Source organism: Caloenas nicobarica, chromosome 5, assembly GCF_036013445.1.
Source record: "Caloenas nicobarica isolate bCalNic1 chromosome 5, bCalNic1.hap1, whole genome shotgun sequence".
Taxonomy (NCBI): domain Eukaryota; kingdom Metazoa; phylum Chordata; class Aves; order Columbiformes; family Columbidae; genus Caloenas; species Caloenas nicobarica.
The window spans coordinates 34,803,183-34,946,705 of record NC_088249.1 but is presented as its reverse complement, the minus strand read 5'-3'; the positions used below and the strand labels follow the sequence as shown (position 1 = coordinate 34,946,705).

The window sequence follows — 143,523 nt, the reverse complement described above, 5'->3', positions numbered from 1 at the left end:
GATCAGTACATTTCAACCACAGTGCTTGAAAGTTAGCAACCAGGGTTGTGCTCTGGGTCTGAGAGACAAACTGCCCTGTCTTCAGCTCAGAATTCAGGCTACTGAGCATGCCTGGACAAGGACAGCAGTTGCAGAAGAAGGTGCTTACAAAAGCTTCCACTGTTTTCTTGAACAAGAAGGACATCTTGCACACCAAAAACTTCTCTTGGAGTTCCTTCTTGAGACGAATCTCTCCACTGGCAAGATATAGAGGCAATGCCTGCAGTAGAGCAAAGAAACATCCCCCTACACTGAGCCAGCACAGCAGCAATGTCATTAGTTACCTGAAGAAACTATCCACTGCTGTAGCTGCATATCTCTAGACTGTGACACCGGTGAGGCTGTATTGCTCTCTATACCACCTAAAGCTGCTGTGCCAAAGAACGAAAGTATTTCTAATATCACATCAGCCACATCTGCTCAGGGATGTTCAAAGCTGAAGTGAGTAGAAGAGGAGACTTCTAGAGTCTCTCATCTCCTGTGGCATCACTGTTTCAGAAATCCTAGCATCCTTTCCTAAGGAAGAAGCTTCTGGCTGCCCTTGTCACCACTGAATGATCTCTTCGCAAGCTTGTCTTTAGGTCCTGGACCGGTGCCCAGTTTTCAAATCCCATATACTTTGTGCTACGAGGGGTGGCCTTTCTGACCCTGGCGGCTCTGTTCCACCTCGGCACAAGGCTACGGAGGTTTGGGCCAGAAACTTCTCCATTACCTCCCAAGTGAGAGTCAGTTCTTCCGACGAGACGTGGTCACCAGAAGTCCCTGGCGCGGCGGTGTGCATTCCAGATTCCACTTCAATTATTCACACGGGGCTGCAGCGAGCTACCTGCCACTCAGGCAGCCTCTCTCTCTCACTCTATTTAAATAAGACATGCTCTCCTCTAACCACAGAGAAAGGTCTCGGGAGCTGACATGTATTTACATGTATTTACTAAGTGGGGTTCTCCATCCTACCCTTTTGAAAAGGAAATCTCCCATAAGGTATCAGAGGCAACCCCAAAGACAGTTTTGGTGAAGCACATTAGGAGAGCCTTGCGCTATTTGAATTGATTTGGGAATTAAAAGAGAAAATCTCCAGGTCTCTGTCCCTCAGACTTTGGGGGCTTTGGAGCCTACACTTGAGCTTTGAGGCACTGATATTCTGTAGGTTTAAAATATAGTGTTTTCTGTTTTAAAAACACAAGGACCCTGTACCTGCAAAGCTCCTTTTTGTACTGAAGGATTCACTCTCCTTGACCTTGAGAATCCAAACCAAACTATTCAAAGCCTGGTCTTAGGGCTGCTGTTGGTCACTTGTGACCTGTCAGAAGCGCTTTGCTCTTGTGCTTACACATCTCAGAGAAGATCAACGATTGACATCGCTGTACTGGAACCCAGTGAGCAGCAGCCAGCTATGTGCAGCACAGCTGGCAGGCCACATCTGGGGTTTCTAAATGCACAAATGGTCAGACAATCTTTCTGGACTACTAGGAATTACAAGATAGACTAATTAGAGGTGACATTTAGAACGGGATTTTCCATTGTAGTCCCAGAAACTCTCGGATTTCACCTATAAAAGGGGTACTCTGATGGGCAGCCCAAGGGCCGTGCTTTGCCCACAGAAAATTCCTCTGCTTTGCTGGAAATGGGGAACAGCTGCTAGGACTGCGCACAGGGCCCAGCAGCTGAATGACCCCTGTGGTGCCTGTACGTAATCAATTATTTAGAGTCAGGACCTGCCACTGTTGCATCCACATGACCTGCGAGACAGGTTGTGAGGAGAGGGTTGCAGAGGGACTTAGCCAGAATCACCTGGAAAGGCTGCATTGTCCTACTCACGGCTAACATGTGTGGGGGACCGTGCCGTTTGTTTTACACCAGATTGTGAGGTCAGACAGGGTCAACAAGACAGTAGATCATACAGCTTTTAACTGTGTTCCAATCCTACAGAGCTTTGCAGGATTAAAAAAGTGTGGACTCGCATCAGCCATTCCAGTGCTAATAGTATTGGCTGGCTTTTTTTCTGTAAAGTAAGGTATTGTTTGTACTGCCTAACAGCAGGTACTATACATTAGCTGAAAAAAGGTGCATTTTTATATACCAAGGCCAAGACACAGTAGGGCTTGGTTTTGCCAAAGATCTTCACAGCTTCTTTATAGGCACTTGCTTTTGAGTTTGTGAGCCCCAGTTGGATGACCAGTGCCCTGGAGCAGCTGGTATTGGGAATGAGATTTACAGCAGCCGGGGTGCTGAGCAGGGGAATATTGAAGGAAATCGGGAAGGCTGGGGCATGTGGAGCCTCACCCTTCCCCAGGACTTAGGTATTTACCTATGGCCTTGAGTTAGGTACCTGTGTAGAGTGGGGATTCATGGCCCTTGAGCTATTTCCGAAGTAGTCACCCCTTTGGACACAAGTTAACTGTCTCATCAGGCAAGTGCTTGCCATTGTAACCAACCGAACTATTAGAGCAAGTCACAAAACACAGCAGCTGTAACCACTTTCACTCAAAAGCAAGGCTGGAAGAGGACACAGCAGCACGCCTGGTGTGTCATAGCTGGTGGTTCACTCCCGCGCCAAGGAAATGCCAAGAAACAGAGCAGCATCCTTGAATCCTGGTCCTGCGCATCTGCTTCCCAGCTCCTGCAAAGTAGGTGTGTTAACCGTGGTGTGCCAGGGGCCCAGCAGCGATGCAGAGTGTGTGAAAGCCATCATGCCTTGCTGTCAGCCAGGCTGTGCAAAGCCTGTGTTCACATCCCTTCCAGGACACCTGTGAGTAGGTCACACTTTGAACAAAGACACATCTAAAAAAAATTGAATTCTTAGAGCAACTTTTCCTACATTTCCAGCCTTTCAAAGTCTGCGTGACCAGTCAGCCCTGTTTGGGTTACATACAAAGTACAGACTCATTTGTAACACTTCATATTCACGTACTGCACACCGATTTGATCACATAACCTCATCGCCTCCTCACGCCTCCTTTCTGGCCATCTCCTGGTGTTGTAGTTGAATCCCAGTGCCAGCTTTGCTAACAGCATGGTCTCACTGTGGTTGTATGAGGGAGTATCAGTATTAGCAACACCAAATACCTGGCAATCATGAACCAAGCCACAAAAAGGTAAGAGTTTGCTTCAAAACCACGTATTTTTAAGAAGTAATAGTTGTATAGGATCCACCCTACCCAACTTCTTGCATTTCAGTATTGAGACTCTTGCTTTCAAGCTTTTCTCCTCCATCACCATGGTTAGAAATAATGTTTTGGTCCATGAGCTGGGCATGCCAGAAACCACTAGATATCTTGAGGCTCAGAATGAATTGTTTGAATTTACAATGTTGTTCAGCTGTTTATAAGACTACCTGGCATTTAAACCCAGTGCACAAAAAAATCTGAAGTGGGTAGAAAATGTTGTCAGACTGGAACTGTAGCTGACTTTGCAAAGGTGTAAGAGGTTGTGCCAGCTGCCTGCACAGTCCCTTGCCTGCCAATGACTCCTGTCTGGCCTTGGGCAAGTCATTTGGCTTCCCTGGGCCTCAGCTTCTTGCCACTGTAAAAGATGGGACATTTCCTCACTGCACAGAGGTGCTGGGGAGATAGGAATGTTACAAGGGAGATGGTATGGGGCAGCAGGGTTTCTAAGATTTGTTCTACAAGGTCAAAGTAATAGAGAGTTAAGGTTAGCCAGGATTCAGAAACTGAAATTGTTCATTATGTTAAAACTGTTTCCAGGAATCTAAGATATTAAGCACAATATTTCCCTCCCCCCCCAAAAAAGAAAAAAACCTTACAACTTGATTCTGCTACAACAACTTGTAAAAAACCCTCACTTATCTTTCTTCTTCAGCTGTTCTGAAGTATGGCTGTTCTTTTCTCATTTTATTCTGAAATTGAAGCTGCATGAACATCTTTGTCTAGGTATAAAACAAAGCTGTTTGGTTAACATTAATTGATGAGCCTTCAGTTTAGTTCTCAGCCAGGGGCAGCAATGAAAAAGGTTAAAAAGGTATTGCCAAGTAGGCTACAAAGAGGAGTTTGGCTTCAGAATGTATCAAATTGAATGAATTAGTGGGAAGATCCCTTCAGGTCTTTGTACTTCAAGCGAAATAGCTCTGCACATCTGCAGTGCTGCCTTGGTTCAGGTGAGATGTTTTAGTGGTGCCTTCAAACAGTCTGTCTGGTCCCCTTGCAGAAAAGAGTGGCCAGCCAAGTCTCTGCCGTGCAAACCTGAACTCAATACACAATAAAGATGTACCTAAAGGAGAACCTGATCATGTTTTGTAATCCACGCTCCAAAGCTTCTGTGGGTTAGCAACATGGTTCCACTTTTGACTCATCTCTAGAAATGAGCTTCCTCTGCCTCCTCTGCCAAAACCAGTGACCCGCCAGCCAGTCTGACACAAGGTAATTTGTCCTGTTTATCTGATGACTTTGATAAGGTGTAGAGATTACTGCTCTTCCTTCATACTAAAGTATCGGTTTGTTTATTTGCTATAACCCCGAGTGCTTTTTTTTTTTTATGGTGAGAGCTTGAACATGACAATAATTTGGAGAAAAATCTCGGTCATAAAACTAAAAAAGCACTTTAAATACGTTCTCGGTGTCTTTTCTTCCAGCTTGCACGTTATCCCTAGTCCTGGCCCCTCTCAGCAGTCACGAGATAAGCTTCGAAGAAACAAGGCCGTTGATTGACGGCTCATTAGAAGTTGCCAGAGCAGCAGAAGGGAGCCTGCCTGCAGCCGGGGCCGCTGCCGCCGGGCCGGGGGCTGCTGGTCAGCGCTGGCCGGAGGGGAACAAAGACGGCGGGAGGCACCGCAGGAAAACAACATGAAATTTTCATGGTGCACGAGAAAGGCCAGGTGTAATGGATCAGGGCCAAAGCCTCCCCTGCCCCCACTGCCCCGCCGCGTAGGTTTACTTGCTATATATAGGCACAGACGGAGAGTATAGGTTGTGCCACGCGGCACGTACATGCCCGCACGATTTCAGGGAATCTTGACTTCTCTATGCCAGGCTGAATTCATCTGTCGATCCATTTATAAGTGAAGGGCTCCAAGTACCTACAGTGTTAATATCTGTACATATTAGATGTCAGGGCTCCAGCCTTAGATAAGGTCACACGCTGAGCCAAACTCACCCCTGTGGCGCAAGCCGGGCAAGGTTTACAAGGAATGAATTTGGCTTAATGTGCCTGCCTGTCGTTATGTTTGTTTTTACAAATCCTGTTTATCCCTCGTGTAAGCATATTCCTCAGAGTTAGAAGATTTCTACCAGGCACATGCCAATCCACCTTCAACTCGCGAACTGGGATGTCTGTTTCTTTAGCTTCCCTCAGGAGTCTTTCAAGTCCCCTGATTCAGGCTTGTCTGACATCAAAATCCCTTCTCCCCGCTGGTGACAGCCCTCCCTCAGTCCTCTGAGTGCTGAACAGTAGAGAGACGTTCATAACAAATTAATGCAAGGAAAATTAGCCTTTGCCCTTTGTATACAGTGTCATCTGAAAATAGCTGCGAGTGACTTTTAGTTTAAATTTTCCAATTCCAGTTTTTCGATTTTTAGTTGAAGTAGGGTTTAGTTGAAATTTTCCAACGGCATTTTTTGCCTCGAATTCCCTCTTTTCCATGCTGAGGAGTATTCTGTTTAACAGGTAGGTAAGTGTGCTTGATGTCAAAGACCATGTTATTTTGATTCCTGTAGGTTACCTAGTCAGACTTCTTCTATAAGTACTCAGAAAAAACACAGTTATCTGTCTTATCTAGTAGTTATCTAACTCCTAGTAGTTCTCTAACTTCTAGTATTCTTCTAGTAATCTACTTTTCATGAATAGTCAAATACAAGGGCTTCAAATTTATCTTTTGTAAGCTTTCACACTAGGAGAAATTCACTATGCAAGTGGATCAGCATGGCTGGATTATGTTTGTTTCGTCGTTTTAATACATTAAATACATGCATAATCTTTTGTAGGATATTCCTAAATCTGGGACACCCTGGAGAAAAACACTAGACTTTGAGAGAAAGAAGACAGAGGTGGGCTGCAACAGCTGCTGTTAGACTGTGAGTTTAGAAACTCACATCCTGCTGGGATGTAGGCTGTGCTTCTATTTGCACAAAGACTTTACGGGTTGAGGAGAGACAGTTTTTTATGAAATGGATAATCTGAGACCATAGACATTGTTGTGGTATGGAATTTATTGATAAAACCTAAACCTGTGACCTCCATTCTTCAGTAAACATAGCTTAATATTAAATTCCCTTAAGCTAGTAGTGTTACAGGGACATAAAACTGGCGTAAACATGCATCTAATCTAGAGCTCGATTTCAAATTAAGAAAAGTCACCTTTCCTATAATACATAATAACATTTTCCACTTCTTTAATATCCTTCCTCTTCAGATCTCAAAGAGTTAGGAAGGTAATGCTTAAAATTGTGTCTCTATTTTAGCAATAGAAATTCAGAGTCCTGAGCCAGGCAAGGTGATTTGCTTAAGATCCCCTACAGATTCATTGCGAGCCATCTTTCATTCCCTTGTTCTGCCTTCTGCTCAGGTCTAATTTCACTTTCACTTAGCCATTGAATTGATTTGTAATTCTTCAGAAAAACTTCCAAAGTGCCACCTGCTGTAAAATGCAATAAATAACGATTGGAACTTGCATACAGAAATGTGCTGATTTCAGTAGAAGTTAGGGGATGGGGATCGGAAGCTCTGAGAGAATCACCTAACACACAGCTATTGCAGAAACCTTGTGTGTGCATGTGGAGGGAAACACCCTTTCAAAAACTGCTATTGCAGCACAGTGATACACAAAAAGGCACGAGACGTAGCCTTTCTCCTGTATTGTAATCCACCCCTTCCCTGAGCGGCGGCAGTGAATTGAAAGGAAATATTGAAGCAAGCTGCTCATTCTTCTGGCATGGGCCTGTGTGGGCTTCCTCGAGCCCCGCACCACACAAAGGCCTGCGCCGCTCCGCGGGGGCCTGGCCGTCCCGGGGGGCCCCACGTGGGACCGGCCATATCCCGCCATTGTGAGTTCCGTCAAAAATAGTCTCGTGCTTTACAAAAAGCCCAAAACACAATAATAATGTGACTCAGCAGTTTGGGTCTGGAGGCTACCGAGCCAGCTCTGTAAAGGTGCCATTGCTTGTGACTGAAACAGGGGTGACTCCAGTGCCTCCAGCTTTTGAACCTTCAGCCTTCAGTAACCAGGTCCAACAACCATGTCAGTGCTGCCGCTGAGCTGCTGGATGTCCTTGGGCAGACCTGACAGCTGGTGTGAGATGCTGACATAATAGGTGTTGAAGGGAAACATACACAGAAATAACATAATTGTCAAACCCGCCCCGTGATTTTGGGAGGCCAGCTAGCATCTTGGGCTGGATACCAAAAATCATCAGGCAGGCAGATGAGGCATCTATCTCAGCTTCCCTGTCAATAAAGTGGGTTGGACACTGGCTTGCCTGTCTCTCTCAGTTGCCATAACAATACTATTTGTAAAGTGATTTGACAACAGAAAGCACCAACTACAGCTAGTAACATTCCAGCAAGGTGCTGGGGGCTGGAGTCGCTGATCTCCTTCATTGGCAGGAGAGAGTAAGAGTAAGACACCTGAAAAATGAGATCAGGTGGCAGAAAGCAAAGGGAATGGTGGAGCAGCAAGGGAGACAAGAGGAACTAAAAACGAGAGGGGAGACAACATTAGCAAACAGAAGCTGAGATGCGGGAAAGAAAAAGTAGCGGGAAACTGTAACAAAAGAGAAGGAAAGGGAAAAAGGAATATGAAAGTTGATTTAACCAGAAATAGTCCTGGTGAGTCAGGCCAGGGTGAGGCTGCGCAGCACCGGGGAAGGCAGGGTGCTTCCCAGGGGGAACAAACAGCCCTGAGTCACCAGCACAGGCAGGAGGGTGCTGCCCGTCCCTTGCCCTACAGCCCCACGCGTTCGGGGCACCCAGAGGTGGGACCCACAGCTCCCAGCGGCTGCATGGCCCTGCTGGCCCTGCCTTGTCCCTCTGCCTTCTCCCCCCTCTCCTCCTGCCCTTCCTCTGAAACCAGCAGTTCACCTCCTGTCAATTCGAAGCCCTCACAAAAACTTTAATTGCCCCAAGTTCATGCGTACTTGATTGGCTTTCCACCTTCCAGGTTTTTTTTTTTCTCCCAACCAGAAGTTCTGGGCATGATTTAAAAAACCGTGGCAACGCTCAGGTGTGACTTCTGTACCCAAGGTACAGACGGACATTTGGAAAGATGGCCATTTGGGGTTCAATACTTTCCAATAAGGCGGCTCTTTGAAATGAAGTGTGCTTTTATTCAATTGCAAACAGCTTTTTCCACGGAATTTTTTGAAGCCATTACGTTTATGTCTCCCTTTAAAGAGGAGACAACTCTTGTGCTTCGCTGGGTTTTTTGTTCCGGACCGCTCCATTTTCTGTGAGCAACACCCCCAGTTTTTTCTTTTCTTTTCACAAAAGTAGATCATTTAGAAAATTGGAAGCAAATACTGAAAAGTGGTCCACAGAGTTTCGTGTTCTGAGTTTTCCACATGTGTCAATCTGCCCTGTGCGCCCTCAGCCCCAGGCAGGGAGGGAGGACAGGAGTTTGAAGGAAGACAACCTCAGAACATTTTCCACCGCAGTGTTGTCCACACCGTGCAGCTCCAGAACCTGAGGCACAAACCAAGGGAGAGGATCCCCCTGCAGCATTGCACCTTTGTCAGAGTGTCGCTCCCTGATTTCCCTGCCCCCTGCAGCAATTCCTGCCCACTCCGTCCTGGCAGTGGGTGACCTGCCGGATTTTCGTGAGGGGGCCATAAAAATGAAACAAAGGTTGTAAGAAATAAGCAGCAAACACCTCTCCAGATTTAAGGAGAGACTTTACTGTAGTTTTGTAAGAGGATCTCGTCTATCTCTTTAATAAGTAAAGAATTTGGGTGACACAGGACCTTCTTGTCTCCAGTGGAGGACATTTTTTCCCCGGGGAACCTGAAGCTCAGTTATTAAAAATGAAAATCTGTCTCAGCCTTTCAACCCAGTTCTTGGAAACACCAGCTATTAAAAAGGGGAGAGTTAAAAAGGAACCAAACCGAAGGACCCTTTCCAGATAAAGCTTTCCTGCGATCTGGGTACCAGGACGGCAGCATCTGGCTACATAGAGGAGAACAGGTGAGTTATGATGCTTGTTACACATCACCCAGCACAGGCTGCCTTTCCTCTGAGGTGCTGCCTACCTGGAGTGCTGAGCTGCACACTCGCAATTCAAACCCAAAGAAAAGCCTCGTCCCAGAACTGCCTGGTGCAGCTCCCCAGGCTGGTGTGGGAAATGGGTTTTCAAGAGCACTAGAGGTACCGGGATGAACTGGTGAATTGTTAGTTGCAAACATTCCTTCAGGAAAATTGTAAGGCATCCTGTTCTACCAAATTATTTTCAGACTTGCTTTCCAGGTTTTCGGATTTGTCAGAATTTTTTTTTCCTACCCAAACTGTAAAGTCTATCCATTCTAGTTTTACTGGAATTTGGAGATGATTTGCCACTGGATTCACTGGGAGAAGAATAATGCCCTCAGTTTTACATTAGTTCTCATGAGTATACATTAAAAAGATACTACATTTACAAAGAATACAGTGAAAACAAAAAGACAAGCAAGAAAAAGGATTTTTTTTCTTCAAAAAATTTATTTTTTTTGCCTTTACAGCAATCTTTAACTTCTGTGTTTTATAAAAAATTCTAATACAAGGAGAGTTTACTAATATCATTAGCTGAAGATAATAAAGACAAACATCAAAAAGTACTTTAAGAATACTCTATGGATGGAGAAACAGAGGAAATAGATTTACATATTAAAATGGAGGACCTGAATTTACAAACAATGGACTGCTCAAAGGTATTCTGAGCTGTTGAATATTCTGTAAGCCGTTTGTGAAACTGATAGGAAAACCTACAATTGGAACAACAAAATTAATTTCTTTTTACATTTTTCCATCCTCTATTTTTAATATTTCTCTTTCTTTTTATATGTATTTTCATAAACTGATAGAAATGTGAAGCACTCAGCAGCTTCTAGCACTAGATGTTCTTTGGAACTATTGGCAGAATTAGGCTTCGGTTTAAATTTTATTGCACTTAGGACTTAATTCTACACTGTGCTGAACACCCTCAACGGTGTGTATTGCGACAGAAAACATAGTCAGTGCTAGAGGCCAAATTTCTCTCCTTTATCTTCACATTCAGGATAGTTGAGCTCTGCTTTTCCACCATTTTCCATCCAAATTTGAGTGGTTTTGAGCTCAAGGCTCAAGAAGTAATGCTGAGCATTTACCAAAATAAATGCAATACTTTCTGCTGGTTCCAGCCAAAGCTCCACTTAGCCCAACATGAAGTCTTTGGCAGTTCTTTGCCAAAACGCATGATACACTAATGCGATGTTCCTCTTCTGTAAGGTGGGAACAGTAATACATCTGTGTTCTACTTGCACCACATGGAATGTACTTTGTTAGGACCTGATTGTGCAAGGATTTCTTTTCCTGTGAGTAGCTCTCACAGGAAGAGAATAATGAAGAATTTAGAATCTATGTATGTGCCCCAAAGACAGGGTTGATTATTACTATTTCATTTAAAAAAAAGGAAAAAGAGACCAGGGAATTTTTCAATACTGTAATAAAAAGATATGACTTTTATATTTTGAACTTGTTATTTCAAAAGAATTTTCCACCCAATTGATTTACACTGGCACAGGTTGCACAGGGTGGCTGTAGAGTCTTCATCCTTGGAGATATTCAAAAGTTGTCTGGACAGGGTCCTGGGCAACCAGCTCTAGGTGGCCCTGCTTGAGCAGGAGGGTTGGACCAGATGCCCCCCAGAGGTGCCTTCCAGCCTCAGCCATTCTGTGATTGTGTGATAACAGTTCCAGAACCAAATAGCCTCGTAGAGGCAGGGAGTGCTTGCGGGCAGTGAGGAGTGCGGTGTGGAGCCCCAAGGTTACTCATTAGCCAGCGGTGACATTTAACAGTGCTGTTAACTTCTCATGGGGACAGACCTAATTCTGCCTGGTACTGAGTATATCTCATGAGTCCTGAGGATCTTCAGTGTCCGTCACCAATCACACTCAAAAATGTTTTGGTATTTTAGAGTCAGATCCCACTCCTCTGAAGTCAGTTTTACTTTTCCTTTGGGAAGGAGTGGATCAGACCTTTACAAAATGAGGCTGCAACTCTGTAAACATTGTGTACAGATTTTACTTTAATGTAATACCTAGCATGGTTGCCTTACAAAATCCAGTAGCAGAGTCAAACATCTGAGGGAGTTTATGCTTCAGGAATTGGTCCAGAATACAAGAGGAATGGAGATAACAAAGGCAGGAGAAGTGAACTGGTAAGAATGAGATGGGGGAAAAAAATCCTAAAGAAACAAGACACAAAACAAACCAATCAAACAATCAAAAACCACAGAAGAGACAGAGTAGGGGTGTAGAATCAGGAAGAAAAGATGGGCAATGGAAGAAACCCAGAGATAAGGAAAAAAATCCAGTTAATTTAACATTCCCAATAGAACACATGAGAACAAATTCTTTTTTTTCTTTTTTTTTTCTTTTCAAATAGAAGGAAGAGAAATCTTTCTCCTAAATTATTAGCATGCTATAGAAATTCTGTTCTGTGCAAACTCTCGGTAGAACTGGACAATTCCTTAGTGAAAGTGAAATTGTATAGGAAGTCTTTGTGAGAAGAGGGGGAAGAAGAAAGAGGGAAAGAGAGAGAGAGAGAAAGAGAGAAAGAGAGAGAGAAAGAGAGAAAGAGAGAGAGAAAGAGAGAAAGAGAGAAAGAAAGAGAGAAAGAGAGAGAAAGAGAGAGAAAGAGAGAGAAAGAGAGAAATAAAGAGAGAAAGAGAGAAATAAACAGAGAAAGAGAGAAAGAAAGAGAGAAGGAGAGAAAGAAAGAGAGAGAGAAAGAAAGAGAGAGAGAAAGAAAGAAAGAGAGAGAAAGAAAGAGAGAAAGAGAGAAAGAGAGAGAAAGAGAGAGAGAAAGAGAGAGAGAAAGAGAGAAAGAGAGAGAGAAAGAGAGGAAGGAAGGAAGGAAGGAAGGAAGGAAGGAAGGAAGGAAGGAAGGGAAAGAAAAGAAAAGAAAAGAAAAGAAAAGAATAGAAAGAAAGAAAGAAAGAAAGAAAGAAAGAAAGAAAGAAAGAAAGAGAAAAGAAAGAACGAACCAACCCAGTCTGGCCCCAGCAGACAAGAGGGTGTTCAGTGACAGGCAGAAACGCACACACCTCACGCCCGGCTGTCAGCGTTTCCTTCAGCCTGTTGCCTCTAAGGCCACCAGTGAATTTTCAGGGCTGACAGCAGAAACAGTGACTGGAAAACTCAAACTCCTGCCTTCAGTGTTTGCAGCAGGAGCCAAGCACAGCACCCTGAGAGAGGATGAAGCATTCTCCCAAGGCAGTGCCATTTTCTGGGGAGAAAAGAGCGTTTCAGTTTTGGTTTCAGAAAATGAAAAGGAGCAACCCCAGTGAGCTTGCTTAGAATTTGCTCCCTTTAGAAGAAAACCCCAACAGCAATATCCTCTCAGTACTATTTATAGTCAGAGAGTGATCCTGCTCCCAAATACACCTTTAAAAATGTGCAACGCTTTCTCCTGCCAGCACTGGGTGCTGAACCCCGTGAGTCCTTCCATCAAGAGGAGGCCGGCCCTCTCTGGGAGGACAGCTCGGGTGAGGAATGCGCAGGGACGGTCAAAACCTGAAATTCAAGCTGGGCTTTTTCTGCCTCGCACAACAACAGGGAAATGTGGCACAACAACAGTAGGTCTGTTGATATGTGTCAGGGCAGAAGACAGTACTTTCCAATCCCTGGCACTCATATTGAGCCCCCTGAAAAATCATCAAATCGACCAAATGGTCCTTATGATAACAAAATAAATAGAACCAACCCCGAGCATTTTTCTTGTTTGTCCTTTGCTTTATGACCCATGAAGCTAGCCTTAATTTTCCTATTCCAACCATGAGAGCTAGAAAAATAGAAAAATAGAAATGAAAACTGAGCTCATGAGACAAGACTACCCCCACCAAAGTCAAGTTGGCCCTGTGTGGGTTTCGGAGCCCACCCAGGCAGAGCAGCCTGCGAGACCCATGCCTAAGATCACAATGTACTCTGCAATTACAGCACAATGCTGACAATAGCATTTTGTCAGTAAAATAAGAAGAAATAGTTCTGAAGACACATAGGGGATATGGTGGGGGGGCTAACTAAAGAAAAGAAGCAATTTTATTCACTATTCTTTGCAGCAGTGGAGCAGGCTGACAAAAGGGTTATGGGATGGCACAGTATTTCCCTCTGCAGATGTCACCGGGACACTACTGCACGTGATTTAAGATTAATCTCTTGTATCAAGATGCTACCATGTACACTAATGAGCAAAAACTCTCTGGCAGACTATCCGTCCCTGGGGCTCCCACTCCCAGGTAAGAAGCCTGTCTCCACGCTATTGTAGAAACTCTCTCAGCAGAGTGCGGTGAGGTTGGTGGTATAACTTGCCCCCAGTTCACAATTTTCCATTTCAGACTCGCTGTCTCTGTCTTGGTTTCGGTCTATTTACTTGGAGCCATTTCTTAACAATGTCTAATTTCCTCAAGGAATCCCTCTGAGTCCCCTCTCTTAGAAATGCTGCCATATCTTTTTTTTAATCACTGAAAGGCACAAATATCCTTCCTGAGCTCCCTCACCATCCAGCCTGATTATATACATAGATTTCAGTTTCCATACATTTTCTACACAGTAGGAGCTCCCAAAACACAGCCTCTGGGGATATAAAGTGTGGCCTCAACTGCAGCTCAATGAGATGAAAACAAAGCCGATCAGGTACTGTTTTTACTGTTAATGAGCCTAACCAGCAGGCAGTTATTACTCAGTCTGGAAGACATAAGTGGTTGGAATCGTAGTGCATTCATTTTTTATTTATAGCGATGCACGTTCAAATTAGAAGTAGCCCTCCAGCAGCCGGCATTTTGCCAGGGCCTGACCATCAGTGTGATAAAATTTGAGTATCTTTAAGATATAGAATGCCTTTGGTTGCTCTTTTTTTTTTTTTTAATAGTATTCCCTTCCCCTCCTACTCACAACTCCCTTGACTATCAAAAGCGGACAATGAGGCTTAATTACTTTAGGATCCTGGCCCTTACTGAGAACGAAATTAATTAATCATTTTTCTTTCTCACTTAGTGGTGAGGTACAAGTCAGACATGCGCTAATCTTCTCATAACAAAGCAAAGGCTCAGCCTCTCTGGCAAATAAAAGAGTAGAAATGAACCCTTGGAGAAGTACCATAAAGAAATGGGCTTTTGGAGAGGCTGCACGTTACTAGCCTGTTAATCTATTAATGGAAACTGTAAATACCTCACCCAAAATCACCATGACTCTGAAGCATTTAACTGGAGAGGCTCACACAGCCTGATACGAGGAACCCACAGTAATTCTCATCACCTTGCTAGTTATCGGTTTCCAATCGAACCCCTCCCCCGAGTTTGAGTTACAAGCCTCAATAACTGTGTGGCAGACTTGACAGCAATTAACATTACTCAGCCACCAGCTGGGTTTTAAAATCTCCCTTCCAAGTGGTCTTGTTATGTAGGTTTTGAACACAGCCTGACAGGGTGCTGCTGCTGCTGCAGAGCTGGGTCCTGCCTCCCTCAGCTTGCTGAGATTTTGCTATTTATTTCAGGGGGAGAGGATAAATCAATGGCAGAGTAAGGGTAAACGGCACTAAGCTGCTTTTCAGAGGGTGAGGCTTGTTTTGGCTTATTCCTCTCAGTGAGGGGGCTCCAGAGAAAGCACTATTGAGAATTTATCCTTATTAGTTTAGCTCTTTAGTCCTGCATGTCAGTTGTATATAGGAACGAGCATGACGTGGGGCAAAGCGCTCCCTGACCCTCACAACCCACCGTTCAGACTTCAAAAGCCAATGAGAACTTTCGGAGTTATTTAAAGCCAAGGAATAAGAGTTCTGTTGGAAAGTAACTAGCTGGGGTCACGCTGTCCCCAGTTTTAAGCTCAGCCCTGCCGGGCCGGTAGTTCTGCTCTGTGGCAGTAGGATCGGGCCGAGTGGCTCCAAAGGGCTGGTCCCAGCAGCGAGTCCCACTGAGGGCTGACAAGGGTATTTATTTCCTCCTTGCTCCCACCTGACACAGGACGGAGCAGTTTATTTCCCCGCAAAGACCAGGGACGGAAGCGCAGTTTCGAAGCGGAGGCTGCTCTCCGTGTGACGCAGCCCCGTCTCCGGGCCGAAGGCTGCGCCCTCTCCTCCGCCCCCGTCCCACACCCGGCAGCGACGCCCGCGGCTCCTCCACAGCACTTGCCCGCCCGCCGCCTGCGAGCGGGGAGCTGGCGGGGTGACACGGGGTGACACGGGGTGACACACGGCGACACAGCCCGCGCGCCCGAGGGGGCGGGGCCGGCCTCAGCCCGCGTCTGCCCGGGGAGGCGAGGCCCCGCCCCGCCCCGCCCTCCCCTCCGCCGCTCCACGGGCCGGCCCGGCCGCCCCTCCCTTGCGGCGGCTGCTGCCCCTCGCGGCGCGCCCCGCCCCCTCTCCGGCCATTGGCCGTCCGGTGGGCGGGGGCGGGGCGCAGCTCGGCGGGGGCGGGGCTGCCGTCAGCTGTTCGCGGTCCGCCCGGCGGCGGCGGCGGCAGTTTGGCGGTGGGGTGGCGTGGCGGCGGCTCCCGGGACGCGCCGGCCCCGCGGGACGCCCGTCCCGCTTCTCGGTGAGTGCCCATGAAGCCCTTTCGGCACTGGGGGCCGGCCTCTCTGAGCCAGGTCTCCGGCCAGCGCGGTGCTGAGGCAGGGCGCGATCGTGACAGGGAACGGGGGGTCGCCCCGGGGCAGCCCCGGCGCGGAGCGGCTCCTGCTCGGGGTCCCGCGGCGTCCGGGGGACGGGGATAAGAGGGGGCGGGACGGCTGGGAATGCGCCCGGTGTGCACCGAGAAGGCAACGATTTGCTGATGTAAGCAATGGCTAGTGACCGGTAGCCTGCGCTGCCTCTCCCGGGCCGCCCCGCCGGGCTCGGGTGTCTCGTCCCCCGGCGCTGCCCGGAGTAGCCGCGTGTCGGCCTCTCGGCCGGGGGTGACTGCGGGGCTGGAGGCCGGGCAGGGCAGAGTTAGAAGCAGTCGGCGGTGCCGAGGCGCGGCCGGCCAGCTTTGTTTTGGGAAGCTGGCACGCACGTGTGCGCTGAGCCCTCCCTCCGGCTCCCGGCCCTCCGCCTGTCAGAGCGGGCGGGCGGCTGCCTCGCCTTGGGAGGCCGGTGGCTTCTCTTGCGGAGGCGCCGTGGGTCGGACACGGCGCTGAAGTCACGGGGGCCCGTGTCCGTGTCCCCGCCGTCTGGCAGAGCCCCCGGGGCGCGACCTGTTGCGCGGCTGTCCCAGGCGGGTTGTGTTTTCAGATTGTGGAAGGAAGTTAAGTGAGTTGTAGGATGAGTTATCCTTTACACTGCTTCGGCATTCTCTCTTCAGCGTTTCCTAACGACTCCGCAAAAAAGTCAGACCGTATTGCAGGAGATCGAGTAAAACTCCGGGCTTTCTAAACCCTCTTTTGTTCAGGGTTTGGTCTGCCTGCTAGCTCTTTGCCTTTGTTGCACTTTCTTGCACTGAATGCCCATGTCCCAGTGGGGCTCCGATGGATGAGGTATGGCAAATCTTGCTGCAAAGACAAATCACATTATTGCCTGGTCCTTCTGGCAGGTGATCGTGACCCAGCAGCAGGGCTGGCAGGGGAACATCTCTATGCCAGTGTCTCAGGACCTTAACTCCTTTTGGTGTGCTACTTTAAGCCATGGATGAGAATGTTATGAGTGCTGTGCCAAGATAGCACTGCTGTCACCTGGCGGAGCTGGACCAGCTGTGGGGCTGGTACCTGTTCTGCTCTGCAAACTTTTCTTTGTGAGTTGTGGCTGGGCCAAGTGAACCGCTGAGATGCAACAACTTGAATAACTGTAGTGGCCCTGAGTTAGAGCCCTGCACACATAGTTCTTGATCTGCTCCATCCCTTTGTCTCCTCTAGCATGTTGGTCTTGTGAGTGCTGCTCACCCGGGGGGAGATGGGAGCACCAAGGGGAGCACTGAACACATCCTTATAAACTTATTATTAATGTCTCCTTCAGGCCTGAAATTCCTCTTGCTAGTCTTCCATTCTGTTAAATACCTCGCAAACCAGAGCAAAGGAAGAGACATGAAGAGTTGAATTTCACTGCCTTGTTTGGAACTGGGTGGAAATCCTGGAGATGGATCTCTTAGGAGACTGTCTTCCAATTGGGTTAGATGCACAGGTAACAGTAAAGGGACTTATGGCCTGTTTTGTTTTTTTTTTTTTTTTCCTAACTGCGATGTTTGCAAAGAGCTCTGAAAGAACGATTTAGGGGTTTGTTGTTTTTTTATTGTCTTGTTTTGTTTTGTTTTTCCTCCATCATCTTTGTCCAGCTTTGTGCTGCAACAGAGCTCAGGAGTGTTTACTATGGCAGCTACATAAGCTAAAGTTTTGCTTTAAACACTGACACCAGCAACGTGGTTTTTTTTAGTAGTAGGGTAAACTAATGCATGGATAGTACATGTAGGCTTTAGGGTAAGGGGGTAATGAAGTGGCTGCATTGCCAAGTTTGGGCCATGTCTTGAGCTGAGAGAATAAATGAGAAGTTGGAAAGAAAGTTGGCCCTTCTAGGGAGGAGTTATGGAGAGCTTCACAGAAACGGCTTAGCCAGCTCTTGAGTTTTGCAACCACTGGAGTTTCTTAGAAGTCTGGCCTTGCAGCCTTGTGATTACAAGAGCTTTACTTCATCAATAAGTAATAGATGGGAAAAAGTGAATGGGACATAACATAAAGTTCAAATATGGTGGGCAAAAGCAGAGCAGACCCCAAAGAAGCTGACTGGCTATGGAGCAATTTGAAGGATTGGGGTTGCCTTTTAAAACAATGCCTTTCCAGTTGCTAGGTGCTGAGGTTGGGGGTTGGCTCCTTCCTTGCGACCAGTTATGGAATCGGAGCCATGGGTGGGTGGACTCTTAGACACGTGTGAACTTTGTTTCCCTCTGGCCCAGCCGTCCAGGACTTTCCACAAAGCCCTGACCTCCACCACTGAGTCATTCACCTCTCCTGCCAATGCAGATGGGCAGCATTGGGAGGGAGGAAAGCAGGCATGGAAAAAAGAGCTGTGTTTTATTGTTGGAGCAGAAGGCATTCTCTCCTGGACAACATTCTTGTTGTGTCTTAGCTGTTTCCTCAAATGTTTCTTTATTGCAGGAGCAATGGATCGCCCCAGCTACCTGGAAGAGGACTATTCTAGCCTGGATGGGCTGGACGATGACGTGTTTCACTCTGATGACTTTGGACTTGCAGGTCAGCCTGGTGAGATGACTGCAACTGGCATTTTCACACAGAACCAGTCCTACAGCTGCCTTCTGGGGAGGTTTCAACTATTCCCCCTCACACACTGCTGTGGTCCCGGTATCAGGCATCCTGAGCAGCAGGACAAGGCAACTCAAACACTCAGCCCGTCCTCTTCCAGTCAGGATGTTATGTTGCCTTGTGGAGTCACTGAAGAGCCTCGGAGACTCTTCTATGGTAAGAGCACTCCAGTGTCATCAGCTTTGCAGCAAGGAAACTGTCCCTTTAGCACTCCCCCAATCAAACAAGGTTTCTTTCATTAGGGCATTTTACTAAAGGACTGAAAATTATTTTGCTTTGGTCCTACTCCCTCAGGAAAGACGGCTTGTATTTTCTTATCCTTGCTTGTCTACTGCAGGAGCCAGGCACTTGCTCATTGCTTCCACTGTCCTTGATATTCCCACTCTTTTTGGCTTTATTCTGTCAAATTTTATTTTACTGCTAGATGTTTAGGTACTCACCATACCTTGTATCCTATGACTCGCCCACATTTTTTTAACTTGTAGTGCTGTCCCATCCACATAGGAAGACTCCTAGACGTTTTCAGCATAGAGAGGGAAAGGCAAAAATGTACACTTAGTGGGAGAGCTTTTAGGCTCTTTACTGGAGTTAAAGTTTTTGAATAAGTACCATGTCCATCCAGTATTTTACTAGTAACTGATGGGAGACCATTCCTCTTTGTGTATCCGATTCAGCTTTAATTCAAATCAATCCTACTAAATGCGACAGAACTGAGCAAAGTCTGATGGAAAAGATACAGCAAACTTTAATGGGAGACAACATGAGGCAGAGATCTTGGAAAACTGCAAAATTGTCATTAAAAAAAAAATCAGCACTTGGTTGAACTCTAAACAAACAAAAAGGAGCCCAGTGTAAGATCCTGCTAGTCTCTTGATTATGAGAAGCAACACACTGCTCTGCTTAATCGATATAAATCTGCTTAAAAGCTGAGCAAATGTTTTACTGCATGCTTATGGTATACAGTCATTGTTGGGGCTTCAGGAACTGGACTTTGACATGAATCAAAAATTTAAGATTATGTGCAGTTCTTTCCTCTGTAAAGGGTACTGACTAGAAGAGCAATTCTTTGTCCTGGAAGAATGACTCTCTTGATCTCTGTTGTGTAGGGAATGCTGGTTACCGTTTACACGTCCCTCCAGTTGGCTTTGCGTTGGATCCGCACCTCCAAGAGGAGCCTCAGGAAGGTCAGCGGGAAGCGCGTGCCGAGGTGCAGATCGCACGGAAGTTGCAGTGCATTGCTGACCAGTTCCACCGGCTCCACATACAGCGGGTAGGCTGTCTCTAGACGGGGAGGTGGGGGTTTCGCCATCCAAGAGGGGTGCTCTGGAAGACTGGCTCCAGGCATCAGCTTTAAGCGAGAAGTTGTCTGAGGCAGCAGCCTGCCAGCAGCGATGAAATGGCAGGAGTATCCTGATGGATTTTATTCATGCTAGATTGCTGGCCCTTCCTAAAGATTGGCAGGTGGAGGGACGAGAATGTATGGGGTTGCATTAACTACCTGGGACGGTAGCTGTTCTGCGTTAGCTGCTGCTATTCCAGCTCTTCCAGTTCAACAGCAACAGCATCACTGAGGCTTTCTTCAGGGATCTCCCCCTTGCTTTTTATTACAGCTTTTACTCTTCTCCACTCTCCTCACCACCAGTGTCTTCTGTGGTGCAAGTGGCCATCTGTGGCTTGTATCAGCTGCTCATCTTGTAGATGACAACAAGCCTGGAGTCTGTTCTGACACTCCTTGTTGTCTAGGGGTAGTTGTCTGAATGTTGTGGAGTATATTTAGATCATGCTAGACTTGCTAGCAACTCCTGTCAGACAGTCCTAGCTGGTGTCTCAGACTCGTGACTAACTTCCTCACAACAAAAGACAGCTGTTAAGATGCCATCAGGTTTGAAAACCACACTCCAGAATCTTGATTAAAAACAAACACAACAACAAAAAATTCTGCTCTTCAAAGAAACAAAACAAAACCAGCACCCTTAAAACCCCTGATTCTTTCTTCCTTGCCCTCCTTCCCCTGTTAGGGAGGGGTGAAATGGAAATCTCAGCCCATGCAGAGTTTGGCAGAGGTGCAAGCCCATTAAGGCGAGTGTGTATCCACTTGCAAATGCAGAAGCTAACACACTTGCTGACTTTTGAGAGGGACAAAAAGCTTCTCTCACTCCAAGTGACTTGGTGCTCTGTTAACAGTGGGATCTGTTGCAATTCTTCTCACAGGTAAGTGAGGATCTTGGTTCTGGTCAGAAACTGTGGCTTGTGGCTGAGCAAAGGTTTGCTCCTCTCTGTGTCATGAGAGATGAGGGAATTCTGTGGCTCTTGATCTCCAAATAGCAGGAGGATTAAACAAGCTGTAACAGGAAGATTAGTCTGTAGAAATGTAGATGGGGCTATGAATGTCATTTAGCAAAATGCAGCAATAGCAAGCTACCACGAGATTTTTAACAAGCGTGTGGTTGAATGGGGTTTTCCCCAGTGACACCTTTTTGCCAGCGATAGCTGAAGATCCCACTCTGTGTAGCCAGATTCTGACAGGAAAGGGAAGGTGAACCATCCCGGCAGAGGAGCCCTGGCCTGAAGTGGTGGAACTGGTTGTAACCTGACCCCATACATCTCGGGAGCCCGGGCCTTGGAAACGCGTCCAGGAATGCCCACCCCCGCCCGCCCCGCTAACGCAGCCCGGCTCGGGCTCGTTGCCGCCCTGCGGCCCCGGCGAGCTGCCAGCGGCGGGTGCTGCGGGGCTCCCGGGCCGGAGGCGCTGCCAGCGGCGGGTGCTGCGGGGCTCCCGGGCCGGAGGGGCTGCCAGCGGCGGGTGCTGCGGGGCTCCCGGGCCGGAGGCGCTGCCAGCGGCGGGTGCTGCGGGGCTCCCGGGCCGGAGGGGCTGCCAGCGGCGGGTGCTGCGGGGCTCCCGGGCCGGAGGCGCTGCCAGCGGCGGGTGCTGCGGGGCTCCCGGGGCCGCGCACCGGCCGCAGCCGCGGGCCCGGGCGAGCTGCCCGCCAGCGGCGGCTGGGAGAGTTAGTAAACAAAGGCGTCCGGCTGCCCGGGCCGGCGGCGCAGCCAGCAGGGGAGGAGCTCTGCTGTCTTTGTTTGAACTGGAAGAGCAACAAGTTGTAAAGGGGCGGGGGGGGGGAAGAGCCGTTCAGCCATTTACATTTCAAAACAAAACAGAAAAAAATGCCCAACCTAAAAACTTAACCCGAGGATGGAATAGTTCAGCCAGTGGTTCTCCACAGCCTGAGTCTGGGATAGGCTTTGGCGTTTGGATCTGTTAAGGGATTCTTTCTTGTTTGTCAGGAAAAGTGAGTACTGAGCCACATACTAGTGTCCAAGGCACCGTTCCCCACGGAGTGTTTTGTTGTCATGCCCAGTCCCTTCCCTCCCAGCCCTGCATGGAGGATTTCCTTTGGCTTTTAACATAGATGTCCTAGGCAGAAGCCCCTCTGTCCTGTGTGTGCAATGGCTCTTTGCAGTCTGTTGCTGAAGAAGCAAGCAGTCTGCCCCTGGAGACACGTGAACTGGTTCACAATATGTTGTGGTTTGGAAAGGGCAGCCTCTGAGATGTGGAAAACTGGGCTGTCATTTGTCTTGCTGCGAAACTAATCCCTGATTTGGGTGCCCCATTCCAGCTTGTCTCAAACATTTGGTCAAAACCAACTTTCCAGAGCGGTGTCTTGAATCAGATTTAGAGTACCACAATGTTAGTCACACCAGTGTGGTCTTGTGAAGTACTGAGACAGAGCAAGTCTGATTTTCAACAAGCTGTGCCTCTTTTCGGAGCCTACGAAACGTCTTATCTGTGAACCTGTGAAAAGAAAACATATGTGCCTTTCAGTCAGAGTTAGGAAAGACTTTAAGCATTGGAGTAGTGCATCCAGCTAGCTCAAGAGTTGCCCTCCCATGGCTGTAGAGTTCTGCAGGGCTCTCCAGCAGTTCAGGTATGGCTCCCGTTCTGCTGCCGCAGCAGCAAGGCTGTGTTGACACAAAGGCCACTGGTTAATGTACATCCCTGGTTGAGAGAGGAACTGAGCAGGCAATAGCTGCTGAGGTTGACGTCACTGAGTTGTCATTGGACTCAGTTGCACGCACGGTCTAACCTCATCGCACACTGGGAACCCTGGACAGTCACTGTTATCTCTTCCCTGGGCTCCCAGAGCTATGTGGTATTTGTTTTGTGGTTCTTGGCTATACAAAAGATTTTGGGGTATGCATCTCTTAAGAATAAGAAAGTTGGCTACACCTATGCTTGCTTTTGGCATGTACACAATTTTCAGGGTTTCATTTCCTATTAATATATTAAACAGAATACAGTAGTTTAAAACCTGTCTTTTTCATCCTTAGAGCAGTGCTAGAGCAATAACACAACACTCCCTAGCATTCTGTGGCTTTCATCTCCTTAAGATGCTGAATTTATTATAGGAAGGACTTAAGCAACTCTCTGTGTTCCTAAGTAGCAAAGCCTGCTACAGGTGGATCCAGTTTGCAAAGGGCTCTGCCGAATTACATGCGAGACCAACCTATCTATGTTTTCTCAAGCTCTTTAGTCCCTCTTACCTGTCTGAAGCTGTGTTTCTTCTGGCAATGTTCAATCTGTTGCGCCTTTCTCACCCTGACCCTGGGCAACAAAGGTAGAGCCAAGTCATGCTTTCTGCAGGAGAACCCAGTACCTGCCGCCTCCTTCTGGGTTTGGAGCAAGTATGCCTGTGACATGGGATGTGTGAACTGCTTGCTGTGGCTGAGCTCGAAGAGTGCACCCTGAGGTTATGCAGGACAGAGCTGAGCTTAGGGGATCGGCTGGGATGTCCAGGCTGTGGCAACAAGTGCCTGGGCTCTGCTTTAGGTCCCGAGTGCACTTGAGTTCCCTTGCCTTGAGAAAGGGCTTCAACTTGTGCTGAACTGACGTTGTGTTTCACAACATGATGCGCTGCTAGATGGGATGGGAGTCGGTGAGAGAGATGGCGGTGGCGGGGAGCCGACCCTATACGGGTTATACAAGAGTGGGGTGGATGATACTGTATATCAGTATCACACCCCTTCAGTTTGTCTTGCTCCATTGAGACACTGGAACACTATGGCTTTTTGCAAATAAAATAACTCTTTGCAAGCAGGCTGCAGCTTTGAGGGAACTGTTTTTATCGCATCTCTTCTTTATGGTGATAAGATCACTTCACAGGGGATAAAATTGTCTCTTTAAGAGCCAAGGAGTGGTAGCCTTGAACAGTTCTGGGCTTGGGTCCAAGCAGAGCCACTGACTTGCTGTATGACCTCAGACAAGTCTCTTGACCTCCTTGTGCTTCAGTCAACCCATCTGGAAAGCTTGGTTTAAAAAAAAGCTGAGCCTCAATGAGAACCAGATGCTGAATCAGAGCTGAGCTTTCTCGAGTAAATAAGTGCATTACAAACAACAACAAAGCCCCTTTCCAACACATCAGGAATCCTGCAGTTGATTTAGATATGCTGACCATGCTCAAAAAGCCTCTGTAGATCTAGCTATAGAAAACTTTATTCCTCTAAATTCCCTACTTGGTTCAGCAAGTAGCTCTCTGGTCATCCCTGCAATGAGCTTGAGCAGCCCGTGGAACCTGCATACCTGTATCCACACTGGCTGCCGACAGATGGCTGGGAATGTACCTGTTTGCCTCAGGTTAATGACGCTGAAAATGTCCAGGAGGAAATGTTGTTATCCTTTGAAAGTGAAACGTGTTATGTTTTGCATATTTTTTCCCCTCTGTCTCTCATGAGAGTTAATCGAGGCCTCCTCTGAGACGCTTCTGCTTATGCAACAGGGAGCCCATGTCTCTTGTTGGAAATGCATCAGTGTGAGAGAGTGGGTGCATAGCGTTGATCATTCATCCCAAACTCCATCAGGCTTTTCTCCGTCGTTTATTGGGGACACTCGGGGAATTTTTAACAGCTGCTTTTTTAAACTGGAATTGTTTGCAGGAAAGTGTCCTTTATGATGACTTTACATTTTAGGAAAAAATGTTTAGAAATGTTTCCTAATAATGTCATGCAGAGACTCTCAAACTGTCCTGCAGCTGAGCCTGTAGCGCTGGCAGCTCCTTACTTAACTTGTACCTGCAGTCTCTTTGAGACTTGGGGTAAGTGCTTTCATTCATTTCCCGAGTAGGTTAATATGTTTCAGGATCTTCTCTGCTGGCTAGTGCTTGCTGGTCGCTGCTGCTGCTGTGCCAAGTAGCGGGTCTCCTCCGCAGCTCTGCCATCCGTGGGATGCCCATCAGTGCAGAACTTGAATTTCCAGCTGAGGATGCAGGAGCATGGCAAAGGAGAGTACCAGGTGGAGAACTCCTGAAGTGGGTGAGCCCAGTTCAGAGGGCAGGGGTAGGGTGGGTGTGAGGTTTGGAAGACTGAGGTGTAAAGCAAAGTTCTGGCAGGGCTATGGAATGAGGGTCCTAGGCTTGAGGAATGACGTATGCCATAGGGGGAAGAGGAGTTCACACAGTCAGTGGAGTCAGAAACTTGATATGAGGAAGTGGAGACAGGTTTTTGGTTAACGTTGTTAGATTTATTTTTTTTCCGTTTTGACAAGTGACAATGAAGGAATAGGCGGGCTTGGAAGTGCACATTCCTGTATGCATACAGATAACACAGCAACCTGTTGCCCCTTGCTTAGCACCTGTTCTGAAGTCCTGACACCTGCAGAGCTGACTACATGGCAATTAGGTTAACAGAAACTTGCTGGACCTTTTCACATCTGATCTGAAATGATATTCTTTGGTATGTTAAGAAAATAAACTGAGAACAAGAACATAGTTATGGCACTGTATAAATCCATGTTTCTCCCAGATCTTGAATGTTACATACAGTTCTAGTTTCCTTCTTTCAGAAGTGGTGCAGCAGAACTGGAAAAGGTTCAGAGGGAAGGCAAGAAGGATGATGAGACTTCCATATGAAAATTCTAAAAAATGGGCTAGGACTGCTAAGCCTAAAAGTGACACAAACCAAGGGGTTAGCAATATCAAACGGAAACCAAGTGACATGAAGGAGATGGGTAGACTAATCTCTCCCAGTATAAGACCTAGGCAAAATGAAGTCAAGCTAGTAGGAGCAAGCTCAAAGTAAATGAGGTAGTTTTTCATGCAATAGGGAGCTCTGTGGAACTCCTCGGTAAGGCATATTGCGCATCCCAGCGCTTTAGCTGGGTTCAAGGGGAATTGTAACAAGTTTATGGCCATTGAAAGAGACATTAAATAAACAGAAACCAGATCTGAGTCAGGAAGTCCTAAGCTCAAACTAGTTAGATGCTGAAAGAGTATTAGGGGGAGCTATTGCATGTACTTGCCCTCTGCTTTTCCTCAGGCACTGGAGGCCGGACTGTGCGAACTTTTGATGCCACAGCCACAACCATTGTATATCAGCTTAATAAAAAACACAAAACTTTTGCATCAGCCAAATCTATCCTTCTTCTCTATGCTTTTAGCTGACCAAAGATTTAAATATATTATGGTTTTGTTCCTGGTTAAAATAGGGGATAATGTTAAAAAGCAAAACTTCCTGCCTGGCTCTGGCAGAGGGGAGCCTGGTGGCAGGAGAGCACTGCGAGCTCTGAGCAGCATCCCCCCGTGAATCCCTCACCCTGCTGGACACAGGACTGCAGTGTCTTAAGGCAGCGGGGACGCAAATCTCACGATATCAATATTGCCCACATTAAAGAACGTGAATTCTTTGGGACAGTACAAGTGAATTTTTTTACAGTATTTCGAACATCACCTGCAGTATTGGTGTGTGTTTTAAATGGCGTACGGTGCTGCTGCTTCTCCTGTACAACAACCCCAGTGGTCTCCGCAGGCTCTTCTGCATTCCCTCGGCTCTTGCGGCACCGTGCTGGATGTGACGGTGGTAATGTGCTTTCTACTGGTAGCAGTGTGACAGCAGAGAAATTATTTTTCAATTAAGAAAAAATTGCGATAATATCCCACATCTTTTTTAGCGTGGGAGACTAGGAAATGCAGGTTATAACTTGTCTGAGATCATGCAGGGATTGCTGATTGGAACCCAGTTGTTCTGCTTCCAGTCCTCCGCTTAGGTTGGTTGATCTTATTAAGATACTGCCATCTCTGGGGGGGGGATGATGAGATGTTTGCACTGATTATTTATGGTGAGGAGTGTGCGTGTTTGTATTTTACTCAATTAAATTTTATAGTGGAAAGGGAGGAAAGGAAGTGCCCAACTGCAGAGTCCTCCTTTGTTTCAAGCCATTGACGAGGAATGTCCCGCTAGCCTTTTATAGTCTCTGTTTGGGTTTTTTTGTTTCTCGGTTGCAGCTACCCTTGCCAATGGCAAAGCAATCTTTCTGAGGACCGCGCCACAGCAGAAAGAATAGCGATCTAAAAATAAAAGCAGCGAGGCAACTTCTGTTAACCCCAATTAGCTTCTTCCTGATGTAACGCCTGACAAGACGAGGGCGATGGGGACCGAGGGCGATGGGGACCGAGGGCGATGGGGACAGCGGCCGCCCGCCGAGCGGAGCCCGCGGCGGCCAGGACCCCTCCGGCGCGGAGGAGCGGGCAGAGGCCCGGCCTGAGCGCGGCTCTGCCGGGCAGCGTTTGTGCTGCGGCTGCTGTGTTTATATCGTGCGCTAAATTTAGCCTCTGAGTCATCAGAACTGCTGACGAGCGGCTGCTGTGCCCGCAGGCTCCGGCGCTGCACCTGCCCGCCCCCTTGCCCACAGGCTCCCCTCGCAGCGGGACAGCGCTGCGCCCAGCCCAGGGCCCCCACCCGCCTCACCCCTCCGCCAGGATTATTTTCCTGTAAAAACTTGCAAAGTTGTTATTTTTAACCAAAACCCCGAGGTAGGCTTTAATCACTAGGGGGTGCCTCCCGTGCACGAGCAGTTTCGGGAGCACCTCCCTTCTTCTGGCGGGGCGGGAATCCGTGCGAAGTAAAGGTCAGCCTGTCCCGGGGTGGGTGATGAACAGGGTGAGCGGTGGAACAGCTCTGCCAGCTCACGCTGGGTGCCAGGGCGTAAGCCTGCCTCCACTTGCTGCCTGTGGGTGTCTTCTGGGCACGAAGGTGAGGTCTGGGCATCTCTTCTGCACCCTCGTTTCCCCACCCCCCCAGCATGGAGGAGAATCCCCCCCGAGACTCTGTGCCGCAGGTAGAGAGTGGTGTCAGGTGCAGCTCTGTGGAAATGCAAGACCCTTATTTACTGTATTTATGGAAAATAAGCCACTGTGCCCCCCGGGGTGCAGGAGGGGAAGGCTGAGGGCCTGGGAACGCGGTGGCCGGTGGTTGCCCTTCCCAGGTTGCCGTCAGCTGGCTGTTGCCATGGCGTCTGTCTGCTTCCCCTTCCTGCCCGCTCCGGAGAGGAAGGCGCGAGCGGCTGCATGTTTGTTTTTGAACTACGAGAAAGTTGAGAAAGGGCTCACCTGCGCAGCTGTGCCCGCAGCAGGCCTGGGGCAATGGACGTTGCCGTTTGCTGCTCGGACCAGTGCCTCGGCAGGGGTTGGTGCCGTCCCCCTTGCTTGGGCCGGGCAGCCCATAAATGGGTTCTGGGGGTCTCCTGCACCCCACATCCCTCCTGCTGCACCTGCTACTGTATTTCCCCTTTCCATAAACACGCATGTTGTTCATCTTGTTTCGCAAAGCCTGACGGAGGCTTTGAGAAAGGAAGCAGCACTGGAAATGACGCCGCCCTCTACCACGAGTTCAGTCCCACGTAAGAGAGCTGTGGGGTTTGCAAGCCAGAGGATGCAGGTCCCCAAGGAAGATACTCATCCTCATCCCCGTGTGACCATGAGAAATCGTGCCACTAAGCTCCTCTTTCGGTTTTTGTCTGTTACTGTCTTCTTTGTTTTCCCTGCTGCTTTTACGTATGCATTGTTCTCTGGTCATTAGGAATCACAGCTGGAAAGATTTGTATTTGACTTCCATTGGCCTGCATTTCTCTCTCCAGTGGGGTACACCACCTGTAACCTCTGTTGCCTTGGGGACTGTGACTTTCTAGTCTTTCTAAGCTAAAGCATATTTTGTGGTAGCACAATATGCCTCCAGCCACCTGGCAGCCAAAACAGTCTTCAGCGATGAGTCAGCAACTGCTCCTGGTGTGCAAGTATTTTTGTTTTCAGTGAATAAATAAAATCCCAGCAACTTATTGCTGTTGCTTGTACTAATCATTAAAGGAAGAATGATGTTTTAATGTGGACATATGGCATTCTTCTTCTTTTGCTATAATAGTGCCATTTATGGCTATATTTTAATTCCTCTACTTGAGATAGGATCAGAATTTGACCCTTAACCATCTGGAAGCCGTGAAACAAAGTGAAAAGTTGCCCATGAGATAAAGAGGTTAGACAGGTGTACCCATCCGTATATGTGACAGGAATGTAGCAGACCCACATACAACACACGTATATGATGAACATATTCTGTATTTTTTTTAAGGAGAGATATTAATGGCATGTATGTATCACATGGAAAAGTGAATCCTATTCATCTGTTAAACATTTACATTCAAGGACACAAGGAGCTGTGGCAGAGGGATAACATTTTCTTTAAGGTGTATTACCTTACCGATCTTCCCTTGATCACCCTGTGCAAGGGCTGGGTAGGAGTAAAAAGCTTTTTGACATCTGAGGTGCTCTTTGACAGATACACAGCTGTATACTTACACTGTGAAACATGTATTAGGAGTTCTAATTATGGGGAGGGAATAAATGCCGGGTCAATCCTGTTTCTCTTTCATTGGCTTCCAGTAGAAGTCTTGCTGTTATTTTGTGTTTGTTTGCCAGTATTCTGGCTTGTAGCTCAGTACCGTTCATGGAATAGACTTTACTAATGTACTGTTGATGCCGAGGACACTTTTCCTGTAAAATGGCCTTTCCTCGTGACTCACTGAAGCCTTCATGCTAACGCCTCAGACAGTCAGTCTCTTAAGGATATCCCCTTTAAAAAGCAGCAGCTGCAATAGGAAATGGTTTTATGTGTTTCCAGCTTTGTGTTGACTTGTGGTATTCACAAGTCTAGTTGTCTTTAGTTACAGTTAGTGGAGAGGGCAAAAGAGACTTCTTTCCATCTTAGGAAGGAGCTTCGAAATGTTCATTATGTTGCTACTTCATGGAGGTGGCAAAGTGTTCATCCCTGGTACATTTGTGCAGTAGTGACCCCGAGGATTTAATTGTTTTTGTGAGGGACAAATCAGCATAGTGAAGCTTAGGAAAATTATAAACCTGTGCCACAATAGCTATGAGTCTTACAAGACGCTTAGAACTGCCTTGAAATTTATCACAGCTGAAAAAATTAGATGCCAGATTCATGGAGTGACTCTCCTGGGTTTTCTGTTCTTCCTGGCAGCTAAATTATACCACACCAAAAACCCCTCAGTCCTGAAATATTTGAGTATTTCGGTCTTGGCAGGAGCATATCTAGGGAAAAGCTACTGAAACTTGTGACAAGGACATTTTTTAGGCTGGGACAGTCCTTTTGATGAATTGTTTTCCTCTTATCTGTATTGGAAAGAATATCTGCCGTTTCCATCCCATGGCTCTTGTCCCACTCTGAATCAGTACCAGAGGAAGCAGATGAGCCCCGAAGCGCAGCCGTCGCTCCATACACCCGGCAGCCAGCCTGGCTGCTGCAGGAACCAGCCCCAGCTTGCGCCTCTTCTCAGGTCGCCTTTCTCTTGTGCTGGCGCAAGCATCAGCTTGGCCGCCTGATGCCATGAATCCGATGGATTAGGATGACCTTGTCAGTACTAAAGGCAACTTCTTTGCCAGATTAGTCCTGGCCTTGGTCACCGTCCTGTTCCAGTTCACTTTCCTGCAGCAGCGTGAGGAGAGGACGGTGCGAGCGGGCTGCTGCAGCGCCTGGGACCGCAGCACTGTGGAAGGTGATGCTGGCTGGAGATGGACCCAGGGAAATCCAAGCCCTAGGTCTAGGAATAAAACCTGGAAAGCTGCCCTCAGCCTAGTACTCTGTTTTTTTCACTTCAAAATTAATGGTGTCAATGTCCTTCGTAAAGTTATTTGAGATCATGCTTCTTATAAGCATGAGGAAACAAGGGTAAAATAATTCCTGTTCTGCTCTTGCATTAAAATCTCCTTGAGTGTCTTAGGGAAACATTTTTAACTGGAGAAGGATAGAAATGCTGTACCAAAAAAGTGGCTTCAAGAGGCAATGAAATAAACACAATAGAATATAAACTAAAAAAACCCCAAATTTAGAGTTTTTATTAGTATTTGTGATACCACATCCCATTGGTTCTCTTGCAGGTCTGTAGGGCTCTAAAAGTCTTATTTGTCAAATAAAACCAAACAATACCTTCCAAACCCCAATACCTTCCTCAAAAAGCTCTCCTTCGCTTAAAAAGAAAGGGAGGAGGATGAGCACAGTCCTTCCACTGTTCTTCCCTGAATGTGGCCTCCTTTACCTATCACTGCAGAGAACAAGTAATCCTTTTCTTCTGAAGTGACATATAAAATTTAAGGAGGAGACAGAATATTTAGACACCTGTTATCGTGTGTGAGAAGTGCAAAGTGGCCTCCTACCTGAAGCAGGACATTAATACAGGGATTCTTACATTTGTCTCTCCTGCTGACAGTGTGGAATAGTTGAAATTGCATGTGCCAGATTAGCACACCTAATCTCATCTGCCACCAAGTCAACCCACTTTATAAAATTCCATGAGCGTTTCCATTAAAGAGGCTCCACCAGTGAAGTTGAGATATGTTTCAAGTTTAGGATTTCAATACCAATTTTTAAATATCCTCTTGCATTTCCCATACTAAGACCCTATAACACACTTCATTACCCTCGTGGCTGCCAGTAGAATCAGATAATCTGCCAAAGCATATTGTCTTCAGAGCATCTATAGTGTGTTTGTCCACCATGCATAGTTCCTTACTTTGGAAACTGCAGAAGAAGGCATTGTGCTTGCATGGCACTTCATTGACATGCTACCCTGAAGATCTCTGTTTAAGGAGCAATCTGCTTAAGGTGTAATAGCTTGATAAAAACATGCTATCTAGATGTCGTCAGGACAGTGTGGTTCCACATGTGTGTTCGAGCAGGTTTGGATGCGGTTCTAAGGAGAAGGGTGAGAAGAATCTCTGGAGTTTGATGAGGAAGGACGAGCCTGGTCAAACTGAGAGGCGAGTAGCAAAACAAAAAGCATCTTGTTTTTTGAGACTAAATTAGTTTTTTTTTTTAATCCAGTCCTAGGGGATAGTTTATAAAAGGTTGTTTTCACCTGTAAACCTAGCAATGCCAGGGCAATCAGCATGGGCTGAGCTCAGGGCTGGTTACTTTGAAATAAATGATACCAGGCTCTAGAGTCGCTGTGTGTGGGTTATGCTCAAAACACAGTTGAAATGTGTGATGGGATCTGTGTCCGCTCTTCTAAATCCAGGAGACAACTGCTAAGTCTTGAGGGTAAGAATAGTGACCCACTGGTAAGATGGAAGATGAGCACAGGTTTTTTGAAGCCTGCTTTGTGTGTACGTGTGATTCAAATGGCACAGATCTACTCACGGTGAAATATAAACATAATTTAATGAGTATCTGGGAGGACTTTGATGAGCTGTCTATTGACACCTCTCCAATACACCAGCTCCAGTTGCAACTCTCTCATATTCGTGATTACATAAAGAAAGCCTTGCAACCGTGTTGTTCTGCCCTGTTGGGCTAATCTGCGTTGAAACATCTTGTTCGTATAATGTGCTTCAGTGCTCTTTTATGAACTCCTGTGTACTGAGGCAAAGTTGTTGGAAGCCAGTCTTCTGTTTCCTCATCTGCTGCGGATTGGCGGGGGGCGGGGGAGGGGGAAATTGGGGCTGGTTTGTTTTGTTTTCCAGAAATGATCAGTCCTGCTTAGCAAATATGGAATTCTGGATGAGAAAACAAAGACTGACTTCTAATAGAGGGTCGGTTATTGCGGTGAAATAGTATCCCAGGCTGGGCAATGTAAAGAGAAACCCACCTGTTTGTATGAGCTGCCATTAAAGTGCAGGAAGGTGGGGGTATAATCGGAGCCACTTTTGCAGGGGTGATTACATATAACAAAAGAAGGAACAGTGTCCCTGCCCCAAAGCTGCATTGTATAGGCTGGTGTCCCCCTGAAACTCAACTCCTATGTTTCTTCCTTGACAATGGGACCTGAAATAACCTCTTGGTTTTGGTTTTTTGTGTGTTTTCAAGTATGTTCTTGCTTAAGGTTTAATTGGCTCCAGTCAGTAGGAAAGGGCTCCAAGGCTGATTATTTATGGCTTACTGTCAAAAGTGGCTATAAAAAGGGCAGTATTATCTTGGAGATGCTGGGAAGGAAAATGTGGTGGGGGGAGGGTGGGGGAGTGTGTGTGTGCACGAATGTGTTTTCTTGTACTAGATGAAATCAGAGTTTTGCTGTCTCAGCAGTGTGGTTTAAATTGAAGATTAACCCTTTGACCTTCACGGTGTCAAATCACTTACAGATGGATCACCAGTTATATTTTTTCTTTTTTTTTTTTTTTTTTTACTTTTGGGGTGAAGGGGGGCTTTAAAAAAAAAAATTAAAAAAAGGTTGTTTGTTCATGCAGCTGGGGCTTTTGAAAGGCTCAGAAGCCAATCTGATTAAAAACAGCACTTGGCTAAACTCTGCAAAATCCTACAAGCAAAAAAAAAAGTTTAATCCTCTTGTGCACAATGCATAAAGGGTCTGCTCTTTTCTTTTTGTAATGTTAGAGCTACAATTATTTCTGGAGAACTTATCATTTCCCTCTCTCCCCTCTTCCCTTGCTGCACCCCCTTGTTATGCTGATGGGATTAAAGTGTCTGCTCTTGAAAAGTGTAACTGAGTTGTTATTGGAAAAGAGAAGTGGTGTGTTGCAATTTTAGAAATATAAATAACCTCGCTTCAACTGTTCTCCTCCACAGCATCAGCAGAACAGAAATCAAGTGTGGTGGCAGCTTTTTCTCTTCCTACACAACTTGGCCTTAAACGCGGAGGCGAACAGGAACCGCACTGGGCAGAGGTGAGCGTCGCCCGCCTGTTTCGGCCGCATCCAGTCTGCAGGGAGCACTGAACAAACACTGGTTTGGGGGCGAGACATTGCACACCGCCGGCCGGCTGTGAGGACTCTGAATTTCTGATACTCGTCTTCATGTTTGGGGGTTTTTACGGACTCTTCTTTGCTGCTGCCTGCCTCGCGAGGCAGGGGGCTCTTGTCCAACACTGTCGAAGGAAAGCCAGAATGTGGGTGTGTTTGGTAAAGCTTGCTGCTGGTTCCCCGCGCCGGTGACCTCTGTGCAAGGGAGGCAGGTGTTAAGACTAACAGCTTCCCCTGCCCTCTGTCAGTGGCAGAGTGCAGGAGTGTCACTTTGGCTGCTAGTTAAAAATGATGTCTGGGATTGATGACTCTAAACATACTTTGGGTATCTTCCAGAGCAGAGATGCTTGATTCCTCCACAAGGAAAGGGGTTTTTTAGCAATTGAAACATTCAAGTAGCTTATATCCAGCGGGTTACTTGTTTTCTGCATAGGTTACTGTTTATTTCCTTGCACTCTGTGTGAGAGAAAATCACAAAGAAATCTGATCTCCTCGTTCTTCCCATTGGGCACCAGTTGCAGCTCTCTCACATTAAGTTTTTCTTTGTCGTTGCCATCAATAGGCAAAATCATTTCAGTAGAACAGTCTTACAATTTAACCTGCCTGGAGTTGCTGGTGGCTGTTAGTTTCTGCCACTGTTTGCTTCCAGTTCAGTGTTCACAGTGCCCGTGAGCCAGCATGAAGCCAAAAACCATGCAATATGACACAAGCGACATTCTTCTACAATGCTAATGTATATGGTTTTATTAGTTTTATGATGTGTGTTTGTTTCGTTTTTCTTTTCTCCTACTATAATGTGGTTGTTCAGGAAGGCTTAGGTCCCAGGCATCCGATACTTTTGCTTCAGGATTTGACAGGGAAACTAATTAGCAACTAGTCTGACAGGTATACTGTACAAGCAGTCTGTCCATTACTCCCGTATGTAATGTTTGGAGGCTGCTGTAACCACATATGGACTAGCAGCAGTAATATTACTTCATGGGAGGTCTTCTAACAGTTCCCAGTTTGTATGCACTCAGAAGTTTGTCCATATGACTGACACTATTGGACCAGCACAGGGAAATTACCAAAAGGAAGAAGCCTTAAATATCAGTGGCTACATCTCTGTAGCCTTCAATATTGTTAGTTTGCAAACCCAGTGACAAGAAGGGTAAAACACAAACAGAAAAGCAATACAGATTTTATTTTCTTCAGACTGTTTCCATATTGCCACTGCACCTTGTTATGGGTCTCAAATGATACAACCAGCATGAAGAAGAGCTGTCCCAGGAATTGCTCTTCAGTCCTGTTACAAACATCAACTTCAGGTGTTGAGGAATTCTTCTGCTCGGAAAAATAAGCATTACTTTGTGGGAAGAATAGTTTACTTGCACGTAATGCTTTCTCCTCCACCCCTCTCTGCATACCCTTCTCTAATTCATGCTCTCTCTGGTATTTGTATAATCTCATCATTGCACCCTAGTGTCTGGTAACAATTTGCTAAACAGAGTTAAATCTGGACTTTCTCCCTCTCTCCCAGCCCCATTCTCTTGATTTGCATCCTGCTCTACTGTGGCAAAATGTGCTTTAGCTCCCTGGAGGAGGTCCGCAAGCCCTTTTCACTTGCATATATTCACATTCACTTTCTTTCAAAATAAGGAGAGTTTATGTGAGATGAGCTTTTTCCTCCTCTTATGTTATTTTTCTGGCTAGAGCCAGAGTAATATGTTTGTCCATGATGGTTAATAATTCATGTAAATGAATCTCAAGTAGTATTTTGGAGGGTGGGTTTCATGGAGAGGGAAGGCGAGAGGTTTTTCTTAGCAGGGGGGCTTGGTTTTGTTTTTGTGTTGTCTCTTTAAGCATGTGCACTACAAAGTCACCCAGAGGGACAGAAGCGATACCTGTTGCTGGCTGTGCTGCAGTGGCATGGGAAGCCGCTCTGCCCCTCTGACAGAGGCGAGGCTTCCCAGACTTGCTGTGCACAGTCTGTCTGGAGTAAATGCTGGTCATCGGAGAACAAGGACTTAAATGGGGGGAAAGCCTGAGGTGTAGTGCAAGCACAGACTAAGTTGGGGACCCCTGAGAACCTGGACGTTAAGGACAAGACATTTAAATCAGAAGATATTAAAATTTCAGCAAGTGCATCTCATCTGATGCTTAAAGAACATTGTGAGCTTTCCCCTTCCACTCTGCCTTGACTTGACTGCCAAACAGGCCAACAAGGCCTGTTCTCTGGATGCATAAGCTGGAAAGATAGGTCTGGTACTGGCACTTTCTGGTGTTGCGACCCAACCGGTTTATGTAGGGTCAGACTCTTAACATGGAGAAACAAGTATCCGAAACAGTTCCTCAGTCAGGCTGCCTGCCTCAATAGAGTCATTTGGCTCAGGGAAAGTCACATCTTTGCTAGTCCATATTTCCCGCTGTAACAACAGACTTATCAAAATTGGTCATGCCAGGGTCTCAAGTTAAAATCTCCTTGAACAACAATACTTCATTGGAGACATAGAGCTAATGCTAGACAAAGGCTGACTTCCTCCAATATGTGTGTTGATTACTGGTGCCAGAGATTTACAACCACTGATAATATATTTTAATTATATTCTATATCTGCATATCTTGGAGAAAGGAAATATGCTCTGTCAACCCAAAAGTCTTACTTTGCTTCGTATGGATTTGGAGGGGCAAGCTGGTTATTCACTTAGCGAAAAGCAGCTACTTCACACTCACAGTCTCACCTACTTGGGGAAATAGTAGGAAGATGTCACATGTTTTATCAACAAATACACAGATGCACAGCACCTGAGCATCTGTCACCCTTTCCACGTTAGCGAGGCCCCTTGAGCACACCCTGAGGAGATCTTCCCTGCAGAATAGCTACCGCAGCGTGGCCACAGATACAGGTTGAGTGTTTGGGGAAACAATCCCAAGGAACATGGTTTAAGTCTTGCTGGTGAAGGATTATGCTTGGCTTTGTAGATATTAGTTTGTCTTGGTGAAAGGAATGGGATGCTGTTTCTCTCTGTGTTGTAAAGCTATAGTATAACGATTTAGAAAGAACCGTCAGATCTTTCTCCTAAAACATATTCGTGTTTTTAACGAGCAGTTCTTAAGAAGAGCTTGAGCTGCTGCTGCTGGTACCAGCAGCCCTGGAGTATCTTGCGTGCCTTCCCCAGATCTCCAAAATGGCTTCAGACCTCAGTTGTCTTTCCTCGAGGGACAGAGTTCTTCCTAGCCCTTCCCAGCATCCCGCCCTTCCTAATATCATGTAACCTGCCCATCCGTGGATCCAGTAAGCCTGGTGCTAGTAGGGAATAGTTAGTTTTTGTTTCCTGCAATTCTTAAAAGCTGAGCCAGTAATCACAAAGTGACTGCCCAGGGGTAGCTGCAAACTGCCGTAAATAGGACACAACAAAGGCAGGGGAGAGGATGGATTGCACGGAAAGGGTTGCTGTTGGATCTCTGTGTGGGACCACAGCCTTCTCCCAAGGTGCTGATAATCCCTGGTAGCACTGAATTCCTGCGTAACTGATCACATATCTCCATTTAAATAGTTGGTTGTTATTAAGTGCTTGTTGGCTAAACTCCTGTCAGAGGAGTCCTGAAAGAAACTTCCTGTCAGCCTTTGCTTTGGATCTGTGTATCAACAAGGCAGTAGAGGCAAGGAACCCAGTCTTTCTTGATGTGGAAAGGGTGACTGCAAAGACATCTTTCTTTCTACCAGCCATTTACTTTGTCCCGTCAAGCCTGGAGTAAAGGTATAGGTGATGTGTGCATGTGAGGTCTAGTCCCGGAGCTGCTCCATGGCAGTCACTGAAGCTGTACCCGAGGTTGAACTTCATTCAGTGTGGGGCTTGGCACTTTTCTGGGAAACTGCATATTCTGCCCATTAGTAGACTAGGGAGAATGGCCGTTTTTTTAATGAAAAAGCAAAATTACTTGAGGCGGTTGTTGCAATGTGACTCCCTCAACCCTACAATGAATTCCACCCTTCCACTGCTGGTCCTGACCCATCTCTCTGCTGAGGCTGTGGGAATGGTGAGACTGTGACATGCTGAATGGTGTGCTATTGAGGGTGTTTTTAAAGGGAAAACCAGGGACAGCAGTCGACATATGTGCTAGGATCAAACAAGAATGCAGATATGTGGAGATCTTGCCTTATTTTACCAGCAATATATTTACTGCGGGATTATCAGTAAAAGGATCCTGGAATGCTCCTTCATATTCTTGGGAGCTCTGCACATTGACCAAGTACTATCGAGTATCAGCATAATTTGACAACAAAGATTTTTAATAATGTCCTTCAAAAGAGTCTGTCTTTCAAATTGGCATTTGTGGTCATTTGCAAAAATGCCTGCCTATTGCCTTTGATTGTTTTAGCAAGAAGAAATACCTCAAGGAATTGATAAAAGATCCCAGGACAATCTTTTACAGTTCCTAAAGACTTCAGTGGTCTCTGTTTCTTTGATTTGCATGTGTTCACACAGGTGTTACACAGCTCAGTTCTTCTCCACCAGGAAAAGCAGAAAAGACCAAACACATCAAATGCACTGGAATGTAATTGTGTGTGTGTATGCGTGTGTGTGTGTGTTCTTAAACTGAGTGCAGTCTGACGTCCCCTACCCCTTCTTTCTTCCACGTGCCTGACCTTCCCCCTTAGCCACAGAAAGGAGGGTCCCTTCCTGTGAATCCCATGCTGGAAGTTGGTTTCTGGGAAGCGAAACCTAATGTCTGTGGGCTGTTTTTTAAAGCCATGTTTCAGTTCTGTCTTCAGACTCTTTGCTGCCTTTGGGGAATGGAGGGGTGGGAAGGGTAGATTCTTAAGCTGTTTTTAAAATCTATTCTGGAAATTTTGCATGTATAAAGTTATTCTTAAATCTAAAGGAGTCTCCCTACTTTGTGGACACAGCTCCAGGAGAGCATCGTCACAGATTCCTCAGCTCCGGTTTTGATCAGACTATTCTGAAAGGAAAGTTTGATAACAAAACGGGGAGAGACTGGTGTGATGGAAAGACGATGACATTGTCAGTATCTCCTTAAATAAAACTCAGAAGTTAGGCTTGTAAAAGGGAAATCTTAGAACAGCCCAAGGGATTTGTATGTCACCCATTTGTATGTTTCCACTGGGTGCATTTGAAAATCCTGCCACTAAATTTGAGTTTGCATGTCTAGACTGTTGGGTTTTTTTGTAAAACTGATCAGTGTCTCTTCTGTTCTCTTCAACCGTGTGTAGTACGGTCTCCCGCATTCTTAGGTAAAATTCACTGATGAGAATACTGTGAAATACGGATTCACATTTTCTCCCTCCCCGTCTTGCATGACTTTTCTATTTCGGTGGGATTTTTTAAATTTTTTTTAAGACTTCAGAGTTCTTCATCTGGAAAACCATAGAGGCAAGGTGAACTAGAATTTGCGATGTATTTAATTTAACTTTCCCTCAATGGAGGGTTTCCCCGTGAGTTCTGATTTTCACCAAAATATGATCCTGTCCTGCTGCAGAAGTAAACCCGATGCTCTCCTGTGAGATTTCTGTCTGGATTAGTCCTGAAGTGCACACACCTTCTTTGCCATGGACTGAGACCCAGTGAGAATGTAGCATTTTGTTTATCCTGGTTGTGTGCCTCCAGGACTCCTGCCTGTACAAATGATGACTGGGCAGAGCTCCTTTTTTTTTTTTGTATCTGTGCAGTATATTTGCTTTGTGCTTTCTTTCTTTGGTGCTTTTTAATACTTTAATACTTGGATTTTTTTTTTTCTAATAACTGGTACAATTTTTAATAAAATTGTAAAATTATTTGTCTGTCTTCTTTGTGTTATTTCTTTAAGGGATGGAGGGCATTTACACAGCTGGCCTGTTCTGGAGTTACCCAAATCAGTGATACAATTGGGGTTGTTCAACTTTAAAAATATCTGGTAGATCCTTTTATATGCACCCTAATACCAGGCCCTGCGAGAAAGACAAGATTTTCTTTCAAGGAGGTATATTCCCATGCTTGGATAGAGAACTGCTGCTACTTGGAGCTGCACAGTTAACTTGCTGCTTCAGATCAGGAAGATCTCCCAAGACATACGTGGGATGCATCCACCAAATTTGCAAAGTGTAATCTTTGATTGACAGCTGCCTGTGCAAGTACCTTCAAAGGCACTCAGGCCTTGAGGATAAAGACTCATTGCTTGGTAATCTGCTAGGGAAATATGGGTCTCACTGGTCTTCTGACATAAAGGCAGTGGAGGAAGGCGGCTGTGGCTTTGTAAAGTGCTAATGACTCCTTCAAATACAGACACCAAAATGTTTTGGCCATCCCAAGCAACAGCAAGACACAAGTTTTGGTAATCCTCAGGCCCGTCCTTAAGTTTTACTCTGTTTCCGTAGAGAAAGAGAAAAACTACCTTCATGAAGTAACGGTAGTTAACCTGAGTGGAGCAGAAATGGTGATGTGTGTATTGTGAATTATTTATCATTCCTTCAGCCACATTCCTCCTCCAGTGTGATGCCGCTGGTACAGTCTTCATGGGAGGCTTTAGGGAACCCAGTTAACAATCCTACCCGATGTTAAGTTGCCTCGGCTGGTGTGTGCATGTTACAAAAGGGCCTTTCATTCCAAGAACACATGATGTGTGTGGTATGAAAAGCCACATGTGCATCTAAGACCACAGGGGGAAAAAGACAGTTTTTCTTTTCATTGTATTAGATCTAGTGAGAAGTGTGTCCCCTGGCCAGCCTCATGTGACCGTGAAAGGGCCTGTTGTAACACACTGATACGAGGGGACAGAAGTGAGATTGATTGGGATGGAAGGGCTGGCTCTAAATTTCCTCATGTGGATGAATTCTCACCGTTAAACTCTCACTGTTAAAAGCTTTAATAATTCCCGTATCAAGGAGTAGAACGGCTTTTAAAAATGGGCAGTTGGTGATGCTACCCCAGAGGCACTTGCCAAAGCTGCAGGACGCATTGCACCTTGCTCAGAACAAAGGCAGGTGCACAGATGTGTGGACAGCCTCCCTTCCTCTGAGCTCTCCTGGATTTATCTTGGCTCTTTGGTGTGGCTCTGTCATGACCTGGGCTGTCTGGCAAACTCAGGGTGTATGGAAACGTTGTCAGGGTTAGGCACCAGGACCGAACACTACAGACTGGAACATTCCTACTACAACAGACATTAATACTTTTTTTTTTTTTTTTTGGTAGTTTGAGAGAAGCTAGATGGCCCAGAAAATGCACTGCAGAAAAGCTTTGTTCTTAAAATACTAAGCCTGCATACTAACAGGGCACTTTCAGTTTATTTCCAGCCATGGCCTCTTCCACGGCAATCACAACATGTCCCTCACTTTCTCTACTAACATGACTAGCACTTTAAGAGAAAATGAGTTTTGTTATTAACTTCCTAGGGGTATGCTGTAGGGACAAGGTAAAAAGTTTAAGTAGGATTACTGCTTCAAGGAAAAAATGTTTATCAAGAAGTGCTCAGCCTGTCTCGTTAAAAATAATAAAGCACTCGGAGGACGAGAAAGTTCTTTGGTTGCGCAAGCTACTGCACAAAGCACTCTATTTTCATGGCTCTGGCTGCTGAAGTTTAGAAGCCACTGTAGTATATGGTTTGGGGAACATTTTTCAAGCACTCGTACCATTGTTTTATGGTGCAGTAAATACGCTGGTCCTTAGTCTCTGCAACATATACACAAGCTTGGAAGCAGTTCTGCTAACCAGCTTTCTCCTTGCACTTTCATACCTGAGTTACTCAGGAATAATTCAGCCCCATTTCTCCCTTTCCCCACCCTCCCTTCTCTTTTCTATTTATGGAAAGATGGGGTTGGGGAAGGAAAAAGTGTCCTGAGAGTAATTTTTGACAGTTTTGAGAGTTTGGTGTTAAAATGCAAAAGCTGCAGTTGCTTCATGGTGGATATCGCTCATTCCTGTTGAAAGGCTTGAACTGGAAGAAACCGGTTTCCAACAGGAATCTAGCAAAGAGTGGATGATAATGTCTGGCAGCGGGTCGCCTTCCACCTGACGTGATGCGCGGTACCATAACACACGTACAGAGTCCGACAACAAACTGCCAGGCGTGACCCGCTGATGTCAGTATTCATATTCCTCTCTATAAGTCCTTTAAATCTTGATTTCTCTTAAATGAATTATGTTCTCTGTAACATTCATAATGGACTCTTTTCTTTCTCTATTAAAGTCTGTGTCAGCATTCTCCTTCTCTGTGTTTTGCCTCAGGGCTCTTGATGTATACAAAGGCTTCTCTGTTTTCTGCTCCTAGTCACACGCTTTCACTCTTAACCTCAGCGCTATAAACTAAACATCCACCCACTATGGCTGGAGATGACCCTGTTTACGTCTGCTGCTCAGATCACGACAGCAACAATCATGAAACTCTGTTTTCATGGAGACAGTTCGCTCTTAATAAGAGGACAATGAGGCTTGACTTCTTAGACTATGAGTTTTTGCAAAAATTTCAACAGAAATAAACAGCTGGGAAAAGTTAATGGAATCTGTAAAGAAATGGCTTGTTTCAATCGTTTTACTTTACCACCTTTTAAAATTACTGGAGGTGATTTGTTGTAGCAGGCCACTGTGCTATTGGCACATGCCAACTGAGTCCCAGACTGAAAGGGCACAGGTAGGGGAGTGGGGCTTATGTCGATGTTACAGGGCTGGTCATGGTGATTGGCCTGGGCCATGACTCTCCACTGTGCCAGCAGTGAGTGCAGAACAGCAGGGTCACCCACAACGCTGAGAAACTCCCGTTTTTGGACACCTTTGCCAACAGCCTTACCGCCACGACTGCGCAGCGGGGCCCTGAGAAAGCGGCTCTTCCTGAGGAGACCTCCCACCCGTAGCAAACAGGGTGAGCAGCGACGGGTTTGGGAACGCGAGGGAAAGGGGCAGGAATGCTGTTAACTCACCAAGTTTTTTTGCAGGTGGCTGAAAACAGGTCGTCAAGCTGGAGCCAGGTTTACTTCTCTGCGAGCACAACCAGCTGCGGAGTGTGCTGGGAGCGAGGTGCGGTTCTCCAGGAGGGGCTGCCGCTCTCCTGGCTGGGTCTCAGCAGGTGCAGCCCCGGGCAGCACCCACCCTTCCCTCTCATCATTTGGCAAGAAGGGTGCTGAGATGCTGCTATTATAAAAAGGACTCTAGCGTCTTGCCAAGGGTCCTCCCTGCGGCCCTGCCCGTCACGTCCAGCGCCGGGGCGGCAGCGTGCCGGCGCTCCCCGCACCGCTCCCCTTGGCGCAGGGAAGGCTCCCTCGGTCTCCTCGGTGCTTGCACACAGCCCTGCTCCGCAGGATGGGGTCACAGAGCTCATTTTGCCTGTCAGTGCGAGCCCATTTCCCCCTAGAATATTTGCTGGCACATTCATTAGTCTAATTTTAAATATCCCAAGTGAATGCCTTTCTACCATTTCCCTCGGGAGACTGGTGTACCTACTAATAAATCTCACTGACAAAAGGTTTTCCCCAATATCCATCCTAACTTCTTTCTCTCTTAATTATATTCCAATACCCTAGTTGTACGTCCTTGTGTCACTTTGCAAAGAAACCTTACCAAAGTCATTTCTATAACTAATGCATTCCAGAGCTCACTGAACTCCGCGGCAAAAGCTCCTGCTGACTTCAATGTACTTGCAGCTGGCTTTTGGGGAAAGCTCTGCCTTCCCCCTCGGCACAAGCCTGTATCCCCAGAGCTGGCATGGTGCAGCACGGCAAGGTTTGGTTAGCATTGCCACCCAGCCCTACGTTGCTGCCCTCATCCCCTTTCTGCATGGGACCACTAAAGACTTCGGTGAGGGTCTGAAAATGGAAAACCAGATGTATTAACCCAGGATATTTTTCAGGCTTTTCGCAGTGCCCAGCACCCCTCCCTGCTGGCAGTAGCCCCTGCCGGGGAGCCAGCAGCCTGTGGGATTCAGGGTCGAGGCTCCAGCAGGATGGCTCGGTGCATACGTTGTGGGAGCAGCTCACCTGGGAGCAGCAACCTGGCTCCACCACCCAAGTACCGCCAGCCTGGCGGTATCCCGCAGTATCCCTGCCTGGGCTTACGCTAGTAACAACAACAACATGACATTCGTTGCTGTAAAGTCAGATGTAGTAAAGCATTTCCCTTCATTTCCTTCCCTGTGTGATTGTGAGTCATGGTTCTGGGAGTGGATAACAGGGGAAACCAACCAGTGCTTTGAGTGGTGCCCAAACATGAACACGTACTTAATCATTCGGGGTTTTATCAGAAAAAGAAATGTTTAATGATATAAGCTGTTATTTGAAGCTGATGTTATGTGGTCCATACAATGAGGGCGGTAAAACACTGGCACAGGTTGCCCAGAGAAGCCGTGGATGCCCCATCCCTGGAAACATTCAAGGCCAGGCTGGACGGGGCTCTGAGCAACCCGATCTAGTTGAAGATGTCCCTGCTCATGGCAGGGGATTGGACTGGATGAGCTTTGAAGGTCCCTTCCAACCCAAACTGTTCTATGACTCTGTGATTCTGTGCCTGCACCTGAACTAGGCACTTTTCCTTCAGGTAGCCTCACCCACAGAAACAAAAGCATCCTCACTCCCACTGCAGTAGTTCACTTGCCCTTTGGAAAAGAAGAACCAAAGCCGATCACTTGTCTTTGCACCAACTGCCCATACAGTTGGCCTGGGTGCGTTTCCCTTGCTGGAGGGGGGTTACCACAGCTCACATCTACAGCAGGTCTCTTTCTGACACGGCAGATGTGGCTTGCAATTGCTAGTATCCTACTGTGTTGTGATCTTCAGTTAAAGGTGCTTGGAGTCAGTCAACCAATTTGGCACTTATCAAAGTGGATGTGACAGAAAAAGGAGGAGGATGGGCAAGGGAATTATTACTCCTGATTGTTAAGCTCTCCTGTAACACAGGGTGCAAAATCAGATCCAGCAAGGGGCATAGGTGCTTGCCTGTCCCTTTGGCATTGAAGTCTGCACCCACAGTCTCATCCAGCTGCTGCCTAACCCTAGAAGGGTTTTTCACTTTCAAGTTCCCCCAAAACATAAAAATCTGCTGGAGGTGCTGAATGTCTCGGGACCAATGTCATGCCCAAGTCCTGTGTGATCTACGAAGCTGGTGCTTTTCTGCCTTTCTCATTTGAGAGACCTGTTGGGGTAGCCTGTTTCAGAGCACGCCACCAAAGCAGGGTTCAAAAAAGACGCAGGGGAGGGCAACTCTTTCTCTGCTCTCAGCCAATAACTCACATTTGAGCAGTCACCCAGAGTCATCGTGTGCTGCCAGACGGGATCTGAGCCTGGTGCTCTCTGCTCCCAGAGCAGTGCCGACACGTGTGGCTGCTCAAGGTGCGTTGCTCTGAACCCCTCCTGTTGAAGCTATAACACTTAGATACCTTGCAGCCAGAAAGCAGGAAAAGAGAGTGAATTTGACCGTCTTAGAGCTAGCAAAAACATGGTGTGAATGTAAAATCTGTGTTCCTGTTCCTGTTTACAAACAGTTTAATTTGGTGGCTCGTCCTTCGAACCAGATTGAGGGAGGTTTCCTTGCGAGGTGTTCAAAGTCTGGAGAGAAGTGTTTTACTGAACATTTTCTCTGTGCCTCAGTGGCCCTCCCAGCTGGCTCCCCACTGAGGACACCAGCCTGGGTGGCCTCTGCTCTTAGAAATCTGCTGTTTCTAACATTGCCTGAGGCGCAGCTCAGGTGCCCGGTCCAGGGCGGCGGAGCCGATGGAGCAGCTAGGCACCTAAAAGTTGGGTGTTGCACGAGTTCAGAGTTAGGATGTTCACTTCCCTTTGTCTTTGTGCAAAATAGGGTAGTGCATTTTCTTAATCTCAGGATAGACACAGTTCTATAATGGGACATTACTTCTGTGCATTGCACTTCTTTGTCTGCGATAAGATACGGTATCTAATGTCTCTTTTTTTTTTTGAGTTGGTACTTGTCCAGAGCACTTCTTCATCTTGCCAACTAGTGATTAATTGGCTGTACTGAAAGGTTCAACACTTTTCTGTACATTTACCAGAGGAGGTGGAGGAATGTGTGCTCTATATAGAGTAAAAGCATGCCCTAAGTGGGTTTAAAAATGGGTCATCGCTTCCTCATTTTAGAATCTGTGCCCTTAAAACACATACAGAAAGGTGCTCTACCTTTTTGATACCATTTTTTTAAACTTAATGATGAGTGGGAATCTCAGTGAAAAGTTTGGAGACTTCTGTTTATCTTCAGGTAAACACAGTACAGACAGCTCAAGCACAGATCTCGTGCTACCTCAGTGTTGTCAGCTGTCATAAAGAATGTGGGTTTGTCTCTTCCTGCAGGAATGTCCATGATGATAATACAATTTTTACCTCCTGACAGTTATCGGGGGAAAAAAAATATTAAAAGATGTAGGCCTAGGCAGAGCCTTGTCAGCTGTAGTTGCAGTTACAGGACCTATGCTGACTGAGATGTCTCTCAGCATGCTGAGCCCTAAATTAAGGCTTTGGAGGGTTAATGGTCTGTTTTGCAGCTAGGAGGCTCGAGAACACTTTGAGGAACGCTTGGAATGGGACCCAGCTGTCTGATCCACAGAACTACATCTCCGCTACTTGCCACATAGCCTTTTAAAAGGAAATCCCAAATTAGGACCTTCTACAATCCATGTTGTCACCCTTCTACAAGACAACTTCGTGAAGCAATTTGACCTTGTTCCTACTTCTGCGTTAGCATCTGATTCGTTAGCCCTAAGGTTGGAAATTCATGCTCTTGCAACCAGACATCCATGGTTCGTGTCTTGCAGATGACCCAAACATGGGTGTGTTTCAGCTGGCCATGAGGCTTATAACCACTAGACCACAATCTGCTCCCAGAGCCAACAATAGCAGGAAGATTTCTGATGTTCAGTTTTCAACAAATCTGTCTCGCTTGCAAGACATTTTGGAGCCTTGGCAATGTTAGTAAACTGACAGGGACCCTAGGAGTGGGCAGGTAGAATTGGAACTAGAAAGGCAGGACAAAAAAGAAAAAGGATTCCTAAAAGCATTTTCTAGTCTTATTTTTTAGTGTAGGTTTTGTTTGGGGCTTCTTTTGAGTGACTCACAATTTTTAAATTTGTGGTAGGCTCTAGTGTTGCCAAACCTATTATATCTTATCCTTCATCTAATCCTCTCTCTGAAATTTTCATGCTTATTCAGTCCTTGATCTGTCTTTTGGGATGGCTTCTAAGGATACCAACAAGTAGCAGATGTGATAGGATTTTTTTTTTTTATTGTGGACATCTCCTGAAAGATTGTACCAAAATAACAAAACAGCAACAGCTTTTGGGGGCTACCAAACACTCTCCAGACAGTCTCTACTTGTGGTCATTGCCAGCCTAATTTGATTTGAACAGGGAACTGATAAAGAAGGGCTGTCAAGCCCAGGCAAGTTATGTTTCTGCTTCTCCATCTGAATCATTTCTTGACTGCTTGTTGAATGCTTGAGAGCAAGTTGGGTGCCTTCCAAAACAAAGCAAAGATAGCCTCCCTGTCCCGGAGAGGTTACAGTGCAAACAGAGACTACCCAGCGTGTAACACCAATCTTCTGTGCATATGGGAAGTGACGGAAACAGTTGATCATACGGATTGTGTAGGCTGGACCTAAAGACCAATGTGAGGGTGTATTAGTTGCTTGTCTGTGTTATTGGCCTGTTGGAGTCTCCTGGTGCATGGCCTTGGTGCCCCCAGGCGAGGGCAGGTGAGTCTTGGCAGGAACGAGGGGCAGGCAAGAGCACAAGGGTCCTTTGCAGGCGCTACTTCTCCCAAGGGCAACGGGCAGGGATTTTTGGCAGTCCAAGCCTGGGCTAAATCAAGGCTACCTTGGATGCTAGGTATGATGGGGAGGAACCTGGGAGTGCTTTGTGTCAGGGGCAGGAGGGATGCAGCCCAGGACAGGTCACCGAGCCAAGATGTGTCCCACTGGTTGCACTATACACATATGTAATGTTTTAAACTGAGCTTAGTAAAAGGATTTGCATGGATAACCCACATGATCCAAGTGACCAAGGCTTAGTTACCAAGCTTTTCAACAGGAAAGGAGGCTTCTGGATCAGAAATTATAATGTTTCAGCATACATAAATTACAGGTTCGTCTCTCTACGTACCGACAGTTGTAAACAGTCCTCTCTTGGCCCTGTGTCAGATGTATGGCTTTCACCATAATTACATTCTTTGTAGATAACTTGGTTTTGTTTTGGGTACCGGAGTTTTAGTAATGGACCTGGCCTTTGCGTTGCTGTTTGTGTCTCCTGCTCCCCTTTTTCTGCCATGACTGCCACCTCCTGCCACCAGCAGCATCTGGGCGCTGAGGACAAGGGACGTGCAGCGTGGGTCTCCAGCAAGGGGAGGGGAGCTCAGCAGCGAGAAGCTCTGAGTTTTGAGCAGGACCCGTGATGGCAGCCTAGAGAGAAGCCCTGGTGTGGTGGTGTGTGGTGAAGGGGACATCACCCTGCCTGCCTGCCTGCCTGCCTGCGAAGGAAACCAGTGTTCTTTATCACTCGTTTCCCTCTATCCTGCACTCAGGTTTTCTGCTTGTTTTTCATTATGCCCTTCATGTGTTTTCCATCTCTCCAGAAATCACTGGCTTTGTTTAAAATAGACTTGGAGTGGCTGCCAAGACTTTATCCAGAGAGAGAGAGAAAAACGCACGGACGCCAAGTTCCTATAGAGTTATCAAAAGCTTTCACTCCCCATCAAGATCTCTGAATATACCAGAAACTTGGTCTTCTCAGGAAGAGCTCTGTATAGTCACACAGAATCACATAGAATCACAGAATGATTGGGGTGGGAAGGGACCTCTGGAGATCATCTAGTCCAACTCTACTTGCTAAAGCAGGTTCACCCAGAGCAGATCGCACAGGAATGTGTCCAGGCGGGTTTTGAATGTCTCCAGAGGAGCCTCCACAACCTCTCTGGGCAGCCTGTCCCAGTGCTCTGGCACCTTCAAGGTAAAGAAGTTTTTCCTCATATTCAGATGGAACCTCCTGTGCTTCAGTCTCTGCCTGTTGCCCCTCATCCTATCACTGGGCACCACTGAAAACAGTCTGGTCGCATCCTCTTGACACCCACCCTTGAGATATTTATAAGAATAAATAAGATCCCCTCTCAGCCTTCTCTTCTCCCGGCTAACAGACACAGCTCTCTCAGTCCTTCCCCATAAGAAAGATGCTCCGGATCCCTCATCATCTTTGTAGCCCACTGCTGGACTCCCTCCAGTAATTCCTTGTCCTCCTTAAACTGTCGCTAGAGCTCTGCCTGCAAGAGCCACCAAAGCATTTCTGCCCAGGAGGGTTCACCTCAGCTCCCTGAGGTGTCTCCTGAGATTTGCTTGTAAGTGCTCTCACAAATTTCTTACATACTGGGATTTTGGTCTTTCTTTGCGATGTATTGAATACATGCAGAAAAATCATGAAGTTAGAAGAAAATGGCTTGAGGATTTTTGACTCAGAAAACTGTGGAGGTACTATGCTTGTAAAGTAATAGATTTCATCAGAGCACAGCTTTGTGTTGTAGGCTTGTAGCCAAGGAGGATTCACCTCGGGGGGCTTTGCTGGGTATGTTTGCCTTCTTTTTATACTTTACCACCTTTTCTAACCCAATCCTAAAGGGATTTCCTGCTTTGTCTCTGAAAGGAGATGCTATTGCTAAGTAATTCTTGGCTTGGAGTGTAGCATCTCCTCTCTGCAACAGTTCAACTCAGCAACATGATAAGTAAAATTGAAAACAGAATCAGCTCCTTCATCACCAGAGCAGAAGATATTAAAATGGAGACCAAAAAAAAAAAAGTCCTTTGCTTTTAGGTAGAGCAGTTTGATTTACCTCTGGCACTTGGACCTCTTTCCTAATATTTCTTGGTCAGAAAAGCGTATTGAAAATGCTTGAGAAGGCTGGTGGGGACAGACTTCCCTAACAGAATCAGTTCTTTGTGGCAGAAAGTAAACAAGCCCTGGGCAGGCTTTATGAACACATCTCCTCCCACCAGCACTGAAAATGCAACAGCTGAAAGCCGGCAGCGCTGAAGTTTCAGTTGCTAGAACAAGCTGGGATGCACATCAAAAAGATACCAGGAGCAAAGGGACGTTCCTTGCACGCTTTGGTTTCAAAGGGGTAGCACAGTCTCGTTTTGCCTGTGACACTCTGCAGTTCCTTGCCACTTGCTCTTTCTTATACTGAGGTCTCTGTATTTACACCTTGGACACTGCCTGCTTTTTATTTTTCCCAGGCACATTGGACGCTCCTAGGAGACCAGTCTTTCAGCTCATCTTGGTTGCTTGCTCACCCAGTTCCACTTCTGCCTTTGCCATAAATCTGAGTTTCCCTGGAGCTGCGTCAGTGATTTGGTACCTTTCGCAGCGGGACCTCACAGGAGGGCATCGGGGAGGGAAAGCTGCCTTGCCCGGAGGAAGTGTGTGGTGGATGCCAGAGTTTTCTAACGCTAAAGGACCAGTAGAGTTACAATTTTAGACGAAGTGTAAAAAAGATGATCTCCTGTTTCTCCTCCTGTTGCTCACCTGCCTGCTCCCCTTCTAGCGTGTCCTTCTCTGCTCTCAGCTTTGTCACAGGTAATCTTGGTTTGATGCGGCCAGCTTTGTTATGTTCCTCTTCTTACTTTTCCTAGGAAAATAGCGTTGCCTTGCCACTGTTTTTCCCTGCACGCTGAAAAGAGGCTGATACAAGCAAAGCCTTCTTCTAGGAGCCCTAGCTGTAGGTTACATTTGGGAGGGCAGCGCAGGTGTCCTGTGAGGCCTGAGAGAGTTGGATGCCAAGGTCTTTCCCAGCTCCGCCACCGGCACGGGTGCAGGGTTTTCGGGGAAATGGGAGTGTCCCTGACTGTGCCTCCCATGTATGTGTGTGTATCCTTACCGTGATTAAGTCTGCAATTATGCTAAACACATGGAGAACTCAATGCACAAAGTATGAACTTGTTGTTTTGAAAGTCTGGGCAATAACATCCTGATGACTCACTTTATCTCTGTAAATAATAATGGCTGAAAATTACTTATTTCTTCATAGTATTGTGGAGATTCAGAATACTTCAGAAAGCGTTTGAGGGTAAATTTCTGCTCCTGGCACTATTATAAATTAAATCTTTGGTCATCCACCTCATTCTTGGCGTTAACGCTCCATAAGAAAGGAGTGCTACTTTCATTGCTTTCTTCCTAATACTGTTTTTCTGCCATTTCCTGCATAAGCAGGGAATATTCATGTAGCCCCAAAAAGTCTTGAGTCACAAAACATCTTTCTTTCTAACCTGGTGCATCGAAACCCTAATTCAGCACTGAGCTAGGTGATGATGGGTTCTCCCAGAAAGCTCGGCATCCATTGCAGGAATTATCCTTAAGTGTTGATGAGGCACACATGCACATTTATATTGAGGAGGGAGGAAGGAAGAAAAGAGACAGAGTAACACAAAAACGCTGGTGCTGTGAAAAACAGAGTGAGGTGTACAAGGGAAGAGATGAGGCACCCTGAGTAACCAGCAAGAACAAAGCACAAAATAAGCATTTGCACAGCGAACAGAAATTTACAAAAGGTATCAGACCAAGATGCTGCTTCTTTAGTTCTTTTTGAACAGTTCTGAAAATAAAGTGAATTAATAGTTTCCAAACCAAGCAGGTAAATTTGCAGCAAGCAGAAACATGAGAATAAAGAGGGTGGTAAAGCAATATTAAAAAAGAAGATTACAGCCTGGAAATTGGGCTCAGTGCAAAATCTTTTTTTTTTCTCTCTTTCTTCTTTTTTTTTTTTTTTTTTAGTTACTGTAGCTATAAGCAAGAAACGTGTGCCAGAGGAAATGAGAATTTAAGAAAATATAGACGGCTTGGCAGGTCCACAAAATGAACACTTTAAGGAAAGAAAATTTAGAGAACAGAAGGAAATATTAGTTGGAGAAATGATAGCAGCATAGAAACTCCAGCTTTTCAAAGAAATAATCTTGCACCCAACTTTTTCACATCAAAGTTCTTTACTGCATGAAAATTATAAGTTTTGTCTTATTGATCCTGGGTGGGGGGGAAATTATGTACATATGCTTTTTTTAACCTGTTGGGAGAAAAAAATGCATACACAAAAGCAGGGAAAGAGGAAACTGATTCCAGCAATTGAATAGTTAAGCTGTTGGAATAGTTACCAGACACTTTTTCTGTAGGAATGATGAAGCTGAGATTTAGAAGACGTTGAAAGAATTGTGATTCCGAATGGCCAAATACACATTAGTGCCCCCACCTTGACACAAATAAACCACAGCTGCCTGGACAGCATAATTCCCTTTTGGCTTGAAACTGTATATGTTATTTAGAAGGCTCTTTGAGAATAGAAGTAGCCCAGTGAGAGATTCACAGAGAAGCCAGGGATCTAAAGCTGACCCAGCAAATAACTGCTTCTCGCTGCCTGTGCAAGAAAACTGAGGCAGCTGGATCCTCAGCAAAGGTAGCTGGAGATACAGAAAAATAAGCCCTGATAACAAAGCAATAGCAGGTGCTCAGGCTGCTGTGAAAGGCCTGGTGTTGAATCCCTACTAGCATGAGGCTTGTGCTGCCATGTTGGCCTTTGGTTGGTTGGCAGCAAGGAGGGCTACCTGGCTCCTCCTCATTCTGTAATGTGTAATTTTTAGTCTCTCCAATACGTGAAGTCACTGAACCTTCTGACCTGTTTACTCAGCGCTTCCAGAGGCTGCTCGTTTCCAAACATTATCGTGTTACGGGTACTTGGAGTCCCCAGTTCAACCCTTTCTCGTAGTTATTTATTACTCTGGTTTAGCCTGTGAACGCTGAAGCAGCAGTTTTTCCCTCACCAACTGTCCCCTGCAGAGCTGCACCCTCTGCCTTTGCCACCCAGACACGCTGGTCGTTGTCCACGAGCTGCTGTGGCCATTCAGTCAGCCAGATGGTCCACAACCCCTTAGCCTGCAGGTACATCTGTGACCACCACGCTGGCCATACACGCAGCACCCATGGAAAGCATCAGATGCGTCACACTGGAGACACAGACATCAAATCATCCGCAAGTCCAGCGATGGAAAGGGCAACCTGCCTGCGGTTGTCTTTCACAAAACTTCACCCAAGGTTCTTATGCAGCGTGCTCAGAAAAAAAAAAAATAAAGAGAGATAACGGGAAGAGCTTGGTGGCATGGTGGGACGTTTGGGTTGCTTTGTACTTTTCTCACAGTATACCAGCTTCCCATCATTGATCTAGAAGTAAAAGGCTGAGCAGCCTTTCTGATTCAGGAAGATGGTGGAGTACAGCTTGTTTAGGCAGGATCTGCCAGAACTAGCAGTCTGCCATAGGATGGAAAACTGGCCCAAGAAAACGAAATATTTGAGCAGCTAATCTGTGCTACATTATCAGTACCTGAGCTAGGTAATTAAAGCTAGCTCTTGCACAGCTACAAAGTCTTTGGTCATGCCTTTAGGCTGCAGTGTAGGCATACCTCTGGTGTCTGAGAACATTGCTTCGGGCCTCCCTTCGTAATTATTTAATGCGCTAAAAGCATTGTACGGTGGGGTTCAGGGATATTTAGCCAGACATAAATAGCCCTGTGGATATGACGAAGAGCACTCCTTGATGCAAATCGCTGCTATTCATGCTTTGGGATGTTGTGCTTCAAGGTGCTGCACTGTGCTGGGACACGCAGGGCACTGCTTCCCAGAAGAAAGGAACCACGAGTGCCCTGTACACGCCGTTTGTCCGTCTTTTGCTCTTCATCCTGCCAAGTGCTTTGGTAACCTCACGACTGCAGACAGCACATGAGTAAATCTTTGGATGTTTGCTCCTATCAGTCCTGTTGGTTAAACATTTGGGAAAGCCAGCTATAGCAGGCAGCTCACTGAAATGCAAGAGGAATCCCAAAGTGTTTTACAAACGGAATTTAACTCACAATTCATCCCATCTAATTTAAGGAGTTCAGCTGGAATACTTAAATTGAAGCTCTGGCACTTTGATTTAGTTCCTATCATCCAGAGCAAGTCATCTAGCTCCTAGTGATCCCTTACCCACTACTGGGGTGCTGCCTCCCCAGCCCGAAACACCACCTCCATCCTGTGCAAAGAGGCTGGGCAGCAGGAGACACATATCTTTGTCCCACCAGGAATTCTGCCGCTTGTAGATGGGTGGGTGGAGGGGAGAAGTGTTGTCTCGTGGAGTGACCCTCTGTTTGCTGGCCTTGACTGCTTCACGTCCCTGTCAGGTGTGATCTAATGCACAATAATGTGTGTTCTTCTGATATGGCCATTCTTACAGCTGGAAATACCCTGGGATGTTGGTTTGCTTAATCGAAGCTGGGAGAAGCAAGTTGCTCCTTTGCAGGAAGCTGGGGAAACCCCTTACTGGAGGGAGGGCTCGGGGGTGCTGCTGGTGGAAGGAGAGAGATGAGCCTGGGCCAGCTAAACCTACCAGCCCATGCAGGCAGGTTAGAAAAATGGGCCAGGACGAGAGGAACATGCTTCAGAGCAAGTGTAGCTGTGGGACCAGCGTACAGAAAGGCTCTGTGATTCATAGGACAAGCTATGAACTGCTGGAGAAGGGTCCTGGGCCCCTTCCTTCTTCCTGAGACAGCTCAGAGCTTGTTCTGCAGTGCAGAGGAGCTGAGGTGGGGAAATGCCAGTGATGCTCACTACTTTCATCAAGGTCTACGTATTGTGCTATCAAGGGAAGACTGCTTGTTTCAGGATCCTGGGGAAAGCCTTCATGTTATGTGCTGTACCCGGTGTGTGTCCCATGAAGGTTCAAACCATTCCCTGATGCAAGCCTGGAGCCTTGGGGCAAGGTATGCTGGAGCTGCTGTGGGTCTCCCAAGAGTTGGACTCATCCTTGGAGCTTAGCACAGTTGGATGTGTCAGCCTTTCTGCCTGTGAGAGGGGAAGGGATAGAAAACTGAAGGAAGACACAGTGCTGTAGCCCACTTAAGTCACAGGATTCATAAATTTAGTGGATTATGTACCAATTGTGGACCAATACCAATACCAATATGGACAATGCCACCAGGCCCTGTTCCAGTCTTACTGCAGCGGCAGTGTACACCAAGCAAGTCCTCTGTGCTCTTTTACAAGGAGCTTGACGGATGCTTTGAAAATGCCAGTCCTGGTGGGGACATGAGGGATGCCCCGTGCTTTCTGACCCAACTGGTCTGGCAAAATGCCTGGAGTTTGGCATTGTGTCTGCATATCTGCGGTGAGTGCCTGTGTCTCAGGAAGAATGGCGGTGACTTGGCTCCCTTCAGTGTTGTGGTACATTTTCAGTACATTTTCACCACTCCGCTGCTGGTCCAGTGAGATGCTGGGCCATCTAAGCACTGCCTTTATTTTTCAGCTGCAGTATGTAATTAATCAGTGGGACTCACTGCCACATCACTGCGTCCAAGAGTGAGTAAATGAAGCTAGATGGTTCTGTGCAAGAACATTGACTTTCAACATTAAATTAAAGAAGAGATGTGATATGAAGAGCATAAATCAAACTCTTGCTCTTGGCAACAGAGAAGCAGTTTTCCCCAGGACATATTACTGCAAAAGATTTCTTGCATCTTCTGGAAAAAGAAATGTTGGCTGCTGCCAGAGAAGCGATACGAGAATAAACAGACTGTGTGTAGGTATGACATTTCAGGTCCACGAGCGAATGGGCCACGGTGGCGACAATTACCTATTGCCCACTGCATGCTAAACGTGTTTCCTGAAGTGAGAACAAAATACTGTTGCCTGTGTTACCAAACGCGAAGGTAGTAAAGATCAGCTGGCCACATGAAAAGCCACCCTTGCTTTTTTCCTCCCGTACCTGCAGCAAACAGCCTGGGCCACTTGCACGGGAGGGCAGTGGCCCCCTGCTCCGCTCCATGGCCACCCAGCTCCCCTTGCTCCGCAGGTCTCCTTCCAGCCCCACCGCGGGGCTGCCCCTACCGCCCGCTGGGGAGGGTTAAGCTCAGCTGCCCGTAATCTTTAATGTGATACGTGTACAGGCTCTTCTTGTTACACTCGGGCTCAGTTAGCAGGTACAAGCAGTGAAGGTGAATATTAAGAGCTGCTTAGAGGATTGATTTTTCATTAAGATGAATCTGTTGTAATTAAGCCTAAGAGATGTTCGTGCTAATGCTGTGTTATTTAGTGCCTGAATGCAATCCTTCTTCTTCTTTTTTTTTTTTTGTAAAGCATGTGAAGTTTCTTTACCTTTCTTTTTCCTTCAGTCTTGTACTATTTCTGCTTCTCCCTCTAGAATATATGTTGGTGTGCCTTTTCTTCTTTCAGTGTCTGTTTTCTCTCAAGACCAATTTTTTTCTGTTGTGTTTAATTGTTTTTCTCCTGATTTATTGTTCCAAGCCCATGCTAGGCAGGCTGTTTATTTATAATTTGGATTATTTTAAAATGGATCCAGAGCTCTAGGTCAGTGTTTAAAAATTAACTAATAAAATACACAAATGAGGCCCAATGGTCAACGTAAGATTACACATCCTCTAGGATTTGCATGCTACTCCAAATAAACCAAGGAGGAATACCAGCCCCGGGCCCTGAAAGCATGGAAAATTCACTAATCTGGACTGAAATGGTCTGATATAGAAAATACCTATGGGGATCCTTCGCTGATAACACTGGGCCACTCTTCATCTGATTGAGCCAGCAGGTGTTAGCATGAGCCCTCAGGAGGAGCAACAGCGATGGTGGGGTATGGCAGGGAGATGGAGATGGTGGGTACGGCGGGGAGATGGTGGGCTCTGCCCGGCCCAGGCATCCGCCTCTGAAGAACTGGTTTTCTCATTGCTAGGTGTGTTCAGAGAGTGCGGCTCAAAGGACAGTAAGTATAGCATGCCCCACACAACACAGGTCAGGAGATCGGGTCCCAAACTTCCGCTGCACCTTCCCCCTTCCACCACAGAGGCTGCTGGTTCCCATTGAAAAGGAAAACTGGTGGGCAGCAGTGTGTGCTGTTCTGCACAGACGCAAACCCACCCATCACCTCCCCCCCAATAGTTTGGCACTACCCCACTCATGGTAAACCCAACAGTCCTATCCCTCTCTTCGCATTCCATTGCAAAACTTCTCCAGTAAACAAACAAGCGGTATCAGCCTCTGTGTGTGTTTGGAGAGGCCACTTTGGCTTGTGGAGGAGGACGGGCAGGAGCAGCAGGAGCACAGACCTGGGGAGGGAGTGCAGGTGTGCACACCAGCCCCTCCGGCTGAAGGGGCGGCCGTGCCGCAGCCCCACGCAGCCGCCCGTGGCATGGAAGGGCAAGGGGACCAAGCCAGCACATCACCTGAAGCAAAGCCATCACGATGGTCAGCTGGCAGCCACAGAAACCACCCCCACACACCCCCAGCAAACGCCGTGTCCCGCAGCTGGTGCCATCAGTGCTCTGAGGCTGATTGTCCCTGCACATGGAGAGTACGCAGGCCGGGGGTGGCGGGAGGCAGCGGGGTGCCCTTGCTCCTGCTCAGAGATGCTTCGCTGGCCAGGCCAAAGAGAAAAGCACACAGACCACAGGATTTGACGTGCTGGCTTGACAACTGGGCACATTTAGTCGGTTCGCATGATCACATGAAGCAGTGGCACGGGGTGGGCAGTGCAGCGGGTCCTGCTCACCTCCCTGCAGAGCTTGGGGGCATGTCCAGCAAAGGTACGAAAACTTTTGGAGCTGCAGGAACTAAATCCACCTGCTCCATCAGTCACGGCCTGGGCTTGCTGCTGCCCTGAACACATACAGGTCTTTCATATCGGTGCACAGCGGGAACAAAATTTTCCGCTCAGGGGCTGGTGGTACGGTGTCCCCAGACAGAGGTATGGCCAGTGTGCAGAGATGCTGATGCTGGACACAGTGCCACTCGCACTGGGAACAGGAGGGTGTTCTAGCAGTTGCCCCAATGAAAACAAGATCAGGCTCTTTAGTGTGGTGTTAACAGCTATGTTAAAATCCTCACACTTTCCAACAAAAGAAAGGCCCTCAGAGAAACCCAAACAAACACTCGCACAAGCAACACTGGAAGCTGGCTTGAGTTACAAACACAGGAAATTAAATACAAAACCATGTTACAATAGCATTGAGGATCTGACTTAAAACAAGCCAGACAAGAGCATGCACCGTTGAGATTGCTGTTATTTTTCCCTACCCCCACTCCCAGGGGGATTGTCTCTATAAATATACACGTGCATGTAAGTAGTGTATGTTTGTATACACACATACATGCATGCATAATTTCTACCACATTAAATAAACCAGCAGAATTAAGATAACACAGCAGCCTTTCCATGGAGCGAGCTTACCCAATATACACGTACATGAAACTGCTTTAGCCAGGACCACATATATCATATGTTATGGGGAAAAGGTTTGCTGTTTGAAAAATTTTCTTATTTCCTCAACTGAGATCCCCGCAAAGATTCAGTCTACAGCACAATTTCACAACAAACAAAGGTGCAACTGAGAACAGTGCAAAGGTGACAGCAAGGACAAGAAGGCAGGAGTTCCTTAAATAGGTTTTATTGCTAAAGAAAACACGATATTTAATCTTCAGCTTCAATTGCATTAGCAGAAGGCACCTTTACTCCAGCAGAAATGCACACCAAGAGTTACGCCAGTACAGCAGCATTGCCTGGGAAAAAAATGCTCTCTGGATGGGCAAAGCTTGAGTGGGCTTTACAACCAGTCTCCTTGGGTGCCTTTCACATCACAGCCCACATGGTGCCATCAGGAGAGATTCTGTGTCCTCTGCAGAAGCCTCTTCCCACCTCCAACCACAGCCCCACACTGCTGGAGGTCAGTGGAAAGGGGAGGGTGGCCTCAGGTTAACATGTCTTGACTTGTCCCTTTCTTTAAGCAAAGTCCTTTCCCTTTGCTGCAAATCCCTATCTCGTGGCCTCAGTCCTAGGGTACGCACTTGTTTTTCTTCTTTTATCTTCAAAACACTTGCAAATGTATTTCAAATGAGAACTCTATTATGTTTTCTTTTCCTTTATTACACTTTGCTACAGTTTGTCAATAGTGGCTACCGGTGTTATTTGAGGCCACACACAAGAAAAAAAAAAAAAAAAAAAAAAAAAAAGTCCTTCCCGATCTCTGAACATTTATCTGAAGTTCTGCATAAGGTCACATGTCTCCTCCAGCAGAAGGTCTTGCAAAGTTAAACAAAGTCCCCTCGCTTGCTCTGTCTGAGTAAATACAGACCATATTGGAGTAAATAAACAGCCAGGCAGTGTCCCAGACAATGGGCCTTGGCGATGAATTAATAAACTCTGCCTCTCGCATTAGCAGAGTGTGACTGGAACTGGCAGGAGGCCCTGGCGGGACTCCAGAAACGATTATTACTAGACAGAGCCAAAGGAGACTTGGCACGGCACGGAGCCCACAGCTGGAGATTAGGTAACGGAGCCGGAGCGCTGGCGGAGCTGCCAGGGCGTTGGTTACCCGGCCTGAGGAGAGAGGGGGTCAGGACGCTGTTTTTGTAGCTCGTATTCACGCAGGGTGCCTATCTCCAAAACTCACGCTGCTCCGCTTTGTAATCCATAGATTTATCCCGCAGGATCAAATTGCCATCCCAAACTGAGACTGTTGCCCAAAAACGCCTGTTGGGGTGAAACTACAGAGGACAAGTGTGCACCATCCCTGTCCTCTCCACCACTCAGAGACTCTGGTGTCCTTGGTGGAACAAGGCTTGGTGGCATCGCAAAGGGGACAGCCAGGCCATGGAGCCAGGCAGTGCTATTTTGGGTGAGGGAGCAAGATTGCTTTTGTAAAGAAAAGCCATATCTGGGCTTGTCTTCTGAGGTGGGGGTTGAATCCAGAGGCAGGAGGTGTGCCGAGGAAGGAAAGTCCCCCTGATGGCTTGCACTGGGGCAGCTGACACCTGTGGGGAGCCACTGCTAAGCCAGGCTCTTCCTGAGCTGAATAGAAGTTGTCACTCAGATGCGTTAATGAAGGGAGTGTAAATAGGAAGGGGCTGTGGGCAGCTGGTACAAGTCACGCTGCCAGTTCCCACACCCAAAGAAATGGTGGCTGCGTTGCTGCGTGGACTATGGTGCAGCAGCCTCTGAGCTCTCTCCCAAACCAGAAGAACCACCACCTTGGATCTTGGAAGACCAGCAGCCACGCTGCAGCAACTTCAGGTAGCAGGTTTGTCAGCTGGGCTACCTCCGGTGTGGATAGATACCCTGCTGACACAGCTGTCCTGCTTCCAAAAGCTGAGCTACTTCCTTCACCTGTTTTTTTACTGGTTTAGTTAGACCTGCTTCTTGGATCTCTGACATGGGTCTGCTCATTGCCATGCACAGACATGCCTGTGTTTGCAACTCACATCCCCAGAAGAAGCTATAAACATGTTAGCAACGTCAGGTGGGCTTGGCACTTGTGTGCTAGAGTATAGATGGAGGCAGAAGTGATACCTGCTCCTGCTGTGAAGCATTTTGAGAAGTATGAATGAAAAACTCAAGCTTTTTCAGTGTTTGCTGAAGAAGGGAGGCTGTATGCTAAACCACTCTCTTCTCATTCATACATGGTGAGAAGACTGTGGTCTGAACTCCGTCCCTGAGGCCCCCTCACACCATTTTGATGGCCTTAACTGCAGGAACATCTTTGTTTGTCTTTTACATCTCAATGACCACAACTCTGGAAATGAAAAAAGAGGAAGAAATCTGTCTTTCCTAGTGCCATTACCATGCATGGAACTACCTGAATTGCTTCAAAACCACACTTGACCAAATATATGGTGGTCAGTAAAGTTACCAAAATGAAGGGAATGGAGTCTTTTATTTCACATCTATGCTATAGTAAATGGCATTTCTTATCCTCATTTAGCTTTGAATCCCCAACCTGTCCTGGACTGAATGCCCCCAAAGAAAAACAATAATAGTTTCCAGCTCTGAATACTGCCTTTTGTCATGAGGTTTGAAAGCCCTTCACAAAGGAGAGGAATCTCATTTTCTGTGTTTTTCCACACGGAGAAAGCGGGTCACGCAGGCATCACCCGAGCCCCGCTCTGCTCGGTGCCATCCTGCTGCCACGACACCTCCTGAGGACACGGCTGTGCCCTCGCCAGCCCGCCACACTCCACAGAGGCCGAAATGCTGAAGTGCCACTTGTGTGGACTTGTCCCATAAACACTCATTATCTACGTGTGAGACTGTAAGTGCTCCTGGTGTGAGCAGCTGATGGTTGGGTCAAATGGAGGAGCCTTCCAGCTAATGCTGACCAGGGCTAAGGTAAAACTGACTCCACAGCCCTTTGCACACTCCCCAAGCTCATTCTCCCTCAGCAAGCAAGTTTTTTTTTTTTCTTTCATAACAGAATTTGAAGCAAAGAATTGATTTCCATTGGCCACGGTGCAGATTTTGTTCTTCTTCTTAAACCACCTTCAGCCTGATGAGCGTGGGCACTCCTTGCTGGTGCCTCTAAACATTGCCTGGAGAGAAAACCTCTGCGGAAAGTGAAATTCAGAAGAGCTAATAAAACATTTTCTGAAGGGTTTGAATCTCTCATTCCAAAGAAAACAAAGAGGTCGGCTGACCTTTCAACCTGACCCTTTTCTTTTTTTTTCTAAGGCATTAAGAAAAACATTCTGCAAACAATGAGTGTTCGTGGTAATTGTCCCTCCCCTGTGCCCCAGTCCTTGCCAAAAGCAACATTTCAATGGCTATGGGGGGTGGAGGTTGAAAGCAAATGGGTGAGCAAGCAAATGCTGGCTTTCACACATCAGTGGCTGGCTACACCCTGACCACATCCAAGGAGGTTCAAGGTGAGGGAGTCAAGCTCCCAGGCTGTTCCTCACCGAGTTTTACAGTTGCAGGTATCTGAAATATTGCAGTCCAAGTATAGAAACCCGCGTTGGAACCATTCAAAAAGCCCAGTCAAAGGGTAAGGAAAAGGGTCACACAGCAGTGAAGCATAACTTAGATAAACATCTCTTTAGTCGACTGCTGAATTCCACCTCCGTGTCACACTCACTGATCCCTCAGCCTGTCGCAGCCCTTCTAGTGTCAGGGAGAGGCCTGGTGTGAAAACAATTTCATGTCAGGAAAAAAAGTGGTGGTTTTATATGAGAAAACCCTTCTTGTACCGTTTATCTCCATTGTTTTCCAGGACAAGGACCTGCAGTGGATCCTGCTGTGACATGTTTCCAGCTGCAAAAGGAATCAAAAGATTTAGGGTTGAGTTCCCTCCTGATTCTGGAACATGTTCCACTGTGCAATCTTTTGCAATATCTCTCTGCAATAAAAGCACTAATGCTCTCCAAGAGGCCTCCCCCTTTCACTTTCCTCATAAGAGGTGATGACAAGCTCCCAGCCCAATTGTCTACACACATCCTTAACTGCAGGGAGCCAGAGATTTAGCTACCTTTCCTGGTTCGGACACTAACCTGTACACTGGTCCTGGGCAAACAGCTTAAGCTTTACCCCACCTGGACAAAATTTTCATAGAAATCCCTTCTTGCTAATACTGGAGCAGCAGCATTAGCACTGCTGGGAGATGGCTGTAGATGGTGGGGCTTTCAGCTGCCTTCAGGACTCTGCTGCCAGAAGAGGAGACCTGCCTATGCCAGGGCTCATCTTGCTAATTCTGGGGCAGCTGAGTCAGTTTTGTAAAAGCACACTGGTACTGTCAAGGTCCTGCCTTTGAACGTGTTTCTCCAGCTGTAAAATGTGGATAGAAACACCGAGCCAGCTCTGTAAAGGTCTGCTGAGATTTAAGCTATGTTGGCATCCTCCTCCTCAGTGTCGGTAGAGCTGGCAGACACAGAGAGCGCAGGATGGTTTCTGCTTTTCTTTGAATCATACTGTAAAACCCGGCAACCCTGAGAACAGACCTCGTAATTCCCAACAAGCACACAAGTGGGTTTAGGTGCTCGTGTGGGAGGGAAACAAGAGGTTCAGGGGGGTTAAGTAAACAGCACATCCAGAATCTTTTTGTTACCCTCCAGATTTACTTCTCCTCTTCACCAGGAGTTTGTAGAGCAAAGTACAATTTTGTGGCTCTTCTTCAAGACCATTAACTCAATATAAAAATATCAGCACTGTTTTTATTATCTGAAAAAAAAAAAAGAGCTTGGAGATGAGTTTTTGCGAGCAGTGCTCGGTTCATTAAACAATGACTCAGAGTAGGTTTTGTGGTGGAGGATTCAGCTTTTCCTTAGTGGTAGGATCAAGATGTCCTGTTTTCATGATAATCTACCTTTCATCTCTCTCACGTTGCAAAATTTGATTTTACCTTGATCCCACACAAACCTCTTAGTTTCTTGCTTTTGTTACTGTAAATTATTTACTTTAGAAATGCTGAATCATGACACTGAGGTTAGAGAAAATTGCACTTGTATTTAGAATAAGAATTGTTCCCACATCTTCTGAAGATTCTTGGACTATTATTTTTGCATGTCCCTATGTTTCATGGTTTAAAAAAGTTCAAGTGGGACTTGGTTTGGCCCTCCTCAGAGAGGTCCAAACCTGGACCTTTTACCCTGGAGACATTTAATTCTAGCAAACGATGCCTGCGAAAGCTACGTGGGAGAAACTGTGCCTGGACAAGGGAGAGCTGCGTGGGCAGTCACGGTGGCGGCTTCCCTCAGACCGCCGCAGAGCCTGTCTGCCCCTGCCGTGGCCGCCTGGCCTCCTGGAAGCCTGGGTGGCTTTGAAGCACTGGTGGGTCCTGGGCTGCAGCTGCGTGGGCTGCAGCGGTGTCCGTGAATGGCGTGGCTTGCACCCCAACAGAAGCGGGCTGCGATTCAGAGGAGCGCTCCAGAGTTTGTGTGAATGCCTGATGCTTACGTTAACACCTTGGGCTTGCAAAAAGCAGGCTAGAAAACTTCTGAAGGAAGATGTTTGTTGTCCCCAGTTCTTATTTGACGAGAAACACCAGGAAAGGGAGCCAGAGCCCCAGGTGTGCAGCGCAGCCTGCCAAGCAGCCTGGAAGTACATCACAGTCTGGGGCCACGGCTTGGTTATTACCCAGCTGCAACCCAGCCCACCAGTGCAAGGGGATACCCCTCGCCCAGGCTCCTCACCATGAGCCGTGTCCCACCAGCTGAACCACACCTGCTGTGAGCAAAGACATGCACTGGTTACCCGTCATCCAGCGACAGGCACCTACCAAGGCTCCCTCCACATGCAGTCACAAATTAAACGGGTGACATGTTTGTATGTCAGATGGCTGAAGTGAATGTGAACGCTGAGGCAGGGTGACCTGCAAGGTAGTCTGTGCAGTATAGCAGTGAGTGGCTACTGGCAGATAAAAACCAGCCTGAGCCCAGTATCCCTTTTTTCCTATTTATTATAGGTTTTTATGAATGCAAAGATGCGATGCAGCCAGGCACATACTCTGTTTCCTTGAAAATAAGACAGAGTTTTACATTCATTTTTGCTCCAAAAGATGCCTTTTTTTACATGTATAGCTGCCTGGACACGATTTAAATTGACTTTTTAAATGAACTGTAAATAGGGCTTATTTTTGGAGTAGGGCTTGTATTTTGAGCATCCTCAAAAATCCTGAAAAATCATGCTAGGGCTTATTTTGGGGGTAGGTCTTATTTTTGGGAAAACAGGGTATAAGACACTGTGCATGTGAAAAAGCCGTAATTTACACTTTGCTGTGTTATATCTGCTTACAGGTGTCTCACCACGCTGCACACTGCTTATGGGATTACTGCAACACCAGCAGTACTTTGAGAGCAAGCTTCTGGGGATACAACAGGTGCGTTGGTGCTGGCAGATGAATCGCTGCTCTGCGCTGTCGCTGGCTTCGGGCATCACACACGGCTCCTGCTCTCTCTTTGAGACTGTCGGTAGCCACCGTGTCTAACAGCGGCGGCCGCTCGCCTGCTGCATCCATGCTCTGCTGAGCAACGCTCGACACGCAGGGAAGGCAGATAGGGGCCACCTTGTTAGTCATTTAATGAGTAAACAAGCCATTTCTCCAGCATTATCCAGGATCACTCAGCCTGAGCCGCAACACCAGCCGAGCAGTTAAAGGGCTCTTGGTCTGTCCCCCCCTGCAGCAGCTGGCAAGGGGCTTGTCCCTTGCGGTAGAAGGGGGCTGCCATGCAAGCAAGCCCACCGTGTACAGAGCACGTGGGACGACCCATGCCAATGACTTTTTCCAGAGGCTGGCTCAACCTGCATCAGTTAATCCATGTTTTCTGAGCATTAGACCCCAAGTTGTTTTATGTTACCACTGATAGTTGAATTTTCTGTTTTACTGTCTCTCATCTTCTGGAGATGTCAGCAGTGCTCTGTAATTGTGGATTATTTAAGCCTCAGCACATCTTTAAGGCAGGTTTTATACTCCCAATTCTACAGAAGAGCTGGATGAGGCCAGGCAGCCATCGGAGGGTAGATGTCAAGCCATGTCACAGCCCGGACTAAAGCCCTGCACTCCTCTTTGTTTCTGCAATGAGATGTCTCTTTAATCCAGGCAACTGTGTCAAGGCATGGGGTTTCCCAGCAGGATGGTGTAATGGTTTGTGTGCATGCGAGAGCCCAAGCAGCAGCCCAAATGAACACTGAAGTGCTTCTGACTTTTGCAGTAGCCAAGTAGCTATTTTACCTGTAAGCTGCCCTGCATTTTACAGGCCTTCCCATCCTGCCATGACCTCACTCCTTCGTGGATGGGCTCTTGGGTAGCGTTGGCTCACTTGCGGCCACAGCTACAGGGCAGCCACTAACTTGACTCAGGCTTTAAGGAGAGACGGTGGAGTGCAGAGCTGTGAGGAGCCGCAGGACAGCAGTAGTGCCACCTGTCTTCTTCCAGGCTTTATCAGGAGGCCATACACGTATTTGACACTTGCTCCTGCTCCGTATGTGTGTCTTTGCCTCCCTGTCAAGGCGCCACACGCGTGCTCTCCCTGCCAGCTCAGAGGCAGGGCTGCAGGCAGGGCTGCAGGCGGGCAGGCGGGCAGGCAGACCTCTCTCGCCTTGCTGCCCACACTCCGGAGCAGCGGCAAGGGGAGAAGCGCGTGCTAGAGGATTTTGAAGCAATGCAGGACCAGGGGAGAGAGCGCAGGACCCACGAAGCAGGAACCTTTGTGTTGCGTGTTAGCGTTAGAAACCTGCCAGAAACGGGGCAAATGCAGGAGTGCAATTAGCAAACCGTATTCCCCGGCTGTTTGCAGGGAGTGTGCGTTCCCCCTTCCCAGCTGTGCTGGGGTGGAGGTGAATTTCCAGTGCAGCGGGAGCACTAACAAGTTAATGTTTAACATTATTATTACCTCATCTTCCAGAGGCTCCTTCTAAACATAACAATTGACGACAGGCTCCTGATAGTTTGGAGGAGACCGACCTCAGCCCTAAGACTATGATGAATATGATTTCCCTTCCCCCTCTGTTTTGATTTTCTGCTCTGTTACTCCAGAGCATTGGCTGGCCATGACCCCTGGCTGCTTTTTCTGTAATTACCAGCTCCTGCCAGATTTACTGTGGAAGTTAATGTCTGTTCCAGCCAAGTCAGCCCCACTGTTAGATTGTACGAGACAGTAACCCCTTCAGTACAGGCAGAGCTGTAGCTAAACAAAACAAAGAGTCAGGAAGGGGCTTCTCCAGGCCCTGGGGAAAGCCTCACGTGCTTGACGAGGGTGCCGCATTAACACTGGCGCTTTCATTACGCAGAGGCAGGCCACGAAATTTTCCTCGGGGTCTTTCAAATCCTGCATGGGGTGCTCGATGAGGAAAGAGCAAAAAAGTGACTCTTAAAAGAGCTCTGACAAACTCTCAGGCTTTCCTCTCAGTCCGCTATGATCCTCTGGGCCTTTCCTTCAGAGCCTGTGCGTGGTCTGGTGGGACTTTCTTTAATAAATAACATTCTGGACAGTTACCCTTAAAGTTGTATTTTTTTTCAGATGTTGTTTTTGCAAGCAATTCTTTTTACATGTTCAAATGAAGATTGCTAAAAAGGGCAAGATCCAGACTCGGATGGCTATCCAAGAGGGGCACATGTCTCAGCTTCGGTCCAGCCATCAGAAACACCTCGTCTTGCATCCACACATTCTGTCCTGCTGATCAGAGCAGCTCCTGGGCTGCACTCATTACAACAGTCTGCAAATACAAGAGTATTTTAGAGGTCTGTAGAAGATGAAACATACTTGAAACACAGTCAAGGGCTAAATGCAGTTAAAATAAAGGCCAGATTCTGATGAAAATTATATTTAGCTATGCCTGGAATAATTCCATTTAAGCCATTGGAGCTGTGAGGTGCAAGTCCTGTGCCATGGGGTCATGGGGAAATTAGATGAATGACCATAGTATGGTGTGCACCACATGAGCAGAAGTGGCCACAACAGCAGTGAGCAATGTCAGAAGCTGCTGCGCTAGACACAGCTGGGAGATAATAAAGAGGAATCAAAGAGATCATGCAAGTACCAACCTGTTCATGTGACCTGTTACTACGGATGGGAAAACATTAAGAATAGACCAAGTGGGCCTGAGTAAGACATTTGCAGTGAATTCTCCTCTAGGGCTCCCATATTGCTGTTCAGTGTTTTGCAGACACAGGCACAGTAAGTGCATGCTGGAAGTAGGTCTGGTGCCTCCAGGAAGTATCATCAGATGTGCTGCATGTGCCCTGTACTGTTATTCTTTGCATTTTAGATTGATATTAAGATATATCAGGCAGTACACATGCAGTAGGTCTGTGCAATCTGAATCTGACTTACTTCACGTGGCTGGTTAAGCACAGTGCATGTGCACAACAGCGTGAGTTGGGGTGCTGCCTGTCCCAGACACCCCAGGGTGACTCCTGGGCACCTGCCTGAGGCTCTGAGACGTGCTGCAGTGTAGCAAGGGGCTTTTGACCTGATAGGCCAACCGGATATTCAGAAAACCATGAGAAATCCATAAAGCTTAAAAAACAAAAAAAAAAATACAGAAAGATCCAACTGGAGATATTTATGCATGGAAAAAAGAGGACATATCTGAAAATATAGATGTATGGGCAGCCCCAGTCTTCACCACAGTTTGAATCTGTGGTTCATGGCAGATAGCCGACTCTTGAGAAAAAACAGCACTCCCTTCTTCACCAAGGCCATCAGAGCCAACTTTCGGGTTTGTGGGGCTGTGAGCAGGACCAGGCGCCCGAGCAGCTTGGAAGGAGAGGCTCTGTGCTTATTCCCACTGTGGAAGCTGCGACTGGAGACACGCCAGGACAGTGGGGCTGGAAGTAGCAGTTTGACATGTGGGGACTCATACACAACCTGACTTTCGGGTAAAAGATTTTTGGACCAGCCAGCGACCAAGGACACACCTCAGGCGTGAAGAGCTGCTGGCTTTCTGCCTCCAGATTTGACAGGAGCTCACCCGTACCCGTGTCCCCAGGGTGGGTCAGTGTGGGGCTCTCCTGGGCTGCATGCCTTTCTGTATCGACAGGGAAGGGAAAGTCTCTGCCCTGGTAATGTTGGCAGCAGATTGCAAAACACAAACAAGAGTAAACACAGAGTATCCCCATCAGAAAGAAGGGGAGATGAAGAGCTGAAGCCCTCTGCAGTACTCTGGGTGCCAATTCTGGACCAAAACCAGGAGGAAGCTCACCTGTCAGCCCTTCTAAACCCTGGGCTGGGTGAGGACAGCAAAGGAGACCCTGCACGGGCCTCTCAGTGATGAGGCAGACCTCTCAAATCCTTTCTAGCGTGAGACAACCCAGTGGCCTGTCACGCGACGGAGGGACGTGTCTGGCAGGCTGGCCCTGCGAGAGGCAGGGGCTGTGGCAGGAGGCCATGGTGGCCTGGCCGCCCGCCAGCCCGCGAGGTTCGCCTCCTCCAGCAACCTGCCAATCTGCCGCCCCTGGACGTGCCGTCGGGGAGCGGGAGAGCAGCCCGGCCGCGCTGCGCTCAGGCGTGAGGTATTTATTATCCCAGCAGCGGGGAGGCGTGAGGTGGGAGTCGGATCGGCGAGGAGCGCAGGGGCTGGCTCTGCCCTCGGCGCGGGGGACGCCTGAGCTGGGGGCAGGAGGGAGCCATGGCACCGTGGATGGAAATCTTCGTCTTCTTGAGCTGCACCAGGGTGCCACAGGTGCCTGGTGTTGAAGGTCGGCTGAGATAATCCCCACCAGTATGGGCTGGCAGCATTGCCCTCTCCCTGCACTGCTCAGGACGACATCTCAGCCCAGTTCCCAGAAGAGCTCCCCACGCTTCCCGCTCTCTTCTTCTCTTCCCGCCTGCGACACGCCACACGCCAGACACGCGGGCACATTCGCCCGCTCTCTGGGTGCCACCACGGGCTTTGGGGGGCACCCCAGGCTGCCGCCGCGGGAAGCTGTGGCAGGCGTCAAGAGATGCCAATGAGCGTCCCAGCGTGAATCGGGAATGGGGTTGTGCCCAACTCACCTTCCCACACGCACAGAAGCCCTGCATAAATGCTGTGGCACAGGCTGATTCGTTTCGGGGCAGGCGTGTGAAGCAGCCACAGGGAGGCACGGGCTGCCACTGCAGGGTAGGTTGCTGGTCCGGTTAGCCAGGTACCTGCCTCTGGCCTCAGCTCCCCCTGCGGAGAGGAAGGAAGATCTCGTTCCTGCGCCCAGGGCCACCTCACACCCCGGCTGCCGCCCACCTCGCGGGGCACAGGCCTGTTGTACCCATCCTTCATCCCTTCTCTTCCCCGCACGGGTCACGTTCCTGCACCTGTGGGAAGCCGCCAGGTATTTTCATGTTAGGAATTACACAGGATAGATAAACATGTGTTACAGGCCACTTGCAACATCTTTACTTTACGGAAGCAGAGTTTAAAAGAGTTTCCAACAGTTGTAGCCTGGCATAATCTTGGTTACTCCAAAAAACTCAAACCTTCAGTTTCACAACACTGAAAGAGTTGAAGTGGTGAAAAATGAGACTTAGGCTTTCATAATTTTTATATCACTCACTGTCTGGTTTTGGAAAGGTATTTTCATCCTATATTGAAAGGCAAAATATATTGTCAGCATCTTCTTAAGTGTCTTCAGGTGCAAGCAGATGTGATGGGAAGGCCTTGCAGGAGGGCAGGAGTGGGACGTAGCCCTGTCAGCCCCGTTTACGATGCAGGCTGGGATTTGCTGCTGAATATGTTGAGTTTGACTGCAGCTTTCTTTTGATTTTGGGGAGGGTACGTGTTGTGTTTGAGTAACTGTTTTAATGGCTACAGCCTGGGAAAGGAGCTTTTTGTGCCTGTAAATCCAATGGTAAGGATGTGGAATTTGTCGGTTTGAAAACTGAAGGATTACACCTATATTGGTGTGTTGATCAACAATTACCTATGTGCAGACTGGTCATTATTGGCAATTATGGGTACTGGAAAGCCTGTGTAGTGAAACAGTCTCTATGGTAAACACGCTCAGCTATCTGGTCACCAAGCTGTGGGTTTTTTCTTGCAGGGATGGCAGCTGACGCAGAAACCAGCAACAGAACAAAAGCTTGGTCAGAGGGAAGGGGGTTTGCAGCGTATGAAGTGAGTTTTGATTCATTCTCGAGCTCAGACATTGCTTTGGGAAATGTATTCTCTTCAGGTCTCTCACTGTGACTCTATAAACAGAGGCAGCGACTTGCATTTGGAGGCACTAAAAGTGATTTAAATGATTCAGCCTGGGATTTTTGCCAAGCAGCACCTCCTTCTGTTTGCTTGGGGGGCTTTTCCACCCTCCTCCTTGCTGGTGGGTTGGTTGTTGGTGTTTTGGTTTTTTTGGGTTTTTTTCCCCTTCCATGCAAAAATTTTTTGAGACTATCCTTTGAGACAGCCTCTTTCTCCTAATAGAAGAAGGGGGAAAAAAAAAAAGTTTGCTTCTCCAGATGGACAGCTGCTCCCTGCGCCTTTTGATGTTGCTTTTATCTGCCAGGCCAGTGCTCTCTCACCCTCTCCCCTCCCCCGGAGGCAGTTTCCATGGGGGTCTCAGGGGAGCTTTGTCTCTCACATGTGTTTAAAGAGAAATGTGGAGCTGACACAAAGGCTCCACGGCTCGACCTTTCGCCCTCCGGAGTTATGAGGGCCATAAAGCTTGAGTCCCTGGTAACAGTGCCGATGACCAGGGCAGTTCTGGACACAGACAGAGCTTTTTTGGCAGAAAATTGTTTAACTAAAAATAGTTCTAGGGAGGAAAATAAAAGATTGTGCAAACTAAGCAATGTCTTTTATTGCCTTATTTGGTGTTAATGGTAGTAGTGTAAATTTCTTCAGTATGGCCAGAGGCAGATGGCTTCATTGCATTTAATATCAGATTTGAAATGCATCAGGCACAGATGAAAAGTGACACCGGCTGAGGTGCTGGGGATCAAGCAGGTGATGGATGGTGTGCAGATGCAAAGGACCAGGGCTGCTCCGCTGCAGCACCGACCTCCAGGCAGAGCTCAGCAGTGGCCGGGGTGAGGCACAACCTCAGGCATTGAGGCTTTCCCCACCAGGAACCGGGAGAGCTGCTTCTCCTTGCTGGAGAGGAGGAACCTCAGAGCCCACGAAGGCCTGAGGAGCCACCGAGCCTGCCAACAAGCAACATTTAGCCTCAGGTCTCACAAAAGTATTCAAGTGCCTTAGCTCCAGAGCAGAGGAAGGGATTGCTGTTTCCTTACCGCTTGCATGAGGCTCTCCTTGAGCTAGGTGTCCAACCTGGGCTTTTCCCACCATGATTTGACTCATTAGTAGGGAAATCTTTCTCTTTTATTTAATACTTATTCAGCCTGACTAGTAACGGATCCAGGTGCTCCACAGCTGAGGCAAAAAGTTCACTAGCATTTGCTTTCCTGCTGAAGCTCTTGCCGTCTGCCTAAAATGGGCCAGACATAGAATGAAAGGAGAGAAAAACTCCTTGATTCTCTTGCTTCCTGCAGGGGGTATTTATTTGCAGGAGAGCTGCAAGAGTGTTGGGTCCACAAATGACTTGCCCAGGACATCTATTGGCCTAATGATGAAGCTGCTCTCCTCAGAGATGCCAGAGACCAGAACAGAAATTCAGAGGTGGAGCCTTCATTTCCTTAAGGGAAGCTCTCACGTTTGAATGCTGGGTGTGATAAGGGGCAGGTGACCACGAAGCTTTGTCCTCCCAGTTTTCTTTCCTCCAAGCTAAACTTGCAGCACTGTGGTCTGGCCATTCAGACAGCACAGGCTGGCAGGGCAGCTGCTGCTGGGCAGGGGTTTGACTGTGTGCGTGGAGACTCTGAATAGGAGTTTAAAAATCTTTATAGCATCTAAATATTGTGAGAAAGTGCCTCATTCTCTTTGGGAGCAGGTTGTTTGGGAGCAGGGGCCACCTGTTAGATATGTATGTGTGGGTATATCAGCGCCATGGGGTTCTTATCAAGGTTTAAGGCTATGGCAGTAGTAAGACATTTCCCAGGAATCTTTCCTTAAACTGTTGTTCTTCTAAACCAGATGAAGTGAGGGTCACTTGCTGTGCAAAGAGGGATAGGTTTTTCCTACTCACAAAAAAAAAAAAAATCAGGATACTTTTGTCTTAGGTTAAATAAAACAAAGCCAGGGGGCAGGGGGGGAAATCAAGCCTCTGAAAGAAAGAAAAACCTCAGTGATTTATACAGAGACATTTTGTGGTTTTAACCTAAATACAGCTACTGTTAGAGCAGACAAGGAGAATTTTTACACCAAAAGGTACACACAGAAAACACAGCTTGCATCTCTTGCTATTTACATGATCTCTCACCCTGGTAGTCTTTTTGCTTGAAACAAGCGGCTTTGTGTGTGAACACGAAGTAAAACTCCCTGTGCAACCATGCACCAACAACCGCATGCAGTAATTCTTCGTGTAGCTATGTTTGTCTGCCTGTCTTGCATGATATGGTGCACATATGCACTCTCATTTTCTTCCTGTAAATCTCCTTTTCTTTTTAGAAAGTTGTAAACCTAAAGATAACAGCACACACTCTCTTAAAAGCAAGGCTGACACTGAAATCCTTGGTTTAAAAATGTTGCAGGGAGGAGAAAAATCCCCATCAGCCCAAAGCCAGCAGATTTGGCTGGTGTGCCAATTGCCACTCTCCCACCACAGCATGGGGAACGTACTGGGGGAAGGAACGGTGCAAAAAAGGAGTGCGAAGGGCAAGCAGTCCTTTGGCTCTGGCGATCCTTCAGTGGTATATGAGCCCTAAGGGGATCACATGACAGGAATAGAGTAAAACAACCATCTAGCTCCTCTAAATCACATCACCTTGTAGAATCAGCGAACACAATCTCTTCCCTCCCATATATCACCCTCACACCAGACAGATCTCAAACGCAGAGGAGAATCGAGCACTTCTGCTCCAGAGCATGCATCTGCAGTTAATAACACATGATCCTAATCACGGCTCCCAGAGCCCAGGGCTAGCTGATAACTGTCTTCTGACTACTGACCCTCCTAATCTTCTCATTCCTGAGAAGAAGCAGATATTGTGAACGATGTTTTCTTTGCAACTGGGACAAAAATAGTCCTCCTTTTGCACAAGGAATTCAGATAGATAGCAAACTAAGGGAGCGGCAGAACAGCTGAGCAGCCAAACTACAGGGCTGGGAAAGGTCCACATCACCTATCTGGCTCTGCCGCAGACTTGCTCCCAGCGACCTTAGGAAAATTAGTTACGGCCTCAGAGCCTCATTTTCTTCCTCTGGAAAAATCAAGATAAGGATAGACAGCAACTCCAGAATGGCATTGTGAGGATACATCATTAACTGGTATTTATGATGTGTGTTGAATTTTCCAGAGTAAGGTGGGATGTAATATTAATGGCTGAGAAACAGGCTTTGCCGAAATTGCTTCTTTACCCAGAGGGTGGTTTCATGGCTTCTGCAGCAGCCCTTGAGGCTGCATTACCACTGAAGGGTAACTCGCCAGCTCTCCATTTACACTTTAAAACCTCTACACAGGCAGCAGCAGAGCCACAGATGCAGCTGCAAGAAGAAACCACACACCACAGTTGTGCAGGTGCATGTGGGCCCCAGTGGGAAAGAATATTAACTATTTCCTGGTAATAGGGACACAGAGGTCCTTCACGTGGATAAAATTATCTCAGCACAGTTCCAGGACACAGCCAGTGTGGGAGGCTGCTACCCGAATGCCCGAATGAATACAGAACTGTGCTTAACAGATCCTGGCTTAAATGACTACAGACTAAATATTCTGGATTCTCTTTCAAATTCAGCTAAGTTTGGCCATTGCGTGCCCCATGTTTTCAATGTGGCAGGGAAAGCTCTCATCCTACAAATTCAATTTGTGTTAGTTTAAAGCTTTGTATCTGGAAGGGATAATTGATATTTACCACAGTATTTCAAGATTGGATCCATTGTTTTTAACAAGCTAATCATATTATTTGCATCCCTCCTTGACAAAAAGTTGCAGCAGGATCATTCTTTGTGCCCATAAGGTACCTGGGAATTAGAAGAATAACTCATAATTGATATTTTTTTCATCTTTTTGGAGGAAAATTGTCTGTTTTGATTCTTCTAATTTATTCTTTAATTACAATTATTGTCTGAAATGGAAACTTCATGATTATTTGCAAAAGTAACAAGGCATGTTTCCCTTCTCTGAAAAGACTGAAGTGAGAATCAGGCCTCCAGTATGAATGTACACAGAAACTACATTTTAAAATCATTTTCTATGAAATTGCTTCCAGTTATCTGGTTTGCAGAATATTAAGATGCAAATCTAGGCAAAGTAGATTTTTTTTATACACTTAATCTCTGTGAACCTATTAGGATTGGCTGAGCTGAAGCTGCTGCAGGAGATAATGATGTTCTGCTGAAACACAGCAATGCTTCAATAAACCCTGACAATGATAATGCACTGAAATAACAACATGTGGCATTGCAGTCCACCCACACATCACCATGCATCATGCCAAAAATGTCACGATGTGCTGATGATTAAGTTTCTCTTCTAAAATCACAAAGCTGGCAGCTCTAGCTGCAGCACTCAAAACAACCTGTGTTTTTTCATCTCGTGTCTTTGGCTGGTTTCAGTTGTACCCAGGATCTTTCTTACTTGAGATGGTGATGGTGGATGCTCCTTAGGCATTTAAAAATGGGATTCAGAAAAATATTTAACCATCCAAGTTTCCACTTGTACAGAGCCCCGTCTGAACAGTATGAGGCTGTAAAACTAGGCAGAAAACCTGGTAAGAAAGAAGTCTGGCACCAGATTTTCTTGCCTTCTTGCTTTCAGAGCAGAAAGTACCCTCTGTCTTTCAGTTCTTTGAAATGTAACTTCCACAGGTTTTCCAAATGCCTTTGCACTTAAAAACATTTGAAAGCTTGGATTTGGCACAAATCTCAGCAAAAGTTTAGAGTGGTAGTTAGTTGGAATGATGGCAGAAGTGGAATTTTATCTTCCCTCTATGTCACGGTAACAAAATGGTTATGAAAACTTGTTTTTGTTTTTGTTTTTTGTTTGTTTGCCTTCTACTTACCACTGGTGGAGCTAAAGTAAAGATGAAAAATTTTAGGAAAAAGTGCTTGAATGGCTCAGGATAAATCCAAAGAAGGCCTGCTGGCAGTTAGTTTGGAACACGGATGGAGTTTTGGTGCCTATACCTTATGTTTTAACTTTGATAACTTCAGGTACTGCTTAACTCTGCAAATACCTACTTTCAATGGGTGCTTCAACTCTTAACATAAAAAAAATTCTATTTAAGTACTCTTAAAGTTCTATATCTACACATGCTTACTAGCACTTCAGTGTTTGTAGGTCAGAGAAGTACGACTTCTACCCCACATCAAAGGTCAATGGAGATCCAGTCACAAAGCCTTTCTTCTCTCCACCCTTCCCTTCTTTTCCCCATTGGGCTGGATGATGATGCCTGCTGCTTTTTTTCTTTTCTCTCAAAGCAACAGTGATGATGGTGATGATCCCGTGTTTTCACACAAGAGCTTGGCAGTTGTAGCAGTCTTCCCAGGATATACATCAGATGCCACAAACTGACAGGCTTAAATATGGTTAAAATTCCATTAGAGCTTTCTCCATCCTAACCAAGGGGAGTGCTCTCCTGCTTTCATTTAGTATTTCCAAGGTAATGGGGAGATAGACATAATTCCTTTCTGAAGGGCTTGAAATTCACATTTCCCACCTCCCTAGAAAGTGTTATAATAATCAGAGGAGAGACTGGGGTTGGACACTTCTCTTCTTGCAGGTCTTCCAGCAGGGAAGGGAAAGAAATTAGATTCACTATGTCAGAGTGACGAGCGGCCATGGCTATGATGTGTGCTGGCTGGGGCACTCGCCTACCCACAGCCTTGGGTTCCTCGCTGTGCCTCAGGATTGATTCTGTGTTTTGCACTAAGCAGCTATTGCCCGAAGTACCCAAACAGCCCTGAGATCAGCACGTGGAGCCCGAGCGCAAACTTAACAGAGTTACCTACTTCTATTCTGGTCTCTCTCATTTATAATTATTTCCTAAAGTTGTCTTTCCAAGAAGGGAGCTTGTGAGTACCCCCAAATCTCTTGCCTACTGGCCCAAGTACTCTAAGCAGCTGTGGCTTTATGGGGGTTGGAAGGTTAGGAGAGGGCAACAGCAGGGCTTCACTGCATGTCACGCTTTTGGCCAGTTGCACCTGCTAAGATATCACACACTCATGAATTACGTGATATGACAGTGGCCATGCAACTGCGCTACATATTTCTCTCTGCACTTAGGTCAGAGCTGAGTCTGTCCCTTCCTCCTGGCAGGTCTGAACTTCCTCAGGGTCCTGGTTTCTGCTCCATGGGGCTGAAAATTTGGTATCGCAAAGCCTGGCCCTGCAGTGACAGAGTTCCTCTTTTGGACCCATCAAGTATAGCGTGGGAGCAAAGCCTAATTATGTTTTGGTACCATTTAGCCCTCGATCTTTTAGGTGACACTGCCAGTTATTACTGGGCATTTCATTATGGTGGTGATATTTTGTTATGGGAACTCCCATCCCCTGCCCACTGAACTGAGACTGCAGGTGTCACATCGCAAAGGCAAGTGAGCAGTTCCCCTAGAGTTAAGAGCTTTGGATGGCTCTTGTGCACAGACAGCTTTAAAAACAGGGAAGGGTCTGACAGACCCCATTACTGGTCAGAGCCAGTACAGAGCCACCGATTCCTGCAGCATGGCCGGCACACAAATATAAAAGTAAATGTGACGCAGTGCACCGTCTCCTCAGGGAAAGGACTTTGGGAACTTCCCGTACAGACATGGGCTGCGTCTGCTCCTGGTACATACCGCAGGGGAAATGGAAGATGAGAAACACCAAGGGTGGGAATTAAGACTGTGTTTTCATTTCCTCTTTCTTGTTTGTTACTTGGTCCTTCTCTAGTAAAAGAAAAAAAAAATTACAACAACAAAATACCCAGCTGCACCTGGCTTTTTACATAAATGTTCTCTTGCACTTAAACTCGTTCACCTCCTGGCAACACTGAAACTCCAGAAAATACAGCGTGCTCTCTCTTTAAGAAAGACTGCTCCCTGCCCAGCTGTTGACTTGCCTGAAGGTGAGACCTCTGCTTAAATTCATGGCTCCAGCTGTCAAAAGCAAAGAAAAGCAGCTTTTCCTTGGCGGCTCTCTGCTTTGGGTAGAATTTGACATCTTCCTCAGTCAGCAGAATTTAATCAGCATCAAGTGCCCACAGCCGCTCAGCTCCATCACCGCTGGGCTGGGGCCGGGGAGCCAGACCTGCGGAGGAGAAGAGGGGGAGAGTCTGCAATACAGCAGGCACAAACAGACACGGGCACAATCGCCCACTTCTACAAGAAATCCAAAGCTTGTCACCATCCAGGGAAAGCCTCATTATACCCTTTGACTTAAGAACTGCTGTTATCATGCAGTAACCTTACCCGGCTCAGGCTCTGCTATGTCCTCCTGAGCAGCTGAGAGCAGGTGAATGGAGTGAGTTATTGACAGCTGACAATGATACTGATTTCCAAAAGAAAACCAGTGAAATGGGCTCAGGGATATGGTTTCCCAGACTTGAGCGAACGAGTAAAGCCAAGAGAGCGACTCCTGAGATGGCCATGCCCTGTTTGCCTTTCTCGTAGGGAGGAGAGTGCTTTCAGTTATGGTCACACAGATGTCAACAAAATAAATGATCCAGATCATGCAGCAAAACTGTTAAAGCGAGCACCTAACCTTTAAAGCCCAGCATTTGATGCATTCCCGAACCTCAAATGGTCCAGTCGGACCGGCACGTGCAGACACAGGTACATGCAGACGTAGGTACATGGAGGCTTGTGTATGGACCTACCACAGCAGGAGGGCATTTGCTTTTCTCCAGTCCTGCCACCTCCTTCCTGCAACTGAGCCCCAAGATCCCGCAGAAACGCACCAGGGACCGACCAGGGTAATGTCCCAGCCAGGGGGGTTGGTGTGGCAGGTCCCCTCGAGGCTCCAGCCCTGCAGTGGGTGCTGGGGCGGTGCTGGCGCTGCCCTGCATGGTGCCATCGTTGGGGGACCAGCCTGGCTGCCCGAGACCCTTGTTTTGGGGGGGGGCTCGGTCAGTGCACGATGGCTGCTGTTCTGCTGTTACAACAGGAGTGTGCACGGGGTGTTTTTTCAAGTAGACTTTGTATTGGTGCTTACCCATTTAAAACAACCTATTCACAGTAAATACTATCTGCCTGTGTGTTTTCAACATACAGCTCCAGACCTTCCTATACATTTAGTTCATTTCTAGCACCTGCAGCTGTTACCCATTTCCTGACAATATCATCGTGCCCATTGAGGAGAGGAAGGACATGTTGGGTTGTTGATTTTTTAAAAAATGTTTACCTCTTCCACCTGTTTGATATTAGCCTGCATAATGGCAGAGGGTTCCAGCAAAGGAGGCGGCTGCTGGGAGCAAACAGGAAACGAAGCAATGCCCGAGGTGAGGGAGGCAGTGGGGCTGGGGAGGGTGTTTGGGGGGTAGTAACTGCTGAACATCCACTCACCTCTAGGCAGAGGGGTGATGTAGTTCTCCCCAGATCCAGGCTGGGTGTCAGGGGGACACTAAAGCACCGAATGCCCCCAGCTAGAAAAGAAGAGGGGTGGGAGAGAAGGAGATGGGTAAGGGGGGAGACGCTGTGGAGTGGGAGCGCAGGTAAAGGCTTGCTGGGCAGGGCTGGGGGAGGGCTCGCAGGTGCATTGCAGCCCAGGAGCTTGACAGTGATCAATGTAGAGCTCAGGCTGTGAACTGTGCACTCTCGCTGCCTGTAGCCATGAATGTGGTGGGGTTCCTCCCCACCCCGGCCCCGTTCCTTTGTATTTGGGGAATGAACTTCATAAAACCTGCATTCATCGTTACTGCTCAGCCACATGACAAACTTCTACTGAACTGTGTCCTGGAGGGGTGATGCAGCCACAATAACAAGATCCCTCCTGCTCCAGTCATTAAAAACACGGCATTTCTCATTTCACAGCGCTGGGGGAGGGGACCGAGAGCAGCCGAGGAAGCAAATCCCACTGGGGGTACTGTTACAATATGAAAGAGACCATTAACCCCGTGCATTTACCTACACAACTTATCAACAGATGTCCTACCAAAAGACATACTTCTAATCTTATCCTAGTATTGCTCATCTTTCTCAACATTTACCTTCAAAAAAGCTGTTACTGATAAGCAAAATTACAGTCTCACTTCCCTTCTTGAACCTCTTTATTTAAAACTTCACAGTGCTAAAAGGTACAATGCTGATCTTGTACAGCGTCTGGAGTCTTCTCAGATGATATCCCCATTATATGAACAGCTAACTGAAGACATCTGTCCGATGCAATTATCTGGACATTGCACATTTGTTTTATAAGTATTATTTTAGGTATTACTTGAGGATAATGTATCTAATTATGTTTTTATGAGAGTGATGTTATTTTTGAAGGTGGTTTTCCACTGTCAACAGAGTCCCGTAAGTAGTCAAATATTTTGTCAAATTTCTAGTAAAATGTTGTTATTGATTAATGAAGTACATGTACATATTTAATTATTTTAATAATTCTTCTCAGCCTTCTGTAACTAGGGGAAGTGAAAAGCACCCTTCTGTGCAGATCCTTTGCTTTCATTCACTGTAACAGATTTTCATGGCAGGAGGTGAACTCTGTGACAAGCTTTACATCCATAGGATTACCTGCTGTATAGCACTCTGCTTGTGGGAAACGGGCCAACTAATAATGCTGGATTAAAGAATAGATGGAAATGATGGAAACATATTTTATTTTGCAGTCAGGAATATTTTGCTAGAAGTTCTAAAATTTTCATTAAATTTCGTGACAGCAGCTCACACTACTTTATAAAGTACGAGGGAAAACACTTTCAGCAAATGTCTGCAGGAAGCTTTTATCTACCAACTCCATTTTATCTGTTTTCTAAAAAAAGGCCCTATAGACTCTGACACGGCCAAGTTGCTGTGGCTTACTAAAATACCAGTCTTGGCTGAACCTTGGTTATTGTACAAACACGTGCTTTTAGCTGGGGCAAACACGAGATAAATGGCATTAACTTTTCTCTCGGGTATAAACTAACATGTTTCACCCCACAGCGGGAGATGGGATTGCAGGTCAGGCAGCGCAGCTCAGCTGATGTGCAGGAACTCGCTGAGCTGAGCTGAGACTGGAGCTGCCTCCCAGCTTGCTGTGAAGTCCTGGTCCTTCCCAACAGGGACAACAAGGGTCCTTTCCTCGTGCCTGACCTGGTGAGCACAGAGGGAAAGCGTACTATTAGTTTTATTTAATTTGCATTACTGTGATACTTAGAAGCTCCGGTTTGGATTAGGACTCTGTTGTGCTAGGCGCTGCATAAACACACATGAAAGCGTGACGCTGTCCTCAAGAGCTGCCTGCCTTAGGCAAACACACACGGGAGTCGGGTACAGTTTCACACAGAGGTTGGGCTTTGTCTTCCTTGGTGCCTTGTGCTGTGCCAAGCGTGTTGTCGGCTCTTGCAAGCCTCCGTATTTAACTGCCCGCACCTCAGCCTGCTCTTTGCTGAATTGGTAATTTGGCAAGTTCCTGTGTTTGTGTAGCGTGCAGTAGGCTACACAGAAGGATACTTGAGGCCAAGCTGGGACAGACCATGTGAGTCTGTTTTAAGGGCAGCTACAAAAAGTCCCCATGTATTGCAGTTCTGAGTGGAGAGAGCTTAAACAGGCTGAGCGTGGAAAACAAGCGCCCAGCGCTCGGCGGCTCCGGGGCTGGGAGGAGACGGAGCCGCGCCGGCAGGGGCAACGCCACCAGGCTGGCTGGGGCTGCTGCAGGCCTGACCCATGCAGGGTGATGGCTGCAGGCCTTGCTGTCCCATGGGAAGCATCTCCCCATCAACCCAGACAGGCTGTTAATAAACAATAACAAAGTCGTTTACCTCAGAGGCAGGGACTAAAGCAGGACCAGCAAGAAGCAGTTAGTTTAGTCTGTGATAAATGTTTGTTTGTTTTCCCTGGAGGCTGTTAATCGGACTTCTGGCTTTAGCAGAAGAAATCCCACCTTGTTCCCTAAAACTTGCTCAATAAGGATGAGTCATAAGCAATGTCTGTTTTGAAGCAGCGATCCTTCCTTCGCCCTGTGTAGGAATGGTAGGGTGACTCCTGAAAAGGAACTGGCTGAAAACCTTTTGGATAATACCCAGTGTGCACTGGCCGGTAGTGATAGTCTCATGGCGATGTGCATCCAAATGGTGCTTGGGACTTCTCTTTTTCTAAAAGTAAGTAAAGAGCTGTCTATGCAGTAATCTTCTGACTTCCCCTCTTCCTCTCAAAACTAAAGATCTGACTACACTACTCATGCAAAACTTATTGAGAAAAGCTACATTGCTTTTTATAGATAGCCAGTCAGCCCAGTTGTGTTCGAGACCTTCTCTGCAGAGTGCTGTTCTGGACAGAGGTCACCAGTATGGCTACCGCATCGTTTACACCTATGTCGGATGGATATGTGGTGTGCTGCTTGCAGCTACAGCGTCTTGTGGGTTGAACAAGTGATGTGGGCAGATTGAGTCAGGGAAAGTGTTTACATATCAAAGGACGTAAGAATTCTCAAAACCGGTATAAACCTAATAAACAAGTCTCATCAGGTGTTGTTCAAGGCGGTTTGGTTTTGTTCGGAAGTAAGAATGCAATGCAGTCGAGGTGTTGCGGTCTGACTGATCAACCAGCTCAGGTCAGGATGGGGCACAAAGCCTACACCATTTAGCTAACTTCGCAGCAGAAGTGAAGTGTCTTGCCTTTGTTTCAATGTATTGCACTCTGGCTCACTTGTGATCAGTCGCTCCCTATTAAAAATACACATTTTTACTCTTGTAGACAAAATCCATAAACATTTGACCTCTGGAAATATGATATACCGCTAAAGACAGCCCTCGAAAAACCTGGAGTATGTACGTGCGTTATAAATTCCCCCAATCTCACAGGACCAGCACAGTAGAAAAAAAGATAATCAGTTGTGTCTCTTGGTCTCCCTCTCCATCCTGCTCCCTCACCTCCCTTGCGCTCCCCCTCGCTTTGCTGTGAGATGTGCCAGCACTAGTCTTGGCAAAAGCCAGTCTTGGATCTTAAAACTGACGGAAACTGCAGTGTGTTCATGACTAGCTCAGCCTTTACTGGGCCTCCTCTCCTCCTGCCCCAGCCCGCACCGCGAGACGAGTACGTGGTGGTGGTGGTGGTGTGCTCTGCGGAGACGCAAGAGAGGGGCATCCGCGCCCAGCGCCTTGTGGCTGCCTTGCAAGCACGTAGTTTGTGCTCTCATAAATCAGGGCCCTGCAATGGGAAGGCTGTGTTAACACATGTGCACAGAAAACTGCCCGTTAGGAGCTGCACAGCAGCTCGTTTTCCAAAGATGCTACCAACCAACAGCTGGGCAATAAAGCACTAATTCTCCTTCAGCCACACACAGCCTGGTCTGAATTTCAACCAGGGACTGAGATATGACAGGTTTCAGTTCTCATCCCCAGTACCTCACAGTGTCTTGTCCTGATTCTTAAAACTTAAATTACCTCATGAGTAAACACCCATGCTATTCTCAATGCATACGCATCTATGCGGTCCACGCCAGGACTTCGGATGGAAAGGGTCCGACTGGGCTTTCCAAATCATAAAATGTTGTTAATAATTTTTGAAGCTCCATCTTAAGCTTGCTCTCTATTTTCCCCTTGTTAAATTTAATGGAAATTTTTTATATAAGCTTGTTCTCCTCATCATTATTTTCTACCATCTTGTTCTTATGTTAAGGTCATGCTTTAGTTTAAATAATTACTTTTCTCTCCCTTTTGTTTTATTGTCTGACATATTTAAAGGCCCCTGTCCCTGCTCATCCATGCTTTTTGTTTTGTTGCTATATAAATCAGTTTATTTTATGGTCTTCTAAGACAGTCTCTTCACTTCCCTGATCATCAGTTGTTCTGGTCTGTTTTGTAAATATGGGTGACAAGTGCTTTATCCATTGTTCTTGATGATGTTTTGATACTGCCTTACACAATGGCAGTAATGCTTTTCTAATCAGCTGAAGCATCTTGCCTAATACATCCTGTGACTACGCTTACCTCTTCCGTGGCTCTGTGTCATGTTGATGGCTCAGTTACCCTGTAATGGATGACTACAATTTGCTCTTTCTTCACCACTGTTTCTTCCAAATACTATGCCCCTGTCCTTATAGCAGCAATTCCTGCTGCCTAGGTGTTTGACCTTATGTGCTGTGAATTTCTGAAGTCATCAGATTTTTCCTGGTATTCTACCTGTCCTCTCTGTTGATGAGACATCTCATCTTCAGTAAATTTTATTAGCACATTATTATTGTTATTATTATTACGCCTCCGTCAGCCCTGCTTTAGACAAATGATAATAAAAGCTCCTTAACTTTCATCTTATGCTGTTTCTGGTGGGAACCTCATTCCCTAAGTTATGACACAGAAGTTCTGTTGCAACTCCTTTTCATCAATGGCAGAAGGTATGCTGGCACCTTTGCCTGTCTATTTCTGCCGGACGCTTTTCTCCAGCGCAAAAAAGGCAAAAGGAAAGGCGACTTCTCCACTGCACAGTGGAGAACAGCAGCGTGCCGTGATGTGATCACCCCTGAGCAGAGCCGAGGGCGAGATCCCCAGATGCACTTGGCAAAGCAGCTGACACACCTATGGAGGGGGACAGAAAAGGATTTCTGCTACTCTTATATTCTTCCCAAATGTGCTTTGGGATCCATTCTGGAGGCACGTTTTACTGGGATTCAGCAATATCTAGCTGTGCCCTTTACTCCAAGCAGGGAAGAGACTAGAAAAAACAAACCAGTCTCAAGTTTGTGCGGCTATTCATCGTCTTCAGTCTGGTCAGCTCCATGGGGGAAGTCTCAAGGCTTTGAGTGCAGCGTTTCCAAACACTGAGAACAAACCTAAGCATTTGTAAAAACCACAGAGCGTACAGTTAATACACCCAGATGTGCTGTCAGCTCCACAGCACTGCATCGGTGTGGATGGAGTGTGTAAATCTTGGAAAGGTTAAAGCTGAGAGACTAGCGATACGCATAAAGACTCATGTTCCTTCCAGGAGGAGGAGGGGGGTGAGGTGTTATCATTCTCCATTAATCACTTACATCTCCAACCTGCCTAAATCCTCTGAAAAGAACCAGCAAAGAAAACACCAGCTGCTGTAGCTCCTGCTTTTTCCTGTGTACCCTCCAGTTTCCCTCCCTCCTCCCTGCCTTCCCCAGACTGTGTTTATTTTTACTGCTCGTGAATCAGCCAGGAACTTGCTCCCTGCAACAGGATCAGCTGAGAACAAGCTGCAGATTGAATGTTCCCTGAAATCCCGGGTTTGTTTTGTAGCTTATGACCTGCAGCAAAACAGTGGAGAAAAGGAGAGAAAGTGACACACATCTTTCTTACCCAGGGAGATGGCACTTTCATTCTGCAGAGAGCGGGACTTCCCCAACCTGCTCTTTGAATGCGTGGCAGCTTTCACTAGAGGTTTTGAGCATGCTTAGCTAAAAACCGTGAACACTTTGGGAAGGCAGGCCACCACACCGCACCACAAGCAGCACAGCGGCCCCCTCAGCAGCGGCTGCTCCTTCTCACATCGCTATGATGGAAGAACTGCCTGGTCTTGAATAGCAAAGGACAAAAGGATTTACCTTCCAAGCTTGATCATACCGTGGCTAGCCCAGCTCTGGCATTAGGTCCCTTCCAACCCAAACTATTCTATGATTCCATGATTGGTGCGACAGCTTGCACTGGGGCAGGGGTACACGAGCCCTCCTGTTAGCAAAGTCACTGCAGGGGGTAGAGAAGAATGACAACTGGTGACAGAGAAGTGACTGATGGGGAGGAAAGAGATGAGAGAGAGAGAGAAGGGAACAAGAGGGAAAAATGGAAGGCAAAAAGGAATTGAAACACACCCCCAAAAAGCGTACGTGGGAAAACAGAAAAAGAAAAGGCAAAATCATTCTTGGGAGTACAAGCTTATTCCTCAGCGGGGGCAGGGTTGTCTCTCTGGTCCCTCTCTGAACCTGCGCTGTCTGACCAGAGCACCCACGAGCACCAGACGTGTCCCAGGACGCATTCTCCTGCCACACTGCAGTCCCGGTCCCCAGGAGGATCACACTGTTGATGCCCAAGCAGTGAGAATTTGGGGAACCAGGTCTGGAGTCCTGTCCTCCGCAGAACAGGGAAAGCCTTACTATGCAGACACACGTAAATACTAGCTTTCTCCAGACTCTTGTGTTCAAACAGTCCAAAGGCCAGCCTGACAGGTGCCATCTCATAAATCATGTCATCCAATTTAAATCCAGCATTTCGATCTGTACGCCTTTGAAAGGCATGAAGTGCCACCCTTGTCACCAAGCCGAATGGAAAAGCACACTTGCCTTGGTGAGTGGGGAGCGTCCGCCGGGCAGCGCTCCGGCACGGCACACACCGGGAGGCCGGCTTGTCACTTCGGCACTGGCCTGGTGCAGAACTGCTAATCTCTTTCAGATTGAAGAGGCTGTTTGCTGCCAAGACCTCTCTGCCAAAAGATAACTTTATAATACTGATAATCAGGCGCCCTGTGATGATAAAATGCCTGTTGCTTGCCTCTGTATGAAGAGTTTCTTGCTGACAAGCTGCTTATTATGGCAAACCATTTGTGTTATGGAAAAAGCAGAACGTTTTACTGAAAAGTAGCAAAAAATCTTATCTTAGCCTAGACGTGGAGAAAGTGCAATTAATTAATTTGTTTCTGAGTCTCTAGACATAATAGATTTTATAGCACAGCTATATATTGTAATTACAGGATAGAGCAAGCCTGTACTGTACCTTGTAGTTGAGTGTGTAATGAGGAGTGAAAGATTGATGTTCAGTGTGGTCAGATGACTCATACACTGGTAACGACCCAACTGGTCGAGCAAGAGTAACAGGCACCTGAGATAGCATTTGATGTCTTGCTGAATAATGTTATTGTTTCCTATGTTGATCATCTTCCTCTAACCTGGTAATTAACTTGTCCTAACAGCACCGAGTGCAACACAACATTGAAGACACCGCTGCTCCATGTGTAGCTGGTGTCATGCCACTGCTCATCCCTGCGCTCTCTGTCCCCCCTTAAGAGCACCACGGGATTTTCCCAGACTACACACAGTGGGAATGGCTATATGAGCAGATGTATGACACACAAGAGGTGCCTTCTGAGAAGCTTGCACTGATGATACTCTTCAGTTTTGTCACAGAAAACAAAGAAAGGAGATGAAGGTGAGAGAATATCACATCTTGGCTGCAAAGTGATGTTAGGCAAACCTTCAGTGCAGATTAAGCCTGTTTCATCCTGGGATTTGTGGAAGGGGGTTTTTTTGGTCCTGAACATATCCTTTTTGTGATGTTCTTCCTAAAGACCTGGAGCACTCTTCCTCCAGTGGAGTTCAATGGAGCTATAGCTCTCCTGCTGTGTTCAGATGATGATAAAACACCACTGGGTCATTATAAGGTTCAAGCATGACAGACACCCTACATTACTATGTTTCGCTGACTGAGGTCTATGCAAAACTTCACTGTGTGCTTGGCAGTTTAAGTCCTGGAAATTTTCCTGCTTTTTATTGGCACTGTAACCCAATCACAACTTGTCTGAAAAAAAACAAACAAACCAACAAAAAAAAATCCCCAGAAAACCAAACCAAAACCAACAGGTGGGATGGTTAAGCTAATTCTCCCTTAAAAAAAAACCCAAAACAAAGCATGCAAACAAAAAACCAAAACCAAAACAAACAAACACAACCACCACCAATGAAAAAACTTAACAAAAAAATAATTCGGTGTGGAGGTTTCTGGCACACTTGACTGCTGTATTTTCAAGCAATGCCACTCCTGAACTTTAAAAGCTGTAGGACTCAATTGTCACAGGTTTTTAAGGCTACAGGCAATAACAAAGGAATTGTATTTATAATACCTGCATTGATTCTGAGAATTTCCTTGGCAGGGTCGCACCTAAGGCTCCATGAGCTTGATTGGCAGTGGCTGGTTTACCTGCTATTGCAAGCAGAGATGACTCACCTGGGATTTCTATAGCCTGAGCACTAACAAAGAGCCTGTGACTTTCAGTCTCCCTGGGGCTCCTGTCTGCTGCTGCGTGTGAGTTTGAGGACAAAATGTATTCAGAAACAGAGAGGGGGAGGCAGAAATAAAGGGACAGGGATAGCAACAGTCTCAGGTTACAGTTCGGGTACCTGTGTTTCCTGAGTGACTCCAGTCGCAGTTCCAATGCTTAGTCTAATCTGCTTTGCAGAGCTACCCCCTGCAGCCCATAATTGCAGAAGACGCATTTGAAAAACAAGGCCAGTGAGGTAGGATTTGGATACCGATGGGGATCACGAGAGCCAAAGTCCAGCACCATGGCAAGAGATGTTGCCTGAGTGTGTAGGCAGCAGGAGGAGAGCAGGAGAGTAAGGGCGCTCTGCGAGCTGATAAGAGCGGATTAAGGATTTGGCACTGAGCGAACCATTAGAGAAGGACGTTGTTCAGAAACGCAGAGTGAGGAATCTCTGCCAGTGCTGTTCCTGCCCTATTGAACTGACCACGGCTGGAAATGGTTATCTCAAGATAGTGCTGAAAACCATTTACTAGGGCAGACAAGATGTTTTAGGTGTTGTAAGAAGGCATGAGTGACTCTTGCTGACACTGATGCTCCAGAAGCGCTGCACATGGGTCTCATTTTCTCTGTCAGGGGAGGCAGGAATTAAAATATAAACTAGCAATATTCAGCTGCTATTTCAGACCTGCTGCCAAGGTGTCCAGGCCACTTATATGGCAGAGATGCCTTCGAGCCGTCATTACTTCAGCCTCAAGTGCCTCTTCCTCCTCTCCTCTGCTGCTGTCCACCAGCTGGGGTGCGTGTGCGAGGTGGGGGGCGGCCGGGGCAGAGCTGGGGGGCAGGTGGACAGCTCGTGTAGAAAACAGCTTTGCTGTGCTCAGATCCTGCATTTTTTTCCTTTCCCCCTATTGTTAAGTGGCATTGAGCACCAGCAAAACAGGAAACCGTGTCCTGCAGCCGCCGTGGCCGTGGAAGCGGCCTCCCCGCGCCGTTCCTAGAAAGTGTCTGGACATTTGGAGGAGCCTTAGGGAAGAGCAAGAAATACCAGTAAAGCTTGCATAAGCAGGTACATGTGGCAGCTCTTACAAGAAGGTAGTCACACTGGAAATATCCAGTGGTAGCAGTCAAGACCGTCTGTTTTTCCAAAATTAGAGCTTGTGGAAATGAGAGCCATAATGGCTGAGCCAACCCCTGTCACCTCACTTATCTGGTAACTAACTTAATTGTCTCTTTGTTGTGCCGTGCAGCTCTTGTATCACACATCCTCACTCAGCCTGTGAAGAAACTATTGTTTTACAGGCACTGTAGCTTGTGTTGTGATCCTTAAATCTCAGAAGTCCAGCCAGGTCTTGCCTGGCTGGGCGGCCTCAGCAGAGGCAGGAAACAGTGCTGGTGAGGTGGTAGGTGACCCTTTTCTTCCTGAGAAAGCAACAGCCCGCAGTATCAAGAGAACAGACACTGCTTGGTTGCATTTCTCTCCTCCTGAAGAGACTGCAAATGGAGGATAGCAAAGACCTTGTGGCTCCTTTTCTAATTACACATCCCCTGGTGTTCTCTGATGTCAAGGACAATGTCGTCCTCCCTGGTGACATTCTGCTGACTTAGAATTCCTACTAGCCTTTTTTTTTTTTTTTTTTAAAGACAGTGTGATATTCTTCATTCTGTCTCTTGAATACTTACACAGAAAAAAAAATCCTGTAACTTCACTGGGAATGTCTGGTGGAAATTTTTCACAACCGTGTTTCTGAAAGTAGGACACATCAACGTGAAAGAAATGATGCTCAACCCAGTCTCTGTCACCTCATTACTCTTGAGCTACAACTTAATTACCTCCCTGATGCTTTGCACAGTTCTTAACCAGACATTCTGTGTCTGCTTAGAAATCTGCCATACAAAATGAAGTGATGACTATATACCCTTTTGCTGCTGGAGAGATGAGCTGTGAGGTTTGGTAAGTATCATTTCTGGAGCACCCAGAAGGTGCATCATATTGTACAAGCCTGACCCTGTACCACTGGAGTTCACAGATGACTTACAAAGAAACTCACTGAAACCACACTGAGAGCTCATATCACAAAATTTGTTTAAAGATAATAGCAAAGTTTTAACCTCAATGAATTTGTGGTTTATAGTTTACAGCTCCAAAGACAGAGTTGCATTAACAGTTCCCAAATTCTGACCTCCTGTGTACCACAATGACTGTATTGATGCCAGTGGGATTGTAAGGAAGAAGAATTTGATGGTCTATTTTCAGAAAGTCTTTGAGACTCTTGTGTGAAAGTTCATACCCTAGAGTGGAGGGGACATGTCTGAATGCCTTCTAAAATTTCTAGTTCAAACACAGACTGAGGTCTGCCATTTGAATAGAGCTGTAACCCTCAAAAACTGTGAGGTGTACACTGAAAATTAATTTCGCATCCCTAAAAATTTAAAACACATTAATTTTAAGAGTAACAAATAACATGAGGTTTAACTACCCAGATGTTATAATTTTAGCCATGCAGAAGATAAACTGGGAGTTCAACCACAGTATATATCTCAGTGTTGTAAAGATACGAGCACATTCTGATACATTTTTGTTTCTATATGAGTGTCTCATTTATCTGGACTCAAACCCGATGCTATTGTTAAGTCACTTCTAAAGGCTGATTCTGCCACGTGGTGCAGCACTGTTGGCCACGCGGTCTCCAGTGCATATATGTGTGTACAGTACGGTGTTTCCTCCCAGCAGCAGCAGCCGGCAGCCGCTGACTGAGAAGCGGGGAGGCTGCAGAGGAGAGCAGCTGCGGGGATGGATGGGATGGGACGGCTCAGCTGTGTCACCTCGCAGGTGCGCTCCTTCAGAACAGGCTGTTCTTACTCTTCTCTTTGCTCTGCTCGCAATGGAACGTCATCGGGATAAATGTACCTTCAAACACAGCATGGATGCCCGCACTGCATATCTTTTTTTTTTTTTATCTGACCATTTTACTGCAGTGTTTTGTGTTGGTTTTGCAGGTCTGCAAGGTTCCATTTTGTTTGCCATGTCCTTCAAAAGTAAACACATCTGGTGATGTGTTGCTTCTCCCCAGGCCCTTCCTTATACCCAGGGAGTTAACTGAATTGCCTCTTTAATTTCACAGTTCCCAGGGGTGTATTCTGCACTAGAGCATTTCTCATGGATTCATAATGCACGTGTCATCACAGGGATGCACTCTCTCTGCTGCATCGTCCCCAGGGTGAGCTGTGCCACAGGGTTTCCCCAGGGAGCACAGATGACACCATCAGTTGTACCAATGACCAACTTCGCATCTAGGGTGCCCTTCTTTCGGCCTTTTTTTTTCCTCTTTTTTTTTGTGAGACAGGGGCTTGTCACAAAACCATTTTGAGCATGTGCGAGACACTTAAAAATACTGTAAATACACATCCCTTATCTTCCCTGACAGAGCAAGTTTCTGCAATCTGGATGATATTTTAAAACCACGAAGCCTTTTTCCAACAAGCAATCTTTTTGTGTCTCACTCCAGATAGGCTTTGAACTACAATAGTAATGTGGTGCATTAGAGTTTTAAGAAACATATCTCTATTTCCTGGTCTCCCTCACAAAATATAAATCACCATTAACATTGCTATTACACAACAAAAGTCAGTGCCTGTTGAACTCAAGGTTACACTCAACCTAGCTTTGAAAATAATTTTGTGGATGTAAAACATAATATTAAATAAAACAGGAGGAACTCACTAAGATGAACAGAAATGTTTAGGAAAGAGCTCAGGGTGCATGAACTGGTTCCTAAGACCTGAGAGAACACCTCTTGTTTCTTGTGGAAAGCTTCTCTTTGGAAGTTGGCCTTCTCATCAGAGGCTCAGCAGCTTTCTGGTGGCACATCCTGGTCTCAGAAAGATCTTTTAAAAATGCCTTCTTTCGTTTTCCGTCTGAATCCGTAAAGGATTCAGAATCTCTGTATTTTTCATGGTTACTGAATGACCAGGCAAAGAAAACTGCTTCGTGCCTCTACACCTCTCATTCAGCAGCTCTCTCATCATCATCCCCTGGCATGTCCTTTATTTCTTTTCACGAGGACCACTTATAAAGCAGGTTAAGACCTGATCTTGGGACTCACATTCACCTGTAGGCATATAACCTGCTAATCGCTTTGCTGGAAATCCATCTAGCACCAGAAAAAAAAGAATAAATGCTTCACTGCTCTTGTTAAAACTTTTCTTCTTTACTTCCCTGGCACAGAGCTTGGGGATGTTTTGGTAGCTGTTCCAGGCTCCATAATCTTTCTGCTCTACCAGCCGCTGTTAAATGTTGGGTTTTCCTTTGCCCATTCATCTCAGATCACGCGAGGCCAGTGAGGCAGCGAGGCGTGCATCTCTGTGTGAGGTGTGCATCTCTGGGTATGTGAGGTGTGCATCTCTGGTGTGACACTGCTCGTGACAGCCTTGTAACGGGGGGAGGCTGTTACTGGGCTTTTGCTGTAACACTGACTCTTTTTCCTGTGCATAGCTATACTTTGACGTGGTATGCTTGAACTTACAGATCAAAGAGAATTACCAGAATGATCCACTTGTGAATTGTGGGCCATTATCTGTTATTAACTCATCTGGAGCACTGTGGTGAGCAAGCTGTAATTTACAGTATGTTATTACATTTCTGCTCACTGCGGTGTGCAGCAGCTGAATGTGTGTGTCTGATAGTCCCTAACGAGAAGTAATGTTTTCTAGCTAATTCAAAGAGATCTTTGCCAACCTCTACTAAGGTTGAATAAGAATTTAATTTACTTCTAATAATTTTATTTTGCTGCTTCCTGCCCCTCCCACCACATTTAGGAGAGGAGAAGGTTTCAACTTCTCCCTTTCTCTTCAGTACACGCTTGCTTCCAGGAAAACTTGGAAGCGCAGCAACAACCTCCTCCAGTCCTCTGCCAGATTTCCTTCAGGATTTAATGATTCAGGTGGCTTCATTTGCTAAATTTTTGCCAAAAAAAAGTAGTTCTCTACTGACACCATATAATAAGGTTGAGCAAACAAGAGGCCTGGTAGGAGACTTATTTTTATTGCCTGGCTCTAGTCACATGACAGATCAGGTTACAAAATACTAATACCCCTGCCAGATCTCAGGATCCACCAATTCCTCTTACTACTGTTCTAATCCAACCTGTCTTTTTTTCCTTTTTTTTTTTCTTTCCTGAGGGCAGGGTGTGAGGGGGAAGGCATTAGACTGGGGCAGGAGATAGAGTGAAAAGCAAGTATATCATGATTGGGAGTATCCCTTTAGCTCCTTCAGTGTTTGTTCAGCACTTTTTCACCAGCTGAATAGCTTATTCCCTCTGAGTGTTGGCAGCCTTTGGCAAAAGTAAAGCAATGTCAGCATTCCCCTGTTCCATCTATTTTTTGGAAAAGAATCGTTAAAAATATTCCATTTTCACCTTGTTTGCAAGTTGCAATCAAGGCTTCTCCCCCAATTAAATTGTGATGCTTTGGCTTGAAAAACAACTCAAGATCAGGAAGATCAGCTAACACACACGCACACAAACCAAAACCAAAACCCAACCAAAACCAACAAAAACCACACACACACAAATCCTCTTTCTTTCTTATGGAAAGAAATTCAGTGATTCTGTGGAGCCACTTCTTTATTAGCAGTGAGACAAATACATTTTCAGAAAAATTGCTGGTAAAACAATAGATTTGAAAAATGTAAACTTTATGCAACTCTCTGGAGTTCTTCATAAAGGTTTCCCCTTTGTCCCTCCTTCCAGCAGACAGCAGTACCAGAAGCTTTGGTGTTACTCAGCAACAGAAGCAGCTACTAATGCCGAGTTGAGATTTTTGTGCAAATGGGGGAAAAGAACTCGATGGTGCTCATCCCACAGGCACTGATGCTTTTTGTTGCATAAAAAGTACAGAAAACAACTACATATCTTTCTTTACCTTTATGAGAAAAGAGCTGCAGTACAGAGAAGTTAGGAGACCAGTTCAAGGCAACACAAGACTCTTCTGGTGAATTCAAGGGCCAGAATTCAGGTGAGAGTTGCAGCGCCCGTGTTTCGGCAACAAGACCACCCATCTTCTCTTCTGGCAAGCATGAGTGGAAATGCACCTTTTCTGCCTTCCAGTGTCTATGACCACGGTAGTTTCCAAGGGGGAGTATGTTGCAATTGTTTTAGTTTTTCCATTTCTGCTCTTCTTTCACTAGTTGCCTATAAAATCTGCAACACTATTGCATTGTCCTCATTCAAAGCTCTTTTGAAAACACAACCCTACTCTTGATTTCTGACAAAACAACCTCTAGTAATCAGGAGTTTGTTCTGACTGCTCCTGCAACCAGGCAGGGTTGGAGGAAGTATGTGTCAGCAATGGCGCCTTGCATCCACCTGTCCTCACTTGTTGTGGACACTGACTGGAAGCTTTTAGGGGCAGGGAACCATCCCATTCTACAACCGTACAAAGCTTTGGCCTGTCAGTACTTCCGACCACAGCACTGATGATGTCCCCTTAGAATGCCAGTTTTCAGAAGACTTACATAACATATATTCCTCACTTCAGTTTTTACGAGATTTTTAGTGCTATGAGAAACACTGAAATTTACTTTTCTGAAGTCTTTCCTCCCCAACTGCAAATAATAAACATCAGGAGCATAATACAGTGAGGGAAAGGCAGTGTTAGATTGCTACACTTCCTTTGACTCCAACATAATGGAGTTAATTTAATAAACTGATAGATTTTGATAAACCATGGCCGCGTTGTGATGACCTGCTTCTTCGGGATGTTTCCTTGTTCTTTAGGCAGTTTAACTTCTGTCTGTGCAATCACAGCACCCTCTACTGCCTCTTGGCGAACCTGCAAAAGGACAGCAAATGATTTGTAAACTCTAAATAGGAGTAGAGTCACTGGAGTGACTAGACTCTTTGATTACAAAGTGTTGTTTTATATATGAAACAACACTCCCACCATGAGAATGGTAATGCGATAACACAAGAAGGTATTTCAGTTCTGTGTAGAATGCTGTCCTGAGCTCTCATATTAAATTCCCCAGGTCCTCAAGCACCTATCAGTGCAGTTTTTCCCTTTTATCTGTATGGCATTATCTGCCACTTTTGTTAGGTCCATGGAGAAAATAAGAAAATCTTTCTAGTGAGAAGCATGGAAAGGCACTAGATCAAATGCTATTTCCGCGTGTTCCCAGATCAACAAACCTGGGCCTGACAGAAAACTCCCAGTTTCCAGGATCTGCCCCTCAGCAGCTCCAAGTACTCTGGGTGTGAAGTCCCCTCCCACCCACCCAGATGCTGTTTTCTTGAGCACATCTAAAGGTCTTGTTCAGTCTGACATCACGCCCTCCACGCTCCGAGCCTTCAGCCAGTCACACTTGGCACGACTCTTTGCACGGGCCGTTTTGGCCCTTCACTGGCAGTGGCGGCCAGCAGCAGCTGTTTTCAGGCGTGTGGGTTTGCGAGCTGCCCCTGGTGCCCGGGGACACTGAGGCACAGGCGGCCTGGAACACCCGCTCCCCGGCACGCGCAGCCAAGAGCTGGCTTGCGACCTCCCGCCCGTGCGAGGAGCGCGGCGCCCAGGCCCGCGCCCCGCTCCGCCGCCGCCCGGGCCCCGACACCTGCGCTCGCGGCCGCTCCTTCGGCGCGGGTGCCGGCCCGCAGGCCCGTGAGCGGCCGCCACGGCCCGGCGCGGTGCCGCGGTGCCGGAGGAGGAGCCGAGGTGGCGCTGCCGCTGCTGCCGGCCGCGTGCGCGCCCGTCGTTTGCTCGCGGAAAGCCCCGCGCGGCGGCCGTCACCGGACAGCCGCGGGACGCACAGCGCGGGGGAGCGCGTAACGGCGGTGGCGGCGGGGCTGGCCCTTCCCGCCGGCCTGATCCGTGCCTCGGGTCAGGGAGCGGCTGGTCCCGCCCGGGACAGCAGCGGCCGGGCCCCGAGGCGCAGTCCCGCGCTGGGGCGGGGCGCTGGCGGGCGGGCCCGGCCTGGCGGGGCTGACGTGGCGCTGCCCGGCGCTCCCGCGGGGCGGGCTCTCGCCGCCGCTCCCCGCCCCTCCGCGCGGGGCGCCCTCCGCCGGCTCCGTTCCGCCGAGTGGCACGAGCGGCTCGGGGGCGTGGCCGCCCGCGCGGGCCCGCCTCGCGCTGCGGTGCGCGTGCGCCCGCGGGTGCGTGCGCGCGGCGTTTCCGGCCCGGCGGAGCAGGATGGTGCTGCTGGAGAGCGAGCAGGTCGGGCAGGCCGGGCGGGGCCGGCGCCGATCCCCGCGGAGTCGGCGGGTCACTGGTCGCCCGGGGCGTGCCCGGTGCCGGCTGCCGGGCGGGGGCAGGCCCCGCAAGGCCCCGGTGTGCGCCGGGCCCGTCCCCTCGCCCCATCCCGGCGGTGGGGGAGGGGAGCGAGCACCGGTGTACCCGGCGGTGTGGGCGAGGCGGGGAGCGCAGAAACGCCGAGGCCGTGGCAGGTGTGGGGGGCTCAGACCTCGTTTTGCGGCCGGGCCGCCCTCGGCTGGGACCTCGTGTCCTCCGGCCTCTGCGTGGGGAGAGCCGGGAGTTTCCTGCCCGCGGAACCGGGAGGGCCCGGCCCGTGGTGGCGGCGCCGGCGGGGCGGGGGCTGCTCCGGGGCAGCGAGCCCCGGGTGCACCGGGAGAGGCCAGGAACGCCTGAGCGGGGCTTCCAACCAGGGGTGGCCACTGTTTCTCTTGCAGTTCCTGACAGAGCTCACCCGACTCTTCCAAAAGTGCAGAACTTCGGGGAGCGTCTTCATAACGCTGAAGAAATGTAAGTTTTAAGTCTGTTATTGGATTAAAGCGGTGTTCATCTAAATCAAACGTAGTGTTGTTAGCATGGATTTTTGAATATATAGTTGTAATTCAGAGCATCTGAAAACGAGTAGGAATGTGGACAAATCAATCATCGTAGCTGCAGTACTAAAAACCTTGAATAAGACTGTGTTTCAAATCGCAGGAAATATTGGGACTTTAAAATTATTACGCAATAATTGGAAATCCTTGCATATCTGTAAAAGGAGAATTATAGTGTTGCTTTTATGTGTTTATGTTTCTCTGGTTTCTGGCTAGGTGGCACCACTTGAGAAGTCAAGTGTCCTAGGCTGCAGTTTGTGCATGTAAAACACCCTGCTGCTGAAGCAGGCAGTTCATACAGCATGTCAGAGAAAGGATTTACATTTTTTTTTTTCTGGCAGATGTAGTTCATGGAACAGATCCTTCTGGGGCTACGATGGAAAGGGTCTGTCAATGATTTGGCAGCAATATCAGTTCAGTTGGCCTTAAATTGCAAGGTGTTTTTCAGATCTCCTCATGAGCAATTTTTAACATCTTAGGAAGCATCCGGTGATTTTAGTGAAATATGAATAAACCTTCTCTGTCTTTCAATACAGATGACGGCCGAACAAAACCAGTCCCACGCAAAGGCCACGTAGAAAGTTTTGAGCCAGCAGACAATAAGTGTCTTCTAAGAGCAACTGATGGAAAGAAGAAAATTAGCACAGTGGTAAGTGACAACTTTGGGTTAGAAAGATGAGTGGCCCTACTTCCCTTTTATTTAATGCCCCATATTTCAAGTGAAATTTCTCTTTACACGAATTTCATGAGAACAACCCTCTTAATTCCAGATAAGCCATATGGTAGCTAAACACACAGCTAGATACTGAGGTCTTAATGCTTGCACTCAGCACTACAGATAGGACAGTAGTTTATAGTTTTACTCTGTGTGCTGGATTTTTCTTCAGAATGGTATTGCAGGACAGCAGAAGGGCACTCTGCCTGTTTTCAGCAACCCTGGCTGTTGTGAGTCGGGTGAGAATATTTGGAGGAAAGGGGGAAATTGTTTCTAGAGACATGGGCAGAAGGACACAGGGCAGATACAGAACCTGCAGTATGAGGACAAATGTTGTGGCTCCAAGAACGGTCCTGCGCACCTACGCTCAAGCATCAGGTGACATAGAGGTAGTTTCCTGTAGACCTTGATGGATTTACTGAAGGTTCTTAGAACCTAGGAAAGAACTGAGTGTTCCCAGACTGGGGAACAGTAGGAAAAGGCTCTGTGTTTCCTGGCAAGAACGTGTGGGCATGGGTAGACTCTTCTAAGCCTTAAACTTGTTTAGCGTATCTATTTTTTCTCATTTACAGCGCTATTTGTATTTCAGGAAATGTTAACCAGAGGTAGAAAATCTGATGTGTGTTTAATTTGAATGAGAGGTAGGGAGAGGCTTCCACTGACTGTAGCTCTCCTCTGTGATGTAACCCAAGGAAAAACGTTCCTTTGAGAAATAATTGAGTGAATCTGGGCTGCAATGTATTTTTATGGCCCTGTAAGTAAATAAAACCTTCCTTAGAATGTTTCTTCACATTATTCCTATTTGAAAACACACAAATTTGGGACTAATGGCATCCAGAGGATTTTGTTAATTGAGTAAGGAGTGTTTTCAGTTTTCTGAATCAGTGAAATCCTATGACATGTCAACACAGCCTACCTACCACTGAATGTGGCGAGTTGGTCACTGGTGGGTAAACACGTGCTGGTACTTAGTTTGTAATAGAAGCCAGTGATTTCTTGGTTAACCTTCTGCGTTGCTTTTGTAGGTGAGCTCAAAGGAAGTAAATAAATTCCAGATGGTAAGTTTTGTATGCCTTTTACCTTCCTTTTCCATAGGTACTGGGGAGTGGTCAGTAGGAAGCACTGGACAGCTGTGAATGGGTTGATTCAGTGCTGAACTGGCACACAGAATAACCTGACACTACCCATCTATCTGTATTTGTTTTTTTTTTTTTTAAAAATCCTGTTGTATTTTACCTAACTTTCTGCATTGGTTTAGAAGTAATTTCCCAGTGTAGGGTGTAAAACCATGATTCTCTTGAGAAAATGCAGATACCTATCCATTAGCAATATGTAAAATATTACCTCTAGTATATTGTCACTTTATTTGTTCTTTCAATGGTTCCAATTGTTGTTGCAGGCATATTCAAATTTGCTGAGGGCTAACATGGATGGCTTGAAGAAAAAAGACAAGAAAAGCAAAAACAAGAAGAGTAAAGCAACACAGTGATGGAACTGTGCCCTGTCATCACTATAACAGACTTGACCCTTGCTCAAAGCAAAGTCCATTTCTTTTTGAGTTACCACTTCTCTTCGGCTTTCCTTCCAGCAGGAAACTGGGATGTGATCAGTACTTTTGGTTAAACTGGGAATGCACGGTGCTTTCCGTGGATTGTCGTATGGCAGGAGTATTTACAGAGTTATGCTGAAATAGCTTTACACTCAGCTGCCAACTACTTCGTTTATTTTGTATTATACAAGTGGGTGGTGTAAAACCTGTTTGGGGGGGTAACATAGGGTGAAGAGAAATGCACCGTGCCAGGAGCAAACCAAGACTGGAGCAGGAGTCTTAGTGACAGATGCCCAGTTTAATAGATAAGCCTCAGTAAGCAGTACTAGGGAAAGCAGGTGCCAACATATTATCAGGAACTGCAGCTTTCCTGTTTTTCTCTTATTTTGAGGGGCATGTCACCATGATGCAGTGCAGATATCCCTAAGGCATGCAGCACAGTGCTGGAGCTCTTGCAGAGCCAGGCAGCTGTGCCTTTGCTCCCTGCTGATCCAGCTGTGCTGATCTTGGCTCAGGGTGGGGGGAAGGCAGGACTCTGCATCATATTCCCTTCAGATGTGGCTTAAAAAAGCTCATGTCACCTAAACCTTTTTTTCTTTTTTTAAAGCTTCGTTCTTAAGTATATTCAGGGATGTGAATTTCCCCATACTTCACGTCTTAAAAATAGCTCCTTCATATGAGCAGCTGTAAAAGGTCAATACTTAATTGTTCCTATTAAACACACTGAGAAATGGATTTGTTTGTGATGACTGATGTGACTTGGTGAATTGTAGGAATGGTACCATTATCAGTGCCTTTAGGACTCACTCCCCTGATGCTACTTCGTGTGTTCCTGTTACAACTTTCACAGTTCTCAGAAGTTCTTTGGTTTCTCTTTGAAGTTCCCTCTTTACATATTGAAAACTTTGCCCTTCTCTTTACTACATAAAAGAGCAGAAAAAGTAAGCACGTATTTCTTAATGCAATGAGCCTGCAGTGCTAAAGGCAATAATTTCAGAGAAAGAAACAGGAATAAGTTCTTTAAACAGAAGGTACCAGGTGGAGAGGGAGGGTAAACACCAAGGATATTTACAGAAATCCCTGGCTTATCTGCATATTCACTCCAGTAATATAAGTAGTTTGATATATAATGCATAGTTAACTATGGTTGCTGTAACTCCCCTTCAGATTTACTCAGCTTCACTTTTCCTGATAGGGTTGTATTACAGCTTAGCTTCAAGAAGATAATTATAAAATTCCTATCATTACTGTGACTTTCATGTCAAACTTAGTCTGTCAACACGTGAAGAAAGCTAGTTCAAAACTTTGGTTATGCTTCTAGTGCATGCAGGTTACTTAAAAGGTTACTTTCTCTTAAAAGTCTTATGTTTAGGTCTGAAAGAAGTTTTTCCTGTATCGGGTCTTATTTCAGCTCCCAGGAAGCTGCTGCTTGATTTTAATGCAAAAATAATGGACAACCATAGGCAGCCATGCTTCCAAGGACTCTTTCAGCTTTAAATCTACTACTTTTATATAGAAATTAAAACAGTAGGATTAAAAAAACAAACACCACCACACACACAAAAAGCTTGTAATACATATTTCAAGGCAGCTCAGTAGCCAGACCTTTTATTACATAAAAACCCTTCTTCAAAAAAATTTAAAAGTTTGTTAGAGCTGAAGATAATTCATCCTCTCTAAACCTTGAACTGAGTTTCTCATTTCAATACTACTGTTGCATGTTGACATAGAAGACATTCTGAAACTGTATTTAAAAAGAACAAGCAGTTTTATACCTGCACAGCTGATAATCTCTTGTAGCATAAGGGGGCAAGAATCACACGATAAAACCTATCTCTGGCTGTAGTCAGACTTGCTCCTTAAGTGCCTATAAAACATTTATTTCCACTTTTGGACAAAAATTTACAGTTTTATATTACACATGAAATTCCATCTGGACACATAAAAAGGCATTAGTTGCCTGTCAGCATTATTACAGCTTTTTGAAATTCCTTTTGACAAAACAGTTGTCTGTAAGTAAAGGCATCCCATAAAAGATGCTTTAAGCACTAAAACAAAACCTTGTATTCATCTCTGTAGCTGTACAGGATAAGCGCAGGAACCCTGCAGAGGGAAGGAAGAGAGAAGATTTTTAGACTTTGAAGTTACAGGTTCAAAAGCTAAAAAAAACCTGTGGCAAATCTTAGCAATAAGCTAACAGCAAAGATTCAGTAGAAAATAATTTTCCCCTTTGTTCCTTTTCCATTTATCTAGCCTGTTCGGTGTTCACTCAGCGATCTGAAGGCTTGTGGCTAAGCAGTGGTCTGCATGCAGGCGCTGAATAGGAAAGGAAAACTTTGTCAGGGACTGCATTGCATTCAGACCCAACATTGTGTGGAATATTATTTGTATGTAGTAATCACAAACCACAGCTTTGCAAGCCACAGAAGAAAAAAAAAAGTTTCACTTGATACTTAGTCGCCTTAGTAAACATTAGCTACCTTGAAGCGATTTGGTGTATTTCTAAGAAAAATGAATCAATTTTGCATCTCATTTTAAGGTTAAGTAGTACCTTCAAGCTAAACACAAGTTTAAGAAAATGTATTATAAAATGAAACCCACAAGAGGACATAAATGCCCAGGTCTCACTTAACTATACCAGTACATGCAAGAGTTGAAAATTTGAGGCTTAAAACTGGATGTGCCCAGACGTATATGTTTCAGCCTCACCAGAATCCAACAAGGAGACCACAAGCTGAACATAATGTTTTTATGCTTAGAAGACAGAAACAGGCTTTACTGTACAGGTCGGGAGAACATGCATCATGTTTGCTTAAAGCTGGGCTGTCTGTCAGCCGTGCCAGATTCCCATCATGTTTCTTCGAAGTGGGAGGAATTAAATGTGCTCATGAGTTTCAAGAGGCAAGCTGAGTCCCTCTCATGAGAAAAGATGGCTACTGTGTAGTAGAACAGCAGTACACTTCAATGGCTATAGTTGTTTGCTATTCAGTTTTATAGACAAAGCAGCAAATAATAGTGGGAATACATTTTAGAATTTCTTGAAAGGGTTTATAAAAATGAAGAATTTACATGACCAAAAATTTTACCACAAGTAAGGATTAGATGACCAGTAAACTCTTCCCATTTTGTTTCACGTTAGCAAAGATCAGTACTCAAGGAAGTATACACATTTCCTGAATATTTCTTTTTTCCTCAGGGGGAGGGGAAGGGGAAGACAAATGAAGAACACCTTACTTAGTAAAGTTTGAATGCAGAAATAATGGAGATGTTTTACGTAACTGTAAGAGCTTAACAAATTTACCTCTTTTCCATTTTGATACTGTAAATTTCATCACAAATTGCTTGTAAGTACGAACATCTCTGTTTTGGCCATCGTGACACCAGTTGTCTCACAGTAGCATCAAAGGCTTGTCTATCTCCATCAAACTAAGAAAAAACAATTGACAAGGAGCTGCAATACAGTCTTACATTCTCTCATGAAGGAAATAATTCTCCCAATAGTATTCAGTCTTCTCAACATTGTGTTATGATGCCAATGTACCTTAACTGAATAGGTTATTAAAATGGTTTTCAAACAAAATTCATATAAACAACATGTGTAACTTGATTTTTTTTTTTAAAGAAAACATATGAAGAATTTAGTGATCAGTTTCTTAACACAGCAATAAAAAAGGTGTAAGCAATGAAAACGGCTCTATCAGTTTTGCAATGCTGGACGGAATACGAGAACTGTGCTGTTAGGGTTGTCAAAAGTGAATGATGGAAGCTGATCATGTGCATTTTTTATTATTTTTTACAAATAAAAATTGATAAACTATCTCCATGATTTGGATAGACTGGATGAACTAAGCGTTTTGAAAATATTTTCAAATGTTTCACTGGGGCCTGGTTACCAGACAAGCGCTGCTTTGGAGCAGCAGATGTAAGGTGTGAAAGTACTGAATCCACTTCCAGGCAGGATGCCCTTCCTGAGTTTGCTTTTCTGGGGGGTGGGGAGGCATCCATCTCTCTAAGACGAACTTCTGATTTTAAAGCTACTGCTGTCATTAGAAAGAAAAGAGCTTTGTCTTTTTTTCTCTCCCTTTTTTTTTTTTTCCCCTAATCAAGCAGTTTAAGTTGTTAAAGGTGCCAATATAATATTTATACATCCCCTTTTTATCTTGGTTTCACCAAGAAATGTTTCAGCTACTGTAGTTGAAACAATTGCCTCTGTGTTTTGGGACCTCCTTTATTAACAGCTTGAAGAAACACTTTTATTGAAACTGCTATTAATGCTTCATGGTTTCTGAAAAAGAACAGTAAGACTTAATTTCAGTTAACTATCCTTGGGAAAAAAAAAAACCAGAGCTTTGGATTAGGACTTCCTAATGGTGTCTTGTGTTACTTGGGCATTTGACAAAAAGATTTTTCTAGCCTCAGTCAATCTCCTTGGGTAAAAAAATTCCTTTCAAGTTTTAAAACCTAATTGAAACTCCATTAGGAACAGAATTTATCATCTATTGTTCAATTACAATACTTAATTGCTTACCTCTAATGATAAGAAATGTATCACAGTTGCTTTTGGCAGATCTACCTGTAAAAATGTCATAAATAAATCAATATTTAACAGTTGTTCTGTTACCAGTTTGCCAACTGGAGATTAGCTGTAGTGAAGGGAGTAAGACTTTCTGATTTCCAAAGAAGCACTTGTGCTGACAGAACCGGGAATTTACCAAGGTTTTAAGCTTGATCTGTTAATAACAGATTCCACTATGGAAAACTCCAAATAGGCAAAGGCAAATAGGCAATACATTTCCTGAAAGCGTGTACCATTTTGAAGTCCTTTGTGACATGGTCAGCAAAGCCTAAAAGCCATATACAAACAACAGCTATGTTGGTTTAAATATAAGAGCAAATCTAGCAGGAACAAGTTATTAAATCTACCACAGTAGTTAGCTTAAGTACAGCTAAAGAATTTACAACTAAATACTTGTTAAATTTTGTCCTGTGCACCTGTCCAATACACAGGAGATACTTTTCAAGTATTAAAGAAACATGAACATGCCATGGGTCTTATTTAACCAGAAGTTTGATTCCTTTGGTATCTGTAAAGGGAGGCTGCTGGCAGTAGTTTGTTCCAGACAGCAACTGCATCATCCAATTCAATTAAGAATTTGAAATTAATTCAGGCTTCTGCCAAATACTTACTGCTAAAATCTCAATCTCACTTGTTTTCTGTTGCAGGCTAGAAATGAATGTCTGAAGTCTTGTTTGCACCTGCCAACAAAAGATGGGAAAAAGTAAAATAACACTGCTGTGATACAGTTTGGAACACTTATTTTCTATGTCATAGATGGTGAGAAAAGAAGAGGCTGCTTCTAACACAAGATGTAGATGTACCTCATATTTAAACTAAAATTCACATTTAATATAATTTTCAGTAACAATTCCAGAATAATCCTTGATGAGTAGACAGGAAGAAGACTGGGGCTGAGCCACTCCTGCAGCAATGGTAAAGATCTGATAATATTGCCATTGTACTAAAGCAGACAGAGCTGCACGTTACAATGTGAATTCTCACATATGTAGTTTAAAAACCACATTTCTGTTTCTGGGTGTTAGATAACTTTTCAGAGGAATGTGAGAACCTGTGAGTGATGCAGTGAATCATCTCTAGCTGAAGAAGGATGACTGATTTGAGAGCCAAACCAAAGTACGGGTCATTGTGGCAGATGCACTTGACCGCCTCCCAGCCAAACCAGCAGCAGTTTGGTTCAGGATCCAGAGCAGGTAAAGGCCTGAGCTGCAGCTGGGCCAAGAACTCCTGTTAGGAAACCCACAAGGAAGCAGAAGAGCACATTGAACACCAGTAAGTTGTGGGTTCAGGGAGTCTTGTGCAGACCTTTCCCACTGCATGCAATTTGACTATGAGTCAACCACTTTATTATATAACTATGACAGCCTGGATGAGCCCACTTTGAGCTCTCTCTGCTAAGTAACTGGCTGTATGGCACTGGTTTTTATTACTCAGAATAGTGGATAAGCCCAATTTAAGTTTCATATAATTTAGCTTAAGTAAATGCATACTAAATATAATGAATCATCTACAAGTATAAGGATGTGTGATTTTTAATATACTCTCTGCTTCACGTTATTTAGTAAACTGGATTTGCCGAAGTCTTAAGCTGTGAAGTTCTGCTCATATTTACCAAAAGCAGATACAGACTATACTAAACATCTGCAAGATAGGGTTTAGTTGGCACTTTGCTGGGAAGAATGGAAATGACTGGGGAGAAAATTACGACTTCAAGGCTAATGCAAAGACATTGTGGACATCTGCAAGATAAGGCCTGTTCTGCATTTTGCTGAGAAGAAAAGGATTCATTCAGACAAAACAGCACTTTCAAGGCTATGGACTATAAACACACCTACAGTTAAACAAAACAAAGGCCCGTCTGAGATCAGTGAAAAAGATCCAACGAAAAGCAAGACGACCTCAGAGTTAAATATTGCTATTGGACTGAATCACGGTGTGAATGAGCTGTAAAGATATAAAAATCTACAGTTTTCTGTGCTTGGGGGACGTCTGCGCAGGCACGCAGCTCAAGCCATATTTCTACGAACTTTGATGCCTGAGAGTTTGCTTCACAAGTCCTAGGACCCAGGGTTTGGAGCGACCTGACACCAGGCCCCTGGAGGGAAGGTAAGTAGGATTTGGCTTGGCATATTTCCTTCATGCAGGAAACAATAATGTGAACCTTGCCATCAAGTGTCAAGAGTTTTCTTTGAGTGATCCAAACATTGTTCTGTGGAAAGCAACACCCTAAATCACTCCCCTGCAACGGTCATGCCTTGTAACCCTTTTTGCCAGAGCAAGCTATTAGTAATCCTGCAAAGGTAGCACTTCACAAATGTAGTGGCAGCCTTGCACGATGTTGTCTTTTGTACCTTAGAAAGACGCTTTTGAATATTAAAAACCTAAAAACAGGAAGTCTGTTTAGCGTAAAGCTCTAAGAGTAACATCCACTTCTTTCTTCGGGTTCTGAGAACTATTTATAGTGGGGATTTTTTGTTGCACACCCAAATTTGGACTGAAAGGAGAATAAGATTACAGTTTTGTTTTACCATGTACTCTAAATATCTTGAAGCCAATTGTCCTAAATGAGCAAACGCTGACATGTGTTTCTAGCATCACTTAATCTTTTCTACATTATTATAATAATATCATATTTTAGGCAGGTTTTTGGCGTGTGTGTTGTTTTTTTTTTTTTTAAATCTGTGATTTTTTTCTTAGGTCTTTAGTTTGAGACAACATAATGAGATACATAGAGTCTGTGTTCCAAACATTGCAAATTAAAAGTATGCTGAACTTGCACCTTTAACACACTTGGAGATTTATAAAAAAATGGAAGATTCTGGAACCACGGTTCCCACTAAAATTACATTTCTAATATATAAGTACAATGATGGCTGAGCCACATCAATGTCACAGATAATCCCCAAGATCCAAAACGTTAAAAAATGTGGTCTTTGCCTTCAGCCCTCTGTGCTATTCCTAGTCTACTTTATGAATAAAGAACAAACAGGATGTATTCGTGTAAGTTAGGTGATAGTGAAAATATGGATTCTAACATTCCTTAACTTCTAAGTGTCACTTCTTAATTCCTATTTCATATGTGTGTACCTGAATTTCTTGACGACGCCTGGCACTGGCAGATAATTTTTCAGGAGCTATAACGCTAACATTGGGCACAACAAGAGTTCCATGTGATTCAAAAGGACCTAAAATACAAATATAGAGGTTTAGATTATATTCTTTATACAAGAAGTAGCAAGAAACAGAAAATTCACAAATATTAATAAGCTGAGGTTCAAAAAGCTGCTAAAAAACCCCAAAGTCAGTCAAGTAGATAGGATAATGAACCGTGTGTGTAAATTCTCGAATGCTCACTTATGACTTTGAAAGACTGGTTGGTAAGAATAAGAAATCTGATATTTTATATCAGTGTTTCCTGAAAATAATAAAAGGTTCCAAATGGCTTGCAGTATTTTATAGAGGAATGTAGCATACATAATATCACAAAAAGAAAAGCTATTACAAGAATGAGGCAACTATTTAATGGACAGTCCCATAGCAGAGCCAATGACAAAGCAAACAACAAATGCCAGCCCCCGGCTCCTCCCAATAACAATAACTAAAATCTTAAATGGCTTATTTTGAAATCCGAATTGCCACTTCTGGTAATCAGACACACACAAAAAAACCAAGTTAAGTGTGGCCACCTCTCTCTCTCACTGTTATGCAAGGGGGCCAAAAACAAGTGTTACTTTTTACAACCACCACCACACACGATATGAGTACTTAAAAATATTAATCAAAAATGCCAAACTATCTACACAAAAAGTACTTAATATTATTTTTTTATCTACAAACATCTATGATCAGACTAAGGAGTGCAAATCTGTAGCTAGAAATATAAAGACAGTTTCATTTGAAGAAAAAAAAAGACTCTTAGAACAGCAGGTCAATGTATGTGGGGTCTCAACACTGTAACAATCACAGGTCATGTCAATTTTCATCAAAATAACATTTAATTTCTCCTCAGCTAGGAAATGTTCATGGTTTTTGGCTTTCCTTCCCCCATCCAGAATCATTGCATCAATGAATGCTTGTATGGGGAATATTCAGTCTGTTGGCCAAAGCACTTATTTTGCTAGTTTGGAGAAAATTTCAGTTTCAGATCACTTGGAACAACATTTGAGACTAGGAGAAAGTTTCTAACCAGAGGCACTGCTAGAAAACATTTTCTTGCTCTGACTTTGGTAGTACTTTTAAAATTTATGTTCCAGCAATATTTTCTTATAATACAGTTTTTAAGCAGAAATAGAGATCGTTTGTATATTCTATAATTAGAGACTAAATACCTGAAATATTAGTAAAGGATCCCTTTTGATTCGGTACTGAAAGATTATCTGAGGTTTCTCTAAAAATAAACAAAGACAGTTAGGGAAACAAATTCACAACAACAAAGAAATACTGTAATAAGACATGTTTCAGATTATCAATCAAACATAATTACTTCATTCCAACAGATAAAGAAATTTATGGAGACTTCCCAGCACATATCTGCCGATTAAATTCTATTCTGGAACAGACAGGAAATCATACAAAATTACATTACAAAATGTGATCTAGAAGCAATCTTCATTTGCTACGGATACAATAAAAAAAAAAAGGTGCTCCCCATCATGCAAGAATGATTTAGATCCTAATACTAGAATATATTATGAGAATATTCTCTCTAAATTGTTAATTTAATCTACAGCTTCTTAATAAGTTTCTGTGAGATAATGCTAAAGTATCAAAGTAATACTTATACCCAAGATCACACATATCAAGGAATCTTTCAGTTATTAGTTTGGATCCTTTTACTTTCCATATTCAGGATTCATTAACAAAGAAATTTGCCTTTGTTGCAATCACAATTACTGCATTTCTCTGTTTAGTATTACCAAATATGCGGTTCCCTCTATTCTGTTCTCAGGATCTAGAAATAAGGTAACTTTTAGAAAGAATGATTTTATTTCACAGCTTCTAATAGAAATAGATCTGTCACAAAACACATGAGAATCAGGTTAGTTGCAAAGGTCAATGCCGGGACTGGCTGAGGCCAGACACGAGATGACGAGGTACAGCAGGAGACGTCAGCCCTGGCACAAACTGCTGCTCCAGTTTAGCAGTTCCCAGCTTGACAATTTCCTTTATTGTTCAGTCTATTTGGAAATACTTTGGATGTCAGGTCTGTTAATTTCTGAATTCAAGTTTGTGTGAATAAACCATGTCTGTTCCTGCTGCCACTACATATGTACATATATATGTACACACATATAAATATATGTGTAACTATATATTTACAAAGGGATATGCATGAATAACAGCTATACTGCTTAGGCACACAGGTGTGACTGTAGTCTCTCCTATGATTTCTGTCCTCAATTCTATTGGTGACAATAAATAGTAATTTCAACACAGATAGGATGATGGGGTGTTGCTGTGTACCCCGAGTCTTTGCTGGGTGTTACTTTCACTTGTGCCAGTGTGTACAGGTGTGCTACAATTATACTTTCATTTTTGCCATATGAACACTGCCTCAGAATGAAAGGGATTTGCTGCTTTAATTCTTTGATTACACAGTACCTGAACATAACTGAATTCTGGTCCTGCCATACAAGCAATACTGCTGTTCTAGTAGCATTTGAGCTGGATAACCACGTGGTCTTTTAATGTATGAAGCATTAGGGATGTTTGACTATAAGAGTAGCTAGGGAAAGTGGTCTCTTTCCTAATCTCAACAAAATTCCATAATCAAACCTTTTGCTTTTCCCCTCAAAAGGAATTCAGCAAAGCTCTTATTCTTTATCAAATAAAATCAAGGTTAATATCTTAAAATACATTACAATTATTTAATATTTTAAATTATTTAATTAAACCAGTAATTTCTGATTCTGAGTATTCACGTTGACATGTTATGCTACTTACCTACTACATCTTTCATCACAGATTTTAGTTTTCAGTTTCTGGATCAGGTGATCTACTAAGTCAGATTCTAAAATCCTTTTCTCCGTCTGTCTGTCTTTCTCAAAGGATTTCACCTATGATGTAGTTCAGTGGTTCTTAAGATTGTTGATTCTTAAAATGGCATATGAATAAATTTATCAAATTCAATCAAAACCAAACTGGATTATTCAGCCATCAAAGGTGAAGCAGTCAAAGGTAGGAAGCTATCATCATTACCAATCACTGCCAATTAAATATTTGATTAGATTTTTTTTTAACCAACTAATTTTCTCTGCATTCCCAAAGCTTAAACTATCTTGACTACTTGTATTTACTATGTGATAATTAACTTTTTAACAGAATGCTTTACAGGTGCAAATACCCTATTAATAATAGCGTATTGGTTTGGGGCTTTTTTTGTTAAGGAATTATGTTAGAATAAGGCTTGCCTTTCAGTTTGCAAGACTTAGACTCAAACAGTCAAAACTTAGAACATCTGCTCCACCTTCATTGGGAAGAGATTAATCAGTAACACCACCATTCACCTCATTAGCATGTTCTTTGTTGGTTTTACTTCAATAAAGCCATATCTAAAAGAACGCTCTGTAATAGCCTTGTGGAAGACATTGATATATCACATTCTCATCATCAAAATCTACTTGTTCATACAGTTAATGCACAGTTATTTGCTATCTGTTACATTGACAAAGAGTGTGAATAAAAGTCAAAAATATTTTAGTAATACACATTGGCTAGGTAACATGGCCACATCAGATGCTGTCTAAGGCTTACTTATTTCAAAGAATAAGTCTTCATTCTAAAATGGTACCAGAATCACAGGCTGCAGAGCACATAAGGTGGTAATTCATATTGTGACACAGTCCAGTCTTTCTATCTTAACCTTAGCTTACAGAGACTCTGCTTGCTTAAATTACATGGCCGCTTTTTTTTTAGATTTATGTTTTAGTTATATTTGTTTTGTAACATGGAAAGCTGCCAACTGGAAAGATGACTGAGTCACCTAATTCATTTTGATACAAAGAAATCAGAGACAACAGAAACCTTTTTCTATGTAAAGACACCAATGACTCAAAGTCAAGCAATGTCTGAACTAATTTTCCAACTTTCCTAGAGGAAAGGAGGTCTCTAAATAACAGTGTTACGGAGAGATAAAAAAACCCAGGCTTCACCAGAAGAACTTTCTACTATTTAGCAACTGAACTTGTATTTACCTGAATTCCACCTTCTTTAATACTTTATTGAAAATAATAATGATCTTAAAACAAAACAAAACCCAAAACAAAACGACATGTAGAACAACAAATTATAAATCTGAAACATCATCAAGCTTCCTCTGGTCCCACACTTACCTTCACATGACTTCCCTCTTTATCTGACACAAGAGCCACATACGTAATCCCAGAGCATCTGCAATACTCCTGCAGTTCTTCCTGGGACTGATATGGGAACGGGGAAAGGGGAATAGGATGGAAATTTGGCAAATTATAAAATTATCACTTAAGTAAACAAAGTCTCCTGTCCTCCATTAAAATAACTTGGAATGCAGCAGTTACACTAATTATATATGTGTCTGAGAGAGGAAAGGTTTATCAACAAGTCCAGGAGGTGAAACTTCATTATGCATGTATTTATCCACCTAAAGCTCCTTACAAACTGAAATCTACATTAAACAGAGAGAACGCCTAGGCCCTGCAGTGCTGACTCCCACATGGAAGGGCTAGCTGGCTCTAGAAGTGCAGGGTTCAGGTAACTGTAAAAATGTGCAACAAAACATCAGCCAAACAGTCACCACCCCACTGGCTGCACCTGTCAGGAACAGCCCGGTCCTGCACAACTGGTGCTCTGTCATAAAACACTATTCCAGCTGTGTTTCATGTGAACCTGAGGCTGACTGACACCATCCTCAGCGCTGAACTCCCTGAAGGGCTTGCTAGACTGACCTAGCAGGGGTTTGCGAGACAACATTAGGCAGAGGCAGTAACTACCCAAATCTTCATTCCTTTAGAGTCGCAAAAAGAAGAGAACCCAGGGTGATCATCAGAAAAGCATAACGATCTGGATTCTTTTAAGAATTCTGAGAGATTTAAACCATTGGAAATGTTATTGCAAAAGATCACCAAAAAGTCAGGCAATTAAGTGATTGAACCCAAACCTGTCTGCTCTGCAGCACGTGACTAAGGACAGACAACTGGCACAGTGTGTCTGTTAGTCACCATCTGGCACGCTCACAGGTGAACCAGGCTCAGTCCTCAGGTAACTGCCACCACTGTTAAAAGGGACTTGAGCATTTGCGTGTAGCTCACTACACCAGTGAGGCAGTAGTGGCTAAAGGTCCAAATGGTTTCAACTGGAGAAAAAAGGGCACAACTCAGCTTGTCACTCTCTGCTTCCTACCACACATCTCTCCAGGGACTACAAGGGGACCCCACAGTGTACCTAGTAGCTCAGTTTACTGAACTGTTTGTCTAACTGTAGAATGATGTCAATATTCCCTCTGTACTCCATAGTCTTCAGCCACCTGGATATATTTAAAAGTTGATGCTACTGTTCTGTTCCAGACGTGCCCTTTGGTTAAGGATCAACTTAGTACTTCAGGGATCCTACTTGTATCTGTCATTGAAAGGAAAATTTATTGCCGTCACTGGCACAAAAAAAAATGCTTTGGCTTTGAAGAATCCTCACTTAAATTAATTGGAGCTAATTGGCCTCATTTTAAATTCATTACGTGACTTTCCCCCTTGATTTCAATTGGCCTTGGACTCCACACTCTGTGTGTAATTGGGGAAGGTCACTTAATTTCTCTGTGCTCTGGGGAGCACATAAAGATCCTCCATTGCTCTTTTAAATATGCTGGGAGGTAGAGAGGAAGAATCCTGCAAGGCCGGAAAGGCTTAACATTATTGTATCTGAATAACATCCTACATGCTCAATTTTATGAGTCTGTAACTCACTAAAAACTAGAAAAAAATTGAAAAAAGATGGTCTCGGGCTGCACTAATTTTAGAGAATAACAATATAGTTAAGACACGGAGACAGAAATTCTACCTGGGACCAGTCATACATTATCTCGGCTGGAATTCCTGCAGTCCAGAGTTTCTGAACAATATTGATAGCTCTACCCATTGACATCTGACCAACGCTTACAACCAGCAGGTCACATGAGCTGACAGAAACCTGATGGGAAAGTAAAAACAAGGAGGACAATATTAGCCACAAGACCACCCTTCCCTCCCCGCCCCCCGGCTTAGCAATGTTTGTTTATTCTTATAAAGAAAGGTTACTAAAACACACATTCCACAACCAAGTGAAATTGTGTCACACTATACACAGTAGCCCATTTTCTTAAGTTTCCTTCCATCTCCACCTTCTATACTTTTATAAAGGAATAAGTGGTAAGGGCAGAGTAACACTTATTATAATAGCTAAGTATCTACAGTTGTATTCTTCCATCTGAGACAACCCACAGGCTGAAAAAAAAAAAATGTCCCACTTATATTCAAAATAAAAGGGTATAAGCCTGATGATCCTCTCTTCCATAATTCTTATTTCACTAAATAATTCCATGTAGAGAAACACAGAAGAAAACATATCGTCTTGGTGTTTCCTGTCTATTTCGGTATGGTATTGTTTTGGAACACAACTGAACATCTTATTTTTTGCCTGTCTGTGGCTACAATTAGGTTACTGAACTATCAGGAGCAAAAACCAACCAAACAACCCCAACTCCCCAAGAAAAGACTTACAGAATCCTCCACACCGGAAACAGCAGCAGTTATTTTATCTATAGCTATGCTGACTCCAACAGCTGAAGGAACTGGTCCTACTGTCTGCGGCCCTCTAAATTGTGGAATCTCAAAACAAGAGAAAAACAAAATGGAAGACTCAAATAGTTACCTTTGCAAAATGTCAAAAACATTTTTCATTTATTCATGTTTTTTTTTAAAAAAATCTAAATTCATTAAAAGAGATGAGTGCATACCAGATGATCATATCTGCCCCCTGCAGCAAGAATTTCAGGCACAGTTCTTTGTCTTCTTTTGATGTATGCTATAAACTGAAAGATAATACCATTGTGCTGCTGTATTTTGTAAACTAGTCCCAGATTTATAGAAACCTGTAAAATAAAAATGAATATGTGTACAAGACTCGTACCAATATTGCCAGCTAACATAATTAATTTCCTATTAGCAGTATGGATTGAAAACACTGTTCTCACATAAAGACGACATATGGAAACACTCATTATCTCCAAATATTTAAAATACAGTTAAAAAAAAAGAAATGATGCTTTAATCTTAAAGCATCCCAAGGGACATACAGCACAAAGCCCAAACAGCAAGCCTCAAGGAAGGTGGAGGAGGCAGAGAGGCCTTTAGTACTCATCAGCTTTCTGTATTTTTAAAATAGTTTGTTTCAAAACTTAAAATTTCTTTATGCTCTTGGTAATGCCTTCAGTCTTGTTTGGGAAAAAAAAAAAAGTCTGTGTCATCAGATAGAAATTAAGCCAGAGACTTCTGACTGGAAGAGGTCTTATTCTTAAAACGCATTAAAAAAATAAGTAAATCAATGCCAACATAATTACTTGCCATCGAAAGACACTTAGATGTGCTTTTTCTATTCTAAACTACCATTACTTTGTTTCCTGGGAAATTACAAGGCCCAGCAGCCTACAAATCTATTAATTTATTAGAAGAGCATTTTACAAACCTGAAGTTTTATTCCAAGTTGCTTTAACAGACCAATGATTTCCTCTAAATCCTTCATGCCATGCTTCAGCAGCTGAGTGACACCTGGCTTTTGTTTTATCATTGTGTTTAAAAACGGAAACACGTTACTTGCTTCTCCCTTCTGCTCAATGAATCTGTAGAGTCGAGAAAGCTAAAAACAAAAATTAGATTAAAAACATAGATACCGCCACTGACAGAGCTCCTAATAGATCACATCTAAAAAAAAGAAAAACGTTTGACTTGGCCTCAGTAAACTATTTGCCTTTTTTTCTTGTTTTGCCCCTCAGCCTGTTTCTACCTAGCGAGTTGAAGAAAAGAATGGACAGGCACAAGTCTCATTATTCATCAACATTTGCAGACAATTTTTTTTCCTGAAGTTTCTCTCAGCATGTTTTACTAAACACCTCTGTACAGTATTCCATTTACCCTTTAATTGCTTCCACAATCTTAAAAATACATTTAAAAGAAGAAAGAAACTTAGACAGTTGCAATACTGACTTCCAGAGAGAAGTGAGAGCAAAATCAGACCACTTCCGAAGAGACTGATCTATTTTGAACAGCAGATGCAACAGTTTATGTTTCTTACTCTAGTTGATTAAATTACAAAGTAAATAAAATATTACTGACTTTTGGCAAGTTACAGGGAAATTAACACTGAATTAAAATTACTTACACTATTTGATGTGAGAGAAAGATTACAGAATTTGGCTTCTACTTCTCTTTTAGTTAGCTTTTCAGTCTACAAGAGAAACAGAATCAAATGTTTTCAACAACTTTGTAACAAAAAAAAAAATTACTATTGTTGAGAAGAATTAAAAGACAATTTTCCAATACCTTTAGTTAAAAGTTGCATTTACAGACTGCAATAATACTGTAAAAGAATAAAACCAATAAATAACACATTTTTCACCTCTCTTATAGTGAGGTCATATTTGTCCTGGTTTCAAGAAGCCACGAAAGATATAAAAATACTAACTTTGTTGAAAAGCACTTCTGGATAAATACTGAAATGCTTATGTAAATTAAGAAACAAAAAAAAGAATAAAATGAAATTAAAACAAAATACTGGGATTTAAACACTACCTTAATCATTCAAATAAATGTAATCTATTTTCTCTGCTTATAAAGGTAGAAAAGACCAAGATACTAAGATGCGCTTTCAAGTTTTTATTGACTAACCGACCAGTTCTTAATTATACAGGTGAATAATTCTCTCATAAATACACATTTAAAAATCATCTTAAAACATCCCAATCCAGAAGCAACAGAAAAGTAATTAATCTAAGTTGACAGCCCAAAGACAGCCAGCCTTTTAGAGACAGCTCCACAAAATAAGATACACTACAGTGATGATTACAGAGATCAGATTAATAACTACTATCTTACCACAGCATCATACAGAATGATGTAAACTTGATTGAGTTTATCCTCTGGTATCCCACAGTGCAAAAGTATAGCTTTCAGTAAGGCCGTGTGGTTCAAGTAAATACTGTAATTTCTTTCCTAACAAAGGGTAAAGAAAAAAAGAAGGAAGGAAAAAAGTTTTACTTGCACTCCATGTTCCTTAAAAGAAAAAAGAAAAGGAAAAGAAAAAAAAAGGTTTCTGAACATTTAATAATAGTTCAAAACTAACTTCAGACCTCTCCTTCCACCACCTTACCTTCCGCCTATAACTAAAGAACGGCAAGGCTTGTCCTATCCTACAATAATCACTTTCCTGACAGAAGACAGATGTTATTTCAGTGGCCCTGTAAGGATTCAATTAATGTTTCCTTTGCACACAAACCTATGCTTCTTTTTAAGTTTACTTATGAAACATATTTTGATTTCAATGAGTGTTCTGTAACTGACTATTGATAAAAAAATAAAACAGTTCTGCACTTGTTACAGTTAAAAGGACTACCCTTTAAAAATATATTAGACTAAATATTTACTTAGACTAAATTTTTAGGATGGACAAGAGAGCAAAGAGGATGATTAGAGAATCTACCTGTAACACTGAAAACTCTTGAATGATTTCTGAAATGGCATAAATTGTTTCTGCTATAGGCAAAAAGCTATTTCCAGTAGATGTAATGATGTCGAACGCACATTCTAGGAGTTCTTTGGGATGACAGCGGTCTAATTTCCGAGGTCGGAAAACTCTCTCTATACAGTATCTAAAGGAAACATTGAAGAATGAATCAGCATCTTCAGTGGTCACTGTCATCTCTGCAAAACGTCATCTCATGTCCCTTACCTTTTCAAGTTTGAGATGTTATTTCTAGCTACAAATCTTGCAAAAGGAATCTGAAAAACAAAATACATTAAAATTGTTGAAACAAAACATTCAGTCTGACTGAACTCTGCAACTGGAAATGAACTACTACTGTGCACTTGTACACTCACATGTGTAATAATGCCTTAAATATTTGCCATAGCCAAGTAATATCAATCTAATCATCCATGTGGCAAGTTTAAATAAAAACATTCCCCCGCCAAGTTGCTGGAAGAGCTTGGAGAGCAAACACAAGGACATTTCTTAATTACCCTACTGCATGCAAAAAGCAACATAGATCAACTATGAGCATATGAAAATGTATAGGCAGGTATTTTCCTGTTTGCAAAAAGATATAAATGAATATTTTGAAATAAATCTTTGATCAACACATTTTCCAAAACAAGTAATTCCAACAGAAAGATCAATTTAGATCCTGCACAAATCCTTAACTGTGATTCATATTGTATAGCTTGATGTTATAAATGCAAAGGAAGGGTGAGTCAAACTGATCTTAAATTAATGAAATGGCATACAAAAAGTCAGGTTCTTTAACCAAACAAAAAATATAACTTAAAGCCTTTAGATGTTAAATTAAGTGCTAGGTGATTAAATAGGCCAGCTTCGCATATAATTGGGTATTACGGATATAGGAATTCCAGACAATAAAATCTGAACAGCACAAACATCAATTCCTCTCAAGAGTAGAATGCCCCTTGACAACATCTGTTTGAGGAATATAAAACTAGACAGACTGTTACCCACATTCTCTATAAAGATATATAAATAAGAAAGGGATGGAAATATTACAGTTTTCACTGGTCATCGGAAAAGTCTTGTCTCATATACACGCAAGAAAAAAACCCACAACCCACTAGTCACATATACCATATTTATAATATGGCATTATTTTCACCTATGTTAAAGAACAAAAAAAAAAAAAAAAAAAAAAAAAAGAAGAGTATATTTCTTCCCTATGCCTTCAACTGTCAAAACTAGGACACCACTGAGGAATACAGGAACAGACACTGAAAGATACAGTACTTCGACACTTAGAAGAAATGTAAGCCTAAAGCAAATTTGTGACTAGTGAATTAAAGGTATCTGCAAACACCACAGCGCTCTTCAAACCCAGCTTTGCCTGCAGAGATGATACTACTTACCCTGAGGTCATAAGGAAGCATCACCAGCATCCCACTGTGATCCATGAAATATGAAGCTTCATTATGTTCATATAATTTCTTATTTCTGGGCATCAGCAGTGGAGTATGCAGCTTGATGGCTCCTGCACAAAACCAGTAAAAACCTATCACCTCCCATTTCAGCAGTAACATCTGCTTTTTACAAGCTCATGAACAACCTTGCAAGGCATGATAATCTGAACCAACACCTTTAAAAAAATTACATTATTTTAAGTGTCCTAAATAGACTTTCCTCTTCCACTGTTTAAAGAAAGCCATCAAACAAACTTTGACATTTTATCTTGCAAACTTCTTGGGCACAGCAGGCAGCCCACAGAGAAACAGAAGTGCCAATTCCACAGCCCCAGCAGAATCCGCACCTTGCCCTCCCTCTTTAAATACCACCCTTCACAAAGGCACGCAGACCAAGCAGATGAGAAACTACAGATACCAATAGTACCGTGTTGGTCTAGAGACACTTCCATAGAAAACAGATATTGTTCAAATACGTTGCATTCCGTGTCTCAAAAATGTACTAGAAGTGTTCATGGTTCACTTTAAAACCTCATAAACACCTTTTTTTTCTGGCTATATTTTGCAACCATCTGCCACCATGAATCCAATATTTATCGAAACCTCAGTATTAACAATAATATCACTAATCACTGAAAAATACTTTTCTCTCTTCAATTCTCTACTGATTCTCAAACAGCTATTCTATTATAGCAGCTTTGCTCAGGTCTTCAATTAAATTTCAACATAAACATTTAAATCAAGAAAAAAAAAAAGCCCAAAATACAGGGAAATGCTTCTAACCATTACAGATGGCAGATACAATCTCATAGAAAAAATATGTATACAAAACCCCACTTTTTTTTTTTTTTTTTCAAAAGAATGAAAACATTTAAATCTCTAAAATGCTGATGAACACTTTCCAAAATCTGTTAATCTTTAAATGAGTAGGTGGGAGAAAGTAACTTCTATATACTTGACTTCACATTCCTTAGTTTCTCATTGTTTGGTATTGTCAAACCCTGATAATGCTTAAACAGATTATCATCTATTAGAAAAATCTCCCAATTTCTTTTTTAAAGTCCTCTACTTCTATACAAAATACCACGAACACCTATAAAACAATACAATTTATAACATTTCAAATGTGACAGTGTGTGCATAAACTTTCTTCCTCTCTTAAAAACTAGATTTAAGCAAATACTATTACTAATGACCAGAGAGAGTCCTGGAAAGAAATCCCATCAAAGACTGGTGAACATCATGATGTTAGCTCTGACTCAAGAAGTTCCTGAACAGCAAAACGCTGTTAAGAGCGGCGTCACTGAAACTACAACCACCCACCTGCTCTGTGTCCACGGCCTTTCCTGGGCCATCCTCATTCTGGCTATGTTCAGAGAGAGCTTACGGTGCTACACGGATGCCCAGTCTTTCTCTATTGAACTAGCCTTATACACAGCTGTAGATTTTATGTAACACTCCCTTCTAAAAGCTCATACAGACTTATCAGAACAACCAAATACATTCAAAGATATAATTAAGATTTTCACTCTTCTTTCTATAGCAAATGTAAATAATTCAGATTTGAAGTTAATGGCTATTACTGGGATGCTGAAATAACAGCAAAAAAAATGTAAAATTTCAAATGATAAGCAACTACTGAACGTACTTTCTGACTCATGTGATAGCAGTAAAACCATTCCATTCTCTGAAATCCATTCAGTCACAAAAAAGGAAATGAACAACTTTTGTAAACACACCCACCGTGTCTTTTAAATATCCGGCTGACAATCTCACACACATGCTGCTGTATCTTGGCTGCCCAAATAGAAAAACTACCCTGAAACCATCACAAATAAAGAGTACATATATAATTCATATGCCGTGAACACTTCATGTAATATAGGCAATCATTCCATGTAATATAGCAAATAAGCGTTCTGCTATCTCACCCCACTATCATAAATGGTACTGCTTACGTAAGAAAAATATAAATACAGCTTTACAAAGCATTGTTGTACTGTGTTGGCTTGTATTTCTCTAGATTTAGAAAGACAGAAGAGTGGAGAAACTGAGAAGGATTATTTTGATTGACACGATTTGAAAGGGAACAAAACAGTCCGAGGCAGCACTTTCCATTGGCACTCCGATACAAGTACCATTAGTCTGCCAGAAATTCACAGTAAAGAAAGTAATCATCTGCACATAAGCTTAAAGCTTTAGCTGCTACAATCCAACACCGCTTGTTACGTCATTGAAGAATGGATGTAAGGTTCAAATGGGAGGCAGTTATTCAAGCCCACAGAGTACAGACTTGTAGCTTTAAATAGGGACTAATGTGAAGGTTAATCTTAAGAGATAATGCAATTTTCTCAAACATGTTTTTGCGTTTAACCATATAAACTTTTTTTTTAGATCCAGCACAGGTAACATAACTCCACACATGCCCTAAACACCTACAAACCTTCAGCATATCACTGTCATAGGTATAGTCTATTGCTGGAGATATACGCTGTGAAAATATCTGACTCATCATAGTCCGGTAGGCCTTTCCATCCACATTTGCCAAGGTATGGTGGAGTACTTCATGAAGTTCAGACTCTTCCATCTGTGGTGGTGGAAGATGTTCACTTTTTAACAGCTCCACAGCTGTTGGTCGTGCTGCAGGATCATGGTTCAGGAGCCATGTAATAACTGATCTCTACAAATGAAATAAAAATTTAATAGTTTAGAAAAACTACATATTAGCAGTATTTACAACAAACTTCTTAGTCACATCACATTAATAAAAAACTGAGACTCTACAAGGGACAAAAAAGCAGGACCTGAATCTTTGAGGTGGATATTCTTTGCTTATTAAATTCTAGATATCTTTTATTGTGTTACTATCGGAATAAAATTTACTAAAACACAAAAAGTATTAGAAATGTGCCTCTTGGGATCACAAAATACGTAGTATCCTTTGTTGTGCTATGTTGTGCTAGCTCTGGCATCTCTTTATTGACAAAGCTAAGAGAAAATAGAATCATATGCATAACGAAGATCTGAGAGCTCCAGATATTAAAGAAAGGGGAATCTTCCTGGCATATTTCAGTAAATGGTACAGGACAAACATTTTTGTGGTACTAGTAACAGCAATAACTAGAAACAGAAACTGCTGTTTCACAGGCATAACAGACAAAAAGCTAATGCTAATGGTCAACAAAAGAGAATCCACTAGTACAAGGAAAAAAAATCTGTATGGTCCAGAAAAGATTACACTGCTCCTTATCACTTCATTTCTCTGCCATAGAGGCATCCAGAACAGCTCCTGGTTGCTCTTTTCCAAATCAGAGCAGTCAATTTGGCTGGCACACCTCTTTCTGCTCTTTGACGAGGATTTCGTTCAAAACTTTAAGTTAAGAGTTAAACAACAGATCTGCCATTTGTCTGGGCCTAAAACATCAGAATTGTCCCTCGGAACTTAAAAGGTGTGCCAGGGAACTCTGCATTTCTTTATGACTGTGCTCTGGGAATTTTGGGGGTAAGTATATTTCCATGTTAAGTTAGAATATTATTTTGAGATTTTTTTAATTCCTTACTTTGTTCTAATGTTATGTAGTAAGAACTTGGCAGAGACTACTAATTTAAAACTAAGTGGGAAAAATTATAATTAACTCTTCCTGAGAGGAAATACCTAATAAATTGTCTTTAAAATTACCTGCTTTGCATGCTTGACTTCATCAAAGTCTTTAGGAAATACAATAGTGGGCTATAAAACACAAAAACGACATTTGAATTATAACAGGCAGTCCAGCTTGCTCATGCTAGCCTTAAGTTCTACATATTTAAACAGAGAAACTAAGCATTTTTATTTGCCCATGGGGGAACAAAAACCAAAAAACACCAACTAACCAACCACCAGAAACAAACCCCAAAACTCAAATTAACCAGACCTGCCCCCCACCCCGACAAATTTAGTTTGAAGAGCTAAAAGGGAAAAGAATGTCACTGAAATGCTTTTATGATGTTTTGTACAATGAAGATATAATCACAAGCATTTACCAACTACTAATACCAACTGGTTCCTGAGATAGACCCACCAGGTCTAAACTCAGGTGTACTAAAGCCATGATGCCTTTACCTGATATTTACACCTTTAAAGTTCTGTACTATAAAAATTAATTTCACAAATAGAACACTGGCTGATGGTGATACCATAAGGGAATCCACAGTGCATTAAGGGAATATCAGTACCAGCTCCAATTTTGTTCTTCACTTTTCATTATATATTTTATAAACTTTTTAAAAAATACTTCCTGTGGAAATGTTTTTGTTGTTTTGCATTGTTTTACTTCTCTTAACAATCTATGTGATGCACAGGATTAGTATCTTTTATATCTGTGTACTTACCAGTCTTAACTGACTGAGAACAAAGATCCTTTCTGATGCAGTAGTCATGGGATGGTAAGACATTTCAAAGAATATTATACCCAGACTGAACAGGTCCACTTTCTAAAGAAGACAAAAATGGAAACTTAAATTTAATACCTGTGAATTCTCTGCAGAAGATGAGAGCAGAGAAAAAATAATGTTTTGGTTAAATTTTACGGTATATAACGGCCAGAGAGAGGGGTGTGTGAGGGTTTTTTGTGGCTTAGTTTTAGTTTTTTGACACAATGCGTTAAGATTTGGTAGGCTTCAATGACTTGCATCATCACAGCACTGCCATGATGTAAAGGACTCCCACTTTGAAAACATTCCTGCTTTGAAATTCAGCTCATCTCTGCACATAAACGGTATCCTATGATGAAAAAATGCACCCCCCACCTCCCAAATCGCAGTCTAGGAATCCAGGAGAGCAATACCTACTTCTGATGACAGCATTATACCTTAACTAAAAACTGTAAGATTTCTACCCTGTTCATTTACCAAGGCCTTCCATGACTACCTGCTTTCAACTTGAAGTTGCTTGCACCTTGTCATGCCCAGAGCACAGGCAGAAAAACTGACTTGCCCACATCCTTCTACCCTTGGTCTCAAAGGAACACTCCTTATTGCAGCAGTCCCACCATATCCTGTTCCACCTTGAATTCACCCTTGTTGAGCAGGAATGATCTAAATTGTACCTGGTACCTTGGATTCCATGCTACATTTTTGTTAAGTCTACTTTAATCATACCTGATTGTATGTAGACTTTGTGCTCCCTTGGACCTCTGGGCTGACGTACAGCGCGGTGCCAACCATCCCTGTCAAATTACCTATGCGGCAAAAGATGAGAGTATGAGTTTCAAGTAAGCGTTGGAGAAATGCAGCAAAGTTGAGAAAAAAGCCTCACTCATCTTCTGTCCTCATTTCTTCTAGGTTGGAATGCACTCCTTATTGAGAGAGACTCAGTTGAGAACAGTTTGCAAAACAGTTCTTACCTTCACATGCCAAGTATCTGTGTCTATAGTATCTAAACCTATCTACTGCTTTACAGAATTGCAGTAGGTCAGCACACAAGTGATACAGCTAAATTTCACTTCTTTCCATCACACTCATCTGAAGAAACACACTGTACTGAAGTTTTCTCAAAACACAAAATTCAGCCTGTTACAGAAGGTGTCAAAAAAAAAAACCAAACCCAAACAAAAATCCCTGAAGTCTTGAAATTGTCCTGAACAGGCAAGAGAACAGAAGTGCAGACAGAACAGATATACAGGATCTCTATATACCTCAGCCTGAGAATAGCACCAATCTACGGCAGAAGGCTAGCAGTGGAAGCAAATTCATTTTTAGGTAACAATCAAACCCACCAGATTACATGTAACACACCTACCCAAAAGTTGGTGGTTCCCCCCCCGCCCCCCATAAAAAGGGTTTTATTTTCAAAGAATAAATGGAAGTTCTATCAGAGTATACAGGACTGTAGAATGTGTTTAATTAAAATAATTTAGAACAAGCTACTATGTGAACTAACCTGACGGATCAGACATAACAGAACTATCTGAATGATTTTCTTCTTGTTTAGAGACCACCTGAAATCAGGAAAACAGACACATTGTAAATGGCATTTGAAATGCTTTTATTGGCTTTTCTTGCTGCTTTGGTTGCAGTACATGGCTTAATTCTAGAACATTTACAATATAAAGTCCAATGAACATTATGTTTTACTTTCATCTTTCATGTTATTACAGCACCAAGTTTTTTCAATCACTTTCAGCTATACTTACTGCATTTGCTGGATGATCTGTAGCTAAACCAAAATCACCAATTTTGACATGATCATCTGAATCTAAAAAAATGTTCACAGGTTTCAAGTCTCTATGGATCATTCCCTGTTACAGCAGAAGAAAAAAAAAGAGACCCACAGAATATTAAACAATAAACACAATTCAAAATAACACCCTATAACAGACTGGAAAATGGTATTACATACTTTATTATTACAGTGGGAAATCTACTGCATTAAGTCACTGACGATTAATTTTGAAGTAAGACTGCAGTCTGTAGCCCAGGATCTCAAAACATTTTTCAGTGCTAGCAGATACCTAACAGAACGTTTTTAAAGGTGGTCAAATTTTTATGGCAGAGGGAAAAATCTGAAGTGGTTCATTATAAAATTAAAGTTTATGATAAAATATTCTAAACCCCTAGAACAAATTAATAATGGAAAGGGCAAGGAATGAACCTTGCTAGTAAACACAGTTACGTAGAAATAAACATCCCCAAATGAATAGAATATAAAGAAACCGATAGAGAAAGAGGCATAACATATATATTACGGACAGGTCATAACTGTCGTATTTACTAACCTTTTCATGGATGTAAGCTAACCCATCTAAAATCTCTCGGAAAAGCCTCCAAAGCCGACTGGTGTCTTCATATAATCCTTGGTCAATAGTATCCCTTAATGTGCTCTTTTCACAATACTCCATCTTCAGTTGTGCATACGTAGGGGACAGAGGGAAGACAGAGCAGTTTTGTCAAGAAAAAAGAATATCAGAAACTTGTATCTGTCTGCATTTTATGTATGGCTCTGTAACATACAGTTCAGGAGCAGACAGTACCACCAAAACATTGAGCTGTGTGGAGTTTTCCTGAGAGAAGTATTTTAGCGAGAAAACATGCATTCACTTACAGGTCCTATCCTATTTTCTGGGACAATGGTACAAGCTTGTAAAGTAGTACATTCTCCAATACAAATGTTAAAAACAAGGTGAAACCAAACAAGCCATAATGTATGATTAAGCCAAACGTTAAAGACTCTCTGGTTTTATTTTACTTGGTTTCTTATCTGCTTATATTATGAAATATGCATCTTCCTTCCAGACAAGCTGTAGCATTGTGTTATTAAAAATTACGTATCACTACAGAATTGTTATGGATTATAGTCAACTTCTCCCAATACCAGTCTATCGCCTAACACAAAGGAGATGTAGGCAGTAGTAAAGCCGGAAGTTTCAAATCTGCAGGAATTCTATTTTGTGCCTCCTGTTCGGGCCATACCATGGCTTTGCAAATTACTGGTTTCTGTTAAAACAAAGTGCATAGACAACACAGTTCCTTTGAAGAGAATGAGGAAGTTTCCATAACTATGAAATACAACTTCACCTCCGGAAGTTAACTCAGTACACTTCAACTCCACATTGGGAATTAACACTGTAACCAAAGAAAAGCAGCTACAGCATTAAGGGGTGGGGATTGATATTCTCAACAAATAACAAACACAAGATAAAGTAACGCTTTGGAAGCCACAGACTCAAAAGAAGTTGGTTGGGTTGTTCTAAGGTTAGGTCAGGAGTTGCCAACTTTCCCTGGTACACAAGCAACAACAGTGATCCCATCCCCCACTACAAAACTCTGCTCTCTCCAGGCACAACCACAACACCAGAAGGTGTAATAAGCCACATGCACTGCGCAGTTCCTTCCCCCAGCCAAGCCTTGCTGAAAGCCAGTCTACTGCAAGAACAACTTTGTACTTAGTCTTATCAGAATTTTTTAAAGGTCATGACTTTTCTAATGAAAATCAGTCAATCTCTGCAGGTTGGAGTAAACAGCATCCTCTTATCTGAAAATGCAAGCAGGTTTGTACCTGGATGTACAGGTAATGCACTGTCTGAATGACTGGTGTCCTGTCTTCTCCTCTGTGGCCATTCTTTTCATTGCCTTCTTCATCCTTTACCACAGTAAACATAACAGAACAGTTAGCTACTGGAAGCCATTTGGAGTTTTTTATGCATTCTACTATTTTTTAATAGCTGGAACACATTCATGAGAACTCATCTTCTATGGCTGGGTTTTAAACAACAGCAAAATAATATATTTACATTTTTGTAACACCACTGCTTCTAAATAAACCAGAAAACCAGCTATGACTCAACTCTTATCTTCAAACTGAGAATGAATAACATTTTGCCATAATTAGACACTGGAGGAAAAACATTCCAGAGGATCTGGATGAAATCTAAATCTCAAAGTGTGTCACACTGAAGAAAAAAAAAAGTTTTGAAACAAAAATATACAACGCTTACTTAACAGAATTAATAATGCAACCCCCTCAAACCAACAACTTTGATATACTGCATATATATATAGCGTGACAAAAAAATGCACTGCCATATTATTAAATTATATATTGAAAGCTTTGTCATGCCAGTGTACACTACAACAGAAAGAAGGAGGAGATGAAGCTTTAGTAAGAGCATTTTACAAGTCAGCAAGATTGGCAGTGACATATTTTACATGCTGTAGAAAACTCTGTATTAGCTTTCCAGTGCACTGACTGTTCACAGCAAGTGCTGTCATACAAAAATCTTAAAATCAATGAAAATCTTACGCATATATTCTGATGTCCCATCTCTTTCTGACTGCTAGCAACACGTATTGTCACCACTTTGAAAAACTGGCTAGTATGAGCAAATATATTGGTTAATATAATCTAAAAGCAGAACAGAATTTCAACTTCCAGAGCATGTGAGACAATCCATATGGTTAATTGATAAATCATTTACTTACTGCAGTCTTAAACTTGGAATAACCAGGCTCACGACTGTGAAGTGCAACTCACACTGAGCTCAATGAATATTATGGGATACAGGATCCAGATCAGCTGCATCATACTATCATTTCTATGGGATGCAGCTCCTAATGGCACAAGGTGTACTCTGATGCAGCATAAGCATATGTGGTTGTGTATTTACAATGGAAGTGAAACAAAGACTCCTGACTGACCTGTTTGCTTGTCAGAGACTATTTTATAAACTCTCCATTTTCACTAGTTTTACCTTCATACTTACTGGGGGATCACCTTTACTGTTTTCATCCTCATTTTCAAAAATTATTTCACTTTCAGAGTCTGTGGTTGGTCTGTTTAAAAGAGAGAAAGAAAAAATACTCCGCAGTTTTTGTTTTCCTTAAAAAAATATTACCAAGAAGTATTTACTTAGAAATCTGGAAAACTATTTGCAGAAAAAAGGTAAAATCTAAGCTTCTGTCAAAGACCTTCCATACGCCTCAAACGAAAAAGCAAAACAAAGCCAAGACCAAAAAAAGTACTCTGCTTGCAAAGCAACATTTCTTTGACAGCTCAGTCTCTTAAAGGGAAGGTATACATTTGCATCAGTAAAATTTAATTTCTATATTCAATAAGCAAAACTGAGATAAATTTACTTACTTGCTTAAACAAAAAAACACCATGAGTGAAAGAACCAGCCCATACACAAAGGCAGGTATGGATTATGTTGATAAAAATTAAAACAAAAAAAAGAAAGGACAAGTAAGGTATTTTTCAGGATTTCTAATATATGCCTGCTATTGTTTATTAAAAACGTTCCCTCTCAAGTTTGGAAAAAAGAGCCAACATAAATGAAGTAAACAGTCATGCATAAGAAACTTCTAGAAGCCTAAACCAAGATTTTCCTCTCACACTGACAGTTTTTAGCTAGAAGTTTTCCTCTCCCTGGCTGACTGCTGGCGAATAGTAGTTTTGTACTAGAGGACAGAACGAAAAGGCAGTGAATTACCTCTGACAAAAGAAGTGGGAATGATAAAAGACAAACTCGGAAAAAACAACTGTGCTCATGTTCCCTATAATGCCAATACTGAAACCTACTTACAGAAATGAATGTGAGAACACCCCATCACCTTCATCGTCGTCATCATCACTGGACTCCTGATCAGCTCCACTGAACTTGTTGCTGGAGGATCTTTCACATGAAGTACTCCACTCAACTGAACTTGTCAAAACTGGAGGAGGAGCATTGGCTTCCACATCATTCGTCTCCTCAGTGGCAAGGATGAAGGGACCGCCTTTGGTGGCTGTTCTTTTCTCTTCAGTTGTTTCAGATGACACAGAGGGGACAGGGCTTTCATGTTTTTCTATCCAGGCGTTGTAATACCTCACAATATTCTCATGGTTCAACCGGGAGAGTAATGTTACTTCCCCCTTAATCCTCCGAAATTGCTTGCTGGCAGGGTTTATGTGGATACGTTTCACAGCATAATAGCAACCATCAAGCTTATTTCTCACCTGCAAAATTCAAATAAATCTGAAGTCAAATGCTTATAAGTGCCTTACCAAGTAAAGCCAGAAACACAATAATTTCATGGAAGAAGATGACTTCCTTCCACCTGGAAAAAGACTACAATTCAAATACAAGCTTCTCCGTACCATTAGACTTCTCTCCAGATTCCCAGAACCCCTCACAAAACTTATCAGCCTACTCAACCCCAGATAAAAAACACAACACAGGCACAGCACACCAGAAAATAATAAACAAAACCATGCAAACATTGAATATATTGTTTTGCTTCAAAGAAAACAAGCACAAAAAGGATTCCATAGTGGGAAATAATTTTTATAACATACCTTGATGACTGCTCCAAAAGCCCCTTTGCCAAGTAATTTTAGCTCTTCAAACTCATTGTAGTAGCGTGAAAATTGTCTCTGTGTTTCTGTGAAGAATGAGGCGCTGGATATCTGACTGCTGGGTACAACTGTCTCGATGCAATCTATATCTGCTGAACAAGGACATCAAAATTACCACCAACTGGCAGTATGGGGGTAGAGGTAGAAGGCACAAGGGATTGTCAAATAAGCATCAGGAAGAACATAAAATCTAAATAACTTCAAGTGTAACTAAAACCTAAAATACACAAGTGCTCTGCTCTGCTGTGTACAGTTAAGCTCTGGTACAAGTATAAACCTTAATATAGTTACTAATTGCTATCATTATGCTGGACGAAGGAACTGATCCTAACGAAAACATAATGAGGGAAGAAGTCCAATTGGAACAGATACTTCCAAGGAAAAAGCTAAGGCTGACATTTACACCATGCACGAGGTGGATGAATTTACAGGCTTCATTAAAGCATCAGCATCTTCTACTGATGAGAAAACAGCAGTCAGTTCATCCCAGCTAGTCATAGATATAAAAACTAATATAGTCTTTAACTTCTAGGTTAGTTAATGTAAAACACTTGTGCAGTGTTGTGAAATTCTAGTACAGTTCAGTTTTTCTGTTACTGTAGGCATGTAGTCCACTTATTTAGCAGAATATAGAATGATCCAAGTTTCTTACCATCTAGATTTTCTTCAGCTACAGGTATTTTCATTCGTGGAATGTTTATAAAACTATGTTGTAACAGCTGCTGAGGAGTCCATCTTTCCTTGTCTTCTAAGCAAACGCATCTATTAGCAAACCAAGAAGAGAATTGTTCAAAGAGCAATCCCATATCAGGCCTAAATGTTCAAAGAGGCCTCCTTATATTTAAGAAATTATCACCTTTCTCATTCAGGTGGGAACAAGAAGCAAAGAGAGACTAAATGACTTATTCACAGTGACACAAAGCTGGTGGCAGGGCAGAGAAGAACAGAGCACCAGACCCGTTTTCCCAAACACCAGATTAAGCAGCCTGAGCTGTGAATAAGCAATCACCTCTTCTCTCTAAAATCTGTGACTACTGACACAGGGGAATGTAGCTGCTCTTTCAAAAAAAGTGTTAAAGTCTTTAAATTTAAAATAAATAAATAAATAGATAAATTAAAAAAAAAAAAGACAAAAAGATACAGGAACACAACAAAAACATACTTTTCCAGAAAGTCTTGGAAGTCAGCAGGTAAACTGGTAGGAACAGCAACTGGATACTCCTTGGTTACTTGGCCCTGGCTGAGTGAAAGCAGGAGCAAGCCCAGACTCCACACATCTCCTTTTTTTCCAGGTTTGCTCGGAAGACCATCCTCACTAAAACGCACTTTAGTTTGCTCAAAAACATCTGCTTTGCAGATATCAGCTAAGCGCTTGGAAATGCTGTAGTCTGTCACCTTGATGTTTCCTTCAGCATCTACCAAGATACTGGCAGCACAAAGAACTTTGTGCACTACTGAATTACTGTGCAAGTAGTCAAGAGCTGACAAGATCTGGGTCACATAATGGCGCAACTGCTCAACTGGAACTGGAGTCTCTTTGTGTAAGTATGTAGAAAGGCTGAAACCATTTATGTGCTCCACTAAAATGTCCACCACAATTGAATCGTTCCGTTCTTTAAGGTTCATACATTTATAATGTACTATGTTTGGGTGACTTAGCTTCGTCAGTGAGCTGAACTCTGTTTCTGCACCCTGAAGCTGTTAGAGAAACACAACATAACATGCATTGTATCACATCTCATGAACACACCATTACTCAAATATATAACATATACAAAATACACATAAAATATATGACATTCTCATCCTTTTCTGAAAAGGAATGATTGTACACAAGGGGCAACAACAACTTTGGTTTCTGCCAGGCAAGCTTGATTCCCTCTTTCTTCAGATTTCTAATATTTATTATTTTATTTATGTGTATTTGCAAATATACTTTCTTTTATTTATGTTATTGTAAATGAACCCCTGAATACCCCAATACACCCATCTTCTGGGGTGCAGACACTCAAAATACTAGCATTTTCAAGTTCATCACCACTCTCTCACATTTTATATAAACTAGCAGCCTCAGGAAAAGCACTAAACCCCATCTAATCTTTATTAAGCCAAATACAAAATATAGGCATTACCTGTTTCTTACACTTCTCAATCTTTTCTAATTCATGCGATGTAAGAAACCTTCCCATCTTTTTTTGCCAGTGCAGAACCCACTCATATATTAAAACAAAGTCTCCACTGCGAATTTCTAAGGCATTGTAGACTGATTTACCCAGTTGTTCATCCTTGCCTACACATAAAGAGAAAGGAGAGGAATATGGCTTCTTTGTTTCTAAGGACATGACAAGAGCTCCTGAAAATGCTAAATAAATACCAGTAAGCCTGCTTCCTACAATTTCAGAAACACAATCCTACTTAAAACTAAGCAAGATACATACCTACACAGCAGGTATGGAAAACATCAGGTCTGATGAGACTGAACACAATGTAGCAGTAGTCAAATGAAAGCAACAGCACGTTGGCAAAAAACTGCTACACATTTTAAAGAATTCCAGGTTTTAGCAAATGAACACTATTCCTGCTGAGCAAATACCAGACTCTATACAAAGTAACATAATTGTTCATCCTCAAACTGCAAAATAATAAAATTCTCTTTGTTCCAAAGACTTTCAGGCTGTTCATTTTACCACTGAGGAAGTGCTATGTTGAAAACAAACAGTGAAAACATTTGATGGGCCATTTATAAGGGCACTTCATGGAGGCCTTTCAGCTCTCAAAGTCTCCTACCCTTGCTTGTACTTATGTTTTCATTAAAACTGCTGCTTTTATGCTATTGCTATCAGCAGCAATGGAAGGAGAGTACATATGCACTTCTAACACTGTTCTTATCACTGGTTTCACACGCTGCTGAAAGCTAAATTACTTCTTGCTCGGTAGTCATTATTTCAAGTTGCAATTGTAATTTTGCTTACCTAGACATTTTCCTTTATGGACCGTAATTTGTCCAGTACCACTTGTGCTGAAGTTCAAAACTTCATGATTTCCAGGGGACTCTTCATTATTACTAACAGAAAGCTGGCGTTCTCGTCTGCAACATGAACAGAACATTTTTCTCCAACTCAGAAAGATAGTATTGTTGCAGTCCCTAAATATAACAATTATGCAAGATAAGCTTTCAGAGACTTTTGCATCCAATGATCATGTCCATTAATTTCAAAGATACTGAGTTAGTGCAAAGATATGTGTCTGATTAGAAATCCAGTATTTTAGTAGCAACATCATGCTGCATTGAGTCTCTATTTTCAAAGCCAGGAGTTGAATTCAAACTTCACAACTTCTGCATCTTAAGATGACAATTTGAGCCTGAGGAGGGTGGTGAGTGTGAAATATGTAAAAAAACCAAACCAAACCAAACCAAAACCCCCCCCCCCCACATAAACAACAAACACAAACCCACCAAAACATACTACAGCTCTGAAAATTATGAATTATGTAAGTTTGACTTTATTTGCATTCTCTTTCAAAACATTAAAAAAAGCAAAGATATGAAATATTAGAAGCTCATTCCAGCTCTAGCTTAAATATTTTTCCTAACTTAAAATGGGTTTCCCCATTTGCCTGCTCTACTACACTAAACTCGACCTTCAAGAAAAGGGAAGGTTTGCAAAAACTTTAAAAGCACGTATGATTAAGGTGTTTCTTCTGACATGCATGTACAGAGCTGCATGTGAAATCTCAAAGAAATAAGACCACTAACCCAAATCAGCCTCTATTACTCATTGGTTTCAATCCATTTCAAAATTAATAGAAATATCACCACTGCAAAAGTATCCTCCAAATAAATGCAATCACATATAGAGATCACAGGAGAATATGAAGGGTAACGTAGAAGCTCCTTTAAAATATAGAATCATAGAATCGTTTGGGTTGGAATGGACTTTTAAAGCTCATCCAGTCCAACCTTCTGCAATGAGCAGGGACATCTTCAACTAGATCAGGTTGCTCAGAGCCCCGTCCAGCCTGGCCTTAAATGTCTCCAGGGATGGCGCATCTACCGCCTCTCTGAGCAACCTATTCCAGTGTTTTACCACCCTCAGTGTAAAAATGTCTTCCCCATGTCTAGTAGAGGGGCAGAATCACCTCCCTCGACCTGCTGGCCACGCTCCTTTTGATGCAGCCCAGAATACGATTGGTCTTCTGGGCTGCAAGTGCACATTGCCAGCTCATGTCCAATTTTTCATCCACCAGTACCCCCAAGTCCTTCTCCTCAGGGCTGCTCTCAATCTCTTCAGCCCCCAGCCTGTATTGGTACCAGGGGTTGCCCCAGCCCAGGTGCAGGACCTTGTGCTTGGCCTTGTTGAACCTCATGAGGTTCACATGAGCCCACTTCTTGAGCTTGTCCAGGCCCCCTGGCATCCTGTCCCTTAGGTGTGTCAACTGCACCACTCAGCTTGGTGTCATCTGCAAACTTGCTGAGGTTGCACTCGATCCCACTGTGTCATTGATGAAGATATTAAACAGTACTGGTCCCAATACAGACTCCTGAAGAGACACCACTTGTCACTGGTGTCCATCCAGACACTGAGCTATTGACCACTACTCTCTGGATGTGACCACCCAACCAATTCTTCATCCACTGAACAGTCCACCCATCAAATCCCTATCTCTCCAAGTTAGAGAAAAGGATGTTGTGGGGGACCATGTCAAAGGCCTTAGAGAAGCCCAGCTAGATGACATCCAAGGCTCTTTCCTTGTCCACTGATGTAGTCAGAATTTAATAAAATCAACACTGAATTTATTTAAAAAAAAAAAAAAGTTAAAAAGCACTACATATAAAGGAGATGCCACAGGGAACTTCTCTCAAGTGCTGCATAAAGATAAATATACAAAGAAAGTATCTGGCTTTCTAAATTCAAATATATTATAAGTGAAATTATTTTCTATTTTAATAATCTCCTAAAGTTTGTGTCCCAATAGCCAAAATTTCAGGCTTCATAAACAGATAAAAATATGGCACCACTCTTCTTCTGAAGAGACTTCAGAATACTAAAGATGCCTAGCTTCTGCTTAACTCTACAAACACGGCACCATGAGGTTTCACACTTAATCCTTTTTGATTATTTTTAGCATTTTTAAAATACTCTGCCTTTTTAAAAATAAGAACACATAATCTAAGAATTTGTGTGGAAAGTTAATGTAAGTCCATTGTTCTGCATTATAGCATACTAACGAACTTCAGAGACACTTGTCTTGTTCCACAAGCACAGATTGTGCCTCATTTTGTTATACTACAATTAGTAACAAGACAGGAAGAGAGATCTATGGACTACCAAACACTGTACAGAAACAGCTGCCAAATATGACTTGTGATAGGCAAAGGGAAGAGATGGCAGCACAAGTCAAAGTAGGAAAGTTCAAAGAAGAGCTTCTGCTTCAGCTATCTAGTGTTGTTGATAAATAATATGAAAACAATTCTGAAGTCTATATACAAGAAAAAAACAGGAATACATTATTTCCATTAAAACAACAGTCCAAATAACATGTCATTGGCACAATCTGAATCAAAACTAGGAAAACTAATACCAGGACATCTTCACAGTCCTTGACAGTTATATCAGCTATGAACATGGGACAGGGAAAAAAAAATTATGAACAACACCACCACCACCCCCCCAACCTACCTATATCATTACCATTCCTAAGCTAGAGGAGTTATGTCCCAGCAAAAGAATCCTCCAGTAACTCAACCTTCCCTCCAACAGGGTGCTCTGCAAATGCAATCAGCACTGATTCCCCAAAAGGGCTTTTTACACTGGTGTATCTTTACAGCAAATGTTTTGAGATTAATATAAGCTTTAATTTATTGTGCTATTCTAAAACCTTGATCAGCCGATCTAAAATAATTTTTTCTGCAATTGCCAACATATTGCATACTTTTAAGAAACTAAGTAAAACCAGAATATACCTTCCAGTGATTGCCAAATACTTTGCAAGTTAAACTAAGGGCCAAGCTGATTCTCTTAACTGGAAAGTTCAAGTTATTCATAGCACATTCATTAAACCATGGCACTTGAAGAGAGGGAGACCAAACCAAACAGCTGAGCAACACAGCACATTACTTGCTTGCCTTCAAATTTCATTTTGAAATCTAATGTTTGGGAAAAAAAAAAAATCTACATGTAAACTGACACACTTACTTTGAACGTCCAGCTGAATTTGGTCGGTGTTTATTATTCACTCCATTTTCCAAACCGCTCCCATTTGAACTGGAAGCAACTCTACATCCTGCTGTATCTCTCTTGTGAGAGTTTTCTCGACTTGCCAGAGCAGCTATTTCCAAACGTTCCTATAAATCAGGAAGACCACCAAGTAAGTACAGAAACTGCTCCTATGCTCAAAACGTGAGTACTTGACTATTAATCTATAAAGTCATCCAGATCACAAAAGAAATAGGTTTTCATAATAAATGTACATATGAGGCTGAGGAAGAAGTGATGAGATTCAGCAAGTACATTTCAGCACTCTCTATGGGCAAGATTCTTTACAACAAAACTGGAAACATTAATATACTAGATTTTTTCTATGTTTGAAAATATCCATCCCAGTACAATTAAGATATTAATATGTGAAGCTATTTTCCCTTACAGCTGATTTTATTCCATAACCCCGTATAATCAAGAACCTATTTTAACCCACATCTATTAGAAGCACTGGATTAGAAAAGATGTCCTGGACAATTCAGTCATGTAAATCTCTCAAATTTTTCTAAGCATTGCTACAGTACTGGAAAGAAGTTATTGCAATGTTTTCTGCAGGCTGCTTAGAAAGAATACCTGTTTAGCAATCTCTTTCTTTTTTCTTTCTTCTCTTTTCTCTTCCTCCCTTCTCTGAATCTCTTTCAGGATTTCATGTTGCTGAAATGAATTTTGGTCTTGTTAGAGATGCAACAGTACATGCAATGCAATCACCATCTACGATGCCAATATTTCAAAAGTATTAAAGAAGACTTGTGGATCTCACAAGGATTAAAAAACAAAACAAAACAAAACATTAGCTCTCCTGAGGAAATTAACAGCATCAATTGTGTGATACAGGAAAATGGAGTCATAGACAAAATTCTACTGACAGACCCAGAAACAAAGTTTCATAGACAGAAAATATAAAGGAATAAGCTAAAACATTATTTTCAAGAAAGAGCTATTCGATCGATATTCCCACAGTACGGACACTCCACACTACTAGTCTCCGTGAGACTAAAATGAATCCTGTAGTTTCGAGTGAAGACTGTAGGCAGATCCAAGGTCTCTTCACATTAAATGTACTGTGCCCTAGAGAAGTCTGTCATAGTGAACATTCCAGTCACCTTATGGGTGAAGAAAATTACAGTTATCTATTTGTATGGCTAATACTTCATAAAGATGGAACACGCTTGACATGTATGTTTCCCTACACTTTTGTATAAGGTCCTTTTTCATAAGTGATTTTCACAGAATCAGGAATCAACATTTAGGTTTGTTTCAGGCATAAATATTTCTCAGGGTTAAAACCACATCATTAAAATATTACAGTTGCAGCAGCAGATACTTCATATACTACACATTGATCAACTCATCCTGACAGGTCCGACAAGTTAATAATTCACTAAAACCCACTGCTATGCAGGACGATTTACAAAATCATGATTATTTATGCTATTTTAAGAATACAGGGTTATTCACACTTTGTTTTCTCTTACCTCCTGCTCCTCTCTTCTCTTAGCTTCTTGTGTCCTACGCAATTCCTCCTGAGCCAGTCTTTCTTTTTCTTTTTGATGGTTTTTTAACATTTCTTCGTGAAAAGACTTGGAAGGTGGTTTATTATACTCACTGAGAAATGATTGTACATGGTCTGCAAGTTCAAATATCATCACCTAAAAAAAGGTATGACATGCGGAGTTCAAAGAATAAGTAATCACACAGAAAATTATACCCAGCTTGAAAAAGCAATACAGTAGTAGTGTGACTGTTGATCTTGTTACTTAGCAGTGAGAATTTCCCGTATTTCAGTGTTTCTGTCAGAAATACTATTAATAAACTGTAACACAAAAAATCCTTGATGACAGTACAAAGATGGTGAAAATTACTGAAAGACAGCCAACTTCAAACATCTTATTTTTCTAAGAATAAATAAATAATAAGAATTTTAAAAATATCCCTTCTTTCATCTTATTTTAGGCACCTTTTCCTATTCACAGAGATATGTGTTTATGACATATGAGCTACCACAGCATAAATCCTTTGCAATTGTCTATTACAGTATCAACTGCTATGAAATAGTTACTTATTTCACTGCTAACATGAAATCTAATCCTTCCTCTGCACCCAACTAGCTGCACCCCAATTAGAACTGTAAAGCCACTTAAGGCATTGCACATTCATATAATCACAACTACTAAAACAAGAACTGCACTGAAAACTCAGCTGAATTCTGCTATGTGTTTTGCAAGGTTGGAATCAATTTTCAGTTACTGCTTACTTGAACTAGGTATGTACTGATGATCTACTGCCCTGTCAGGGCTTCAGCTTTCATCAATCTAGTAGTATCCCTCCATTAATTCAAGCAATCCACAGGGCTAGTAGACCATCGTTTCTCCAAAATTAAAGAATACAGCAGAAAGATGCATCCCAGCAGTCAGCAGCAGCACTGAGCTGGATTTGCATGTAGAGGTGGGAGAACAGCCATGCCAAATTGTATCATCTGCCTGTAGAAGGCTGATATTTAGAAGATGCTCAAACACTGAATTCCCTGCCTGAAAGTCAGAACGGAGCCAAGATCTAATTCAGAAAAGAAAGAATAGCACAATACACACACATCTGATGTGCAAAGGAAAATAATCTTTCCCAAGTTACTGTTCAGCATGCGAGACAAGCATGCATGCATACACATGTATTAAAAAAACCAAACAACACACCAGAAGGCATCTCAATAATTAGAGGACAAAAGCAACCTGCTGTTCAGTTTGACAGGTAACTGAGGCACCTTCAAAGTTTCTGTCTTGTAGAATACACTTTAATGAAGAATACCTGACAAGGCAGAGACAATAGTTATCACCCTTTCCCTGCAGAGAAAGTAATTCAGGACTGCACTGTGTCTGTCATTCATAAAAAAACATGTATCATATATGTAACTCACAACTCTATCTACACACCCCTGGAGCAAGTATGATTCTCTCTTTAGAAAATTAACATTAGGAAAACCTATAACGTGTTTGTAGCTCCTTTCAATACAATCAAGAATCAAACTGGGATTTAAAGTTCTACAGGCCAAGAGCACTGCTGGGATCAGCTATGAGCAGACTGAGCATGTATCTCGCAGTGCAGAGGTTACCTAGAGAACTTGCACCTTGCATTTCCTATCAATTGTCCATAGCACCATCACTAAAAAAAGAAAGAAAGAAAAAAAAAAAAACCCCACATGATAGAATACACTGTTAAATGCCTAACTTTCAAAGGTACTCAAAAAAACTGAGAAATTATTCATTATTGAACAGAATGAACAAAACAGTATCTGGCTAGAACAGTACTTTTGAAAGTCTCTGCATACAAGTTGGCAACTGAAATAGAAATATAGTATGGAAATGGAAAAAAGGCTTTATGTGGCAAGACTGAAAGACAGGCAACCTCTGCCAAACCTGTGAAGTTGACAGGCTTAGGAAACTGAAAGCAAAATATTATCCCATTTCAGCATATAACTTCCACAGCTGTGCATTTCTCACTTTTAAAAAGGCAAGTTGAACAAATCAGATGTGTTTATCTGTAACATTTCCAAATAGTGACAGGAAACATATCATAAACCCCACTTTTACGAAGAATTCAATGTTTGCTCTTTGAATAATTTCAGTTCTCAGCAGCAATGGAAAGGTATCATTAATACCAAACATACCTGGAAACTTATAAAATCCCTTAAAATAAATACAAGCCTCACATGTTTCTCCAGCTTTCTCTTTATATCCTATTTGGGGGGAAGTCAAGTATCACTATTCCTAAACGCAGGAGGAAAAAAAGGCCCAATGGCACAGAGTGACTGTGCTACAGCCACATTAGTCAACTGTTGAACTGGTGTTATAACTAAGGTCTCTTGCCTTTCAGTTCAGCATTAGATGAACGAGGTCACACTGAAAAACTCCCCACGAAACTGGCGTTTGCTTAAACAGGTACAGCCACTTAAAAATTCAAATTAATCTGAAAGGTGCAGAAAACTCTCCATTTTAGTTAGTATTGCCTTTCATACTGTGAAATAACTGAGAGCAACACGAACCTTTAAATCTGCCTTTGAACAGCGATAAAGCTTGTGCTATTTGCACATGCACTGTATTTTAAAAGCATGCATATTCCAAACTTTCATTAATTATAAACGTTCTTAAGAAAGAAAGTCTCTCCTTCCTTTGGAGCAATACAACTTATACTTCTAATGTGGATGTATTCCACTATATTATACCACACAGTTTTTTAGAACCACTTAAGTCCAGAGTAAATTCCTCTAGGAAGTGAAAAGCTCTTACCTCTCCACAGCGCTGTTTTGCCAGTTCAGATAGTCCAGATTTTAACTCATTTATTTTCTCATTTGACAAGCCTTTTGAATTTTTCAGTTGTATTTCCGGGACACTGGGAGACAGCAACAAAACATTAAAAAGTCCTCATTAGAAAAATTGAGTGTAAAAAGCAACAGAACATTGCTAAAAGCAGAGGGCGAGGGAGAAAGCAGTGAGTTTATAGTAACTTGGCAATTAGTCAATACTCAAATAAGCAGTACATGAATATTACATCTATAATATGGAATAAAGCCAGAAATACTGTTTTATATTCCCTACCATCATTTTTTCTGGCTGCAGATTAGCTGTCAGTTATACTTAACCAAAGAACTACCAAAGAAACTCTGCAGACTCTTTAATTAAACTCTTAACCAGTAATTTACGTAACAGTCCTTTAAAAATATTACTAGCATAACATTTAGGCATTTAAATTTTCATTATCACCATTATACAGGTTACACAAACCTAAAGAAGCACGTGCAATAAATAAATAACAGCTAAATTTGTAGTGAAGTAAACAGGTAAAATGTCCGTAGCTAAGCTGTCTTAAACTAAAAAAAAAAAAAATTAGAGTGGCTCTGATGTCCCATGTAACAGGGTGTAACTGAGCTATCCCTTGGTGACGAATGACACGTTCCCCATACGCTGCTGAGGCCACAGCACAAATGGACGGGCTCAGAGGAGTTGTGCTGCGCACACAACCAGTGGCATAAGGACTGAACGAAATGGGGCACATAGCAAAACAACACAGAAATTACTTGCCAATCTAAAATGCTGGGGAGAGGGGGCTGATCGCCTGCTATTCTTTCTACATTCTTTATGGAGAACTCTTCCAAAAGGCTAATCTGGCAGAAAACAGGAACAGCAGATAGAACTAAGCAGATTGCTTTCAAAATGAAGGTTCAGTCCCTTTCTCAGCAGGTCATGAGCTGACAAAGTTTAAAAAAGGCACTAAGATGCCAGCAGGTACACCTGTGTTTACATCTCCTCAAGCTAAAAATTGGGGCTGCAGTGTTGCACTGACAAATGCACCTCCCATTGCACAAGATACCACATCCAATCCAGCTGTTAAATTTTATAGTCGCCTATTATAAAATGTCACAGACTTAACAAACACTGACATGCAGAAAGCAAGTACAGAAAACCGAGAAAAAAGGTTTTAATGTTCACTCACGTATCAGGGTAACTATGTGGACACTTGACCCACAGATCAACTTTGGCATACACTTCATTATCATTGGTCAATCCCTGAGGACGCAGCACTAAATTAATTTCAGGAGGCTGCCGTACCTAAAACGGAAAACAAAACTTTTAAATCAAAACGGGTTTTCGGTTCTATTTTAACGAAAGCTCACAACTATCACAACCTATATGATGGTAGAATTCTGGTTAGACCACCCAAACCATGAAAAAATATATTTATGTAATGACATTGCTCATTGAGAGTGAAGTGGATCACTGATGATCACAGTTTATCCAGTATATTCTTAGAACTTCTCCAGGTAAGTGTAGTTACAGTTATTATAAAGATGATTCAGACTGAGCGAAAATAATGTTTTATAATAAATCCCTTGTATTCTGCTTACTGTAGGCTAGTAGTAGAAAAAGGTTAAACAAATGTAATACAGGTTATTTATGGAATACCACAAATTAAATTATTCATTATATGAACAATATTGTTTCTTTTAGATTATAAAATATTGACTGGTCTTTATTAGCATTCTGACACGGCAACAGACTATAACATCACATCTATACACACCTTGTGTGGGCAAACAAATGGATAGTATTTTTTTTTAATTTATGTTTTGGGTTTTGGCATAAAACATAATTTTAACAAGTATTACCTTTCCCCCCATCCTGTTCAAATTGCCTACTCAAAATCTGAATAAAGTAAAACACATCCATAAATGCTAAACTTTTTCTTTTCAATTAGAAAATTAAGGTATTGGGGAAAAAAAAACACAACAAAAAAACCACATAACAAACAAACAAAACCAGCCAACCAAAAAAACCAAACAAGTCAAACCTTACCAACATGATAAACAGGGAAATAAGACCACATGGAATAACAAATATGGAAACAGGTTAAAAGATGGTCACTATCCCCTCTATTTTCCCTTTGCATTTCAAACAAGGAAAAGAACAGTTTAAGTCAAGAGGATGTCAGGTATAAATTTAATAGGGAGTGAGGCCTGCAGCACTTCTGAAAACCCAGCAAATTACTAAGTGTTCACGTCAAAATCCATAAAAAAACAAAAAAAAAATCAAAACCAAAACAAAAAACCCAAAAACCACAAACCAAACAAACAAAAACAAACCCAAACCACCAACAAATAGGTTTCTGCAAGAATTTTATGTTCAGTTTTATAGCAAAAGAATAGAGCAGGGGTTATGATATTTTGTAGAAACTAAACACACAAGAAGATGCCAGTGAACTCCAGGAACTGAAAAGAGTGACCAGTACCTCCAGGTACAGGAAAACGGTGCCACAGACACAGCTGGAAAAAATTTCTTCATTAGACATTGCGGACACGAAAGAGACATTGAAAAGTGTAGTGAGTACTAGACCTGCGCACTAATTAGTTGCGATTAAAAAACCCTCAACTACAAAAATGAAAGGTAAAGTATTAAGTTCTAATGGCAACAGCCACAGTTTGAGTAAACCACAGCATATAATACATATGCAAAGATCAGCAACATGTATGCCGATGAGATTAGTTAGTTAAGCATATATATAATTAGTTGGTTAAGGAATGGACGGATGAATGAAGAAGCAATTAAAAAAAATCTGACAATTACTCAAAATGCAAGTTATATGCACAGCACTAATTACAGTACGAAGGCACCGATCTAGAGGATTAACCTCAGCGGCAGCAGCCGCACGGTCGCCTGCCGAGGTGGGGAGCCCAGCGGGCGGCAGCCAGAGGCAGATAACCAGGACCTGGCACCAGCCACACACCACGGACAACGTTCCCACCGCCCGCCCGCGGCCAACGCCAGCGGCACCACCCGGCCCCACAGACTCCGGGACCCGCTCTGCTCCCCGTTCGCTGGGGGGACCGAGAACGAGCGGCGCTGCCCCTCCAGCCATCAGTGGGCGCAGAGAGCGCTCAGACACAGAAAGGCCGAGGCCGCCAGCCGCCCCCCCGCTGGCAGGGGCCAGGCGAGGGGCCGCCCCGCCCCGCCCGACAGCGCGGCCCTGCTCGGGTCAGGCCGCCCCACGCCCCGGCCTTGCCCCGCCCGGCGGCCTCCCCGCGCCCCGGCACCCGCGCCGGCAGCGGGCCAGCCGCGGGGTCCCGCTCGCTACCTTCCAGGCCTGGTGCTGCCGCAGATCCTGGAAGTCCTGCCCGTAAATGGACTCCAGCACCTGGAGCTCGTTCTCCTGCCGGAGCTGGTAGCTCTCCGGCGGCTCCGCGGCCACCTCCGCCGACCGCTGCTGCGCGCCGCTCGGCCGGGCCATGTCAGCTCCCCGGCGAGAGGCGGGCGGCGGCCATCGCGGACCGTCCCGCGGCGCTGCCACCCTGGAAGTGGGGCCGGCCCAGCGGCGGCCGCGCCTCAGCACCGCCTCCACCGCGGCGGGAGGAGGAGCCGCGGCCGCCCGGCCCCGCTTGGGTCCGGGTGGTGCGTGGGGTGACGGTGCTGCGGGGCAGGCCGGGGCCGCTGCGGCGGCCCCAGCAGGAATGTGTGCCCGGGTGCGGTGGGCTGGCGGCTGCCTCAGCGCCGCGTTAGCCCCGCGCTGTGCAGGGACGTGGAGCCGACGGCGCTCGCTGGCTTGTTGGGGGCCCCGCTGCCCCGTGGGGGCCCGCGGCTGCCTGACCCCCTGCGGCCACGCGTGGTCCTGCGTGCCTCGTCCCAAACGCCCCGTCCTCACAGCTATGGACGCTGCGCATGACTGAATCACAGAGTATCTCGAATTGGAAGGGACCTAAAGGATCATCAAGTCCAACTCCCTGCTCCCTGCAGGACCACCTAAAATTCAATCGTGTGGCCAAGAGTGTTCACCAGATGCTCCTGGAACTTTGACAGGCTTCGTGCTGTGACCGCTTCTCTGGGGAGCCTGTTCCAGTGACCAACCACCAGTGAAGAACCTTTTCCTAAAGTGCAACGTGAACTTCCCCAAGATACGCTCCCAGGTGTGTCTGCAACTATGGAGACAATGCACCAAATACAAGTAGTCACTGTGCAGGTTGGTTGGGTTTTTTGTTGCTGTTGTTTTTTTTTTTTTTTCATAGGCCTGGAGAAAGATTTGCAAAGGAGTAAAAGAACCAGAACATTCAGAATGGATTTCATGTATAGGTGGGCCAGGATACAAATCCATGTGGAAATTAAAAAAATGTTTCCACTGAGAGTTGCTTAGGACTACCAGGAGGTGGAGTGTGAGCAGCCTTACCCTCTGGCTGGTTGAGCTCCGAACATAAAGTGAGGCCAGACCCTGTGAGACCCTCTCAGCCCCTGGGTCTCCTTGGTGGGACTTGCCAGAGAGAGGCAGCTGGGGGCTGTCAGGGGAGCGGTGGTAAGCAGTGAAGAAAATGTCCTTTTCTTCAGTCAGTTCACGTGGTAACCACTGAACAGAAGGATTGTCACCAGATGACGTACCCTTTGAAGTTCTGGGATCTTAATGAAAAACCCCCAAGTAAATTCATACATACAGGCTCATCTATTAGGTAGGTAATCCCCAGGCAATGAAAAATGCTACAGTGGTCTGTACCTTGCTGCCCTGCACTCATAGACTATACTTAGGTGTTCATTTGTTAGGAAATGTAGCAAACAAGTCTGGTCCGCTGAAACTGAATGAACTGAATCTGGGAGTTTTTCTTCTGCCTCAGACCTAGTCATGTTCATACCGGGATCTCCATTAGTTATATTGTCTTTCCCCTAAATATCAAATTCTGTCATCTTCATTGAAAATGAGTAAAACAAGTTTCAGAGCCATACTTGTACTATTTTAAATCTCTACTGTTGCAGTTACTTCTGTAATTTCATGAAAAATCCTCTGATGCGTCTCTTTTACTTACAAGATTTACAATCAATGGAGTTTTGGTGATGTTCAGTTTACTCTCTGACCTTCAAGTACAGGTTTCCTGCTATAAATAGGCCACTTAAGGAGGGACTTACTCCAGTGAATAGTTTCTACAGCCCTCGGTTTGTCCTTCTGAAATTGAAAACTTGTTGCATGCATACTTTCATTTACCGTTCCATAATTCATATGGTCCCAGCTGGGATTATAATTTATTTAATAACTGGTACTTTCATAATGCCATTAAGTATCTAACCAAAACCAAATCTTAAACGGTGTCACTGTTCTGGTGCTGTTGTCAGTCTGGGAAAGCCTGGAATGTACCTTTAGTGGCAGCTTTTGGCGTGTGTGTGTGGTTTTTTGTGTGTGTGTGTGTTTTATTTTTTGTGGGAAATGCGTGGCCAAAGCTATGTTTATCTGACAACAACAGAGATCTCTTTTTGCAGTCAAA

The 143,523-nt window shown here is 44.1% G+C and overlaps 3 protein-coding genes and 1 long non-coding RNA gene across 6 annotated transcripts; 2 read left to right on the top strand and 2 right to left on the bottom strand.

Annotated features, from left to right (window-relative positions):
* Nucleotides 1-15,667: 15,667 nt before the first annotated feature.
* Nucleotides 15,668-39,201, top strand: BMF (Bcl2 modifying factor). 3 transcript variants are annotated; one of them, XM_065636776.1, is made up of 5 exons: nucleotides 15,670-15,742; nucleotides 17,134-17,298; nucleotides 18,267-18,587; nucleotides 19,538-19,701; nucleotides 33,288-39,201. In XM_065636776.1, exons 3-5 carry the CDS (start codon nucleotides 18,272-18,274, stop codon nucleotides 33,387-33,389), a joined length of 582 nt encoding a protein of 193 aa, XP_065492848.1. In that variant the 5' UTR covers nucleotides 15,670-15,742; nucleotides 17,134-17,298; nucleotides 18,267-18,271; the 3' UTR covers nucleotides 33,390-39,201. The 3 variants fall into 3 exon arrangements, with proteins under 3 accessions (XP_065492849.1, XP_065492847.1, XP_065492848.1); XM_065636777.1 differs by lacking the exon at nucleotides 17,134-17,298 and having other exon boundaries at nucleotides 15,668-15,742; nucleotides 18,267-18,362; XM_065636775.1 differs by lacking the exon at nucleotides 17,134-17,298 and having other exon boundaries at nucleotides 15,668-15,742.
* A 26,991-nt stretch (nucleotides 39,202-66,192) lies between these two features.
* Nucleotides 66,193-68,836, bottom strand: LOC135989637 (uncharacterized). Its single transcript, XR_010606329.1, has 2 exons — nucleotides 68,687-68,836; nucleotides 66,193-66,404 (listed from the first exon to the last, which is right to left on the bottom strand). It is a non-coding gene; the product is annotated as an uncharacterized LOC135989637 (long non-coding RNA).
* Nucleotides 68,837-94,916: 26,080 nt separating this feature from the next.
* On the top strand, nucleotides 94,917-98,591 carry SRP14 (signal recognition particle 14). The gene is made up of 5 exons (XM_065635089.1): nucleotides 94,917-94,963; nucleotides 95,437-95,509; nucleotides 96,129-96,241; nucleotides 97,333-97,365; nucleotides 97,707-98,591. Exons 1-5 carry the CDS (start codon nucleotides 94,940-94,942, stop codon nucleotides 97,794-97,796), a joined length of 333 nt encoding a protein of 110 aa, XP_065491161.1. The 5' UTR covers nucleotides 94,917-94,939; the 3' UTR covers nucleotides 97,797-98,591.
* An 858-nt stretch (nucleotides 98,592-99,449) lies between these two features.
* On the bottom strand, nucleotides 99,450-141,945 carry EIF2AK4 (eukaryotic translation initiation factor 2 alpha kinase 4). Its single transcript, XM_065635087.1, is given in 40 exon segments — nucleotides 99,450-99,959; nucleotides 101,158-101,282; nucleotides 102,385-102,429; nucleotides 103,044-103,112; nucleotides 105,520-105,617; nucleotides 106,761-106,819; nucleotides 108,376-108,488; nucleotides 109,764-109,850; nucleotides 111,460-111,588; nucleotides 112,158-112,265; nucleotides 112,394-112,528; nucleotides 113,122-113,292; nucleotides 113,815-113,880; nucleotides 114,528-114,644; nucleotides 115,132-115,300; nucleotides 115,381-115,430; nucleotides 116,562-116,683; nucleotides 118,356-118,431; nucleotides 119,056-119,292; nucleotides 120,292-120,342; nucleotides 120,984-121,085; nucleotides 121,752-121,831; nucleotides 122,533-122,590; nucleotides 122,786-122,890; nucleotides 123,368-123,490; nucleotides 124,648-124,731; nucleotides 125,852-125,921; nucleotides 126,671-127,083; nucleotides 127,423-127,571; nucleotides 128,135-128,244; nucleotides 128,645-129,180; nucleotides 129,615-129,772; nucleotides 130,455-130,570; nucleotides 133,680-133,828; nucleotides 134,316-134,396; nucleotides 135,218-135,391; nucleotides 138,023-138,125; nucleotides 139,227-139,342; nucleotides 141,363-141,708; nucleotides 141,710-141,945. Coding segments are annotated over 40 exon segments (5,391 nt in total). The 3' UTR covers nucleotides 99,450-99,904.
* Between the last annotated feature and the right edge of the window lie 1,578 nt (nucleotides 141,946-143,523).

Bases quoted from the DNA above. Each gene is read 5' to 3' on its own strand.
- BMF (XM_065636775.1), top strand. From the start codon at position 18,272: ATGGATCGCCCCAGCTACCTGGAAGAGGACTATTCTAGCCTGGATGGG. The intron at 18,588-19,537 runs GTAAGAGCACTC...TCTGTTGTGTAG, and splicing joins GCCTCGGAGACTCTTCTATG to GGAATGCTGGTTACCGTTTA. The intron at 19,702-33,287 runs GTAGGCTGTCTC...TCTCCTCCACAG, and splicing joins ACCGGCTCCACATACAGCGG to CATCAGCAGAACAGAAATCA.
- SRP14 (XM_065635089.1), top strand. From the start codon at position 94,940: ATGGTGCTGCTGGAGAGCGAGCAG. The intron at 95,510-96,128 runs GTAAGTTTTAAG...CTTTCAATACAG, and splicing joins CTTCATAACGCTGAAGAAAT to ATGACGGCCGAACAAAACCA. The intron at 96,242-97,332 runs GTAAGTGACAAC...TTGCTTTTGTAG, and splicing joins AGAAGAAAATTAGCACAGTG to GTGAGCTCAAAGGAAGTAAA.